The following is a 132,825-nucleotide window of genomic DNA, read 5'->3' as shown; positions in this document are numbered from 1 at the left end:
AGCAGCACTTCCCAAGCTGTGGGCCGCATCCCCCTTGGGGGTCGTAGGTTTTGTTGAGGGGGGCCGTGAAATAATGAAAACAAATTTAAAATGTTTTAAGACTAAGTAGATTTTTTTTATTTTAAAAGAAACATATTTAACTTTTATTATTTCTTTTTTGTTATTTTTTATATTTTAATGGAAAAATTCACACATTGGTGTTGGTTCACAAACTTTGCTTCCTGCGTATTTCGGCGCTTAATGAATATTAGTAAATATTGCTTATTCATATGTTTCATTTCAAAGCAGTGGTTAATTGTATTTACTTCGAATGCTCTCCAGGGAAGCTCCAAATCTTCCTGTCCCTTTCATCACGCGTTCGTAATCAGGGACTGTTGATATTGACTTTATATACATATCAAAACTCGTTTTATATTATCACTGTCATCCGAGCTAGTTTTCTGTTACCAATAAAAGTTTCTCATATACTTCACACATGAAAAAAGCTTAAACAAGTTCATGTGGGGAGATAGTAACTCGCTTCCAGTGGTAAACAACACCCTCCCTTAACAGCCATTATACTGCATACTGCAGAGGCAATAAAAATAAGTACTTTTATTATGCCAGTGAATAAGGTATGAGGAGTCTGTGTAATATATTTCTCAACAAATATTTCTCAACAAATAGTGCAATTAGACAACTGGGATAAAAACACACTAATTAATGAATCACATGTCCCCTCATACAGAAACTATGCTGTATATATAGACTCAAGCAAAACCATAATGTTGCACCGGCAAACACAGTATCTAACTAAAAACTATGGTTATTAATTAGATGTGTGTGAGTTCGATTTCCCAAAGCAGCAATAAAATTTAACCGAACGTGTTAAAATTGTAAACGTGTTAAAATTCGTAAAAGTTTTAAAACTAAGTAATATATATATCTATATAATGAATGTTGTGGCAGTTTCACATATGGAATTCGGTTGAAGAGAGTTAGCATTTCAACTCAATTGTCAGCTATGCATTTATCTTTCGGTTGCGCGATCTTTTGTTAATACCGCACCAATCATATGCATGCTTTAATAACCTGCCTTTGCTGTCTGTTTCGCGTTAGGCTTAATTACCGTAAAGGGAGAAAAGTCACAAAGAGAAAAATGTTCCTGGTTCGGGGATTCCCTTATTCAGGTAATATTCACTAGTTTCATGTTACAGTCTGTGGTGTGCCAGTATCGGTAAGTGGTGATATTATTTGATCTATTCTACGTTAAAAAATTTAACCCTGAGATGGATAAGTGGCTGATAAAAAATAAAAAAAATCCCGCGAACAATCAGAAGAAGCAGAAACAGACTAAAAAAAAAAACGACAGTATTTCATATTTTCCAGAACAGCCCGCATCGTCTTCAGAACCAAATGGTAAGAGGCAAAAAATGTAATATATGCATTTGATTTTTGCAATATTCGCTGTGTGTGTTTTGTATTGAATATAAATACAATAAATATTATAATAATATATCTCTATTACGATTTTTTTTCGAGGGGGGGCCGTGAAATATTTTAATTTTTCAAAGGGGACCCTGACATCCAGAAGTTTGGGAAGCACTGTGATAGAGTAAAACGTAACAAGGTTGCTAGGAACGTTCCGGTAATAAATCTGGCAACCCTGCTGAAAGAAGTAGTGGTAGGTAGTCTTGCATGGTCTGCCACTTAAGTAATTTGAGTTGCTGGTGTATAATTCATTTCCAGTAATTGTTAGTTCCTGTTAATTATTACTGCTTAATTACCGCTCTATATAATTGTGCTCTTTTTTAATTTGTAAACCCTTTTACAATGGCAGATAGCATTAATAAAAAACTAAAATGATCACAGAAAGGAATTGGAAGAAATTTCCAAGATGCCTGGACTGAACAATATGGTGTTATTGATAGAGGCAATAATAAAGTTCTCTGTAAATTGTATGGTGAGCTATCTGTGAGTAGAACTTGGAATGTAAGAAGACATTTTGAAACTAAGACTTTAAAGAAAACCAAAGAATACATATCGCAACATCTAAAACTGGCAGAATCACAATCAGGGACTTTAATTAAATTTGTTTCAGGACCTTCAAATTTAGTAGCCGCGAGTTACAGTATTTCACATACTATTGTTGAACATGGGAAACCACTTAGTTACGGTGATTATATTAAAGAAGCTTTCGTAAAGTGGGCACCATTTTTATTTGAGGACTTTCATAATAAGGAAGCTATTGTAAAGCGAATGAAAGAGTTACCATTAAGTAGGAATACTATTAAAGAGTTATATCAAAGAATGCTAGTATAGAAAATCAAATACAAGACTTGAACTCATGCATTTCTTTTTCCATTTGTGTCGACGAAACTACAGATATTACGTCATCAGCTCGATTGGCTATTATTGCAAGGTATGTTCACGGTGATTCTATGCACGAGGAATTGATAAAGTTAGAAAATTTACCTCAAAACACGACAGGAAAAGATATATGCGACTGTGTTGTTAAAGTGTTCCGTGAGAAACAGATAGATTTATCGAAAATATTTTCGATTACAACTGATGTCGTGCCTAATATGGTTGGCCGTAATGTCGGTTTTATCAAAGAATTTACAGAATATGTTGGTCATCTCCCCCCCCCCCCCTGGTTTGTTTCAATTGTATTATGCATCAGGAGACTCTGTGTGCGAAATCAGGCTTGAAGGATTTGGATGATGTGATGAGAATTGTGACAAGGTAACTAATTTTATTGCTGCCAGGGCTTTAAACAAACGAGAATTTAATTCCCTTTTAAGCGAATTTGAATCAGTGTACAATGGTCTGTTAATGTACAATAATATTCGATGCTTGGTCATGAGTCGTGGCCAAGTACTTGAATGGTTTGTTGAATGTTTAAATGAAATGAAATTATATTTAAATACGAAGGGCATGGAGCACGAATTTTCAGTTGAATGATTCTGCTTGGCTCAGTAAGCTGATGTTTTTCACTGCACCTGAATCAACTGAATATACAATTGCAAGGTTTCGGAAAATCTGTCGATGTTATGTTTGGCACGATCCAGAGCGTTGAGAATAAACTCAAAATATTTGAACGTGATTTAGAAAGTAACAATTTTAAGTATTTCCCAAGAGTGGAAAAATTTTTTAAACGAAACCAGCCACAAAAATTGTGGAACAACATATCGACCAATCTATCGAAGTTCTAAAGTCAGTAACTGAGCAGTTTTCTTCTAGATTTGAGCAATTTCAAATGTTGGAACAAACAATCCAATTCATAAAGTATCTTGATGAAACAGAATTCATGGATCTTAAATTATATGGCTTTGAATGGTTGGATTTAAAAGATCTAGAAATGCAACTAGCCGACTTCCAGTGTAATCCTTTCTAGAAAAGAAAATTTATTGCTTTTAGAAATGAATTAGAAGAACTTGAGCGGGAATGTCTGCATGTTACCGCATGTAAAATTTAAGACTGTAAAATTCTAAGCGTGTGGAATAGCCTTCCCGAAAACTTTCATGCTCTTAAAATCTTTGCTAAAGCTCTTCTAACAATTTTCTCTTCTACGTACGCTTGTGAAACTCTGTTTTCTTCCTTAAATAATATCAAATCGAAAGGGAGAAATAGATTGAGCAATGATTTGAACGCTGCCCGTGTAGCATTAAAATGTACACACTATAGCCCTTCTATAAAGCAACTTTCTACTAGTACTCAGCAACAGAAAAGTCATTCAATGTAATGTAAGTTTGTAATTTCACTTTATTAAATGAATTGTATAATATGAATTCATAGATTTTATATCAATGTCCTATTAAATAAATAGCCTAATATGATATGTATAAGTCACCATCTATGATTATGTAGTTAAATTTATAATGCAAGTGGCACATCAACAACGTCAATATTTAAAAACAAAAAGATGTTTGACACACCTGGTTAAAAGGTTCGCCATCACTGACCTAGAAGATGAAATCTTATCTCAAATTACCCAAAACCTACAACTTGGTACAGATATGTAGATGACATCTTTATCATTTGGAATCATGCGAAAAAAGAACTAATGGATTATCTCAACCAAATCAATAGTTTCCACCATACCATCAAATTCACATTAGAAATTGAAAAAGATGAAAAACTTCCATACCTAGAACATCCTAATAAAGAAACAAACCAATAACAGTATCAACCTGTGTATAGAAAATGTACGAATACTGGACGTTACCTCCATTTCAACTCATCACATCATATATCCCAGAAACTTAGCATCATCCATATGCTTAAGAAAAGAGCTATACAGTATACCACAAACCAAGATGACTTACAAGAAGAATTAACTACAATGTCCAGATAGCTATCCTTAAATGGTTACCCAAAAAGACTCTGCAACAAGATTCTCTTTTCGGATATACCACAAAGACAACGTGATGACATCCAATACATCAGTACTATAACTATTCCATTTGTCAGCACCATTTCCAAAAAATTGGCTATCCTTCCTAAACCACACAATATTAGAGTAGCATTCAAGCCAGTCAGTACATTCGGAAATTTTTAAGATCACCGGAAGACCCTCATCCATTCTACAAGTTCTCTGGAGTATATAATACACCTTGCTCCTGTGGAGTTAGTTACGTTGGTCAGACCTCTAAAAGCTTCGAAACGAGAGGAGCACATAGACTATGTCAGAAACAACAGACAAGTTTGTCTCCACCAACCATCTTATTGAGTGGGATAAGAGTCATATGTCCTATACAGAAGAGAACTACCATTCCAGAACCTTCAAGGAGACTGCTGTGGTCACCCGTTCAACAGGAAACCTAAATGAGAATCAAGGTCTAATCCTACCGGAAATTTGGAAAACTTTAATTAGATCACTAAACATCAAAGAAATGAGCTTTCACGCCAATTATATTATGTCTCGTAACAAATAAATCATGTTCCCGAGACACGTGCATTGTCTCGCACTGTACTAATTTTGTATGAATTAGAACTGTCAGTTAAAACCTAATCTGTTACCTTCATATCACTTCCCAATTGTATCCCTGAAGATGCCAATAACAAAAATCGGTGAAACGAGTAGGATAATAAATATTACCCACTTGACTAACATTCCTAAAATGTGTTATAGCTTCTTATACAAGTAGTCAAGAGAGAAAGTATCAATATTTTTTCATGTTTAATTTTTACCATAATTTTGATATTTTATCCAAACACGTATACAACTACACTTACAGTGTGTATGTATATTTAGAAAGTTGTAGCATCCCCACGATTTCAAGCCATGAGCCTCCAATGAATGTGACTCTACTGAAGTTAATCTACGGTCTCTGAAGAGATCTAATTAATTATATAAATGGCGAACGTGCAGAATCCTCCGAGAATGAGATTTTACTAAGGCAGATAATAACAATTCAATGGATTGCAGCTGATTATTAGGAAAAATTAAGGGGAGTTTTAAGATGGAAGTTACAAAATTGATAAATCGTTGGAACATAAGTTGAGACATATTTGACAAAGGATTTCCTACGATCTCACTTGCATCAGTCCTATAAAGTCCAGTACTTGTAATAGAGAAAGTAGGTTGACTGAGTCTGGCTAATGCAGCGTGGGAGCAAGAATGCATCGCCAGAGGGCGTGGTGATAAATGACTACAGAGAAATATACTAAGCATGGTGTGAGGATACATCGGATTTCTTGTGACCATTCCTTCAACTTAATGTTTGGATGCATCAAGAGATTATTTATTTTCACAGACTACAATTTTTCATAGCTGAATGTTGTTAGTTCAATTGTAATTATTTTTATATTCCTACGTCATAATAAACATAAATTGCTCTTTTGGACAAACAGTAGTCATCGAAGGTCACAAAAGTTCATTTATCAGACAATGCAAGTGAATTAATTACTTGCGAGCCATGAATTTCGAGGCTGATTCGAAGGATACTTGGTGCCTACAATGCAACAGTCAGACGAATGGTAGCGCCCTTTGGTGAGAAAGACAGGTAGGGGAGTTATCCAGCCTCGCAAAAAATGAAAAATCACTAGGAGAAGATAACTTGAAATCAGAATGATATAAATATGCAGGAATAAGATTTAGAAAGAGACTTTATTCTTTTAAAATAATGTTTATTTAACAGGATACCCACCAAAAAGATCGAAAAAGAACAATGGTATTTTCTTATTTAAAAATGTCAGAAGAAGACCAAGATGTAGATGAATTGATGGGGGCAGACGTAATAAATTCTGTGCTTAAACTTAACCTGGTACAAAAGCAGACTTAAAAGTTCATAATACGTTAGCTATAAAACACTACTACATGAAAGTGGAATTTGGAAAATAAAAGGTTAATAGCAGTGAAATTTATGAGGAAAAAAAATAGCAAAATATGTCCGGTTTGATCATAAATGAATGAATAAATAATGAAAGCATTAAACCAGAACTAGGAATAGGAAAAATAAAGAAATACGAACATTTGGGATGGACGATGTTAAAAGAATGTAAAACAGAAAGATTTCCTAAACAAATACTTCGATACAAAGCACCAGAAGAAAAGAAGATCATTGGAAAGGCCTAAATCCTCCAGGCAGAGGAAGAAGAAGAAGACGGATGGAGGCAATTGTTTCACTTCGCAAAAGAGACAAATCAGCCAGAGAACACACACCTATTTTGACGTATATATTAAGTTCGCATATTAATATATTCAATTCAATAACAGGTACACACTGAGGTTCAAATTCGGATAATTTTTGTAATTATTTCTATTGCATCATATTTTCCCGAAAAAGATAATTCAGAGTTACAATAGAAATTGCTCATGCGCACAACATCTTTTAATTCACTGAATGCTTCTAGCAATCTTTTGCTTTATATATATATATATATTGACGGATTGAGAAGGGGGGGGGGTTAGCACATCCAGAGAATATAAGACCGATGGGTTGTACAAATAGAAAGAAAGCTGGAGAAAAGGAATTTATATATTTCGTGGATACAAAATCGAGAATAGATATGTACGCAGATAAAATATGGCTGACTGATGACGTCACGTATCCTCTTTTTTTTTTTTTTTTTTTTTTTTTTTTTTTTTTTTTAACACTCATTTTTGTCTCCCATTGACACTTTAACCAAAAATCGTGGAACAGAAGCGGGGGATAGTCTGGAAGGGAGTTTAAAAGAGAACGCATGGTCGTTATTCTCACTACAAGTCTGAATGCGTTGCTCTCTCTCTCTCTCTCTCTCTTTCGGTTCCCTACTTCAAGTGTCTTTCGAAGACTCCACGAGGCCCTTTCAATGCGGGGAGCACGTGCTTATACGTTTTGTTCGTTGTCAAGGTAACGGGATGAAGAGGTTCGGTTGAAGAGAATGAGGAAGTTGGGCTTCTGTCGCTCACCCCTATGTGTGTGTGTGTGTGTGTGTGTGTGTGTGTGTGTGTGTGTGTGTGCCGAGGAAGCATTCTAATTAAAAGGTTCCATATTTAAACTGATCAGGAGAGGAGAATAACAAAGCCTGACATTCCACACAAAAATAGAGACTCGCATCGGGCTTGGGAACCACACGCGCCAGGTATTTAATTAATCGTACGCACTCTCAAAGTTCTTTTGCGCACTGAATGAATGGTGGACAAATAAAACCGCATAATGTCGAACGACCTCCCACGTCTCCCCCTTCACTCCGTCGTCTACGGTTTTCTGTTTAGGTGTACGACACGAAATCCTGGCATGGGCGTTATTATTGGCGACGTCTTTTGAAGCTGTTTTGTTAATCGGTATTGTGAAAGCGATGATCAACTTCCTTCTCCGAGCACTATGGGTGTTTGTCACAAACTTTCTCCCAGCACTTCTTGTAGTCAATAAAGAAGTTTTTACTTTCTCTACAAGTCTTTTCAAAAGAAAACTTGTGGAAAACAGAAGCTTTGCACACTCAAACAGTTCCGTCCAAAGATTTATTGAACTTCATCGATTTATTGAGCGAACTCGCCTCTGTAGCAAAACAATACGCAGCAAAAACGGAGTTAGAATTAATAGGAAACAACTGCAGATGCGACGAATGCAAACGTGGAACGAAAACATATGAACATTGATAAGAATAGAGATGGCGTGTAATGACGTCATCGTACCTTTTATTGCAAATGCTATTTATCACATCTACCTGTAAACAATGAATCACCATTTCTTGTTATTTCATCTATGCTTTTTTATTTATTTACACATATAAAGTTGGAATTGAGATTTGAAGATTTATTGCATGATTACAATTATTACCGGGATGGCTTATTTCAAGAGCATTGATATAAGCCAGTCGCATTGATATTGATGCGAACGTACGAACCAATGCATTCGTAATGATGATGATGGTGCAGAGTTCTGCATGTTATCGAATGATTCTACCATTTAAGCTTTCAAGATGTTCATAAAACATAGATGAAGAATCAGTGGAAATGACTATAAGTAAGGTGGTTTCTCGTTGCCCTCCTTGCTGTGTGTTCACGGGATCGGTTTGCCTGCTTGCGGGATGAAAACCCCCAGATAGACTGGTGGAAAAAACCCTGCTGTCCCCGCCCAAGACCGGCTAACTTGGCTATGGCTGAGGAAGATCCTTGAGCTCCTCGCGTCGTCGAAGGGAATCGAACTTGGGACACTCCTTCTCCAGGCATATGGTTGCGAAGCGCAAAGCCACCAAACTAACTGCGTGGACATTCTTGACTTATGAGAATCAAATTAAAAATCTCAGAAAAGTAAATGAATATGGATCGGAAATTCAGTAAATGACCATGAGATCCCTCCAGTGGAATTTATATATCCCAGCCAAATGCAACAGGCTTGAATTCCGAAACAACCTCTTATATATATATATATATTTTTTTTTTTTTTTAATTTTTCATAATCTTATATACGAGTATATATATACCGAAATTTTTGCACGTAAAATCTTGTCAAAGCCGTAGACTGGAAACATTTTTTTAAATTTTTTTTATTGTTACCACTTATTAATAAATTGAGTTCCTGGTCGTTTCAAATAAACAATACAGGTAAAAACTTTCTACATCTGTCTCTCATCCTGAGATTTTCATTTAATAAGGTCAAAGCACCTTGTGGCAACTTGTTTAGGTAAAACTTATAAGCTCTGCATTACTTCAACCTTGGTTTTTTTTTTTTTTTTTTTTTGGTCTGACTCCCACTGACGAGACCTCAATAAAGGTCGAAACCTGTCTGGGTAGTGGCCCTTGCCTTTAATGCATAGCATCGTACATCTCCGCAAGGGGATGCTTTGCATTAGGAGAAAATACTAAGTGATCGGAGCTTACTCCATCTTTACCACGAGTTACCTCAGATTTGAACTACGTGCTATATATATATATATATATATATATATATATATATATATATATATATATTGTTTATTTGAAACGACCAGGAACTAAATTTATTAATAAGTGGTAACAATAAAAAAAAAAAAAGAATGTTTCCAGTCTACGGCTTTGACAAGATTTTACGTGCAAAAATTTCGGTTTGCATGGAATATTTCTTTTCGCGATGAGTGTCGCCCAGCGGGTTAACATTGCGTGGCATAAACCACCGCTGTCAAGACGTCTCCAGTCGAATTATGGAAGCACTAGTAACAGTGATGCGTGCAAGTTCGTACACCCTCTGCAGGTTCTTTAGCGATTATTGTGGACCCACTCTTATATCACGTAGTAGAGGGATGCAGTGGGTCGCGAGGAATTGTACTATCGGAAGTGGCTCACGTGGAAAATTGAGCCCGGATGTGACACTGTGGGGTGGTGGGAAACGGCTCGATTTTTCCGCATCTCTATAGCAGTGCTTCGTGACTGTCAACATTTACTGACACACAATTCCAGAGTCTCTTCAGACTTCTTCCAACTTTTCTTGGGTTCCTCTTCAAGAGGTCTTCGTTAGCTTTTCCATCCAACTTCTTGTCTTCGCTCCAATACACATCATCTCTAATGACAACATCAGCATACATCACGAAGAAAATATACATTCCCTCCTCCCAACCACCCCCCCTCTATTGTCCGTACCTTCGTTTTTGTAATTTCGGGAGAATTGTGACGTTTAGACAAACGTAAAAAAAAAAAAAAAAAAAAAAAGTTTCCGGACATTTAAATATTTGAATAGCAAAACACGATTGCACAAGTTGTATCTGGTTATTTCCTATACAGCCATTGATATATATATTAATATTTAGATCTGGTTAGTATTTATTTATCAGTTGATATAATTCAAATATCAACGATCGAAGAAAAATGCATAAGTTCTTTCTCTTCTGTGCACATTTCTACGTGATTTTTAACTTGTTAACTTCAGACCAATCGCCTGCAATTCTTTACTAGCTAGAATAAATATTTACTTTTGGTACTGATGGCCCTTTTTAATCCACGCTATTTTCGTATTCATAAATCTAATAATTGTACGCCAATAGAAGATAATATTAAATAAAATTTAGTATTTTATCCGTATTAAGATAATTTTAAATTATTTTCATTTTAAAAGTATTTAAATTCGCGTATTCAATTTAAATTATGAAATTATTATTATTATTTTAACTTACAGACTAAAAGAAAACATATTTGGTTCCTTTCATACGGGTCTTAAACACAATCGCGTGCACAAGACTGTTGAAGCAAATGTTGCTGATAGATATGCATGTCGGTTAGGAAACTTGATTCACAAAGTGAAATGAATGTCTGAATATTTTAAAAAATTTAAAATTTCCATTATTATTGAGACGCTGAAGGATTAAAGTGACAACTTTCTCAATTTGGAATTAATTATTTCCAAGTATTGATTTGTTATATTTTTAATTAAGTATATATTTTGCTGGCATCACGATTTTTCAGTAATTTAAAGTATCAGATACTGATAATTTCGTTTAGTTTATTTATTTACATTGATTTAATTCAGCTTATTTTAGTTACACAGTTATGTGTTCGTTGTATAAGTGAATATAATAAAGTCGAAGAATCCCTTTGGGTTGGAGAGACCCGGGTTCGATTCCCGTCTCCGACGCAAAGAGCCTTTATCCGGTCTTATTGACTAAAGGTGAGTTAACTGATAGAGGGTTTTTTCTCTCGGAAACTCCGGTTGTTCATCTTTCGAAAAAAAGAAAAAAGCGAACTGGTAAGCACACACATCTACAAACATAGAACGCTTATGGTGGGGGATGATGGCAACTTGCACTGCTCCCGGCTAGGAAGTAGCAACTTCCGATCAATACCCTAATCTCGGATCCAAATGCCACTACTGGTACTCTGGTTAATCTCATATGCTAACAACATTTCATAATTTTTAAAACTACTTAGATCATCTCCCCGCTCCCCAACAGACATACAAAAACAATAAAAACATTCTGGATTTTATGGAAACTGAAAAGAACAGACATCTCTTGATACCGATCTTGTGTTTCTGAATCCAGCTGTTTGTAACCCCCCCCCCCCTTCGAGCTCTTTGCATTAAGAGAGAAAAATGTTTGCACTCCACTTTATATTTCAGTATAGTAACAGTTTGAGACGAACATCCTAAAGGTGTAAGTGAATTTTTATATACCAATAGTCCAGAAAATCTAGATCTGGCCATTCACGTCCATATCTTCGATATCAACCATCTTAAAACTTTTTTTTTTTTTTTTCGAGGAGAGGGGGGGGGAACCTTGGGGGATGTTCATTTTGAACAATATTGGTTTGTTGTTTGCCATTAGTAGAATCATAATTTTTGTACTTTGATTCCGGTCTTCGTTTAATGAAACATCGTTTCACAAAAAGCGAATCTTAGTAGAAAGTCTTTAAATTTGATTCGATTTCATCTGTTACAGCGTTAATTAACCTCATCCCCTTTTCGTTTCTATGAGTTATTTTACTTTGATTACTTAAAATTTCGAATGATCGTTTTTTTCTCTAGCTCTAATACACTTTTGATGCATGTGCATGTTACACGTATTTATCTCTAGCTTAGTATGAATAAAAACCAATAAAACTACTAGGGATACTTAAAGATCGATTGAGGATCATCTACCAAATTTACTTCATGGTTTATGGAGCATATGTAATAATAATAATAATAATAATAATAAACGCAATTTTGTTAAAATCATAGTAAGCAAAATCAGAAATATTTCAGACTTGGGTTCGAATTTCACCAGAGAACACAAGGAACAGTGGCGCACTCGGGATTTAATCTTGGGGGGAGGGGCGGTTCAGCTTTTTGCTCAATTTTTAGAGCATTACTGATGTAGATATATGAAGAATATAAGGAAAGAATAAAAGGGATTTGAGAATACACAGTACGCATCGCTCTACAGTGATCGCCAATACATGATACCCGTGATCTCCTTTGGCACGACTGGGGCAAACGAAGTAGTGCTCGGTCCTCCCAAGCACTAATAAATAAAAAAAATGAATTTTAATTAGAAAAAGATTTTTGGAAAATTTTTCTAGTGTTTTTTCCTCTTTTTTTGGGGGGGGAGGAGGAGAAGGGGCCCTTATCCCCCCTCTCCCTGGTGCGCCACTGACAAGGAATCTTTATAAAGCGTTTCATCTGAAGGTGAATCGGTATTGTATGGAGGTAAAGGAGTATTTCTTTTCCTAAATGGATTTTTTTTTCTATAAATAGACAGACGAACCGGAGAACACACTCGATTTATCCGATAGGATGCACTCTCTTCATATCAGTTGTTTCGAAATGATTCTAAGCAGCATACTGACACGGAGGTGGACGGAAAAAATGTAACACCCTTATGGAAATCTAAAATATCAATATAAAAACAACGACTAAAGATGACACTAAGCAAGGTGTAATAATGAGGAAGTATCTATATGTCTGACAGAAGTAAAACTTATTATCAATCAAACACTCTTAGAGAGGTTCTTAAGTGTTGGTACTTCTTTACCACATTCACCGATTTCAGTTTTAAAGAGAAGCATGCACATTGTGTGTACTTTGTTAGTTCTAGCACGTGCAACGCATTTTGATGAAGTGGCAGCTGGTCGTTGGCTAATTTGCAGTGAAAAATGATCACTTGGAATAGCAAGCTAAACATCGTTGCCTTGTAGGGACCAATAGCAGAAGAGACTCAAGGATAAAGGTGGGTTGCAAGAAGGCCGCCTGGATGATAAGGATGAGGCTTCATTGTCTACTCATTCTCGTGTCAATAGCACAAGTGTACAAGATCGTGTAGGCTCTTTCCTCCCTTCGCAATTTCCCCCTCATCTTTACGAAGGGGGCCTATTTAAGAAATTGGTCGCGTTTTTTTTTTTTTTTTTTCTCTCTCTTTGCAAACAAACGCTCTTTACCCAATTGTTTGGGTAAGGCTTTTCTTGGGATGTCGACCTCGATGTTGACTGGATCAAATCCAACAATCACTGTGTGGTCAAAGTACCGACATTGTATACCATGTGGGGAATAAATAAAAGGGAAAATCTTGCATATTTTAAAAACTAGGGCTTCTATGTTAAGATGGAACCGGTTGCTGTAGTACTGTCATCAACTGTTGTTGTTATAGGTGTGGATGGGGAAGAAAATAGACTCACCCCCCCCCCTCACCTTCAATGCTGTGTGTAGGCTGGGTGGTCTCCTTTCGGCTGTCACCTCCTGAAGCAGACAGACATGTGTACACAGTGGCGGGACATGCCATTTGTAAGTGAAGTGCCCAGAGGGCGCTACTAGCAACTGCATTTATTAGGTAGTTGACAGTGGCAGGTAATACCTCGCATTGCCAATTCATGTGTGTTCCTCCTTCACATTTAAGATATCTGCAATGTGTTTAGACGACGGGGGGATAGTTAAGGAGCCATCAGCTCATGCTTTGAACTACACTACGCAGTTTATAAACCTTGTACTTGTGTACCTCCCACAGTACCACCTGTTAGAGGAGGAAGTTTTGCTCTGTTATTCACATAAAGCACCGAACAGGGTCTCTCATATGTTAGCGCCATTGCCTGACCTATCTAGTTAAAATGAAGTTGAACTGTTAATACTGAAATTGGAACAATTTAAGAGTTTTAATTCTCAATTTAGATGATCCTAAAGCCAGTATTGCAATTAAATTTCCCATAATCCTTTGTTGCATGCTTATGTTCCTACCCATATTTAACCTAGAAATGATAATCAGAAGTTATATATTTCTGGAAAAATTTCCATGTTACTCCTCTAAATTTATATTAATTTTTATGACTATTTTGCCTATTTTTCTTTAGGAGTATCCATTTTTATGATGACATTGGCTTAATTTTGGGAATAATTTTGGACATACCTTTGTAGGATGTTCTTGGTCTTCCTTTGGAACTGATCGTATGTATAATGATATGTAAGACTTTATTATTTTCAGCTGAGCATTTATATATATATATATATATATATATATATATTACACATCCAAGTGGTTCAATGACTATTTGATGGCGTATTTACATTTAATAGTATTTTAATTACTAAGATAATAAGTCGAAAGGCCCCCTTTCTATTAGTATTTTAATTAGCTTTTTATGCAAAAGATGGCGCCACAATATTGATTGAATTTATGGAATATGAATTAATAATTGTCAGTTACCTTGAAAAAAGACTGAAACAGATTTATATCATCCTAATTTAGATTTTAACTTCCATAAAATAGACAAAAGTGGTTTTTCATTTGAGTTATCGAAGTAATCAGTTAGGAATATCGTCTGCACGATTAAGGCGTGATTTGGATAGCTGTGATCTGTCTTTTTTTGGGGGGGGGGGATCGTATCAATAAGACAATCACACGTACGTATAGGCAATGTTTTGGTGCATAATCTGTATGTACGTATAGTACACATGTAATAAAACATTGCATTAGGCACAAAACCCTCAGTAACCTGAAACTGTATTACTCTGGTGACGTCACTAACTGGTGACGTTAAGATAGATGTCATCTGATTCCATGAAATCTACAATAACTGAAATATGTAAGAAACATAAATTGCGCAGACGAGAACGAAATATGCGATAGTCGCCATTTTGTCAACAGCCTGTTTATTTTATTTGTTTGTTTGTTTTCTTAGAGATGTAATGCCGTATTAGTATTTGTGTCTTAGTGAACGCTGAAGAGCTAGTGTTTACTTTAAAAAATAATAAAATAAAACTTTTTATTTTGATTACGTAATGTGACATGGAAAGAGTAGCAATCATAAAACTACGTAAGTGGGTAAAATGTGACATCTTTTATGAATGACCTCTTACAGCAGTAAATAAATAATAATAAATAAATAATAATTATTTATTAATCATTATTTATTTATTATTTTGATATTATTATTATTATTATTATTTGGAGAGCAAAGCTCAGCACCATGAAAATAGAAATAGTTTGCATGAACGCGATAGAATATTTTTGAACTTACTGAGGAACAAAAACGAATTGAAGACAAGAGATGGCGCTAGCAGCAGCTAACTCTATGGTTACTTAATAGTCATAGTTACTTATAGTCATTAAGAGATTCTATGAATAGTTCGGAGAACTTAATAGCAAAATCAACCAACATTTCATTTAGTGTCCCTAAAACATAATTATTTTGATTCTGTTTATAAAAAATATCATGTAGATTCAAAATCTTTAGATATTTATTATGAGAATCAGTTGAGAAAGGGGATGAATAAAATATTCAGAATATGCAACGATCTAGCACTATCACTATCTCAAAATTGAATTCACGTTTAAATGAAACTGACAAGCGAGAGATGGCGCTAGCATCAGTCCACATAATTTAAAAAAATTATTGCAATAATTTAGTTTGTTCAGTGCATTGTAATACTTCTTAGAATGTCAAAAATCATAGCCCTGAAGAATTTTAAATTTGTTTCTGAATTGTTAAATAAACTTAAAACTCCCGTAACCTACCAATTCCTTTGCAGTCAATCTGATCACGTATGACTTAATTCGATCAATGCTCACAAGATGGCGACACAATATGAGTTCAAACTAATACATTCATTATTAATCGTGATCATCATTAATAACGAAAAATACTACTAAAGTAAAGGATAACTAAGTTCTTCTATTTAAGAATTTACTTCTCAATATAAATTTTGAAAATAAAATTTGAATTTTAAGAAAAAAAAACATTTCAGTCAAACTCTCCAGTTGAACGAGTTACCAAGCTATTGAACAATAGCTGTTTTTTAATGTAACAGTATTAATATAATAATAATAACATTATTATTATTATTATTATCATTATTAATATTAGGTGTGTTCAGTACGTTTAAAATTTTATACTAAAATTCTCAAATGCTATTTTAGAATTAGAATCACTACAAGTGTTATATAACTATTTATTATATTTATATTTCAATGTCTAATTTATTTATCTTGACCGTTGTAGTTTAAGGGTTTTATTTTTAATTTTAATCGTTTTCCTTTTTTGTGTGCAGAAATAGCACCTTATTTCATTTGAATGGAAAATATCGTCAGGAAGAGCGCTAACGATTCTTATTAATCTCAAAAGATGGCGCTATACAGTAATATTTCTTATTGTTATCTCCAAACGTTTCTATTAGAAGAGAAAAAATAGTGCAGCTCGGGTTTTCAGGTCAATGATAAACTTTTCGCTAAAACTAACCATTCAGTGAGTGTACAATTAATTAATATAAGCTAGGCCTCATTATTTAAAAACCCCTGTTAATCAAAGCATCTAGTTCTGTTCGGATAATATTCATTTCATTAGTTAGTTTACAGAAAATAAATATAATGCAATTAAATATAATGATAATGAAAATTAATCCGATGGAAGATGGCAAATGCTGTTTCAGACCGAATTTTACACCATTGACAAGTGAATATAGGGAGGTTATTATCCCCCTTTATAAGGCTATGATTAGGGCACATGTTGACTACTGTGAACAGATTTGGTCACCTGCATTTCTTTGGGATCGGGAGGTTGTGGAGAGGATTCAGACACAAGTAACTAAGATGGAGACAGGTCTTTGGAATGTTCCCTATGAGGATAGATTGAAGGTGTTTGGCTTGCACAGTTTAGCTGACAGGTGGAGGAGAAAGGATATGATAAAAACTTATACGTTACCAAAGGGAATCTATAAGATTGATACACAAAAAATTTTCCATACATGGGAAGTAGGGAGAAAACAAATGGTTGCCCTTGGGTTGTAGTTGTAAAGTTCTAGTTAGTAAGGACTAGGTTCTTTACTTGGACAGTGGCAAGTGGAATTGATTGCTAGGATGGTGGTGACCAACAGCGAATAGATTTATGGAGATCTATGATAGGTATTGTGTTAATGGATAGAGTAGGATTCCTGCGAGGAGTCTTTCGACTCCATGGAATATCCGTATAATTAAAAATTTGACAATGATAAGGTTTATTATCATTGTCAAATGTACAAAATGCAGAGTACTTAATTCTTTATAAATATAAGTATACATTTTTTACAACTCATTAAATATTTATCCACCGTATTTACGTATGGGTTGGAACGAATGTGCATACAATTCACTGTATAATGCAGTAATACAACATACAGTTCACTACATAATAATAATAATAATAATAATAATAATAATAATAATAATAATAAGCTATAGTCGGCATGAAACTCTCTGATTCCAATCTTTGAGTTTCTTATTCGGTTTTAAAACTATGTGGGATCTAATATCCCCTTAATTTTAGTAATGTTTTCATTGCCGAAATGAAGCTTATTAGCTCTTTATACTTAAGTAACTTAATGGTTGCACCTACTTGGAAAACTCGTTCGCAGAGTATATAAGTTCTTTTCGCTATCCACTTCGGTATTAGGTCTAGCGATTGGGTCTAGCTACTCACTGATGAATTCCAGTTCCAGTTTGTTCCAGTATGAGTTCCAGTTTGTGAGGAGTGTCCGATCCAACGAATCTAGAAGAAAGCTGCATGTTCCAGTCCTGCTGCCAGAAACTTCCAGCCTTGGTGAGGAACTTTTTTAGTTATTTTTCCTCTCTTTTTGCCTTGTGCCTGCTTGTAGTCTTCTGCCTCTATGTAGTGTAGCAGGATATTTCTGCAAACGGGGAACGCTTGGCCCTGGTTTAAAGGTCTATCCATTTTTCCGGGACTTAATTCATAGTGAGATATTTTTCTCTCTTCCAAATGACTTCATTCCTGCCGCGAGTGAAGACCCTCGGTATAGAGGCAGGCGTCAACATACCGAAGAGGACTTTAGCGAGAGCTCTCGCCGACATAGTAGGGGCACAAAAGATATTTGGTTTTACCCCTTATGGAGCAGGTAGATACCAGGTAGTTGTGAAAGATATAGAAACCAGGATAAGTTAATGGCAGGTGTAGAATGTGAAGGGATTTTCCCTTCACATTCTACACCTGCCATTAACTTTCTATCTATCCCTTCGTAGTAGGAAGTCTACTGAAGACACTACGAATAGAAGGGTTCCCTGTAGAATATCTCGAGGAAGGGAGTGAGATAATCAAAAAGGTTTTCTCAAAATGGGGAGACGTACGGGACGTCAAAATCACCAACGATGCCGACTACCCCGACTGGAAGACTGGCGAGGTGACCTTCCTTATGGAGATGAAGGCTGAGGTCATCAACTTTGTATTTCTAGGCTCTGCCAGGGTAGTAGTCAACTACCCTGGTGTAAGAAAGCAATGTTTTCGGTGCGGATCACTCGAACATCTAGGTGCAGACTGCCCGAAGAACAAATGCAGGAACTGCATGGCGGCAGGACATGCCCTAGGTCAGTGTGAGGCACCTTGCTTGAAATGTGGAAATACAACCCACAAGGTAGACGTTTGTCCCAACAGGACACAAGCAGAACGAATAGGAGGTGCTATATCGCCAACCCCAGCAGCCACTCCAGTAAATAAACCTGAACCCGAAAAAAAGGACGACATTCTAATTATAGGCAAAACAGCAGAGGAGCCTAAAACAACGGAGCCGGAAGACTTTCCAGTCATTCAACCCTCAGCTATCGTGACAGTAACAACAGGAAATCAAGCCGCCACCACGAAAAACTCAGAATAGAAAATAAAGAAAAAAAAGAAACGTAACGCAAGGAAAACTCGCATCGAGACGGAAGAGACCACAGAAGTAGAAGAAATGGAAGCCAGCAACAACACAGAAAAAAGACCAATCAGCCCTGAAGAAGGAGAAACGAAGAGAACAAAACCAGATAATACATGCCCAGAAGAAGTATCTGACTCTGAGGAAGAGGAAGAAAGGGAGATCAGAATAGAAAATCAAGAAGAGACTGAAAAATCAAGAAAAGGCAATATTACCTCAGCCGAGGAATCGGAGGAAGAATCTATCCCCGCCGTGGACGCCCAAAGGGTTCTATGCGTTTAATCCCAGAAGACTCTGAGGTAATCCTCCAAAGGGCAATAGACAAAATAGGAGCACCTATACTCCTCCTCACAGGTCCTGAGACCATAAGCTTAGAATGGGGAGACCTCTATATAGAAAGATTAAGTGAACTAAACCCAGCACAGCTAAAAGGAATCCCTGAATTAAACGAAGAAACGGAAATGAGTCTGTATAAAGCTCTTCACCAAATAATAAATGGCCGGGAAAAAACAGTAGCTTCTCAAATCTTACAGAAAAATACAACAAAAAAAGAGTTAAGGGCAAACTAAAAACTTGTCCTCCTTTCAGGACCAACTAAATACTTAATTCTGTTGTACAACTTATTGGTTTCTCTAGCTCACTAAGGAGGGGGTAGACCTGAGAACCCGGGCTGCGAAGGCTTACGTCGAGGCGGTGCAGCTCCTTGTGGGCTGCATCACTCGGGCCGGGTTCTTCCCCCAACTCTCGGTTCTCTGGTTGAAAAAGTCCACCTCAATACGGATCCCGCTATCGCAGTTTTTTTTTTCTTTTTTTTTCTTTTTCAGTTGTAAGGCATAGTTTAAGAATAATCTAAGTTCCAAATTTTAACAAACGTTTTTCATTTTTTTAGGGGTTACGAGAGAACGTCTCCAGACACCTGGATTAATGTAACCTAAAGTTATCTTTTTCGTATAAAGTGAAGTATAAATTTTAAGTTTTTTTTTTTTAGAACAGGGGTAAGGAGATTATGTTTTACAGACCTTTTAGCCACAACCTCTGGGTTACACAGCTAAACAGGTTGACTGAGGCCTCTTTTTACCTCCTACTATCCTACTCTACCTTTCTTTAACCTCCCCTATTACTACCTGCTGACCCTCAGCAATCTTTATACTCCAAAGGCCGATGATGAAAGACATGAACTCCCATTCTTACTCACTGATGAAGCCTCAAAAAAGGCTGAAACCGGTGGGGGCTATTATGAGTTCGCTCCCTTAGGGTTTTTGCCTTAAGGGAGCAATTTGAGTCTCCGGGAAAGTGTTCTCCGGCACGGCCCGCTGAGGGGCTTTGTCGGTGAATGATTTTCTTCGGAATTTGAGCGGTTCTCCTCGGTGGTGGCGTGTGGGTGGAAGGCCATCACTGTGTGGAGCCCACGCTGAGATGGACGGTCTTTCGCCCACGATTGAGTGGCCTAGGGATCGTCCGAATTTTTAGAGACGGCTTTACTTACTCATAAGGCTGAAAACGGTCTGGGTAGTGATCTCCCTCCATAATGTAATAACAGCATACATTTCCTAGGAAATGTGTTTTTACATTATGGAAAATACCTAAGAATAGCGATCTGAACTTTACACACCTTTGCAACGAGTTGCCCGAGATTGCACTACGTACTAGGATCACTTGCATTCACTTGCATTGGCTAACGCTAGTGTCGCTGATACTTTATAGTTTACTATATTCGGCAAGAAACTCTCTGATTCCAATCTTTGAGTTTCTTATTTGGTTTTAAAACTATGTGGGATCTAATATCCCCTTAATTTTAGTAATAATAATAATTTATATAAATATACATTGTTTTGCATTTTGTCATTTGTATTTATATTTGAATTTTTAAAATATTTTATGTAATTAGTAAAGATTTTTGACAACATATTATTTATTAATAATGATATCAACAATAATTCCATATCAATATCAGAGTTTGTTAGTATACAGCGTATCTCTACATACATACTATTAAAACATTTTTGTGACCTTTTTTATCACAACAAAAATTCAGTATACAAACTACTGAGTACATTCGTTTTTCATAAACTTGTTTGTTTGTTCGGGTAGCGTCTATATGTATATGCATTTTCCCCTCTGGTTACGTGTGGATTTTAAACACACTACTCGATTCACCATTTTATCCGTGCCATTTTAAAATATTCATGTTCTTATAACTGCTCATAGATGGCGCCACAATATAGTAATAACGGGCGTTCTGTTTCAGCAATAGTACAATAAATGAGAATGAAGGACGTAATTTTATTGTAAAATTAAGAGGATTTGTTCCTATATGGGCTGTCGGAAAACAGTTACTACTAGAAGAGATAAAGAATTATTAAAATAAACTTTATAAAAGAGAAAAATATAAATAAATAGCAATATTAATCTTTAGTCTTGGGTATGTGAATTTAAAGGAATATCTTTACTATTCATTTAAACAGTCATTAGAAAACATATTCCTATACAAAAATGGCGGTTTTATCAAATTACTAATTTAGCTTTGCATTCTTTACTAATATATTCTCGAAGAATGATACATCATAAATACTTTATATACTATTAAGGAGACAAGCACAATTAATTCTCAAACATAGAGGTAGATGGCGCCATGAATCATACATAGGTTTCATTTATCTTAGTTGACAAACTTTAGTTAGTTATTCACACGTGACGTCATTTTGTTTTCCAAAATGGGGGATATAATAATCCTACAAATATTCCCCGCAGACCACTATTTAAAAATAATGGTACATTTCTTAACATGATTTTTGAGTTATATTCCAATAATATTATAAACGAAAAATTATATTTTATGAAATAATTTCGATAAAAAGTTATGTATAAAGGCACCCAGATGTTCCATGACAGAAGTGAAGCATGGCTAATCTCAATATTTATTTTCAATTAGAAACACAATAAAACCCAGTAAGTACGTCTGGAGCGCTCGAGAATAACTTAATTGAAAAGGATGTCATTTACTGCAGTAATTTAAATGAGTCATCATTATACAAGATGTTTAATTAACTGAAGATTATATTTTAATTAGGGCTTGAAATGGCTAAAATGATTGGCATAATTAAAAGGTCCACATTAGAAAAACGGTCGACATGGAACTTAATTAATAATTTTATTTACACAACACCAAGTCATCACTTTTGGATTCGTGTATGATGAACAAAGTATCTACTAATAACAGAGCTGGCGTGAACAAGGAACAGACAAAGGGGCTCACTTTAACTCGCAAAAGAACTGAATTCGTCATCAGTAGAAACAATGTTCACAAAAATAGGAGCCGCAAACTATTTTTCTTCATTTAATATGGATAAAATATATAGTTTTTTAATCATATTTTACCGTTTATAAAGACCCAAAAAGAAGGCTTGTGTAGCCTTATGGAGACGGATCTTTTGCATCCATAGTGCTAGGCCACCCAATGAAAGACCGTTCAAAGTTCGATTCTAATCACCGACTAGTGGAACTTTTTCTGTCTTTCTTCGTTCGATTCCCGAGTTAGTCGATCTTGAACACGGGCAAGTATAGTTTTTCTCCTGGAAACGTGGGATCAGCAACCCCAAACTCAAGAAAATGGACTGTAAAACTCGCATTATTTCAGACAATGAGATAGAGTGTTGGAGTTAGAGGCTACGAGATGGCTGTAGTTGTCTTCCATACTCTCCTCCCTGGATTTCAATTAAAATCACTTATACTCTTAGGGCAGGTATCTGGGATTGGCTAAGGATGGAGTTGGCTTCTCCCACTTTCCAAAAGTTAGAGCTAAATGGCCTCGCCTATTGAAATGGTGATTTTATTTCCCTGTGAGAAATAAAAGGAGTTTGCCTATTTATTTATTAAAAAAAGTGAACGATTGTTGGCAATGAGAAATTCTCGCGTGACATCACGGATACTATACTTGATATGTTCGTACATCAGTTGTTATTGAGAAAATTCGGTAGAAACAACTAACTGACCCTATGAGGCCAGTATATTACGTCTGTTAATATGTGCATGTATATTATGTCATGTAATTTTCTGGTGTGCTTTGTCTGTTTTTCAGATGTAAAGAATGTTTTAGAGATAAAATAATTTCTGATTGGTTAACAGGCTTTCAGCTAAAATCTTTGATGAAGGAAGTTTGCGCCCTAGAGAAGATTCAAACCCAAGTCTTTCCAGTCCAAAGAGACGAATTGAGATACGTCTAGTGTATATAAACAACTACATCAAATTGTTGTCAGTGGAAGGCTTGACGTCAATGAAATGGTGCCGAACTTTTTCCCTCCTTTAGCAGGTTAATGGGAATATGTGTGTGCATTCGTCACATGTAAAATTAATGCAACTACAACTAAACATGAAATTCCCAAAAATAATAAGTAAAAAATTGAATTTATGAATGGTACATTCTTAACCTTGTTTAATTCCTACCCACCTCATAAAAAGGTAAGTCGAAGGAAGTGAATGTCTTGGTTGGTACCAATGATTTGAGAGGCAAGAATATTCTACGAAGGAGGATGTAAAGGAATTGTTATAAGAGGCAAAACTGAAGAGCAAGAAGGTGAAGATTGTAAGTCCACTACCACGCTATTATAGAAGCGAACTGAGGCGGAGGGCTTTGATAGCCAATGAATCTAAACGTAGATTGTGCAAAAGAAGTGATGTAGAATTTGTGGATCTGTGGTTTTTGTTTGACAGAAAGAAGGATTTGTACAATGCGGATGAACTACATCTGAATGGTTTTGGTGTTAGGTTTTGATGGAGAGTCTTGTTCACAGGGCATGCTGAACTGCAAATTCAGCGAAACTTAAGCAATTAGGGTGGACGCAAGTGAGTCTGTGTGAAGGCAACCATGAAACAAGTGAGAAATTTGATCTATCAAGCAAAAACACTCAATAGGGTAGTCAATTCAGAAAGTAAAGATGACTGAGGGACTAAAGGGATGCGCAGTTTCTATATACTAATGCCAGAAGTATCAAGAACAAGAGGGAAGATGTTTTTGGCATTGGTTAGTGCAACCTCGTCAAACGCTACAGGCATTAGTGAGACTGGGCTAACAGCAGATGATGTAGTAGTTAAAATGATTGAATGTGAAGGGTTTAGTATTTTCAGGGAAGATAGGATGGGGGGAGGAGTACTGCTGATGATAGCAGCCAAAAAGAATGGGAGATAGGCGGGAGGGTGGCTGTTCGTTTGAAGCAATCTGGTGTGAGATTAAGACTAGTAAGACAAAATATACAGTTGGTTGTTGCTATAGGCCAGGGAGTTCAACAGATGATCTGGAAGACATGCATCGCCAAATTAGTACGATGAGTACAGGTCGAGTGATTATTATGGGCGACTTCAACTATGGAAATACAGACAGGAAGGAAGAAAAAGCACATGGCAGAAAGGAAATAGAATTAATACTCCTGCTGAGAGATAATTACTTAAGGCAGCATGTAATGGAGAGGACTAGAGGGGGGGGAGGTATTGCACCTGGTCATAGGATCAGAAGTGCTATCCATAACTAAGATGACCACATTGTCTCCAGTTAGTGAAAGTGACCATGTGGTCTTGACTTGAGAGATTGTAAAACATGAGGGATATTCTAACAAGATGGGATATTTGTGGAACTGCAAGGCAGGTGATTATGACATACTTAGGAAGAAGCTTAAATCTGTACCATGGCATAAAACACTGCTGGGTAAGGATGTTAGTAGTGCATGGGATATAGTTAAGGGTCATCTAGAGGAATCAGTGTTAAATTGCTTACCTACTGTAAGACAGTTAATCAGATAGGAGTTAGATGGATGAGTAATATCATTAAGCATGAGCTGCAGAAGAAAATGCTGAGCAGGCCAAAGGAAATCCCAAAGAATTCTTTCGTTATGTTGCGAGTAAGAGGGGAAAATGACTGGAAGATTAACCTTAATGAGTGATGATGGTCACGAAAAGACAGAAGCGGATAAAATAGTTGAGTTACTGAGTGACCAATGTGCAAGCATATATCTTCCTAGTTGAGGGTTTGACTGCTTTAACCTAAGTTGTCACATAGGTTAAAGCAGTAACCTATGTGAGAGACACTAAGGTGGAAACAGAGGCGGATGAAATGGAAGTTCTTAGGATATTGCAGAATCTCAGTGTAAATACAGCCGTGGAATTAAATGGGATATCAGCTAGGGTTTTGCGAGAATGTGCAAGGGAACTGGCAATGCCTTTGACTAGGCTCTTTAATTTAAGTCTCAGCTGTTGCAGAGTTCCAAGGGAGTGGAAAGAGGACAAAATAATTCCCTTGCATTAGGGAGGTTCTAAGACTGAAGTAGTAAATTATAGGCTAATCAGTATCTCAGGTATGGTGGTAAAAGTACTAGAAAGATTGGTAAAAAAAGAATTGAAGAATGAGTAGATAAAAATATGATACTATATGAGGGTCAGCATGGCTTTGTGAATGGTCGGTCATGCCTTAGTAATTTATTAACTTTTTTATAATAGAGTAACAGGTGAGTTGGATAAAGGAAATGGCTACACGATGATTTTGCACAGGCATTTGACAGAATACCACATGGAACAATGTTACGCAAATTAGAACAAATGGGGATGGATATGACACTGGTTAAGTGGATAAGAAGGTGACAGCTGGACAGATATCAAAAAGTGGTATGTGGAGGGGCAGAATCGAGGGAAAAACAGGTGACTAGTGGTGTGCCACAAGAATCAGTGCTGGAACCATCGCTGTTTAATTTGTACATAAATGATATAGGAAATGACATGACTTGAAAGGAAATATTCAGTTGTTTGCTGATGGTGCAAAATTAGGTAGAGTAATAGTTAATCAAGGAATGTGGAGAGCTTGCAAGACGATTTAAATAGGCTGTCAGTATGGACAAAAGATAATGTGTATCAGTTTAATGTGGAGAAGTGTAAAATTATACACTTTGGGATAAATAGATTACAACCCGTTTATCACATTGATGCTACTCTACTCCAGGAAATAGGTGAATCTAGAGATTTGAGGATGGTTGTAGACAGAGAATTAAAGTGTAGAGGACATATTGCTAAGGTAGCTCATAAGATTATTTGGCTATTGAAGAACACATTAACAAGTAGAGATAAGGAAGTTGTTATTCCTCTTTATAACGTCTTGATATGTCCACATCTGGATTACTGTGCTCAAGTCTGGTCCCCTGGGTTTCTTGGGGATGGGAAAACGGTGGAGAGACGGGTGACCAAGATGATGAGTGGCCTGTGGCATGTTCCCTATGAGGATAGATTGCAGGTGTGTGGATTGCAGAAGTTGGTTGAGAGGAGGAAAAGAGGGGATATGATAGAAACATTTAAGTTGCTTAAAGGATTTTATAAGATAGATGCAGGGGAAGTATTTCAGCAATGGCTGGAGGGACCAGCACAAGGGGTCATCCCTGGACATTGAATAAAGGTGTGGTTAGTAGAGGGTGTGAGGACTAGATTTTTTGCTTGGATCGTGGTGAATGAGTGGAATGGGTTGCCAGAGTCAGTTGTGAGTGCTTTTTCTGTTAATGGGTTCAGGGAGAGGTACGATAGATTAGGTCTCCGTGATGAGTCTTCGGGCTCCATGGAGGTGCCGGTACAATAATAATAATTCCAGATTTCTCTCCTCCTTCACGAGCAAAACGTATGCTTCCAAAATCTGCTAACACTTTGAAGTTTTTAAAGAATATCTTCGTAATTTTCCAAAACTATTCTGCCGAAGAAAATAATTTGTTTCATGATAATTATTTTATCTGCTTCTGAATTTGTTAAATACAGTGAAATAACAATAACAAAAGATTTTCTTAAATATTAAACAGTTGCTTATTTAATAAGTAATTTAGCTTAAATCTTTAAGGCTCAAGGTAAAAAAAAAACTATTATTGATACTAAACATAAATTCAGTTTTTCAATCCAAAACATTAACATCATAAAACATCAACATGAGATGAGTTCTTAAGTTCTTAAAAGAACTGGGCGATGGACTGAGTCCTTGACTCTTTATCCCGTCATCTGAATGAAGTAAATCTGCGTGGATGGAGTGTTATTGGGCTAAAAAGCTCTAGTCATGGCTGGGTAACGGCAATAGCCCAGCCTCAGTTAAAACTTCATTGGCTACAGCATTGCCATTTGTTACCCTGGAAGTCCTAAAAAGGACTTTTGGCCCCAACATGAGATGACATCCTCCCCTTAATTATATCAACAATAACTATCTTAATAAATAAAAGGTGTTTATCTAAAAACTCATTAAATATTTAATTTTTTTATAGAAAAATTAATATTCTGAAAAATATTTATTTATATATATGTTTATTTTCTATTCTATATGTAATATATAATTTTTTTCTATTTTAATTTGTTTCATCTGAAACAAATATGCGTTCTGAGATTATTACTTTTGTTATTTTATTTTGTCATGTCACAGATTATTTATAATGTCTACTTGCGTATTAATTTTCGGTTTACCAGAGCTACTTTTTCATAGCATCTAACCTTTTCCGGATTGCTTTTCTGAAGAATAAGAAAAAAAGTAACTAAACCATAGGTTATTTATTCATTATTATTATGTTCTTGCACAATCGACCATGGCGCCCTCTTAATCAGGTAAGATCTACGTTTATCTTTTCCCTTTCAACGAGTTGCTTGTGTGCAAGTACGCTTGGGCACAGTGGTTACAGTTTTCCCTCTAATAAATCTACCGTAGTGAAATAGACAACTGCACTTTCTGCGGAATGACACAGGAAGATGGTACAGCGCGTGGCAATACCAGAACAACTCAACGACTGTATGTTCTCTTTTTGCTACAATAATCCCATTTACTCCCTTTTTTGTGGCGAAATCGAATCAAATCGGGAGGAAACTTTGAGAAATTGATATGCTGATGCTGAAGTAGAGCATGCATGATACAGAACTCCCAAGGACTACACAGGCACGCACGCATTCCAGAAATGGCAAAAGTAATATAGCAAAGTGTCGAAGACCAACCCTTCAACTAGCACTCACGCCTCGTGCCATAACCGTCAGTCATGTGGATGTATGGAGTGTCACGCATGAGCAGCAAATGCATCCATTATATGTATAAAAAGGTACAAGAATTAACCAGCTGGTTACCCACGATGGGCAGAGTTTTCGCTAATGGTTTCTTTAGAACTGTTTATTATTAGGAAGAACACTATTAGTGTTGTGATGCATTTTTATTTTTAACAAAATATATTAATTAAATTATTTTTAAACATTTTATAAATATCTAATGAGAAAATGTCTGTAACACCATATTTAATATTTCATTACAAAACTACACTCTTGATAATAGTGGCATACTGTCCATGTCGATTGTAAGTGAGAGCGATCTTTGGAAGGTAATGGATGGCAATGCTGTAGCCATTGAAGTTCTAACTGAGGCTCGGCTATTGCTGTTACCCTCCTGCCATGATCAGAGCTTTAATAGCTCAATAACACCCTATCCCTACGCTGTTCTCTACAGATAACGGGGAAGAGGAAAAGCATTCTTGCTTCGCCCCTTTAAGCCAGTCCTTATAAGGATAAGGACTGTCCATGTCGGATAAAAGAAATTTATTCAGAATTTTTTCAATCGTCAACAGTATTTTATTCGTTATGATTCTACTGGGATTCGTATCTGTAATGGAAATCTTGAGATAGTAATACAAATAACAAACACAGGTTAACAAGTATGAAAAAAATGCCGAAAAGAATAAATTTATGGGGTGGGGGAAGGTTGCAGTATTATTGATTATTTGATTTCAATTTATATCAACATTTACAAATGTTGGCTGTACTAGAACATTCAAATCATAAGGCATATCATCTATACATCGGTCAGATAAGTGAATAGTGATTAAATTTTCATGAAAACTATTTTTAGTTTTACAAAATTTATTAATTAAATTATCTTTTCTTCATTTTATAGTAATTAAATTATCTTTTCTTTATTTTATAAGTATTTAATGAGAAAGGACCTCTGACACCATATTTATTATTTGATCACAAAATTATATTTTTAAAGAATATGCAAGTTGGGTGAACCTCTAACACATTGGAGGTAAAATTGTTCTTCATAAATAGTTCTTCATGTGGGGCGAGGGGAGACATCAAAATCTTTGAGGCGGGGCATGACCTGATCCAAAAATTGTTGGGAAATACTGAATTGTAAGGCAAGTTTGTGGGATGCCCATTGCATTCCATTCTATCACACGGAAAAGATGTTTTCTTTATATATATATATATAAACGACAGAAGTTGCCTTCACTCCATAAACAAAGAGTTCGACTACATTGAGATAATCAAAACCACCCACGCCCATTGAAGCAGCGAGGAATTCAAGACCGGATTGTAGCATTAGTTATGCGGAACAAACGGATCTCGCTGGGAAAATTTCATGGATAAACTTGAAGATATATAGAAAGAGAGAGCGAGAAAGCATAAATCACGTTTAGCCTTGCACGCAATGAGGGAGGAACTTGACGAGCTATGGCAACAAATCAAGTTGCCTTACATCTCAGACACTGACATAAAATTGCATCATGACCTCTCATATAGAAACCTGGCCATTCTAGCGTAGTATAAATATGTCTGTAGCATCGTATTGCGCAAACCACAGTGTTAAATTTTCAGCCAGACGATAAGGTAACGATATCACGGAGATGGAAAAGATCACGATCGTTGCATGCTTTGGCACGGTGTGTTGCAAATTCACCCCTCAGGGTAGCTGAGGTGTACATAGGATGACACCCAAACCATCTACTTTCGATGACTGATGCTGACTAATCTACAGGTGATGTAGACACAGTTGACTTTGGAACAAAACTTGGGAGGGGGATTGCAGGAGTGATATCCTGGGTCATCAGCTACTTCTCGCAAATGTGCAGAATTCTGGAGCCAAAGTCCCACAAGGTCATCGTCGACAACACGCCATCTAGATTCTGAAGGAGTGAAAACTGACATGCCGGTCCAAAGAGTCGCTGGACAGGCATGCCAGTTTCTACTGGACTATGCAGATAGACGGTTATTTCTATGTACGGACAGCATGAGGCGATGGCCCCCACCATCTCGTGCACAGTTTCAACTGTTTAGGCCTGCGGATACATAATGATGGTCAGGTTATTTTTCTGGTCTGAATTAGGATCCTTTTTGTGTTTCCCGTGTGACCCATCAACAGCTCACAGTAGATCAAGTGCATTCTGCCATGTTGCATCTATTCCTAGAGGGCGCTGGAGTGAGTCTGAGGTCGATGGATAATTCGCCATGTTGGTTTGACGAACATATGGATGACATCACCCATTCTTGAATGGCCGGCGAATTAATCGAATTTCACTCAGATCAAACAAGAACGGGATGTTGTGGAGCATGAACTACAACTCTCTTCCAAATGGTACAATCTTATGTCATTGTGTAACAACCGCACCAGAAAGGTCACAGAAGCCAATGATCGTAATAGGAAAAGCAGTGGAATAACTCTGGAATTTCCCAGTTGGATTAATACAAAAACCAATTATTGTTCTTATAACAAAATCCGTTTGTAAAAAACTATGTCTTTTGAATAATGAAATTGCTTTTTTGTATGCGACATTCTTTGAGGTCTTTTTGTTGTTGATCTAATCCTGAAAAAGCAGGTAGCAGAACCTAAAAAACTAATCTCATTTAACAAACATGCATACTTTATGTGAACAGACCGAGTGCACTTGAGATACGGATTTCTATGTCTTTAGTGAAATATGTGCACACGTTTAGTAATTGCAAAATTTTATTTAAAATAATTCATTTTATATAACAAAGCACATACTAGATTTAAAACGAATCTGTATGTAATTTGCTGTCGGTGACGTTTATTTGACGTCATCTTTAAGTAGAATGCGGGAAATAAATGAAGTGCGCCATCATAACCGTCTATGGAGTTTTGCTATGAAAATTTAATCACATAAGGCAATGGTGTATGGAAAAATATGTATTTCTAATTCACCCAGGATAGTTTAAACGTTTAGAAACATACTGAAGCATTTATATTGTACTTAAAAAGAATATATACTTAGACAGAAAAAGGTTATTTCGTTTACGCATTAATGCAAAACTCCCTCATTGGGGTACTGTGCAAGTCAGCGTGGCCTAATTAGGTTAAATATAAGACGATTGTGAATCTTCCTTTGCATGTTTCAGTCTTAATAATAATAATAATAACTTTTTAATGTTGATGATCTGGATGCTGGGTCTCGAGATATAGCATGTCAGCGTGCATCCTCGAAGTTTGTGTTAAGCTTATCCGATGAAGACGTTGGTTTATTCTTCAGTGAATCTATTGGACTACTTCTGATACGCATAGAACTAGAAACCTGAGCTAGTACACTGCGTTTTATTAGGTCTATAGGGTGTGCATTCCTTGAGTTGAATGTCCTTAAGATTCTCTTTAGAGCACTGCAGTTTGAAAGATTACTGTTTTCAAGTTGTCTTTCTAACACATCTGAAACGTAGAATCCCCAAGTGGCTTTCTTATAGTGGTTGTTATATTGATATTCTGAAGTCATTATGCAATATATGTTTCTTGGATATTGTGTAGTAAGTATGAAAGTAATGTTTTAGCATGATTGCGCAGTGGTAAAAACGTCTGATCCTTATTATTTAATGTTCTGAAATCGCATTGCGGATAAAGCTTGTGTCGTCTCTTTCCTTCCAAGGAGACAGTGCAAGCATGATAGAATGAACTATTATTCTATCGTTTTATACTGCAGTGATACTGATTTATTAGTTTATAATCTGTAGACAACGTGAATGTTATTATAACGTATCTTAGTATCATTTCCTAACATTTTGTATATTAGTGCTTTTATGTATGTGGTAGATAAGTCTTTGTCTATATTACTCGCCTTCAACTCCCCGATGTTTGTTTTGTAGTTCTTTGTATGTTCCTAATCCAGTTCATATCCACATCTATGTAAATTAATTCCAATGTATCTGTTGTGTGCTAGTAACAATAAGGATGTGTACCTTTTGTTGTGTGGACAGAAGATGTCGGATTGTTACGTATTCGGTGTGGATTTCTCAGTATCGTGACCTTCTGTCTCGTCGGAAGGTGGAGGAGATTCATGTTAAGCTGGTTATTGACCATATTAATATCGCACTGCATGTTTGCTTGGGGCAATGTTGGCGTTGTTTATGACACCTTGGTTGAATCATGAATCGTGGCTGTATTGGAAGATCTTTCCTCTTGGAAGGCAGCTGCTGGTTACTATCATGCAAACAGATTCTAAAGAAGGAGAGAGAGAGAGAGAGAGGAGACTGAGTTATTTAATTGAACTTGAAAAGATCTGCAATGAATTGAGCTGAAGTACTTTGTTCTTAATGATCGTTCTCTATTCCAGCACGTGCTGTTTTCTGACATAAGTTATGCATGAGTCTTTTTTTGGACTCAGTGTCCATGGCATAATTAATTTATTGCCATGAAAGTCAGATATTTGTGTTCCCAAGTACCTAGAGTGTTGCAGAAGATACAACGAGCCTTTTCTTGTAGGAGATATCTCACTGAAAGAAGATGAGTGGTGTGTGTGTGTGTGTGTGTGTGTGTGTGTGTGTGTGTGTGTGTGTGTGTGTGTGTGTGTGTGTGTGTGTGTGTGTGTGTGTGTGTGTGTGTGTGTGTGTGTGTGTGTGTGTGTGTGTGTGTGTGTGTGTGTGTGTGTGTGTGTGTGTGTGTGTGTGTGTGTGTGTGTGTGTGTGTGTGTGTGTGGTATGCATAAAGATGTGCATTGCAAAAGGTGAACTTAGATATGTAAGGACGTGGGAAGAAAAAATATACCATCTTTTCTACATGTTAAGAAGTAGTAGACGGGCTTCTTCAGATGACCAAGTTGAAAATTCGATTTTGTTTGGGGGATGAGGATGTAAAGTGCAAACAGTAACTAGTAGTTACGGTTTACAATTATTGATGTTACTTTTTGTTTTAGGAGTTTTTATCGGTAGGCTTCTGAAGGTTTCTTTACTTTAGGTTCTGGAATAAAGACCATAAGAGATCTTATGTGGTTCTTATTCCCGTTGAGCTCCAGGTAGAGAAAAAAGTGTTGACGATGGGACTGTCCATGTTTCTGTTTGAAAATAGAGGCTCTGGAAGGAACAGCTGAGTATGATGATCTAGTCAGCATGTGGTGAGGTCCTCTACTTTTCCACAGTTGCGGAGCATGTCGGGAGAGTGTTCAGCAGGTTACGATGAAGGTCTAATCGTAGGGCAATGTTTTGAGACGACAGATGATCTAAAACGGTGTGTGGTTTTATTTTCATGGAGACTGACCTCTCTCTCTCTCTCTCTTTCTCTCTATTAGCTGCTTGCAGAGTGCTGAGAAGGCGAATGATTGTTTCGTTCCAGAGGAAACACGTGATTGCCTTTTAGATATGATGGAAGAAGTCTCCTGAGAGGGGGTGAAAGTAGTACTTTGAAGGTGCGCAAGAGCACATTAGAAGCCACTTAGTTGGCTATTGATGTTCTTCTCCTAAGGGGATGAATGATTCGTATGTTGTTCCATTTGCGCAGCGCCTGTTTGAAGAGGTTGTGCAATTGTGTCCAGTTCAGGGTATTACACATCTTGCAGGAGAGTGTTGTTGAAAATCCAATAGAAGATGGTTTGGAGGAGAGAGAGAGAGAAAGTCCTAAGATTACCGGTAACTGTTCAATGCAGATTAATCAGATACGAGTGGTCTGTGTTTTTTTTCTGTAATTTATAAATCACGACTGCATGATTTAGAATGTGCACACCTATTCCCATGTGTATTACGCTTCCTTGTAGAGTTTCTTGTATGGATGTATCAAAGACTTCAGACAGCTCAGTCAAGCCAACCCCATGACAATTTTGTTTCCGTCTGTGGAGGCGTTGCTTTCCATCTCACCTTCTCGGTAGCTCAGTCGGTGGTATTGATAATACTCTTCAGTTGACAAAGACCGAGGTTCGAATTCCGTTTAAGATGTAAGGAACCATCATAAAGAACCTTTTCAGATGAAGGTGAGTTATTCACTTTTATTCCCATGTAGAAGGGTTTTCCCTCCAAGGATACAGGTAAATCGGCCATAAGACGTACGAAATTTCCAGACATAAAACCCTGGGTTCATAACCTTAGCTGTCTCAGTAGCAATTTTAAATAAACATAACCCTTCTCAGCATACTTGGTTCAATAGCTTTTCACTGTCAAGCAACTTTGCTTCATAGAAACCTAATCAATACTGTGATATGGCAGTTAATCCTATTTACATAGCATGCTCTGTCTTGTCAGCTACATTTATTTTTCGGGCCGGTTTGCCTGTTTTACGAGATGAAAATCTACTTTCCAGAAGGGGCCGCTCCATTTTTGCATGCACCCGGTTAACTCACCTTCAGGTGAAACGTCCACTTTACGGTTTTGACTTGATTTCGGTTTAATCAGGTTTATAGTTAAGTTTTTATTTCCTTATTTATATGTGGGTGTAATTATTGGGATCTTTAGTACATCAGGAATATCTCTAATTTCACAGATTTTATTTATTAATTTTAGTACGAATCGGTCCTGACTAATAAATAGAATTTAATAACTTTGGGATTGATGCCATCGATACGAAGATCTTTCTATGGGTTAGCTTAATGAACTTCAGAAAACAGATCCTCTTGTGTTAGGAACGACAAAGTCCAGTTTGTTCATGTCACACATTATCAACAGTCCGATATTTTTCTGTAGCTCTAAGATGGAGTCCAAATATAGTGGTTAAAACCATTTACGCTGTTGTAAAGATTTGGCTTCATTCGTAAAGTTGTGTTTTATACATTCAAAGGCTACTCTCCAGCTTCTCGTTAATCAGATTCCAAGTGGCTTTTGTTTTACATAATTTTTGGTGCAGTAAGTTTATTTACGTAGTAGTTTCTTTCTGAATTTTCAAGGTGTTGTGTTGTAAGGCGTTTCCCTGTCCTTTTGTAAGTACTATTAAAGCTATATTTACACACATATACGAAGAGCGGATCTTCTTACGAAAATTAAAAACAAACAAATAAATTTGTTTTCTATTCCACATCAGAGAACGAAAAGGTTCCCCCTGGTGACTGCAAATCAAATTATTTAGAGTGCAAAAGTCAAATACCAACATCTGAAACTGTAATGGTGGAATCAAGTAGTAATTCCGAGCCTAGAAAATCAACTTTTTTTTTTTATTTCTTACATTCACTTGCTTTTTTTTATTACATTCAAACACTGCATTTTTTGCAAGGAGTGGTTGAGATTCTTGTGTGTTTTGTGTATCAAACTTTGGAGCGTAATCTAAATTCCTAAGATTTTTTTTTCTTAGCATTAATGCGCTAACGGAACAAAGGAAAAAAAAAAGATGGAAAGAAGATCTGGTGGGTCCTAGTGAGCGAGGCCAAATTAAATGAGCAGAGCTACTTGGATAATACTTCTCTTATTGCAGTCATGAGGTCTACTCGAGGGAAAACTCCGTATCAGTCGCCGGTTCCCGTTACTGATAGGCTTAGCACAGATCATTAGAGAGAGAGAGAGAGAGAGAGAGAGTATTTGTGACTTGGATCTACAAAGACGGCTGAAGGAATAATGCAATTAGACATAGGAGTTGCAGAACAGGAAGCAGATATTCCATTACTTCAATCCTCTCAATTCCCAGCTTTATTTTCCTGCAACATCTCGAAATACAGCAAAAGAATAGATAGAACGACAACCTTCCCTACTTACAATGAAAACTTAATTTTTATCAACCGACATAGCACGCACGCACACACTGAATGGGAACGAAGATGAACGAATTTTCTTTACACACACAGCCCATTTCCCCATTAAACATATTCTCCAACAAATTCTGTCTTTCTGTATATCAATAATCGATTGTTCTTTTAACGAGAACATTTTATTTAGAAAATGCAATCTTAAGCCTCGTACAGATTAGGCTTAGCTAGCTACGTCGATGTCAACAACTGATGAGAGGTGGTCGGGTTTTATTTTCATTAGTGTCAGTGCTTTGCACATATGGCTCGCCGTGGAAGAACTGACGGAACTTGTTTTCTTTTTTTCTTTTTTTTTTGGTGCTAAATCCGCACTTATCCTCTCACATTTGACAGAATGTACTTACGGTGAACCACAACGCTGTACCGAGAAAACACTTAATTCAGGCGCCACCTAATATTTCCGTGAATTGGCTAGCGGTAATGTCTAAACAGTACAATAACAATGTAATAATCTACAAAGAATAGAATGCAAATTCTATTCTCGGAATTGCACGATAATAACAAGTAATATTTATTTATTTATTCACTTATTTGTCGTCTGTATAAAAGAACTTTAATTTTCCTATTTGCGTGCTTTTCGAAATATTCAAGAATCCGCACGCAAATTGGAAATGTATCTGATTGTTGGCAAATGTTGATGTACTGGAAAAAAAAACTCGCTTGATTATCAATACGCTAAAAAGCCAATTGATACAATCTTTCACGCATGCGTCAATGAATTAACTTTCCAACATTTTCTCGCAGTTGTTATTGTTGTACTAGAAAATTGTTTGTTAAATAATTATTAAAAACAAACAACATAATGTAGAAAATTCTTATACATGTATATATATATATATATATATATATATCTATGGCAACACTAAATATTTTTGCCGACCTGGTTGGCCGCTCTCCAACCAAACGGCTGCGGGTTCGAATCCCCGCCGTGGGCATGGATGTTGGTGATTGAATGGTGAAGACGGAGTTGTAGAACAGGTGCCCTCTCAGGATGAGTCCTTGGACTCCCTGGAGGTGTCTAATAATAATAATATTTTGTGAAAGACAGCAGGAAGTTCAAAAAATGGAATTTACTAAATTAATTCAAATCTTTTTTTATAATTTTTTAATTAATATTAAATTATCTAAATGATTTACCTTTAAATATTTGATTTAAATAGAAAATCTTTTCAGTTCAGAATGATTTATAATAGCACCTAAGAAAAAAATTAGAATAATCTTCAATAAAAGTCTAAAAAATAATTCGGTTGTGTCAGATAAATACACTGTAGGAGAAAATAACATGTTATCCTTATCTGATCCTGTTTTCTGTTAAGCTTGAAGGTTTACAATTGAATTGAATGTTATTTCTAATGAAAAAAAGAAGTACTTCATCATAATTTCTGTAGAATGATGTCACCGTAGCGTTGATTCACGTGATGTGTTTTTAGTATACTGTATTCATTTCATGATTAAATAATGGTAGCGAAATTAGTAACAGTTGTGTTAAGTAATATCCTTAAAATAATATACAGTTATTTATTATTACTTAAGTCCCAATAATTATAACAATTGGAAATAATTTAATTATTAAAATGATATATTCTATTTTATATTAGGAAAGACATGATTGTATTATTCAGCGAAATTCACTTCTCCTCTCTCTCTCTCTCTCTCGCCGGTTCTATTTTGATTCTAGCTATCTAATTTTGCTGATGAAGAACAATATGCAAATTAGGAATGAATCTACATCCAACAAAGTCGATTAAATAAATAAAAAAAAACAAGCTTACAAACTCGACGAACTATAACAAGCTCTTTCGCAGCAAGCTTATGCAAACGTTCTGTACTAAGGATACGAACCCGAAACATGAGTTAGAAGCATGACTAAACGGCATCGAACCCCACACAACACACAGGCTCATCCTAATAGGAGATATTAACATAAATACTCTTGACCCCGCTTCTTCAACCACTAACACATATCTTGATATACTAAGTCAGTACAACATAAACCCTACCATTAACTCCCCAACAAGAGAAGAAATACTCAATAACTCACTAACACAATCATGCATTGATCATATCAACATACGGACTCCCATCCATACATATACATCATCAGTAATTAAAGTAACAATTGCCAATCACTACTTTGTCTCAACTTCGTTTTATTACGTTTCCTACCCCCCCCCCTGCCACCACCACAAACCTCGATCATACTAAAGAGCATTGTCGATAACCAAGTGAAAAATACAGACTGGAATTCCTTACTTAAAATAAACGATCCTGTAACATTATACGAGAATTTTCAACTAAAGTTCACAGAAATATACAAAAAAGCAACAAAACCTACACAAACGAGGCGACAAACAGACAACAATCCATGGATAAATCACGACATACTAAACAGTATTACTGTAAAAGAAAATCTATGGGAAAAAACTTAAAAAGTCACCCAGTAACACACAGTATACAAAAACACAAGAAATAAACTAACAACAAAAATTCGTAGGGCAAAAAGACGATACTACTTCCAAAAATTCATGAAATACAACGATAACATGAAGCAAACACGGGCTACACTCAACAAATTAGTAACTCAAAAAAAGAAAACTTCAGCACAAGATTTTATTGCAAAAAGCTTCGGTCAGGACACAAACCAAGAGGAATTAGCAGACTCATTCAACCATGCTTTCACAAACAACATCACACAACTCAAAAAAAGACAAACTACCAACGATCAACAAAAAACTACCGACACAAAGTCAACTACAAACGATGTATTTTCCACCCGTAACAAAACAGGAACTGAAAGAAGCAATCCTACAACTAAAACCAAAGACCACTCCAGGAATAGACAAAATAAGACTCACAGACCTTATAACACACTTTAAACAAATAAATCCAATACTTTTGAAATTCGTGAACATAATATTCGACACAGGCATCATCCCACAACAACTAAAAACTGCAGTAATTATGCCAATATACAAACACGGTAAAAGAAAAGATACTCAGAACTACAGACCAATAGCTACACTACCAGTCATCTCAAAAATTCTAGAAAAAATAACACACACACTAGACTACAGAACTATTTACTGAATTACAACATCATCTCACAAATTCAATACGGCTTTCAGAAAACAAAAAGCACCATCACTTTATTAGAAGACAAAACTCTCGATAAAAACACGTACGCCATCCTTATACTGCTTGATTTAACCAAAGCATTTGATACACTTGAACATGACATACTACTCACCAAACTATACTCAATAGGTATGAGGAACGCTGCGTTGCTGTTTCAGGAACTACCTCTCAAACAGAACACAAGTAACAGAAATAGGTACATGTCACAGCCGGGGTATACAAATAAAACACGCAGCAAAACTCTTCTAAGTAAAAGACATTATTCCACCCAACATAAAAACACTCCTATATCACGGTATCTGCGAATCCCTACTCAGATACGATATAACAGTCTATGCAAACACATCAAACAGCCACCTAACAAAATTAGAAACATTACTCAGAAAAATTGTGTCAACAGTGATCTGGACACCTTACACGCAACAACCAATATCCGACCAGCACATGGTGGTACACAGAATCCTGAGCATTAAAAACCTGAAACAAGGAATCACTTCAACATCACCTATCGAAACAACAGAGACACATATCGTATAACACGACCTAGAACAACTTTCTACATCCCTGCACCCTTCAACAACTCATACGGTTCTTCTGTGAGATCACATCCGATACCCACGCAACTCAACAGCCTACCAAGAAAGTTAAAACACGTAGATAGATAACTACAGAACATTAAAACACGAACTCTGGAAAATATACCAACAAAGTTAAGAAACCATTCACACTAATATACACATCACAAATCACCAGCATCCAATGCGTATATCTCCCATGCATAACAGTAACAACAACATAAATAGTGAAGGCTAAATCCCACTCCCTTCATAAAAGCTAATCCACGCTTCGAAGTGGGTGGGATTAACTCGCCTCGCTCATCTACACGTAATCCTTATAATCAAAGAATGCAGATTATGTAACAAAACAGTCAGTTATGTATATAACAATAAAGAAGATACTGAAGATACTGATTATTATGTGATAAAATCATTAATATAATATTACTATGTAACATGAAAAAATAATGTAATAAATTATTCTTATTATTGAAATATTATGTAAATAATTAATTACATTGTATGTTTGTGAGAATTGGAAAATATAATATTTTAATTGGACATGTGTAAATACTGTTGTATAATCACACTTTCTCAAACTTTGAAGGGAAAAAAAGTAAACTACATGTAATATTATATAATTGTGTAACCCTGAACAATATAATTGTAAATTATTACTGTGATTGTTATTTTAAAAGATAGCAAAAAAACTATGTTATCATCATTATTATTATTGAAATTTCATTATATGCAGCACTTAGTGCTGAACCTTGTAAAATAATATATTGAATGTTACTCAAGATGATCATTGTATATATGTAAATATTTGAGAGATCAATAAAAAAATTATTATTATTTAAAGAGATATAACAGGAATTGAAAGCAACTGCACACCGTTCATGATTTCGAAACAAACAAGTACAGTACGATATGGGCAATTTCGAATTGATGCCAAGGCAACTGAGGTTATCGGGCGATTTGTCAGTCTTCAGAGAATTCATCTCAGGTGATTTTTTCAGACATCTATTGCTGGACTGTTCGTCCGACTGCGCGCTACGGAAACAACGCAAGTGCAGCTCTCCTGAAAACCCAAATACACGAACTTAACGAGTGATTACGAAGAAATATTCACTCATCCGAATAATATTTCTGCGCTGCAATGTCCTCCCTGATCCAAACCTCGTTTCAGCGCAAACTCTGATATTCCCTCACTCCTCATCGCACCTTTCATAAGGCCAAGTTATCGACATCGCAGTACGAAGGCATCCCTCGAGTCTTCCTTTCATTCTTTCAGAGAGATTCCGGTTACAAACTTGCGTCCTAGAACGCAATAACAGAAGGGTCATCTATCACCCACGTTCCGGAGAGGACCACACTTTTCAGTTTTGGAACGAGGCGGAGTTGCCACGGAGAATAGCGGGAAAGGAGCGCGTTCTCCACCCATTCAGAGAAGTGACCTGCACCAGACCTAATGGACATTTCTAGGACATCCTCGGGATCACGTGAGATGGAAATGCCAATCACACACACACACACACACACACGCGCGCATCCTCGGGATCTTCACATTTCCTCTCAAGAAAATTGCAGTCCAATATCTTCGTAACAAGCCCTACCTTTTTATCGCTTCATGGAATGTACCTTATTGCTTATTTTATCGCCTAACATAATCGCAAAGTTTTGTTTTATTTGTTGTTTTCGTCATATAAACTTCGTTTAATGGCAAAACGTAAATGAACGATTTTATACCTAACTAGGAAAAAAATCCAATAATCCTCTTTATGGATCCCATTGATGGGAAAGACCGTAATGATTGCAAAGTTTTAAATAAAATGTCTTTAATTGTATAAATATGACAATAAAATAAATTACTTATATACAAAATTGAATTATTAGATATATGAAGAGCCAAAGGCTTCAATTGAATTAGTTTATAATAACTAGAATGCACACAATAATTTTCATAAAAATGTATCAAAAAAAGTCTTTGAATTTAATTCAATGGTTTCTCATGGCCATTAAGCCTAAAAATAATTTCTTGTCAGGTACTCAGTTCCAAATTTTTATTTTTATATTCAAATCTAAAATATTTTTTCGTGTTATAAAATTTTATCCGCTCTTTTAAAAGTGACTTATGCGTTCAAATAGCAAATCCTGTGGTAGTAAATTCAGAAAGGCGATTGATTTCCACTCAAGCGTTACCAATAAGCTTGAAACAAATATTATATGTGTTATATTTAAGATTACAGTCTCTCGTTGATGCCTTATAATCTCATTAGTCACAAAAATAAGTATTTAATGTTTAGTTAAAATGTACATAAATTTACACAATCTTTATTTAGGTAAATTTTAATTTTTGTTAGATATTACAATCAATATTTATACACCTTTTCTAAAATTAAAACATTTGAAAATAAGAAATCAAATGATTGTATTTCTAATATGAATTGGTTAGTCTTTTAGCCTTTTTATTTTGAGGTCTTTTCAGTACAATTCCAATTCATCATACAATACAATATCACAATATAATGAATTGGTTAGTCTTTTAGCATTTTTATATTTTTAGTCTTTTAGTCACTGTTAGTCTTTTTCAGTACAATTCCAATTCATCATACAATGCAATATCACAATACGTAAATTTGCGATTTAAGAAATAATTGCTTTCTACAAAAGATCATTGATATAGTTCGCCCACCGATTTGAAGTCCCTCGACACTTCTGCGCATGTCAGAAAAAGGAGAATTCATTCCGATAATAGGGTAATCAGTCTGTCTTCTGGGATGTAATAATAAACAAACTGAGTTTGTTTATCATTACAGGTCGGAAAATTTAGCTTTTCTTTTACGAACATTGCTGTTTTTAAGGTGTAACTATTCTGCTTGTATAACAGTTGGAAAAATGTACGTAGAGTGTTAATACGTGCAAATACTGCGTTCTACATAAAACAATGTCATTTCGCTCCATGATAAGTTTCCTTTTATTCTGGGACTTTTTAAAACAAAATCCGATTTCATGAAGTATTTTCCTTAAAGTTTCTCTTTTCCAAGGAAAATTAATTTTTTCTTTAAGCACAGGAATCAATTTCGGAACAGTTGGCACTCTTTTCTCGACTACGTAAAATTCGTGAATAGTTCTTAATTTGTATGATCATTCAAAATCATTCAAAGCTACGGTTTCGATGGTTTTCTTTCTCTGGCGCTTTTTTTTTTTAGGAGATTTAAATTTTGGCTTAACTTCACCTTTTGATTACCTACGAATTCTTTTAACAGTCGCCCCCGATACGTCCGCACTTGCACGTTTTATGACTTGAGAAAGGGGAACAAGAAGACGGCCTTCTGACAATTCTTTTTCGCAGAATGTCAGCACATTATTCAATATTCTTTTGCAAGAGCTACTGAAACGTGTAACAATAGAACTTGTGGACTGTACTGGATCCATCATACAAATTAATAATAAAAAAATAATGCAAAAAGAGAACAACAAAAATCAAGCTAGTACTAGTACAGCGACAGACAAGAAAGCACGTGATTTCGCATGTTGGCGACCAATTCGTACACCCTTCATTTCTTTCTCCCCCTTCAGCATGAATCGACTATTCTTGGCACCAAGCCAAGAAGGGATCTAGAAATGGTGGGCGAACTATATTAGACGAAACTAAATTCGACGACATATATCAAGAATTTATCAGATTAGGGAAAGTACTTAATAACAATTGGCCAGGTAGAATAACACTCTATGAGACATTTCCCTCCACAATCGACACAGAAGACAATCTGGAAGACCGAAACCACGAGAACAGAAAAATACTAAACAACAGACAATAAGGCTCAGACCACTTACGAAACCCTGAGGATGCGGCAAAATTCCAAACTAATGCCCACCCTATACCGGATACAGTTGACACACAGGAGGAATTCCAAACAAACAAAAGGGGAAAATCTCTTTTACCAGAGATGCATCCAAACTAGTGGAAATGGAGACTGACAATGATATGGATTCGAAAGAAAGAATAACCTCAGTCATCCTAAGAGCTAAAAATCACTAGATTTTGACTTCAATCAGAACATTAGAGATCACATTTACGAAAGCCACCAACACAGAAGAAGGAATTCGCGTCCGATCAAAAAAACCTCCACCGATTACAGGCATCTAGCCAAATTTCTTGATAACAGCAACCTACCCTACCACACATTCGCACTCAACAGCGGGTAGAGGGGCAACCGAAACAATATCAACAGAAGAAGTCATATCAGACCTCCAAAACAAAGGATTCAGACCAGTCAAGGTCAGCCGCATGCACAAACTAACAAAACACCATAACCCTTAATTCTGGTGGAAATCAGCAAAGACCAGAAATCCATCTACGATCTCTAAGCTATCTGCGATTTAGTCATAAAGATTGAATCACTGAAACATAAATCAACAACGGCGCAAGTCATCGCTGCCAAAAGTTTGGCCACGCACAACTGTTGCAAAGCAGATTACCGATGCGTTAAATGCGGTAGCAAACATGCATCGACTGAATGCTAAAAACCACGCACACAACCAGTAATGTGACAAACTGCGGAGTTCACAACCCTCAAACTACAGGGGCAGTACAGCATTTCCACGGAACCAAAAAGACTTAACTCCAGATCGGTAAACCTTCACGTGAACATAGAACCACCATACAAGCCACGACCTCCACAACAAGCAGAAAATCTTACAGAGGCAGCTACGCCAAAACCCCCAACTACGATCGACCTACCCCAAAAATTCCAGTAAACCCGACTTGTCAAATTTGACAAGATGCATAGGAAAAATTCTATCAGAACCAACCCCACACAAGAAGCCAAGGACATCATCCTTAGGCATACTCAGTTTTTATTCTCAGCAATCCTCAATGGATAAACACAATAGGAAACCCACCTCACTACATGTCAGCTGGAAAGCGAATGGACTGAAAAACAAGATCCTAAAACTACAGGAATTCGTAGCAGAGACCATGCTGATATTATCCTCATCAGCGAAACACACCTATGTCCAAGCGACAAACCAAAAATCAATAATTATATCACCTACCGCACGGAGATCCTACGCAAGAGGAGGTGGCACCGCCATCTTCATCAAAAGAGGAAAAGAAGAATAAAACATAATGAAGTTATCAAGTCCCCAAACCGAACACATTAAAGCAACTGGAATCGAAGTCCACATGGAAAACAGAAATAATCTCAAGATATTTGCGGCCCCCCCCAATAAAAAAAAAACTCTTAGAATCAGACCTGGAAGAACTACTGAACGCATGTACAGCAGTGATCTTAGCCGAAGATCTTAATGCGAAACACCCAACTTGGAACAGTAGAAATGCAAACAGCAACGGCAGAACACTCAACTCATATGCTACTACAAGAAAGATGACAGTAATAGGACCCACAGAGCCCACATTCTACGGAGCCAAGCTTAAACTTCAAGATGCACATCGATAGTGTCTCTACTAGAGCTAACCAGACCATAGCCCACTCCTGAACAGGAACAGTCTCCTAAACATAAACAACAAAATTCTCCTCTACAAATCAGTGATAACGCCTCACCAGCCTGGGGACACACGACTAAAAGAAACATCCAAAGACTACAAACGATCCAGAACAAATGGCTAAGAATGGCGCTAAATGCTCCTTAGTTCATCAGAAATCTTCCGTTACACCGAGAAGCTAACCTGCCAAATATCAAGACCTACATGAGCGGTATTGCAGAGAAATTCTTCACAATCACGGATAATCAATCACCCAAATAAGCTAATACTACAAATCCTCCGATCGCTTGAAACATAGAAGACCGAAAGTCTTCAACACAAGACGCTCACAAAGTAAAGCACCCACACTAAAACCCCCACCCACAAACAAGAACTCAGATAAAGGGATAAGGAGTCAAGGACTCAGTCTATTACTCAAAGAAGTTAGCAGTTGACACATATTTAAGGGTTGACTGGTCAGCAGTTGGTCGTTCTTTGATGTTGTTGGGATGGCTGGGAAACTTGAGAAGAAGACAGAAGAGACTTGTGTAATATTACAAAGAATAGAATTCCCTGAAACTCATTTTTCCAAATATCACACTGCACATTGGTATTCATCGTCAAATACGGTATAACGGGGAAAATCTAACAAAATTAAGCCTAATTTTTTATTATTTATTATTAATAATATTATTTATAATAAAAAATTATATTATTTATAAAATCACAGAAAAGTAAATATCTGATTTAAACTAGTAATTTTCGTCAAGGACTTACAGGTTGTTTATAAATCGTCTGCTAACTGTTTCGCATTGTTAAATAACTATCTGCAATTGTTTCACATTGTTTAAAATTCGTCTGCCGTTTCTACCTATTAATTATTCGACTGAAAGATTTTTCGAATTTTAATTGTTAATTTCCTTCACTAGTGCTTCGGTATTGAACCCATCCGTCTTACTTTTGGTTGAATAACGGCGAACGCAGTTCAATATCCAACCGCTGCATATGCCAAAAGGCTGCAAAAGTGTCGACTATTCTTTTTTCTTTCTTTCTTTCTTTTTGGCGTAGCATTCAAGTCATTTGTATCTGATAGCCGAATATGAAACTGGAATTTATGCTTCAGATCTTACTCGCTTTGCATGTCATTAATAAAATGAGTCGAATAAAGCGAGCTGTTGTTCGTGTTGGTTTTTCCATCGCATGTGATAAATCACACTGGAAACCTCGGCTGGTGAATGAGAAACTTTCCGCATGGCTCTTTCGTTCTTTCCCCGTTTCTCTAATCACCAGCCTTCGGAGACAGGAATTTTATGCCCCGCTGGACAAAAAGTGTGTATATTCAGAGAGAGAGAGAGAGAGAGAGAGAGAAGAGAGAAATGCGCTTTATCCTTAGATTTTTATGGTTTGCCATTACTGTAAATAATGTAAGAAAATCCAAACGAAATTTGGTTCTAAATTTGTGTATAAGGGGGGGGGGGAGAATGCGCTCTTTCTGCTTGGTTAAATGGAATTTTACTGTTATTTTATTGAACGTACGGAATCAGCAAGTAACGCGCGTCTGAACGCCCCCCCCCCCACGTACCCACAGTCGATCACAGAATTATTAATGGCGCTTTAACCGTTTAGATTGAGTAGGTAATAGTTACCAGGCGATCGATTCTCTTGCTCTCTTAGTATCGGGGAGGTTTTGATGTCTTTAAGGATTCTCGTCTTCATCTCGCTCCTCATAAGGGATCCGAGCCAAAAGGTCATGGAGTCAACGTGACTGATGCGTTTTGTGGCAACTAGAGAATAAATGGTGCAAATCTGCTCAAAAGAATTTCAGATATTTCCAAGGAAAGAAGGTTTAATCTTTAATTCGTTCCTTTGAATAGTTAATGGATTTGTTAAAAAATAAATTAGTTAATTTCTCTGAGTGCAAATGCATTTAGGATTCAGCCGTATTGAAATTTGTATCACCAATTAAAATAAACTTATGAGATTGCTAATTTGCTTCTGGAAAAAAGGAAACTTACGCCATGTTAGATTTAGGATGGTGTCTAGGCAACTTAGGCAAAGCAGTCTTGCATTGTTTATCGGAAAGATAGCGGTTTCTTCACTTTCGAAATACGGAAGTCACCAGTGGGCTTTGCCACCATCTCCTTTCAGTGCATGTTTGCGGCCTAATAGACAAAGGGCAATATTCTTAAACTTACATACGATGTGCGCGCGCGCGTGTGTGTGTGTTCTATGGCTAAACTAGTTTTGCTGAGCTGTGAGATCCCTTACTGCGTAAATGGATGAAACAAAAACAGTTTCCCAAGTTGATGACCAGAATTGAACCTCTTTCTTGTGTAAACCTAGCGCCATATATCAAGACGCTATATGCAGGCACCATTGTTTATTTCATGTATTTTATATTTATTTTATGAAAAAAAAAAGAACTAAAAGGAAAAAATAAGCCATTATTCAAACAGATATTGACTTTGGTATTATTACGTCAAAGATGGTTGATAGTCTTTGCTGCAAGCATTGTTGGAAATCATGCGGAGTTCGATTTCTTGGTCAAGAAGTGCACCTTCTATTATAAGGACATCAAGGGACACCTTGTACCCATAGGTGTCGTAAGAGAGAAAGAAGGAAACTTATATATATATCTTAAGTAGATTTTCGTTTACTGGTTAAGATACGTTTTGTCGTTATACATAAATGAAAACTTCGAGATCAAAAAATAAAAAGGATTCTTTGAACAAAACTAAACATTAAATTTCCTTTTATGATAAAATAGCTTCGTGTGTTTGATTGCCTGATTAAATGTGACATAACACATCCTGTTTCCATGCTAGCAATAAAGTCTAGTTATTGTGTGACACAGGAGAGCAGTCATTATATGCTTCGTAGTCAAGAACGAAATAGGCGAGGCGTTCCTAGCTCAGTATATTGTATTGAATTCTGTGTTATACTTTTTCTATTTCTTTCTCGAAAGCCATTTAAGAGCCGGCCAAATATGAGATTTATGAATGCCCCACTTGTCAATACTTTTTCCTCGGTGTTCGGAAAACGCTTATCGCGAAGGTCAAGTACCGTAAAATTTCATTTATATTTATGAGTTCTCAAATTCAGATGACGCGAAAAAAAGCGACGAAACACAAGGACAGTTTTCGAGTGCATGCAATATGCTGAAGCAGCACACAAAATATATTTCGACACCGTAAAGAATTGAAAGTAATTTCGTGTCCTTTTTTTATGGGCGATGGTTACGTCACAAGTGACGTCACGCAACCATGACATCCTTGTTATACGTTCACAATTTTAGTTTCGAATTTTGTAAAGATACCCAGAAAAGTTTTTTTTTTTTTTTTTTGGTCATTCTTTGCTTACATAAACTTTCTAGGTGATCTAACGGGAATCGAACCCTTCACCTTTTCAAGAATAAATATGTTTCTAATCTGCGAGTGGATTAGAAACATATTTCTAGTTCAGATAGGAGAAAAGGCGGGTTTAAGCGACATGTCGAGAGAAGATAATTAAGGAAGCTGCTCACTTGTGAAACGAACATGCACCAAGCGATGAGACGATTAAGTTGGTAATCCACTTACATCGTTTGATGTAACAATAACAGGCAAATGAGCACTTTTATCCTGATGTAATAAGACTGTATCTTTGTTCAATACGGGGATTAAAACAGATCTTCTTTTCGGTGCTGAAAACAAATCGCAGAATTGGGAAATAAATGATTAAATACGGAAAATGAAATACGTTAGGGATAACAATGGAGTTATTGTGTCACACAGATGCTCACATTAATGAAGATTTAAATTTAAATGAAAAAAGAAAGAAAGTGAAAAACATAAGGACAGCGCTGCAGTCTACATAGAAAAATAAGTAAAATGTTTTATATTATTAACGTATTATTTCAGTCTAAATAAACGATTTCGATACTGCCTTCTGAACTAATGCAACTGTGTTAACGACACCTAGTGGAGAATAGCTGAACTAAAATCTGCTATGTCATTAAATATTAAGTTTTTCCATTATCTTTTATACACGATGAAAGGAAATGTAACAACTGTATTAGTTTCGGATCAAACGATTGAAACCGATCTGTCAACCTTTATTGTTAATTAAATTGTTACTGGATGCAAGATTGGAGTTTTTATTGCTTATCGCTGGAAGCGAACTTATTTTCCTGTCTAGGATGGCAGCATCGTGACGCACGCACACGTTGAGTTCCCAACACGTGATCTTCGACTGTCGGAAATGTCGGCCTGGGTCAGTAGGTGAGTAACGACATGGTTTCGGGATGTAGCGTGAGGGTTCCCGCAGGTCAAAAAGAAAAACGTGCGCCCGTTTCCTTTTTCACAAAACAGCTGTCCGTAGCGGCTTTGAACGGAAGGGCGAATTCTCCCCCCCCCCCATTGGGAGTAACTCGGAGCGCTAGGTGTCGGAAGACACGGATGAGAAGGGTGGGACGTTACTATGAAAAGCAAACGCATTCTCGGACCACCTTTATGGGGTCACCGCACTGCGAGTTCACTGTCAAGGATCAAGAAGCTAAAGGGGTGGGGGTGTGGGGGATTCGAAAACCGAATTTAGTGTCTTCTGGAAAGGAGTCATCCTCGTCAGGAGGATTTGAACGGATGCTACGGGAAGTTACGCAATGAAAATGAAAATAACCGGATGTCTCTCTCATTTCAGGCGTGTTTTGCTCGCAATTTGTTGGTGGGTCGTGTTTATATAAGAAATGTTCGGCAGTTGAACCAACGGAGATCAAAGTCAGCTGGAAACACCGAAAAGAAAGGCTCCGTTCCTTACTCTGCCAGACACCGTAATTCCTAAGAGGTAAGTGGGCCTCCTCGTGTATTTGATTCCTTACTGCTAAGCTTTTAAGATCCGTTGCTGGAGACTTTACGGTGCCTTCAGAAGTATCGATTTTATGTAAAATCAAATAAATAAATAAGGAATACAAAATGATATGATTAGATTTTATTAATTTATTTATTTAATATGTATATTACTTTTTAATATATGAAAAATCTTATCATACTAGACATATATCTTAATATGATCGTCTGGATGTAGAATAAATATTGAAACCATTTAAAGATAAAATGCAGGTCCTCCAGAACGAATCTTTTTTTTTTTTTCCCCGATCCTTTACGGTGTGCGTAATATTTAGGCTTGTTTACAATAATATGAAGCGGCCAATGCTTTATAATAATCCTTGAATTATTTAAATATAAACTTTAAAATTCTCAAAGTGGATTGTTTCTCCTTAAACGAAAAGGAGCCTGTATTGATGATTTGCTACGAACTACACATACCGGATGCTAAATTAGAAACATTTATTTAATACCATACTGGACCTCCTTTAGCCCTAATTACAGCGCATGTGCGGTTTGGCATAGATTCCATAAGGTGTTGGATAGTTGCATCTACGCCTACAACATACCAGGCGTTCACCAGACATTCAGTCCTTTGTTCCCGGATCTGTTTTCCTAACATGTTCCATGCATTCTTCAATAGGGTTCAGATCCAGGCTTTGCAGGGAAGATGGTGAAAGTCGCTGTCATGCGCACTGAACCGCTGTTGAACAATTCTTGCGCGACAGACAGTATCGTCCATGAAACAACCATCACCTGCTGGATAAAAATGCAACATTGCAGGATGGACTTGATCGGCAACAATGTTGAGATATCCTTCGGGGGTCGTTCCATACCAACAAAACACGCCTCCATCATGCCACCACCACCACCACCTGCAGAACCTTGAGTCGTGTTTACAAGGCAAGCTGGGCTCATTGCTTCATGAGGCTGCGTCGGTTCAGAACAAAGTGTACAGCGACTCGTCGGACCACGTGACTTTTATCCCAGTCCTCCAGTGTCCTGTCACGGTGTTCCTGACACCATTGTAGACAAACTTTCTGGCACCGACCACCAACACCGTCCTCTTTAATTCCTTGCGCATAGTTCGGTGAGATATGGATCGAGAACAGCCTTCATTAAGAGCTTCGCTCAATTGCTGCACTGCTAGGACCAGAATTACACTCTATAAAAAAGCAATGCGGGTTATTTTTTCACTGATTAAACACCCGGGACATCTCACGTATTGAGAAACCAGCCAGCTCAGCTGTTTTAAAAAATGTGGCTCCAGAAAGACGGGCATCCACAACAAGTCCTTCATCGAACTGCGAAAGATCCTTTGTTTTTCCCATTGTAATCAAGATTATTGACGATTACTGATCAGCAGCATTCTTAAATAGTTGCCTAGAACACTTGGTTACTCACGTGACCAAGTATTTTGCTGCACATCATACGCTGCGTAAGTGACCGTTTATGTATATTTGGATAAAGATTTTTAATTCAGTACCCAGTGTGTGTGTGTGTGTGTGTGTGTGTGTGTGTGTGTGTGTGTGACAACAATTAATCGAATGCGAATTAGGAATTAAATGCTCTTCGAATTTCATCGATTGTTATCTAATGAGAAAAATATGCAACGCTCTATTTTTTTTTTTTTTTTTTTTTGAATAATATAAACTTTTTTTCTCCCCCAGATTTTAAGCCTATTTATCTCACCGAAACGAGCAAATGATGCAACTCCTTTTGCTATCTGTTTGCTTCTTATGTATTGAAGATGTTTGGGGTCATGCTCGACTATTGGAGCCACCATCGAGGTCCAGTATGTGGAGATTTGGGTACCCTACCAAACGAAACTACAACGACAATGGAGTATACTGTGGAGGAATCACGGTAAGTATGTCACCGATTTCTCAAGCGCATGCGTTGTATACCATTGACTCTTCGAATGCTACTTCAACCGAATTACTTTTTTATGCGGTAGCATGTCCAACAATTTGAGCACGTCCTAAACAGTTGCTGCATAACAATGCGTCTCTGTGTTACTATGGTAACGAGGATGAAATGAAAGCGCTGGATCGTCCGATATTTGACTGACACAGCTTTTCTTATTTTTAACAGGTTCAGTGGCAAAGGAACGCAGGCAAGTGCGGAGTGTGTGGAGATCCTTGGCACATGCCTGCTCCTCGCGAGCACGAAGCCGGAGGTGTGTACGGAAGGGGGATAATCGTAAGGAACTACACGCCAGGGCAGGTGAGTTCAGGCAGTTTATTTTCCCAGAATTCATTTCCTTGAAAGAGCGCGGTTCAACTTATCAAAGTGAGTTCCTTGTAGTGATGAAATTCCTTCGCTATGCGCGTGCTAGAGGCGCGCGGGGAGGGGGGGGGGAGTGATGTTTCTGTAGTCCCGCCAAACGCGCCTGCTTTGGTAAACATCAGGCGGGAGTCCCATTATACAGCTTGGAGATTTGACGGACACGTAACAGATCGTGATCACGTAGTGTTAGTGTAAGACGGGGATGGGGAAAACTTACCGCAAGGCACGTCACGTGACTAAAATATGCTCGCGCACACGTAATATGTATTAAAAAGGTTTATATTAGATCGTGAACAACATTCAACTATTGGAGAATTTTAACGCATTTTCAGAAACGGAAGTGACGTCATTAACGAGTTAAAGGAAGTCTCATCATTGCACCATCTGTACGATTGAGGGAATACACACAAAAAAAGCTATTTTTATTAAACTTATTTCACTTTTTCCAGTCTTTAAATTCTGAAACTGGAAGAGTATATCCAAGAATATCCTTATAATAAACGGAGGGATATTCCGCACAATTCCCATGGGGAGGAGAGTTCGACTTCGGTTGATAAAGTTTGTGAATAAACTTTGTAATCAAAACTCTTTGTGTACATTATAACCCTAAATAAAGGGATTAAAAAGGACTCCGAGTTTTCTATTACTCGTGTAGCACTTTATATTAATGTTATGTTAATCCTTTTCCTCCTGAATAGGGAGAGAGCGGGGGGGGGGGCGTCTCTTATTGTCTGAGTTCACCTTCTCCCTCTTCTTGTTCTTTCCACTGCTGCTTTAAATTTCTGTCTGATTTCGTTTTTCTTTTGTTGTCTTATCCGTTAGTTCCTTGGTCTTTCCTGCACTCTTTTTTTATTCCTCCGAAGAATCCATAATGCAAGAGATTGGCATCGATGCTCCTTTCACATGTCCGCCCCATTTCGTTTGTTATTCGCTGTAATACGGTCGTTTTTACAGTGAAATCTCTTCGTCTTGTTTCACTTCTTTTAAATGCTTTGAACAAAAATAGTATTTTTTTTGTTTTGTTTTCTCTTTTTTCTTTATCTATTGTCCAGATTACTCCCAAAATATCACGTGATTAGTATGGTTTAGCACGTTTTTTTTTTACTTACTCCCTAAAATATCATGTGATTAGTATGGTTTAATTTAATTAATTAATTATTTTATTTTATTTACTTTATTTTATTTTTTTTTTGTGCGCGTGTGTATATCGTTGCAAGGCGACTTGACGTTATATCCTATGACATTAGTTTTTATTTATATCCGCTATCAGGTCTATTTTTTTTTTTTTTTATAATCTCATTAGACCTTTAGCCCAAGTTCTGTTTATCTAGTTCTCCGATAGTTCGTTTTTGTCTCCATATCTTAATTATATCTCAGGTTAGTCAATCTTTATTTAATATAACTCAAGGTCTTTTCTAATCCACAAACATTTACTTGTACTGTATCGTGCTAAACTTCTGTAAAATGTCTTGTTACAGATCATCACGGCTATCGTTGATGTCACTGCTAACCACGGAGGCCATTTTGAGTTCAACATCTGCCCAAGTAGCAATCCTGAGAAAGAAGTCACTCAAGAGTGTTTGGATGCAAACCCTTTACACGTAGCAGACAAGGGAGATACTAGATTTTACCTTACTGATGCAATGTCTAGGAAAGTGTCAGTGAAACTCCAGCTACCCACAGGAATCCAGTGTAACCATTGCGTCCTCCAATGGACATACACTGCAGGTAAAAGCTAACTTTATTCAGAGAGTACGTTCGTATATCGTACTTCTGTAATTATAGCAAGTACATTTCACTCTTCATTTTTCTTTCAGGCAATAACTGGGGAAGATGTGAAGATGGTAAAAGTCGAGTAGGTTGTGGTCCTCAAGAAACTTTTCGCAACTGTGCCGACATATCCATCGGAAATGCCAACAGTACGACTCCAACACCCGCCTCTAGATCCACACCTCAACCCTTCCATCCACACGATAATGATGCCGATTCCTCTCCGAGATTACGTTGTGTAGCTGCCGATAGGTGGCGCTGGGTGAAGCACATGGATGAGTGGTGCAGCAATCAGTGCAATCGAAGAAACTGTCCTCGTTCTAAATGTCGATGTTACTGAATTTTTGCTGAGAAACTAAACTATTAATAATAGTTGTAAAATGGTTAATAAACAATTCCCAGACTGTCACAGATAGTAATTACTACGTGCATTTCTAGAACGTAACATTAATTAAATAAAGGTGTGTACAGGATACATTTGATGGGTAGTGTGCCTGACATGCAGCACGATCGAGTATCCTTTAATTATTGGAGTAATTGAATCCAATTTGTAATGTCGGTACAATTAACTTCTCGAGTATATCATCATTATACAGCAGACTAGCATAGTTGTCTGTATCTAACCTCATTTTGCATCTGAAATTCATGGAAATCCTTGGCTACAGAAGAACCAAATTAAATTCTCTAACAATGGACACGGAGTCACATGAACTGTAGTCATGGCGACAATGGATATGGGAGTACGTTAAATTGTGGCCACAACAATAGATGCGAAGATATTCGAATTATAACAATACAGTCCTTGAAAATTATTCATTTTCATCTGAATTACGTGCTACGCTACCATTTCTATAGAATATAATTAAGGATGGTAGTAATTTAGATTTCTTAGTCGACAAATGTATGAAGAAGAAAGAAGATGTGATGATTATAGTAAAGAGCATATTTTAGGTCCACTGACGTTTGAGAAGCAGCTAAATTAATTTCTCATGGACTAAGAGAGGAAAAACCAAATAATGTACGATTTATTCTCATTGTTTTAATTATGCTGTTGAATACAATGACACGAAAATTAATGCAAAGATTGGAACAGCCAGAATTAATTTAAATAAAGAATTCTACTGTTCATCATTGTGTATTCTATCTAGTAAGGTCGCATTCCAACTTTGTGTACGTATTTATGGACCGTGCGATTTATTTTGAAAAATGTTTTGGTTTATTTACATATGTAAACATTAATTCACGGATTCTTTTACGATTCAAAAAGTAAATAAGAATGTAACACGGTGTCTCAACTGAAGCGGAAAAATTCTTTTAGAATATTATTTGAACCAGAATAATTAAAATAGTCTCGACATTTGCATTTCCATTCTTCATTGTTGATATATTAATTTTTATTTATTTATTTATTTTTATTTATTTATTTTTTTTTTTACTAAAATGATCGGTGCTGTTACAAAAATAAATAAAACGAAAAATAAAAATAAATAAATAGAACCCTCAGCCTACTGGTCGCCTGGATTGCAGACTGAGGGTTCGGATCGCTCTGCATCCAAGATGCTTGCGAGTGTCTTGAGTTGACAAGAGATTGTCGTCCTGTGTGAGAGACCATTCACCATCCTGATTATTGGAGGCTTGAAGTGGCTTAAAAAAAGTTGAAAAACAAGAGTAAAGACCAAACATGGAATCATAGATCTACCACTTTTTTTAAAAAAAAAACATTCATACAACATTCATTGTTAGAATAACACTGCACGTTGTGCATGAAGATTAGCACGAGTCTATTGTTAGGTTCTTCGTGTCACAAATTTCTTTGTTACTTCTGTATCTCTATTCTTTCCTATTGCATTTCCAGTTCACCAACGAATGATTTAATATATTGCTGCAATAGTTTATTACGTTTTGGAGCAGTAACGAAATATGGGGATTTTAATAGCATCTATTTCATTTGAATATGTTCGGGATTTTTGTGCTTAACGTCTCGAAGGACATAACTTAATATATTCGTTCTCATTTATCTTCTGCAAATATGCTCTGGTCTGATTTTTTTTTCTTCCCATTTTTGTTGAGATTTAATATAATAAATACCTTGGAACGTAAAGTGGAATAAGATTTTTCATAAAAATGAAGAAGAAACACAATTTTTCGTTTATCCTTTGGCTGTTTCTTTGGCAAACTTTTTTTTTTCTCTCAGTTAAAAAAAAATGATTTAAACAGTACCACAAATTCAAATAACAAAGTATGTAAAGATAAATATATTTACTTGAAATATGAGGTTGGTGATAAAGCTACCGTGCAGAACATTACTACTGAGATTTTGTAGTTTAAGATGTGATTAATTCTCTCGGCAATCGATGTCGAGATTGGATTGTAAGCATATTTTTAAGGACGCAGTTAATTTCGCTCGGCTCTTTGTTAGATAGAATCTTTTTGGACATCAACGTCACCTGTCGTCACTCTTTGTAGTATTAAATGCAGATCATTTCGGTGCTATCTTTATTTAGCATGTTACTGTTCGACAACATCGCCGCCTGTTGGCACTTTAAGGAATATAAACTCATTTAATTTATCAAACTTTTATGCTGATTTTGGAGATCAGGAACAACGAACAAAGTTAATTTAACCAGATTTTGTTCTCTATATTAATACTGAAAATCAGCGCCACCTATCGGCACTCCTTGGAACAAAGTTAATTTAACCAGATTTTTGTTCGCTATATTGATACTGTACACCAGCGCCACCTATCAGCACTATTTGGAACAACGAACAAAATTAATTTAGCCAGTTTTTGTTCGCTATATTAATACTGCACATCAGCGCCACCTGTCGGCGCGCATTGGAATTTCAGAATGTTGAACACCTCCAACCAGTCGCATTTCAGATAACTATTCTATATTTAAAATACAATAAATTCATGGAAAGGAAAGAAAAAAAATATTTTTTTAAAATATTTCTAATAGAACAGAGTTTAGAAATAAAGTAATGAAATACTGTAAGATTCGTCAACATGAAAAATAAGTAAAACAAGTCAAATAATTTTATCAGAGCTTCTGTTCGCCTTAAAGTAACAACAATACACTGCTTGAGTAATCGGCTCTAATTTCGGACGATTTATGTGCGGGCAATTGCATACGACTTCCTCTTTGGTTGTTCTACACCAATAACTACACACATAAGACGCGATGACTAAGGAACCACAAAGATGCCACATTACATACAAAACGCGTGATGGGAGAACTTGGCTCGCGCCAACAATAAATTAAGCGTTGTGAAGACAAGATGGCCTACAGTATCGCTTATCTCTGGCATTAGATAAAGACAGGAGAATGCGAACCGGTGCAGTTTTATGGTCGGTGGCAACACAATATTTCATTCTCTTTCGTTGAAATTTAACACCGGGTTGTGACATTTACAACTCAGTCTAGGCGTGCTGCGACGTGTTTGATTTCTAGCTGCGAGGGTGTCTGTTGGTCTCTTAATGCGATACGTTGTGCTAAATATTCATTCCAGAAACTTCGCTGATCTTTGGTTGTAAAGTTATTTGACGCTTCATCGTAAAAGGAACCGGATCGATACTCCATTATATGATGAGAGGTTTTGTCTCTAGTCGAGAGATTGTTGATGCTTTGTATCTTAGATACGTATGTAGGCTGCTCCTGTTACTATTACTGTCTTTACCACTTTCCTTTTGGTATTATTAATGAAAGTTTCGATGGCTTTTCATGCTTTTTTTTTTTTTTTTTGGAAAGGCAGTTTATTAAACACATACCCCGTTTATTTGTTTTCCTAGTCCCATAACAAAGAAAAAATCGTACTTTCAAAAAAAAAAAAAAAAAAAAAAAAAAATATATATATATATATATATATATATATATTTAAAAACGCTCTGACATTCATGATATGGATGCTAAAATAAAAAAATAAAAAAACCCAATGCGTTTGCTGGTCCACACATGTGATATGTCAATATGCGAATTGCATCTCACAACATTCACCAGACTACCCGTTGTCATGGCAACAGCGGTTTTGTAACTTTGACATAAAGATACCGTTACTCTTAATATGAAGGAAACTCACTCTAGTCGAACAAAGGGGTTTAAATCTTTTGGTTTTGTAAATGCAAAAAAAAAAAAAAAAAAAGGAGTCAGACAGAGAGAGACACAAAGAATGATGGAATGTAAAAGTCGGCAACTTTCAAGAGAATATATATTGCCTCATATCGGATGGGTTTGGCATCCAAATGCTTATTACATACCTCCATCAAACATATATGTTAATAAGGTTTTTTTTTATGACAACCCCCACCTACGATAGGTTGTAAATCTACACAACATTAAACACGGGAGATGCAATAACTTGATAACCATGTTTTAGAGAACCAACACAGAATGTTTTTGTCAACCATTCTGTCGTTCAACAATCAGCGTGGTGGGCTCACACCGAATGATTAAAATCATTCGGTGTGAGCCCACTTGGTTAACCAGTTCAACATAAATGATTGCAATGTTTCGCCCAACAGAGCTCATCAGGATCGATGCTCTTATATATTTTATGTCCAAAATATTTTTGCCGATCCTATCAATAATCATAGATGTTAAATCAAGTTTGGATGATAAGGGTGATGTCTGTTTTTCATTTTCAGTCATCTAAGGGATCAAAGTAATCGAAATATAAAAACGAAAACCCTGTATCTATATCTGACCAAGGAATTGTTGATTATTCTGTATATACACGAAGTGATTCACAAAGGAAGGGGTGTGGGCCGTTATCTATTGTTTGAATAGGTGATAACAACAAAGAGTTGTCACATATATCACCTCATAGTCAATATATCATCTTCTTTACCTTCGCGTAATACAAAAGTCACTCTTCAACGTCAAGACACGCGCTTCTGATCAATTACTGTGTTGCGTGACTACAGTTGCCTTTTCTGGGAATTATCTTCATAGCCCAGGTGAGTATTTTGATACGCAAACTTCATATTGAACCACACACGCCATATTAACTAAGATATAGTTACATTTTTTAAAAATATTTTATTAAATAAATTTTAATTTTATTTTCTTTATTTTAGAAACAGTTGTGTATGAAATGACTCATTTAAGTCTCTCAATACCAAACACACAGAACTTAATGGGATTTTCTAATTCGATGTTATAAATGAGTATTCCCACATCCGCTCAGAGCATTAACTTCCTTCAACGTGTTTATTATAGGAACAGGCGCGTGGCTTCCTCTTCTGGTATGAGTAAAATTTGGTTTTGAAAAGTTCGACCACACCAGTTCATTTCCTCAGATGCGAGAGACACAAGTTTTGTCACTCTTGCATATTTCAATTACGTTTTTTTTTTATTGCATGTCATAATTGATCACTTTTATTGTTGTAATGATCTCCTGGATTTATAGCTAAGATTTATTTATTGGTCTTATGAGCAAGAGAAACTACAAAACACACGTAAGTGTTATGTTTTACAATCTTTTTTTTTTTCCCTTATTTTTATTTAAAAAAATTAAGTCTGATAATTTTATATTATTATATTTTCTTCTCTCTTCTTTCTCTTTCAATAAAATCATCGGTTTTCAAACATAGGATTCTTAACTAATTAAATTAGGTGGCCTTCATCTTATAATTTCGATGTTTATCTTAGAGCGGTTTGTCCATCAATTGCAAAACGTCTTTCGGTAGTAAAAAAAAATATTTATTAAAAAAAAAAAAAGAAATGGAAACATCTGAAAACTCACAAAATAGTACTAGGAAATTGAAGTATGACCGCAATGCCTCAAGACATTATCCGGAGTATTTATAAAATGCAAATAATTGGACTTTCAATAGGAGAGTAGCTACAAGGACAACGTATCTGACTTGACTATTTATTCTCAGCCAAAAACTCTTTTTTTTTTTTTAAATTGTATTGTGATAATTTTTGTCTAATTCCAGGCCTGTTAACCCTCGTCATTCCAATGCTAACAACTTTATTACAAATAATGGTAAGAAACCAATCAGCATCTGGGTTTCTACAATCAACCCTTAAGCAATTGGTTTGCTAATGATTTTAATATACGATGTATTTATCCATATTTACGTGTTGTGAAGCACTAATACAGTCAGTAAAAAATTAAGTGGATTTAGAGGTGGGGGGGGGGGGAGAAGGAGTTTGGAATAAACAGTCTCATTCTATCTTTAAGAACCAAGCAAATGTATATCTAAAGACTTTCGTCGTATAACGATACAGCATTGTAAGGAGCGACTGATACCTTCCTAACTCCCCCTCCCCCCTACTCTTCCTATTTGTATTTTTCTAGATTTTATGGGCGTCCAGGATACGAAGACTGCAAATGTGTAATTTTGTCCGGTTACTCTTTCCATGTGCCAGTTAAATTTTGGTTTAAACGGACACATAATTCAATGGTCGATTGTACATACGTTGGTGTTAGCATTCCCTGCAGCTACTTGCGTGGGGGTTACAAGGGCGTTGATCAAGATGCACACGAGGAGGGTAGCACGGAAGTCAAATGGAGTGTCCTGGAAACTTGACTGTGTGTGTGCTCATTAATGAAATGTTTTGCTCATCGAGTTCTATTGCTTCAGTATTCTGAGGGAAGTGTGCTGGGTTAACGGAAGAGATGAACTATTCCCAATCTAGTACCGCATCGTTACGAAGTTGGCCCTGTGTATATTCCGATTTTAGATGAAAAACGCCTATTCTTAGAAATTCACGTCTGTAAAGACACTCCAGACTAGGAGAAAAAGTAATGAACATTTATCACGGTGTGATGCGAGGTGTCGTTAGTCGTCCCGTGTAAATTCAATAAGTATGTGTCAATGGCAGAATACGAATTATATAAGTATGATCATATTAATTTAATCGGATCTGGTTTTCGATTAATATCGAAGAGATTAGACTATGAAGCTAATTTTTATTAGGTAAGTGGTGTGTAGAATAGTTACGGCAATAAGAAATGAGATCATTCTTAATCGAGTACTCATCATGACATTTGGATCATTGCATGACGTAATCCAGTTCAAAAGTCCAGAGCGTAATCCTGACGCTCCCAATTCAGTTCAAATCCGATCAAGGTCGAATCTCTGTATTTCTCACTGTCGATCCAGCACTGAATGAATCCACATAAATTCACGATTTAAATTTTCCAAAATGTCGGATTTAAAAAAAAAAAAAATGTGATCATCCCTTATTACAGAACGTCCTGTTGGTCTTTATGCTAATATTTGTTGTTTGTTACCTTCTTTAAAACAAAGCCCATAAAATTAGCGGACGTTGCCTTTCTTGCTTGCCGATTGCATTCGGAGAACAGCGACGTCAGAGGAAATAGCGGTGTAGTTTATTGATGAGTAGGAGGGCGTACGCAAGTGGAATTGGTACTCGTGCTTTTCACAAGATAGGAAGGTATTAAATATCTTTTTTTTTTTTAAAGCTATGCTGAATAATATTTCAGTTCATGATACTTTTAATTTATACATTAGCCTTTTTAGTACAATATAGCGTGCTTCTTTGGCTTTTTTTAACGTTTTAAATAATATTCGAAGTACGTCAAATTGGAAAGAGAATGTAATGTGATCACATTCTACTACTACGCTAAGCCTATTGCCAATGAACATACACTGACAACTTTGCCATGGCAACCGAAACTGTCATTTCTGATGAAACGCTGTATTATTACGTCACACCTGATTTAGTCATCGAAACAAACTGTGATATGTATTAGCTGTTTAAGTTCTTTTCCGGTTATGGAAATTCTAACTAAAATTGTTTTCCGGCCAATTTTAAAGGTTTCGTTCTCTTCATGGCGAGAAAAAAATTCTCTAAAATTAAAAAAAAAAAAATGCATAAAAATTATATATCCAAGGTTAACCTTAGTGGCAATGCCCTTGCTTGGCGGTGAAAACGGAAATGATGCCTCTACCATACTGATGGGATTTCGTTGGTATGTAGTGCTGTAGTTCATTTCACGCTCTCCAGGTGGTCCACGTGATTAGCTAGCATGGATTTCGTAGTTAAATTGTGACCAGTGTGAAAGCTATTCTGTAACACTCTATAAAGTTTCTATAACATTATCTATAACGAACACTGTATATAATGAACTCATGTTTTCTTATCTCCTTAGTACGGTGTCACGTGAGTGATGACGTAACTTCGTTGGAGTCAGTCATGTGATTTTGCTGATTTTTCTATTCTATTATCGGAAAGCATTAGTAGTTGTGGAACGGTATATTATTGTCTATAGTACAAAAGCCAAAATGGCACCATGTTTTATTGTTCTTGAACACTGCATTGAATCAGACTATAACTGCTTCATTTTTAAGGTATTAGGGTTTGAGAGTAATCAAACCGTGACATTTCTTGAAATAAATTTCACTGCATTTACCTTTCCGAAACTGTAGAATAGGCAGTACGTTCTCTGATGCAATTGCTTTTCTCTCATTATCATGTTTTTTCTAATTTTTTTTTTTTTTTTTTAAGGTGAATCTGTGAAGTTTAAAAGTCAATTTACTCTGCGCATTTTTAAGAGCCTTAAATTCACCATGCCAACGCCATTTATTTATAAAAAGCATCAGACACCGTCATAATTTTACGTTCTGGAATAAATGTACATAACTTGGATTCATTGAGTTAACTTAAGGGTGTCAGAAAAAAAAATAAACATCGTAATATGTAAATACTTAACTTCATGATTTTTTATTTTTAGCGTGCTTTAAATATTCTGTCATTATTAATTCTATATATCTTCTCTGTTTTTTTTTTATTCTGCAGGCATATTTTATCTTCTCTTGACACTTTATTAAATTGGAAAAACCGAATACAAATTTTGAAATATTGCGAACATCAAAGACAAACTTCGTCTGCTAAATATCTACTTACTTGTAAAACGTAATGCAAATAGAATAACAACTAATCAATTATGTACGCACGTCTACAACATTATAGATTTTTATTTGAAAATATAAAACACATCACATCAAAGAGAATAAATCTAATTATATGGAACTATATTATTAATGACTTTTGCATATCAAGGCGCGTTACGTGTATTTTTAAAATGAAAAGCTAAATGCAAATACATGTACTGTAATAACACAGCGGCAGACGAGCGCTTACACACGTGACTTGCTACACTATGTCTGTCACGCGCATTTCTACTCGCGCACCAGAGTAAAAGCAGCAAATGATTTTGTATTTTATTTCGACATTAAAATTCGCAGACTCCAAAGCTTTTAAGAATCCCTTGGCTCATTAGGCATATGCATATATAAAAATAAAAAATAAAAACACAAACTGCCATACACGCATTAGTTAAGTAATACCACTAGCGACATGCACTCTATTTATGTTAACGAAAATGGTTCTGCAACAGAAAAAAAAAAAAGTAATTCTTTTCCACACTCCATGCTAGTTCTAATGCAGTTATTTTAATGAATCCATAGCACAAGGTTTACTTGCAGTTATTTAGAAACGTTAATAGTGCATATAATTACGAAATATTATTCTTTAATCTGATTGTATTAATTTGTTATATTTTTGCAATATTAACGTAGCAATTACCGAAATGGATTTTCTTCCGTAAAAGCCCAAATGATAAATTTAATCTTGTTAATGTATGCAATTACTTACTTAAAAAATGAAAAATATTATCAAGTAAGCAACATTAAGTAGAAATGATGCTGTCCAGAGTTTTATTTTTCTTAAGACGACAAAAAAAAAAAAAAAAAGATTTGCTTTCTAGTATGCAAACTTACAACATTAACCACTAAGGAGAATTCATAATTTTTAAATATATTTTATTTATCTCTAACAAATTAATTTTATGGTGTCCTTATCTTAACATTAGCTAGTTAGGTTTAATTTCAGAAATTCAAAAAATAACTTGATGAAACTTTTAGAAATTTTTAATTCATCGTTTTTTTATTTATAAAAATTAAATTTAAAGAAATTAAAGACAATATCTACGTTTTCTCCGATTTCCATGAACTGACTCATTTTAATTTAAAATGGTATGATACTGTTTCCTTTGGAATCATTTATTTCTAATGAAAAACTGATCAGAGTACAAGTAAATGTCATGATTCACATGACCTTTACTTTATCTTTTCTTTAAAGGAAAAGATAACAACGACATCAACAATTTCTTGAAATTCGCGAAGGTCGTGGAGCTTGGATATAAAACTTGACACCAAACCTCGGTGGTTAATTAGCGTCGTTCGCCAGGATTAAATGTCCGTTAGTCCATAACCCCGAGTAGGCCTTGGGTGACTCGATTTTCTTAGAATTTTCTTTCCAGTGACATGAAACAGAGCATTTCCTTTCAGTAGTCTCAACGTGAGCGTTAATATTGTGTTTATTTTCAGGATAATTCGGTTGTCAGTAAGTCCAGCAGCAGCATTTCAATGATTACAGAGGACTGCTTGAAACTTCTGGTTTTATTTGTGAAATGTGCTCTTGTCGTGTCTCATGGGCGTCTGATCGAACCTCCGTCGAGATCCAGTATGTGGAGGTTTGGGTTTCCCACCACGCCAAATTATAATGACCACGAATTATTTTGTGGAGGATATCAGGTAAAAAATTAACAATATTTAGATAAGATTATGGCAATATATATATAAATTAGAACTTCTGTTTTTTTTAATGTTTATTTTATTATTATTTTTTGTATAGTAAATGATTATTTTATATTATGTCGTTGAGTGATTATTAATACTATTTTAATTGCAATCCTTTGCGAAATCAAAACTACTATTTTGATGGTTCAATACTATTCAAGAATACTCGAGAAAAAATCTCGAGTATTCTTGAGTTTTTTAATCTGCTTTTTTTACATAAATTTTTATTTGTTTTGAACATAAATGTTGAATTTATCCCAAAACGCATTTTTCTAGGTACAATGGCAAAGAAATGGTGGGAAATGTGGAGTTTGTGGCGACCCTTGGCACATGCCTTCCCCTAGAGATAATGAGGCGGGTGGTAAATATGGAAGAGGAATCATTGTCCGAAGGTATCGCTCAGGGCAGGTAAGTGCGAAGAGCATATATATTAATGCTGATATAAAATGGAATGAATCTTTCATTGAAAGTCATTTAATATTGTTCAAAATACTTTTAAAAAAATTAACGAACTATTAAGGCCATGTTCCATCATGTCACAATAGCATCTACAGTATAACATGGTGCACTGTCTGAGTTTATACAAGAAGGGAAAACAGCACCATTCAATTACATTACGACCACCAAACTTCACAAAATGCCATTGATGTCGAGCTAGTATTCAGCAACCCTTCTATAGAAACAGAGGGTGCAGCGCTCACCACCTGATTGATAGTTTCCACATTGGATTATCGAAGTATCATCCAAACAAGAAATGACATCTTTTTGGTGGCATATTTCAAGGTCATCCTGTCATTTCTTGTTTCAGGGGGCACCCTCCGTTTTCTGTTTGCTAAAAATGTAGCCTGAGTTTGATATATATTGAGTGGAATAGTTCGTTAGCAATATAGCGAACAAATAGGAATATAATGTGGTATCCTATGATAAGACAACTTTCGAAGTCCGTCCCACAGATCTATAATCGAATAGAGGAGGTCTGTTTTGCTTTATAGCAATATAAGCTATGTGTGAGGAAGGATATATCTGCATGTATATTCGAATATAAAAAAAGAAGGTAGTTCAGCAGCGTGTATATCGGTATTATTATGTCGGTAGTGTATTATGCTTATTGTTTGAACATTATACTCTGATATACATTTCAAACCAGAATCAAAACTGGATATTTTAATCTACTTATTAGATCGTATTAGGATGTTTTTTTTTTTTTTTTTTTTTTTTTGTTAAAATAACAACCTGATCCATCAGTAAAAAAATTGACATTCATGAAAAACAAACCATCAGAAGAAGAGCCGATGCGGTTAACAGAAACAATACATTGGCAGCATAGACTTAGTTACTTTGGCGACAATTTCAAGCGATCACATCCAGAAGAAAAATGGCTAAAAATTCCTTGGTACATTAGTATTTTGGTGTCAAGGATTATAACAGTCGAGAACCCTGCTTTGTAAACTGAACATGGTTTTACTGCCGACTTCACTTGTCCAGTAAGTTAGTGGCGAAATGTTACATCGGGTGATGAACAGAATCCAACCTAAATACAGCATTTTGTTTCACTTTTAAAAACGTTTTACTTTTAAAAAAATAGGTATTTTAATTCGTTATTGTACATTGGAACAAGCTAGTATGTGATTTTTGACTAGAAATGCAAGTTTTTTTATTATTTTTATTTTTTTATTATTTTTATTTTTTTTTTATTTCGAAGAAGGCTTCACTTTTTCTTTTTTTTTTTTTTTTGCTTGGCTAGTTATATTTGCATTTACTGATTTTCTAGTAAATAAAAAAAAAACACATTATGCACATCCTTAAAATAGAAAATAAAAATGCCATATTTGGAGGTTAGATTTAAATGATACTTGGAACAATTAATTCAAATGACTCATTGAGATTATAAACTAATAACCTTCATTCCTTTTTTTTTTTTTGTCAACAGATCATAAATGTAACAGTTGAGATCACGGCGAATCATTTGGGACACTTCGAATTCAAAATATGTCCGAGCGATGCTAATAAAGATCCTAGTCAGGAATGTTTAGATCGACACCAGCTCCCTCTAGCGTACAAATCCGACAACATTTACCGAGTATCATCTGCACGGAATGGACATTTTACAGCAATTTTACAACTCCCGGATCACTTACAGTGCGAAAGGTGTATGTTGCAGTGGACTTATGTGGCAGGTGAGTAAAATCGAAATACGAAACGACGCCGGCGAATGAATAACATACTTTTGAAACTTCCTGTGATTTCTGTGTCATATTCTCCTATTACAAACAGACTTCTTGAAAAGTGTTTGATGTAGTATTAAAGCGAAGACGTTCATTTAAAAATACGTCAGTTAAACATAAGACTTGCTATGTAATTAATAGTACCTCTAGGTGGTAAAGTAACATTTGAAACATTAAATCGATGGCAAGTGCAAATCCCCAGCGTTCATCATCTACATCCGGACTTCATTGTGCTCCGCGTAATCTTCGTTGGCCTTAATAGATGGACCTTTTTGCAATTCTGGCAACTATTCAAACTCCCTTTCTTCTCCTTGGAGATTTTCATCAAAATCCCTTAATGATAATGACTCTACTTTATTATCCGATTTGATATTCACAGCAGGAGGCCATCATATTTTGTAGAGTGCAAGATAGAACACTTTTCTTTATTACTTTTCCACTCTTTCTATCATTTCAACGCACAATGTTGTCCATTTTAATCATGCCACACGGTATTTCTTCTTTCCTTCTCTCTCTCTCTCTGAGGGAAAGTCGACTTATTTTCTTATTAATATTCATTTTATTTTAATAAAAACATTTACTTAAACGACTGCTTTGTTTTAGAATAGATTTAGACCCCAGAACACTTTTACAAAAAGTTTTCAATTCGCGTTATGTTTTGCTTTTTTAATAAGTTGAGTGCAATTTTGTGTCGGGATCATTTGTGAAGTTCTTTATGAGATCCAACGAGTGATGGGATTACAAAGATGGGGAAAACGAATAAATGATTTAAAATGAAGAAACGTAAGATAACGATCTTTCTTAATCTAGCCGAAAATAGAAAACTGCTTAATTTGAAAAGATGGTCAAAGTCATTACGATAGAGATGATAGAATATTTTGATTTCTGATTGTACGAAATAATTTTTACAATTCATTAAATCTGACATCACGAAATAAAATTAGCGAAAGACAATTTCTATAAATTAAAAATTAAATTTGATTGTATTCGAATTAAATTATTTAAACAATTTTGTTTTGTTGTGATTGTTTATAATCTTTTTTTTTTCTTCTGTTTTAATCTTAGGGAACAACTGGGGATATTGCAAAAACGGTGTCGGGAAACTTGGATGTGGCCCTCAGGAGACGTTTAGAAGTTGTGCCGATGTTGCTATAATAGGTGATAATTATAGCAGTGTTAATTCGTCATCCGATGGAATTGGCAAAGCTTTATGGAATGATAGGGTCAATGAAACGTCCGTTAACGAATCAGCCGAAGAAGATAATGAAACATCTAAAGAATTATTTAATAAATCATCTAAAAATACAACGGATGAAGTGTCAGTGTCAGCGGATCCTGTAACAACATCGGAGCATCGGCCAGAAGCTACGGATGAAGTGTCAGTGTCAGCGGATCCTGTAACAACATCGGAGCATCGGCCAGAAGCTACGGATGAAGTGTCAGTGTCAGCGGATCCTGTAACAACATCGGAGCATCGGCCAGAAGCTACGGATGAAGTGTCAGTGTCAGCGGATCCTGTAACAACATCGGAGCATCAGCCAGAAGCTACGGATGAAGTGTCAGTGTCAGCGGATCCTGTAACAACATCGGAGCATCAGCCAGAAGCTACAGATGAATTTTCAGTGTCATCGGAGCATCAGACAAGAGCTACAGATGAATTTTCAGTGTCAGCGGATCCTGTAACAACATCGGAGCATCAGACAGAAACTACTCAAGAAAACCGAAGCACTTTTACTACTACAACACACTCTACTGGTCTGTTATGTCGTCCAGTGGGACTCTGGAGAAGACTTCCAGGATTGGATCATTGGTGTGTACTTAACTGTCATCTTGGCTTCTGTCCTCCATCCCACTGCGATTGTTCTTAGCAAATGATTTTTTTTTTTAATTTTTAAAAAATACATTTGAAACAATATTGTTCAGTGAAAATGAAAACTTTACAAGCTACAAATATAATTCTTTGACTTAAAATACTGTCGTTGATTCTTCGTTAATGTTATGTGATACGATTTTGAACACAAAATTGTTTCTATATGCCCAAGTAGGACAGAAATCATCCCCCCCTCCTGTAGAGGGGAGGGGAAAAGCAGTGCTCCAAAATGTCGTTTTTGGAAAGAGTTGACTACGAATAAAAATGCTTTTCGTAGATTGGCTTTGTGGTACAGGTGTGTAGTTGGTGATCAAGGCTTCTCCCCATCTTCCTGCTTAAAGCTTTTAATTTAGCTCGTGTGCGGAATTTTAATGAGCAATTATCCTTGGCAGCCTTTTTTTTGGTAATTAATGTTCAATTCCTGGGGCAAACTTGGCAAGCTCGGAGTTCTCCGTTAATTATCTGAAACTCCGAATTATTTTCAACCAACTTAGGATAGCTGATGGAACCAAATCCTCCACATTTCTTTGAGATATCACAAGAGTTAATTGATATTCTTTAAATGCATGCACAGATGCTTAAATGAATTTGTCGAAAGAGGTTTTTATTGCACGATAAAGAAGAAGAAAATAAAAGAAGAAAAGAACTGGATTTGCATATTATTTTAAACAATGAATTGTTTAATTATATGAATATAAAAAATATATTTTTTTTTTTTAATTTCACGATATTGCTTTAGGTTGTATGTAATCAGAAATAAAAGAATTAAATGAATAAAGACAGAGAGAGAGAGTCAAAAAAATATTTCAAGTTCTTTTCGTAGATATGAAACTTACTGAAAAATCTTTTATAAAAATTCTTCGGCCATGTTTATATGTATTTTTCTTTTCTTTCTTTTTTTATTTTTTTAACTCAGTTGCCTTCAGCAGAATACTGCACATCTTTGAAAAACTCGTTCACCAGCTTTCATTGTGTTCAATAAGCACTCTTGCTTCTTGGTTGTCATAGTAATAGCCACCATCTGCCACTGAATTACAACGATGCACGGGGCAATGCCATACAAGCATGGATTAGGTTGGCCTGGTCGCAACGTGAAACGACACTTCTTTGCTGTGGAAATAGCCTCCTCTACGATAGCTTGTTGCCTACCTGAAGCAGAGACTAGCTCGTAAAAACAACCAAGCGAAAGGTGACCGTAAACCTAAAATTCTCTGATACTTTGTGTTAGTTTTATGCTTTTAGAGGAAGCTAGCGGTCATATGAAAGCAATACGGTATAGGGTATCCTCTGTAATTGGTCCGTGTTAGCCACTTTTATTTATAACAAAAGAAACATGGAGTACCCGAAAATAATTCTGTCGAACCACTCCATAATGTCAAGTTGAAATCTTGTTTGTTTAGAGTTGTACTGTTAAGCGATTCGGGTTTAGTTTTAACTAATCAGGATTGTTGCTTAGCATTCCTGATTAGCTAAAGTTAGAATCTTCATTTAGAATTCTGAAATCAATGCGAGCTTTACTTCAGCTAACCATGAATGTTAAGTGAGCTTTATATCACATGAATGCGATGAGGGAGTTCGCCGAAGTGTCTGTTGTATACCCAATCGAATTAGCAATCACACTTCGCTCCCCTTATATCCCCCCACCCCATCAACACGACGAATGAGGAGGGAGATAATTATAGAGACAGAGACATCGGGACGCTGATATGAAGCATACATGATTTTTATCGCGAGATCTCACGAGAAATACACTGCTCACACCGACATCTGTTTGATAATAATTACAGTAATCTAGTTGAGTGGATTCTGGATTTCTATTCTCAATCGCAGTGGACAGATTTGTGACGCAACTAGTAATTTGGATCTTGATTATGGGAAACACCGAAAACTGATATTTAGGGGATAATTTCCTTACATTTCTACCTAAAGCTCAAGATGCTCGAGCACAGGTAATGATTAAGACGCTTGTCTTAAAAAAAAGTGGATGGTTTATGATGCATCAACTGGATTGTAATTCATTTTATTCATTCACTTCCTGAGCTCTATTTCCTCCGAGAGCGCAAGGAATTTCTAATCAATCACTCTCTCTGACAACTTATCGCATTCATTCCTTCTCCACGCTGACTAAGAAAAATAGCTTGTTATAATCCTTTAGTTGCAAATAGACGATCTAGAAAAGCCACTTTTAATATTTATTGTACGAACCGAATTTTCATCCTTTTTAACGTACTTCTGTCGTGTTAACTCGACCTTCTTACATTTGTGATATTTTCTACACAATTTTAAAATATGCCATTTTAGCATTTAATAAATTTATTCACTGATAGCAAATATAGCCTAGATGTTTGTGAAAACACAAGAAATATTTTCAATATTTCAATAATAAACACCATTAATAAAATGTTTATATACTTTCAAAATTATTAAATTAAAATGGTGTTTTAATATTTAAAGTTTTTATTTCATTTATTCATTTAAAATTAAAATAATTTCCAATTTTTAATTAGATTTTAATATTTTCATTAAAATTATTAAACAAATTTTATAAATTCCTGAATTTTAACCCATCCTTTATTATTCAATATTCAAAATGATTTCAATTAATGGGACCATGACGGTAGTTTGTCCCACACTAATTGACATGTGACAAATCACTGAATTGAGTTTCCAGAGGTTTTCTTTTTTTTTTATTAGAAATAAACAGTAAATGTGAGATAGTTCGCTGTTGACTCATAGACGGCGCTAAGCAGTTTATGAGGAATACAGTTCTTTGTTACGTCATAGAATAAATTTAACAAAACTTAGTTGCATGTTAACTTACTGCGTGACTCATAGGTGTCGCTTCGTCAAAAACACCGCTTTTTATATTTGACAATTATTTGCAATGACTGAACATAATTTTCTTGCATTTTCTTACTGCCATTCAACATGGCCGATGAAAACTTGATGACGTCATGTTAGTTGCTACTCATTTAATAATTTTTAAAGACAAATAGACAGAAAGAAAGATTTTATACGTCTATTTGATTATAGAATCCTCTTAATTTTTTTAAACCGAATATGTTTTTACAAATAAAAGTTTTAAATGTAGGACAATTTAAACTGTGTTTATTGTGGATAATAAAGAAATAGATTTTCAAATACGGACTTATTTTTTTTGTCTAGTGAAGAAGAAAGAACGTTGTAAGAAAGTTAGAAAAACGTTTTAAGTTGTTGTATTTTTTTCTGTCTAAAGAATTGTTTGGAGTTGGCTGTCTTCGCTAATGAAGCAGGAGTTATCGGCCGATACCCTGTCATTATTTACTTAGCGGCCTGCACATGCGATAAAGAGAAATCTCATACGGGTATAGTGATAAAGACGAAAAACAACAGAGAAGGCATTTATCAGGAAAACGGGGGTTCTACGGAAGGGGAATTGTTAATTAGTAACTCAATTTTTACGGCTTTTGTCTTCTCCTCTGGTTAACAGCGTCTGGGCAAAGTTTGCCTTATCTGCATCCACTGCAAATAGTTGAATCTCTAAATAGAATTATTGCGTTGGGGAAGGGGGGGGGATAGTTTTGAATTTCAACCAAGAACGGTTTTAACTTCCGCGTGTGCTTAAGTATGCGTTTCATTGTTAACTGATAACGTTCATACGGTATCCTAGCAACGCATCAAAGATCCGTATTCATTGTAGGTCAGGATGCGGACAAGAGCATTGATGACACGATGAGCTGCAACTGGGGTGTGTTTGTTAGGAAATTGAAGTCCGTAATAAGCAGACCATTGAGAGGTAACAATCGGTTGCTATGGCAGGTATTCAGATAGAAGCAACGGTGCTCTGTGTAGTGATGCTACTGCCGGTTATAAACATCCCTTCTGAAGAGTTAATAGATGATTTCGGGAGGATTTCAAAGACACAAACCCTGCATGTAAAATGGTTTTGTTATTTGGGACTGGACACCACCTTAAAGAAAATAAAACGAAACAACATAATATTAAATGTAATAAGTCTAATAAAATAAGCTATAAACTAAATATCAGTACATTATTCGATAAACCATATAAATCTAAATAAGTTTTAATAAGAAAATACAGTAATTTAAAAACGAATTCAAACCTTGGAGAACCTTCGTAGGTCAGTCGGTATAGACGAAACCCTTTGGTCGGAAAGACCTGGATTCAATTCTCGTCAGTGATGTGAGGAACCTTCATCTGGTCTCTTTCGATGAAAGGTGAGTTAGCCGGTCTCATACGTGGGTGATTTTTTTCACCCGGAAACTCTGGTTTTTCGTCCTCAAGAACAGGCAAACCGGCCCATGAACATACATGGATTACAATCATGAATACGTCTCAGCCATATATCGGTTCCGATCCCAGATAAAATTGGGGGCTTGGGGAAAGCAATGGTGAACTACCCTGTAAAATCTCACCAGGAATACTTTGTGGGCAAAGTCTACAAAGTCACCTACGGTCGGAAACGACTGAAAGGGAAAATCAGTCAATTCAAACTTTGGAATTGAAATGGAACATAAATGTTTTACTCATATAATTAAATGAATTATATATTTTAAGCGTAGTAGTAAACACATACAGCTTTATAAATAGTTATATGATTATTTATTTTTTAGTTACTAAATAATTATAATCAGAAAAAAATAAAATTAGGATTGGAAATACCAAGAAGTGTTTCATACATCCATGGAATTCGCAGGGGAATATACGAAGGAGATCAACGTTAAACAGAATATGAGAAGTCGATTTTTTTTTTTGAACTGTTACATGACTTTTTTTTTTTTTAATCTAGGAAGAATTTATCCAAGCTAAGAACTAAGACGAATAAAGAAGGAACCGATTGACAAATTTAAAATGATTGCTTTGCTAATGTTTTCCAAGATGCTGTTCATTTGCTTTCCACTATAATGTTTACCAAGGAGTGAAAGAGCGTCATCAAATCTCTCTCTCTCTCTCTCTCTCTCTGTGTGCCTGGAGTTTATCATTATCTGAAGTTATCTCTCGTATCGTAATTATGCGATCAGATTTTCGATGCTTTTTCTTAGTCCATTCCATTGGGTTTCAGACGCATTTCTTTTTAAATGAATAGGATTTTGGCAGGGTTACTATCCTATAAATCTCCAGGGGTAGGCAATAAAAAGCACTTAACAAGCTAAATATTGGCACGAAGCGTTGTCTTCACCGAGATGCAACGAATGAGAAGATCATTTTCCAATAGCTGGAAATTTTTATTTTATTTTGGATTGAGAGATGTTGGACTGCAAGTCGGATAATAACAGTACGAAAGGAGTAAATAGAATTCTGAAATTTTAGCTTTATTCTTTCGTGTGTGTATGCATTGTCTTAGAAGATGAGATTCTTACAGATTTATAAACCTTGTGAAATATAAAGCAAAGGAACCTTCGTAGTGCTGAGCTTCCAATAACGTCTATCGTAGAAAGATATTTCCCGTTGGTTTCTTTATCTTATTTGGAACTTGATACGAAATTTGTCACTGCTTGATTTCCAGCTGTTTCCGTAGTTTGCTAAATAGATTTTCAAATGACGAAATCTTTTTTAAAAAATGAGGTTAACGTGAATGTCTGCAGTAGTTGCATTACTTTTGTTTCTAAGACTATTTTTTATGTGTCTCCAAACCAAAAAATTTAAACCATTAGTACGATGGGTATATTGAGATTTTAGTTTTATTTCTTTTTTACATAATCACGAAACCCTGCTGCCTTCTAACTCAGTCGGTATACACGAAGCTCTTGGTCGGAAAGACCTAGGTTCGATTCCTGTCAAAGACGTGAAGAGCCTTTATCTGCTCTCCTTCGACGGAAGGTGAGTTAGTCGGTCTCATACGATAGTAGAGGATTTTTTCACCGAGAAACTTGGGTTTTTCGTCCCTTAGAACAGGCAAACCGGCCAATGAACACACACACACACACACACACACACACACACACACACACACACGGATCTACAGTCATAAAATGCATACTTAAAATCCCTCATTGGAGGGCTCATCCGGTCCTAAGGGGTGGATGAGGAAATTTGGGGGGAACTCTAGACGAAAACAACAACAGGAAACCTTGCTTCAGAAATCAAACAGGTACGGTTTTTCAAGCCACTTCGGGTTTCCAACAAGCAGGGTGGTGGTATCACACCAGGAGGTGAAACTCATCTCCCGTGTAACAAGAGATCGTGTAACTAAAACGAACTAAGACAATTTTAATTCACGACGAACTTTGTCTTCCACATCCACACCAAATATTTTTTCCCTGATTTCTAGACGCGGGGGGAGGGTAGAATAGATTATGGTTAACTTATGAGACTGCTCTTCCACCATCGAGTCTGGAACCTATAGAAACCCTCGCTTCAATGGATAAATGTTCTCAAATCGTATGATCTACCACCTACTTTTTTTTTTTAATATTTGGCTGATCTCCCATGGCGTGTTGTGAGATTTAATATGAGCCGGGAAGCGTTAATATTCAGTTTGACATCGAAGTGGAAACACAGTTGGCTTCTGTCCAGTTATTCATGCAAACTATAGGATTTTATTTAAAAGTCAGAAGTTTGGGGGGAAAGACGAGAGAATTTAAAGAAGAAATAAATAAATTAAGAATGAAAAACAGTTGGAGATTTCGTTGCGAAAGATGGGGGGGGGAGAATGAAACAGAGAACTAATGAGAGATGATAGAGAGAAAGTGGACGTAATAATAAGAAGAGAAAGAAACGAAAATGTGAAACAGAATACGAGGTGAAAGAGAGAGAAATTGAATAATGAGAAAGAAAACGTGAAGAGAAAATAGATAGAAACAGAAGGATAAGAAAAAAAATGAATAGAATGCAGTGAATGAAAAAGAGAAAGATGAAACGAGAGAGAGAGAGAGAGAATTTTATTATGGACATCAGAGGTGAATTTCCAGCTTATAATACAGTTCTAGCAATTCTCCTTCTGGAATTTTCCAGTGCAAAGCGGTGCTCGCAATGGAACGATTAGTTCAAGAAGCATTTGTTTTGGCGTCGCTAATTCGAATAGATTAGCATTTTTAATGGAATGATGACTAAACAGAAAGAAACCTTTCTTGTGTTCATTAGTGCTTATTCGCGACTCGACGGATTTATTCACAGCCCAGAACTCCGTCAATGTGAAGCTCCATCGAACAAGAAATCGCAAGACATCTTTAATAGCATTAAAAGAAACGGCTTTTAACATGCTACACTGAAGAGACGCATGCAAAACATTACTTTCAGTAAGAGCTTCACCGATGCGTACAAAAGTTTGATAAAAATGCACGTCTAAGGAGTTTTGATCACATTAAATTGAATGAAATTCATATTTAGTACGATGGTAGCGCCACTATCGCATCGAACGCCAATTCTTATTCAATTTCATTTTCATTGTTACAACACTACAATTTCTGATTTATAGAAGGCACCACTAACTACAATTTTGAGCGAAATTTATATTCAGTACGACTGTAGCGCCACCATCGGATTAAACGTCAACTTTGATTCGATGTCGTTTTCATTGTTACAACACCACAATTTCTGAATTATAGAGGGCACCACTAACTATAATTACGATTTCTGAATAAAATCATTTGGAAGCTATTCTAACTATCGATATATGACCGAGAAAGGGCAAGAGTGGTAAGTACTTTCCAAAATTTCTAAAACTACTCTGCGGGAAAAGAAATACCTCCCCCCCCCAACACATACACACAAAAAAAAAAGTGTCCATATCCATAATTACATATTCGATTTTCAATAGCAATTTAAAATTCTGCTGGTAACGTAATGAGATAATTATAGATTTTACAACGACGTTTAAGCCTCATTTCTCGAAAGATTTTTTTTTTCTTTTTTTTTCTACGAACTGGTTATCTGAAACGAAGCAGATTTTCTGTCATTCGCTAAAACACGAGCTTAATGGACCCGGCTTAGAGAAGTTTGTTAGTAGTTTGACATGAATAGCGAGTTACATTAAAAACGAGTTGTCTGTGATGAGATTAATCAGAAAAGAGGGGGCTCAATGACATCTTTTGTTCTACTCGAGAGAGATTGACGTAGATTGATCACGTGGATTATGAGAAAAGAAAGAAGTCAACAATATGAGATTTTAATAACAATGAATGGATGATGGAACAAAACAAAACTGGCTTTTGGGTTTAGGTAATAAGCCGAGTTTAAGATTTGACCACAAAATAAAAGAAGAAAAGACGCATTCTTCCCTTAACATGTGAATGTTATATTCATGACGCTTAAAAAGTAATCCTCAACTGTTGAAAACAATTATTGTAGCACTAAAAATCATGTAAATGATAACGAAATGTATCTTTCATTTTTGATAATCAAAAATCCACACTTAAAATTCTATAATCTAATTTAAATAATGACTATTACATTACATTAGCCAGGCATTATCAGCCCGGGGGGACAAGCACCTCATGTCGCCACTGGGCATGGTCCTCTGCGACTGTCCGCCACATTCTGGTCTCCAGCCCGACAGCCTGCAGGTCTTCCTTCTCCTGATCCACCCATCTCTTTCTCGGTCTCCCTAGTGGCCTCCCTGATCGGGGTGGGGCCTCCCATGCTTCTCTCAAAGTCCTTTCGGGGTCCATACGGTACAGGTGCCCCAGCTACTGAAGACGCCGTGCTCGCAGCTCCATCAAGACGTCTGCCGAGTTGTATAAAGCGTATATGGCAGCATTGGACCGCCTCCTCCAGACTCCGTCTGCCATGACCCCTCCATAGATACGTCGTAGCATCTTGTTTTCGACTACTCTCAGGTGATCGGCTTGTCTCGCCGTGAGAGTCTACGCTTCAGCACCGTAGAGGAGAACAGACTGATCAAAGTCTTGTATAGTCCCACCTTTGTAGTCCAAGACAGCAAGCGAGAAGCGAAAAGGGGACGCAGCTGATCTCCATACGCATTCGCAGCATTTACCCGACTCTGGACATCAGCCTCAACTTTGTTGTCTTCAGTCACGAAAGAACCCAAGTACCGAAATACCTTCACCCTCTCAAACTGTGCAGCTCCCTCTGGATCTTGAGAAGCATAAAAAGGTATTTTGTCTTCCCGGCATTTATTTTCAGGCCAACTTCTTCTGCAGCTTCTTCAATAGCAGTAACTAATGCCACCGCGTCGTCCCTTTGATGCGCCATAACGTTCAGGTCGTCCGCGTAGCCAAGAATCCTAACTGGCACCCCCATGTCGACTCCACCTGCCACTTGCTGTGTGTTTCTAATTACTTTTTCCAACACTAGATTGAAGAGAATCGGAGAAAGCCCATCACCCTGCTTCGCACCGGTCTGTACTTGAAACGGGTCCGAAAGGTCACTCTTGCTCTCGAACCAGCTGCGCACACCTGCGCCATTTTTCGGAGTTTTGGAGGAATTCCCAGCTCTTCTAACACCTGCCATATTTTTGGGCGTATCATTGAGTCATAGGCTTTAGAAAAGTCTATGAAAATATTATGAACTTCCCGGTTATATTCCCAGCACTTTTCAAAAACTTAGCGCAGCGTGAAGAGTTGGTCTATTGTAGAACGGTTCCTCCTGAAGCCCGTCTGGTAGTCACCAAGACACTCTTCTGCATATGGTGTGAGGCGCATTAGCATGATGTTAGACAGCACCTTGTAGCCAGTCGACAGCAGTGAGATGCCCCTGTAGTTGCCACATTGAGTCTTATCTCCTTTCTTATATACTGGGGTGATCAGCGACTCCTTCCACTCGTCCGACAGCCGTTCTTTTCACCAGATCATCAAGATGAGCCGGTGCAGCTGCTCCAGCAGGACGTCCCCACCATTCTTCAGGAGCTCCGCCGGTATGCAGTCCACTCCTGGAGCCTTATTATTTTTCAGCATGCGGATAGCGCGAGTAATCTCACTAAATGTTGGCTCTTCAATAAATGGTTCAGCAGTTTGATAAGGAGTATAATCCTCCGATATTGACGTTCCAGCATTGACATTCAGCAAGTTCGCAAAATATCTACGCCACCGAGCGAGAGCATCTTTTGAGTTTGTTAATAGATTTCCACTCTCATCTCTTATGGTTGCCGCTTTGTCTGGGCATCTCGCATGGCTTTCATCGTCCCGTACATCTCCCATTCATTATTCGTCACCCTATTTCTCTCTATACTAGCCACTCCGCTTTTCCCTGCGTAGACATGTACTCACCACTCTTCTCACCCTCACATATGCAGCTTTCTTCCTGCTATCCGCTAGGTAGTTCAATAGTGCTTCCCTTCGTTTCGTTACAACTTCTTCACGCTGTCTATTAAACCATGCTTTTCTTCTCCTCTTTCTCTTTCTCACAGTTCTCGAGGCAGCTAACGCGACCGCATTTTTGATGGTGTCCCACATCCCATCCGGATCATCCTCTTCCTCCTGTAACTCCCCAAAACGATTCTGCAACTCTAACTGGAAAGCCCGCTTTCCTTCCGCTGTTTTCAACTTGTCCAGGTCCCATGCCGATCGTATGGTAGGACACGCGGGCTTCTGAACTGCAATTCTATGCCTGAAATCGTAGGCTACCAGATAGTGGTCGCTATCTCCATCTGCTCCTCTGAAACCTCTCACATCCGAGATGGAGCTGTGGTGACGTCGATACACTAGTACATGGTCTATTTGGTTAGCTGTTCTACCGTCCGGCGATCTCCAGGTCTGTTTGTGGACGTCTTTATGCGCAAACATGGTGCTCTTTAGAAAGCATCCCGTAGCGGCGGCAAAACTCGCAAGTCGGATCCCGTTATCATTGCACTCCTCATGTAGGCTCTCACTACATACGAAAGGGCGCCACACACGCTCTCTCCCCAGGTTCGCGTTGAAATCTCCCACCACTAGCTTGACATCATAGGACGGTAGATTATTACAAGTACGCTCAAGCACTTCGTAGAAACAATCTTGAGCTTCCTCCGAACTCTCTTCCATAGGCGCAAAAACAATGACTATGTTTGTTGCAATTCTCAGAGAAAGGCTGACGTCATAACATTTGCCATTGTTAACATGTTAACAATGGCAATTGATACGATGTCAACCATGTCTACCAAGGCCATTGTTAGAATGCATGGACAAATATAAGCCCTCTCTCTCTATTCCAGATAATAATAATATATAGCGTTAGGATTAGGAACCACAAGATGGCGGCAGTTGTCTTCTGTTCTCACTTCCTTGGATGCCAATTAAAACCATCGATAGTCTCAGGCAGATATCTATAACTGGCTAAAAGGATAGAGATTTGCTTTTCTATTTTTCATAAGTTAAACGGTCTCGTCTATTTCTTTGGGAAATAAATGCTTTAGCGGGTTTATTTACTTATTGTTTTGTTTATGAATCTAACGTAGTTCAAAAGCTATAGAAAATAAATTTCCAGATGTCGTCTAAATTTATTTCGTTTTACCAACATAGTTTTTGATGCTCATGCACAGATAATTCGGGAGCTTCCTCAGTTATACCAACTGAGGACACTTCCGAATTGGTATAGACGAGCCATTCGGTTGGAAAAAACCTGGGTTTGAATTCTGTCTGTGATGAGAGGAACCTTTACCAGGTATTTTCACTCTAATGGTGAGTTATCAGCGGCACAGTTTCCGGGAGGAAGATTTTCCACTGGTTTTTCATCCCTCGAAACATGCAAACTGGTCCCGTGAACACACACACACACAGACATCGACCACCAACTGCGAGATGGAAGAGATTGGAGCCTCACCATCTTATCTTTTATTGCACATTATGGATCTCAGGTAGAGATTCATAATCATCAGTCTCCTAGATGGAGATGACACTTGACAGGGCAGGACATAACTCAGAGAGGAGTGTGCCTCTTTCTTTTATTTCTAAGGCATATTAGGTTCACTGCTGAGTGGAATTACTTTCTGTATGACATTCACACTACCCCTTTGAGGTTTTGTGTATTTTAATCCTAATAAGATATTAAACTATCTTGATCTATGCATCGCTGATTTCGTGATATTTTACGACATATTCCTAAAATTTTTGAAAGTTATGTAAATTTTTGCTACATTTTACAATTCGTATTTTACGTGTCTAGCCTGAAGTTTCTGAATCAAATTTTGTTTCAATATTTTCTTTTAGTCAGCTACTTAAGAACGCTTCTTTAGAAGATCAAGAATTCAAAACACTCCAAAAACATAGAGAGTTCAACTCTGTTTTCGATAAGTAATTTACTTTGAATTTGAAATGATAATTAGTGAAGAATACTTACCATTCAAAATTGACAAACCAGTCCCAGAGCACACATACACTTAACAGATAATGCGCTGCCTCATAGGCTTAAAGGCTTTGATCATAATTCACTTTAAACCAAAATAAAATATCTCGAACGAATTTGTTGCGAATATGGAAGTCGACAGTGTGGCCATCTGGTGGCGATTGCGTACCAGTTTTCTGTTCTGCGTGTCCACTCAATTTCAACAATCCGTGTTTTGGCCTCGTATTTGAGAGTATAATGAATGTTTTTTTAGTCGTAAATTTATCTTTAAAACGACACAAGTTTGAAGACACGATAAGTCAGTTTACAAACTTCCATTTTGTTTCAAGAAACAAAAACTCACTTCACCTGAAATAAAGAAAACTTAATTCTCCCAATTTTGTGTTTGCCTTTCGTTTTCCGAGCAGGTTATTTACTTTTCATTACAAAAATTAATAACGAGCAAAGAATAAAATCAATTGGCATTCGTTTTTTTTTTCTTTCTTTCTCTTTGCGGCCTTAAAATAACAAGAGGATTTTTTTGTGCGTGGATGAAGAGAGCCCACCGCTCCTTGTGCAAATAAAAGCCCAGAATCAACCCATCTCGCGATGAGTTAGAGCACTCTAGATGATGCGTCACAATTACTTTTGTAAACAGCGTGTCGCTAGTTTCCAGATAAGAGTGCAGTGCTTTGAAAACCCCTTCCAAGTCCCCAGCGGGTTTTTGTCTTTAAACGCTATAGAATAGAAAGAAGAACGCACGCAAGTGGTGGAATGCAAAAACAGCTTCAATTACTGTCTGCGTTTAACACTAATGTAATTATGATGAAAGAGAGAGAGAGAGAGAGAGAGAGAGAGAGAGAGAGAGAGAACATCGCTCTTCACCAAGTTACACGATCAACCATTTGCAGGGGAAAGCATTCATATATCGATCAACAGATTCATCAATTATTTTACATCTCCAGCACTATGATCTCCTATTAATAATCCCTATATGGTCTCTTTATTAATAAAATCGAATAGTTTATATAAGTGACTTCTTTGAACTGTTTGCATCTCGTTTGAAGGTTAATTTTTCTTTTCGTAACTACCACAACATTTAAAAAAAAACTGTGTTTTAAATAATGAAGTGAATACGCATGCGCAGTAAAAGCTAGGTAATTCTAAGTGTAACAATGCTCGAAACAATTTTTTTTTAAATAATGAAGATGCGAATACGCATGCGCAAAAAAAGTCAAATATTTTATTATCGTTTGGAGGAGAACCATTCGCATCTTTATTCAATGTTTATTATTATTATATGCATCAAGGAAAGTTTAGTTACGATCTTCAAAGGTCATGTTTATAACGTAGAATACTTTATAGGAACAAGAACATTGATTTATTTACACAATCATTACAGTTTTTTTATGTTACAGCTAATACTAATTTTTCCCCCATTATGAAAGTTAATTTCAATGGAAAGTTTTCCATCTATCCGGAGCGCTGGAATAGCTAGGGTTCTACTAACCGAATGTCCGCTTGGTTAGCCTAGTGGCTTTGCGCTTCGCAACCATATGACTGGGGAAGGAGTATCCCAGGTTCGATTCTTGTCGAAGACGTGAGGAATTTGAGGATCTTCCTCAGCCATAGCCAACTTAGCCGGTCTTGGGCGTGGACAGCAGGGTTTTTTCCGCCAGTTTATCTGGGGGTTTTCATATCACAAGCAGGCAAACCGGCCCCGTGAACACACACGGATTTACAGCCATAAATACTTAACACCCCCCCGTGAGGGGGCTCAACTCACCCCAATGGGGGGGAGGAAACTCCATACGAATAAATAAATAAATACCAACCGAATATGCTTTAGTAAATTGCACTAAGATTTTAAAAATACATTTTTAACTACTGTTTGTTTAATGATTAGATAATTAAATTCATTTATTCTTATGGAGTTTCCTCCCTTTTCTCCCCCGTCCCTACTGGGGTGAGTTGGAGGGGTTAAGTATTTATGACTATAGATCCGTGTGTTTACGGGCCGGTTTGCCTGTTCTTGGGGACGAACCCCCACCTCCGTATGAGACCGGCTAACTCACCTCACGTCGAAAGAGACCAGATAAAGGTTCCTCACGATCACGGACGGGAATCGAACCCAGGTCTTTCCGACCAAAGGGCTTCGTCTATACCGACTGAGCTCGACTCTCGCCGCTTCAGTTCATCGCGACGCATGACCGTGCATCGCCACCCCACTCGTGTATTATCCCTCGAATAGAAATTCATATTTGATTATCATTGCCCATGCATTTCAAACTACAGTTTGTTAAATAGCTATTTTGTTTTTCGTATTACAACTAAGAACAAACGCTTTATCCCCCCAAAAAAATGATCGATGAAAATATCGGAGTAAACGATAAAGTTAGGTGCGTCCTGGATTCATGTTCGATATTGCTCCAACATATTTCAATGCTTAAATGCGTGGTCATTGACCCCTCGCCGAAATTATTGATGAAAGGTCAGATACAGCTAATCCTGACGGAAAGGCTTGTTTGACAGGCGAAGGGATCGATTTGGAAGCACTCTACTGCTTGTTCGGCCTTTCTGCATACGAGAATAAACTTGATGTATGAATTTGTGTTCGCGCAAGCGAGAGACAGAGAGAGAGAGAGAGAGAGGAAGAGAGAGAGAGAGATGAAACGTAATGCAGTCTAAAACACACATCACTAGAAAGAAAGTCTTAGAGTTACTTATGCGAAATAATCGGCAGCGCAAGGAAGACACAGCACTTCTCCGGAAGTCCTCATGAAATTTAAAAGACGCTTCGCTGTTGTTCCCACCTTCTCGGTGTCCTCCCTTTACATCACTTCTTCTGGAGCTCTTCCCGCATCACTCATCCCCACCCGTGCTTAGTAATCACCCTCGCCCGTAGACATTCTACCCCCCCCGCCTTGAACCGTCAATTTAATCCAATCGTTTAACCGCAGAAAACGGGCTTTTGCCGACAGTATGACGGACTGTTCCGACGCCCGCTGTCATTGCCGTTACAGGAGGCCTGCCTTTCTACACGGACATCATCGCAGCGCTGTAGAGTGCGTTTCCGTGTCGGGAGTAACATATGGCGGTGTCGCTGATCTCCGAACATCAACATTACGGAGACTGGGCGATGGTCATTCGAAGGAAAAATCCACTGATGCTTCCGGAATGATGAGTTGTCATGGGGACAGGTTGTGGCGGAAGACCTTCTTCCCACCGAGTCTTAACTCGGGCTATAACTAAGAACAAAGCAGTTCGTCTTTCGGGGGTGAATGTTCCTTCAGTGTCTCACTACGTGAGACTCACCGTCTTTTATTTCTTTTTATCCCGTTTATCAGATGAATGAAGTCATAAGGAGAAGTATCCTTTACAGGGGACTGTGTGATGCAGTCGGTTCTTTATACATGAGAATTAATAAATACAATACAGACAAATATATAACTCTTTATGTTTTAAATTTTAGGCTATTGTAATGCTTATACTAACAATTTACAAACAATTGGTTTTTGGTGTAAGCGACAGATTGCGGTCTATGGGTTTATAAAAAAAGAGGGTGATATCGATTTTACAATACAAGGTTATTGAAAAACTTTTGCATCAAAGTTCTAGAGTGCATCTTGCATACACAAAGTGACTAAACAAAAAAAAAACTGTCTGCTGTGTTCGTTTTTTATGAAGGAAACAATGGAATTGCATCAGAGTGGCATCTGTTTTACTGCGTTTCTCTTTATTGTTGAAAGCTCTTGCACATTTCAGCCAGCGCGTTACTGTTGGTCACGAACACTGGCTGCTCGCGTGATGTCGATTTTAAATCACATGATTTGAATGTAGATTTCTTTCTACTATTGTTATAACTTCTGTTAGCTTCCATTTAAAAATATATAAGCACGTGATATAAACAGTGATTAATATCTCCACTCGTTCCCTATATACGAAAACATAGTCAGTCAATTAATACAATTCCTAAAGGAATACAATATTAGAACTTGTTTTTCCTTTTTGCTAACATATTTACAGAGTTCGTCTTTGGGCTGCGGTTTATTGATCAGTGGACTCAGCAAGTCTCTTCACAGTAGAGAAAACAGTTTGCGCGCAGGCTAAGAAATTGAAAAGCACAGGTTCCCGTATTGATTGACTTTATTTACTCTCATCCAAGTCAGATGGAATAAAAACGACAAAATCAAATCAAATCCAAAGTCTGTAATCGAAGAACAAATCTTTGTATTCAAAGCTCGAACTTTTCATAGGGAAATCATGAGTGAGTTTAAATGGTTCAATGAAAATGTAGTGAGGAAAGGTCTCTTTAACAAGGGAAAGATCTTTAAAATAGCCGCGACTTGTTTGCATTAATCTTTAAGATTATTAATGTGATTACTGTCTTACAATCACGCATCAAAGAAGACTGAAAATAATTTAATTTGAAAGATAGTTTCTGTATATTTGCGATAGAAAACCAAGCTTAAAATGAGTTGCCACTTCCAACAAGACTTCGATATTATCAAAGTTTTTCTTTTAATTTTCCTCAAGCGTTTTTTTTTTTTTTTTGTTCTGTTAATTCTGCATTCTCTGTGTGCAATGTTCCTGAGTGGAATGATGAAACGAACGTAGCAGGGACGCGCTACACACTTGCCTGTCTATGTGTGCGTATGAATAAAAGATGTACGCCAAGGCAAAGCTACTTGCTAATTCATGCAGCATCAAAATGGCCGAGAGGTATTCAGAAGTTATTAAATAAAAAAAATATTTTTTTTTTTTTATGTCGTCAAGAAAGCTAGCTTGCGTTCTTTCAGCCAGTCATGCGTTCTAGTGCACGTTGGCAAAAGAGAAAAGTGCGCGAACCAGATGAAAATAGAATATTTATAGCTTTCAGGTGGTCCTGGGTGATGTCTGAAAGAAGGGTGGGTTTTCGTAGAAAGAAGACGCTGCTCAAATACTTTACTGAGTGACAAAGATTTCATTTTTGTTGAAGAGCCACAAATTTAGACTCGAATTGGATTTGATATCAAACTAGTTTTTTAAAAATTTAGTACGTTTGTTCATTATCATAATGTTTGATCATTTTTTGTTTTTGCAAGACTAGTTTTAAAATACGTCAGAGTATTAAAATCACTTAGGTTTTTTGTTCTTATAAAACACATACAGAAATAATCAAAATGTATATATTCACTCCACTACGAATACTTTGGATACTGGTAGGCAACAATGAATATTCGATTGAATGTAAATTTCAGGAAGGCGCGTGCAGATGATTTTAATTCTGGTAGCCTAGACAACAACGTGTACTTTTCAGACATATTAATTGTTGCGCTCTTAATAATCGTTAATAGATCAATTAGCAGTTTAAATTAATTTTTTTGAATTCTTACTTAAATGACAGTAAGAATTCTATTTAGATTCTATATAAGAGTAAAAATGGACATATTTATCGCTCATCTTCCTACGCCAAGAACTTATCCTTTGAAGCTATATTGAGGATCCATCCATTTAAAAATGGGTTAAATCATTTTGAAAAATGGAATTTTTCAAAATGCTACTAGAAAAGTGTATTGAAAAATGATTGGGCGACACTTGACCGATTAAATCTGAAAAGGACTTTTCTGAGCCCCCGATTCACCTTCTTTTACGAAGTTATTCGTTCTCCAGATAAAGTCATCGAAGCCAAAAAAAAAAGGAGAAAATAAATACAGCTAGTTCGGAGTTGTGTTGGCGACAGCGTCGTATTTTTCTGCTCTGTTGAACCCTTTTCTGAAAGGAGAAGTGCAGGATTATCTCCTTTTAGTACGTGAAATGCAAGTAAATGGTAGTACCAGAGTTTTCCGTTGTGTGATGCTGCATCATCCATCACACTCAGTAACCGGCTTGTCGTTTAAATAAAGAATTATTTAACAGTGTGAGACAGTAATTTGATCATCGCCTGGAAGGGGAGTTTGATATGGAAAAAAAAAGTGCTACGTGATTAAAATTAATAGTAAACCCTGCTCATACCAACTGACTTCAATCATCGCTTATTGTAGTTCCCGGATGTAATCGTGATCAGGTAGATGGATGAATTTCATAACAATTCAGTAGCGTCCTCTATCGGCAAATAAAAATATGTTATTAATTGCGTACTTTGGGAATTTCCGTATTCATGAGCGCACTTCTTTTACGGCAACCTTTCCAGTATTCTACCCCTTAGCCCATTTAAGCAAGGATCTCTCTTCCCCCCCCCCACACCACCTTAAGATGATTTCTGTCTCAATAACATTTTTCACGCTTCGCTCGCCTTTCCGACTTCATCTCTTCCCCCCCCCCCCCCGGCGGTGGTTTTGCGACCAAGCCATCATCTCTCGTTAAGTACCGTCATAAAACCGCTCCTTAAATTTCTCGTGATTGAACACATTACTTTGGGCCTTGCGCGAGCTCTATAAGCGTCCGTCTTTAAGCGATCAGAAAAGCCCGCAGTCGGAGTTGAGAATTCCTGACGTGACTTCATACCGCAATAGAAATGGATTCGTCGCTTTGTGGAAATTAGAAAGTAGGCGGGGGGTAGAATTCAAGGTGAAGCGACGAATTAGCGCTCTCAAAGCAGTGATGTCATAAGTGGCGTAATTAAAAATATATGAAGATTTCTTCAACTTGGTTTCCAGCTCTTCCTTCTCTATTATTTGGCAATTTGGCCACGAGAGTAGGGAACCCGGATTATATAAAACGTAATAAAAACTTCAAGCTACGATACCAATGTATTATTGGTTCATAAATTTTCTTGGCTGCGACTTAAAAATTTGTAAAACCTGAAAATCCAAAAAACTAAATCACTTAACGCCTTTTCTTGTCATCCATATAGAAGAGCCGACGCCATTTAGCCCCAGTTGAAGACTAGTCGGTAGCTAGCCTTCATCTTTAGTCAATTGCAGAACAGTTGGCTCACGACTATCAGTGATATTAATTAGCACCTGGGGAGGAGAGTGCGACAGACAAGTGTCCCTTCTTGTGTTCCCTGACCCTAGCGCAGTCAGGGTTAGGGACCATGAAAGATTTCCTGGTGTCTTTATAAGCATTATATCAACTGCTGATATGTCTATTTCAGACTCGTTTTTTCTTGTTGTAGTTCTAATCATTCGGTAGAAAGTCTTATAAAGACATAAACACAACCTACATTTATGAAAACAAAAATAATTTTGCTGGTCTCGTGGCGGTGTAGAAAGTGGTTAATGTATTAACCCTAACCTTAATGGCGGAAGGATTAGGGTTAATATAATGTTAGTGTTAACCAGTTGATCCGTAAGTCGTTAGGGTTGGGGACCAGAAAACCGACCGTAGTGTGGGTTCTACGGCCTATTTTCTTGAGTTCACGTGATGAGAAACTCGAGTTGCATGCAGAAAAAAAACAAAAAAACAACCCTAGTTGCCCTTGCAAGAGATCGACGAGCTTAGAAACCTGTCGAAGAAGGCTTAGAAAAGTTCCTCTCGTCGATGACTAGAATCGAACTTAGAATTCCTTTCTTTGAGGGTATAACGCTATGGATGCAAACTTCATTTGCACAGGCTGCTCAGATCTTCACCTGTAAATGTATTTTTTTTAAAAAAAATTAACAAATAACCACAAAGTAAATGGGAGAATCTAATACAAATGATATAACTTAGTTATAAAAATGTTTAATAAAAAACAACTTCCAATCTGTAAAGGACTTTTCAGTTGGTCCTTTGAGAACCCACGATCTCTATAGATCATTATAATAGAACTAAAGTTATTCTGAAAGTTCTCTTCATTAACAACGTGAAAGAAAATAGAGTCGTATGAAAGGGAAATGCGACCACGTTTCTACATAGCCAGTCTTCTCAATAGATAGTGTTCTTAATTAATAAGTTAGCGTTAAATTGATTAGAGAAGGCTGATGCAAAGGAACTTGAGTGTAAAACAAGTGCCTCACGCATTCTTACAACTCATAAAGTGCAGACGAGGAATGACAGAAGAATGGTTGGGGGCTATCAGTTTAATTATCTAGGTGACTTCCCTTCTTCGAAACTTCGTTTCAATGGGAACCCACCGTGAACTAGGAAATCTTTACAAAGTGCGATAGGGCAGAAGGTATAAGAGATAACGAACTAATGAAGTACATCACACAGCAATAATCCTACTGGTCTGGCGTAGGTTACTATGGTAACTCTAGAGAATGGCGTTGTCATAGCAACTGTTTAGAAATGATATAAATCGGTGACTCGTATATGGAAAATCATCGGCAAAGACGAGTGAATTGTACTGCATATGTATTTCCGGTCACGTGTTTCATCACTTCCTGTTATTAAACAAAAGAGAAGCATTGTGGCATGCAAATAGATGAATTGGAAGAGATTTGGTTTGTCAGTAATTTATACTGCTTCAAAAGCCTTTGCCATCTTTATTTTTGTATTTATTTCGCAGGGAAGAAAGCCACCATCTTCCAATATGTGCTTCTGGTCACATTTTCCGTGGATTAGCGCTTCTCTTTACTGCCATACCTCGACGTGACAGACTTTGCACACGTCATTGGACTTAAGAACGTTAAAACACTACCCAAAGAAGTGCAAGCAGTGGAGATTCCAGAGGATTTTTGTAATCCACGCCAAAGGAGATGGCTACCATTTCACTTTTCTTTTTTTTTCTTTCGTTTTTTTTAGGATGTAAGGTGCATTTTTTTGTGACATTTTCTCGACAGAAAATGTTTCCATCATCATCGTTTTTCTTTTCCACTCGCCACAGAATGACACCTAGAGAGAGAGAGAGAGAGAGAGAGAGAAGAGAGAGAGAGAGAGAGAGAGAGAGGCGATCATTGAAGAAAAAAAAATCAATAGCCATAACACAGGGATAGATCACCAAATCTGACACCAAGATGCAGCTGATGCTACTGAAGCAAAGAAAGCCTCTATGGATTTTTCTGCCTAAAGAAAAGAGACTTTCTTGAAGATAACGGATATTTGCACAAGTTTTCTTTTGACTCCAGCCACCAAAAATGTTGCAAAAAAAAGAGTTGAAAGCAAACCAAAAGAGATTAAAAACGCCTCTATCACGAAATGGTTTCTTTTAATTAATTTCGCATGGGATTAAAGCTTGATGGGCTTAAAAAGGAAACGAAAAAGTAAAAAATTAAAAGAAGCTAATGATGAACGAAGTAATGAACAGGAAAAACAGAACGTTAAACAGGAAAAATAAAATGCAAAGATAAAAGGTGTGGACGTGTTTTTGAACTCATATCTGTGCTTCCATTGCTACACTTGTTCAGCAGGAATATAAACACACAGTTCGTTCTGAAGGAGGGTCAAAAATGTTCGCAATTTCTCGGTGCGAAATTTAGTTACACACAAGATACCTTTGAATAACCTTGAAAGTCTAATCAATCCTTCTGATTGTATTTGCAATCCTTCCATCGTTTAATGCATTGATGGTTTGTTTGGGAAGGACCCACAGCTACCGTAGCGGTCGTGTCGTATTCGGTTGTATGTATCATCCGAAAATCATTTACTGTACTTTCTTGTGTTGCAGAAATCAAGTGCGGTAGACTATTTGGGTGCTCACCTTAATTTCTTGGAATGCTTCTTGTAAGAATGCATACTTAACACGTTACAGCAAAAGATGACGCTTCGTGAACACTTTGCAATACAATGGAAAAAAACATAACCCTCATTCGAGTGGCGTATTGAAGTTGTGACTCAATTCCAACAGGTGGCGTAAGGAGATGTTGTTAAAATTGTACGTGCGTAACTACCAGATGCACCGAACTATTCTCTGAATACAGCGAATAGTTCGAATCAAGTCCATGTACCGAGTTTGAACAGCCTCGTCTGGCTAGAAATCGGAGTCTAGTTAATCCCAAAGGTGATCTATTGGGTTGAATTCGAAATCTGTGCACGTCATTCAGGTTTTAATACATAATTTTCATCAAATCATGTCGTAGTGATACGTGCAGTATTCCATCGTGCATCGATGTGTTAAAAGAGACACGAGGCACTGAAGTAAAACTGCCAGAAGGTGGAAAGCTTTCCTTATCTAGAAATGTCGTTTGGTCATTGACATTCATCTTTTCAAAGGGTACTCCAATCCAATATTTGAGTCATAGCTGGAGAAACAGTTATACACCTTACTTACTATCAAACATTGCATTTGGGATTATGCACTTGAGTAAAAGGCATTACGAAGGTATCTGCATACTCACAGTCGTCTTCTGACCAGAGAAGGGCGAAGCATAATCTCATCGGACTAAACTGAAAACCTGTAGACTGAACTGCTGATTGATCTTTTCCACACTGGACTATCCCGAATTCTACATTTCACTTTCAACATCCTTTGGTTTCCTTGACGTTATCTTTCTTGCTCTCTTTCTTTTCATTTCTTTGGATATCTTGGCTATCTTGGCATCCTTATATTTCCATCAGCTCATAATATTCCGTACGCTCGATGTTTTGCGATTCTTCTTAAGGTTCCAATTATAGACGTACACTTAATTCTACCGAGAATAGATCTCTTCTCTCTTATGTATCCGTTTCGTAGTAATATCTGCGACGAAATGGATACGCATCAGTATATTTCATTCCACGACATGGGAATGTCCAAATACGTATTTTTACACAACGCATAAATACTATCTAACGAAAGATTGCACTTTAACCCAAAACGTTTTATTTTAATCTGAAACCTGAGTAGAATTCTGGTGTTCCTTCAATGTAACAAAAACTTACAGGTTCAAATGCACTTATTGAATAGAGTAATTTTTTCTTGACCTTTTCTTCAGCTGGATCTAAGTTAGTCGGTGTTTGGAACAACTTAAAATTTCTTTTTTTTTGAAGGAAGAAAATCAATTTGTTTTTGAATTAAGGGAGTTTTTAACTCTCATAATTCAAAAACAAATCGATTGTACAACGCACGTGTTCACATTCGAATTAATGCTTACTACAATGAACACCAGTTGGCGCTGCTAACTTTCGTTACTCCCGTAATGACCTTCTCCTATCCTTACCTCGAAATATTATTATTATTATAAGGGTACCTCCATGGAATCCGAAGACATGGCGGGAGACGCAAACTATCCATACAATCTATCCTACCGCTCCTTGAACCCATTAACGGACAAGCACTCACAATTGACTCTGCCAATCCATTCCACTCATTCACAACTTTCCAAGCAAAAGATCTAGTCCTCGGACCCCTACCGACCACACCTTTATTCAACTTCCGGGGTGAACCCCTTGTTCTGGTCCCTCTAGTGAAGTGCTGAAACATTTTCCCTGCATCTATCCTATAAAATCCTTTGAGCAACTTAAATGTTTCTATCATATCTCCTCTTAACCAACTTCTGCAATCCACACACACCCTCCCTCAATCTATCCTCATAGGGAACATTCTAAAGGCCACTCATCATCTTGGTCACTCGCCTCTGAACCCTCTCCACCACTTCCTCATCCCCAAGAAACCCAGAGGACAAGACTAGACAACAGAAATCAGATTTGGCTGTATCAAGGCTTTATAAAGAGGAATAACAACTTCCTTATCTCTACTTGCGTGTTCTTCAACACCCAAGTATTGGCTACCTTAGCAATATGTCTAAACTTTAACTCTCTATCTACCACCATCTCTAAATCTTTAGTTTATCCATTTCCTGGAGTACAGTGCCATCAATGCGATACACAGCTTGTAATCTGTTGATCCAAAAATGCATCACGTTACCTTTCTCGACATTCAACTGACACCCATTATCTTTTGCCCATACTGACAGTCTATTTAAATCATCCTGCAAGCTCTCCACATCGCCTTGATTAACTATTACTCTACCTAATTTCGCATCATCAGCAAACAGCTGAACATTTCGTATATCATTGATGTACAAATTAAACAGCGATGGTCTCAGCACTGAACCTTCTGGCACACCTGTTTTCGCCTTGATTCTTCTTCTCCGTATTCCATTTTTTTATATCTGTCCAGCAGCATCCTCTTATCCACTTAACTAGTGTAATGTCCATCCCCATTTATTCTAATTTGCATAACAGATTTCCATGTGATATTTTGTCAAATGCCTTTGAAAAATCCAGCAAAATCATCACGTAGCCATTTCCTTCATCCAACTCAGCGGTTACTCTATTATAAAAAAGTTAAATTACTAAAGCATTACCGACTTTTCACAAAGCCATGCTGACTCTCATAGAGTATCATATTTTTATTTACCCATTCTTCAATTCTCTTTTTAACGAATTTTTCCACTACTTTCCAAGCCTCAGATACTGATCGCTCTATAATTAGCTAGTGCACTCTCAGAAAGACAAAACAACTTTTACCCATATTCCGTAGATAAGAAAATGTTCTCAATATTTTATTTATTAATTTTTTTCATTTTATTTTGCCGATTCAAAATAAAGTTCTTTTGTCGCTCGAACTTTCCACGTGTCTCTTCAACCGAAACATCTCAGGCGAAAGGAAGATGCTTTTTTGTAGTCTAATTTTCCTCTCACAAATATGCAAATGAGTCACGTGAACACACACATAAAGGCAATGATGTTTTAATGCATTATTTTTCCGTTTTAATCTTAAAAAAACCCAACTGGTATCCTTTCTATTCTTTATTGAGTTATTTATTTCCATTAGTTACTATTTCTTTTTTTTTTATTTCTCTCCGCCCCCCCCTCTAGATTTGTATGCGTAGATATTTCTTTTTCCGTTTCGGCGTACTTACATGTACGAAAGCACGGCCTCGCTTTGTGTGTTTTGTAATGAAGAGATCATTCTTGTTGGATGTTAGGATTTCGGATCTACCATATTGAAATTTTTGAAGTAGAAGACTTTGTCTGAAAAAAAAAAAAATTAAAAGAAAAAAAAAAAGAAATTGTGCTGAAGGCAGAATCATGTCCGATTAAAGAGACATCTCTGTTTGAAGCTCAAATAGAACAAGATCTAAATAAAAACAGCCTTTCAACTATTTTTTGTCAGCTGCTAGTCGAAGTAAAAAAATAGTAAAAAGAACGAATGTGTAGTCGCATTCCGAAAACGAAAAAATCTTTTTTTTTTTTCCCCCACTGCACTCTTTAAGAGAGACGCAAAAAATCGCGGCGTTTCATCTGGTTTTTAATTAAAGATACTTTTTTATTTATTTTTTTTTTTAAATGGAAGTGGATGACAAGCAACCGCTTTTCGGGGTCGAGTGAAAACAATTAAATATTTGACACGAGAGGGCGTTTTTTTGTTGTTTGTTCTTGGGTGTCCGTGTTTCACAGTACAATGGACATACACAGTGAAGTATAAATTCAATTAACATTGAGAGAAATCGCTTCTTCATAACTCTAAGAGAGATTCGTTTTCATTTTTTTTTAAAAAAACCCTCCAAACTTTTTCCAAATCCTCATTTGCACGGAAGACGTAACCTACAAAAAGCAGAGCTTCCCATAAAGAGGATTAATTGAACTTCCTCTGCCCAAAAACTCGGTTTAATCAATTCTTTAAATTCCTTCAAAGTTCAGAGTAATTTATTATAAAGAGTATTGTCTTAAAACCGAACGGGGCAAGTTTTAATAATCTTCCCGTGTAAGAGAATATCGATCATTGGTTTGCCATTTGCCATTCGTTCTCACTTTTATTCAATTATGAAGTTGGGATGTTGGTAACAACAGTTTCATTTAGATCGACCTTTTCCTTTTAATAGCGTATCGATTTCTAAGGTGGGTCAACAGAAAGAACGAAGACAGAGAGAGAGAGAGAGAGAGAGAGAGAGAGAGAGAAAGAGAGATGTGTTCAGAGAAGAGAACAAAAGACGAGATGGGAAAAATAAAAATGGAGAAAGATGGAAACAAGACACAGAAACAGAAATAGGAATAATAAGATAAACAGATCGCCAAAAAGTGAATAAAGTGTGTAGAAAAATGAAAAATAGACCGAAAAAGTGAGAAATAAATAAAGAAAATAACAATGAACACTGTAGATAGAAGTATAAATTCAATTAACATTGAGAGAAATCTTCTTCTTAACTCTAAGAGAGAGTCATTTTAATTGTTTATATATAAGAAGAGAATTACAAGAGGAGATAAGTACAAGAAAAAAATAAGAGAATTAGAAGAGGAGAGAAGTACAAGAAGAGAATTACAAAAAAAAGAAAGATAAAGATAAAGAATAATAAAAAAGAGAAAGATATAGGAAAAAAAGAAGAAAATACAGAGAGAAAGAGGAGAGAGAGAGAGAAACATATTGAGAAAGAAGGAATAAATAATATACGAGAAGATGAGATGAAAAATAATATAAAAAAAGATAAATAAACCGATAAATACGGTAGGTGGTCAGATATTTCGAATGAATCAATATTGTTTTAAAATCTAACGATACTAATAGAGGTGAATGCAATAAAAGATTCCTTATGTGTTACGTGTGCATAACGCTTTGCGTCCCCTCCTCCCTCTTTCCAATAGCCGCAGCATCCCTTGCGAGAAGCAGGCGAATGTTTCAAGTAGACGCGTGAGGTGCTGAAAAGATATCCGCCAACCCCAGCTGACACCTTTTATCAGCATTAGCGACACAACCGGGTGTACAAGTGTTCCGCCGAGGGTTATTGTAATATCCCAGTCTTTGATAGTTAGCCCGGCTTGTCTTTGACAGCGCGTAAAAGTCACGCACGGAGAACATCTCGAGCTCTATAGAATTCGGTGGGAGGCACATTCTATGAACGACACCGTTCGCTCAGATAAGAACGGAGAAACCTTTTAGAACGGCCTGTTTCTATTCATAGACAAACGTGGTGGCATCTCTTGTTAGGATGAAAGAAAGCCTGTTTTTGTTTGCCCGGTAATAAAAATCTACCTGCAAGGCAAGACGTAGACACCTTTCTTGACAAGTGACAAGAGTCGAGGAAAAGAACGATCGACCAAGTAATGATGTTTTCATCCCCAGAGAAACGGGGAAGAATGAAGTTTCTTCCGACCACAAACACTGCTAAAGTGTTTATTCAAAGAGCGTATCACAGGAGAAGAAGGAAAAATATATAAAAGAAGGGGAGAAAGAGATTGAGCAAAAAAACAAGAGAGATGAGAATAGAGCGAAGATAAAAGAAAGAAAATAGAAAAAAGAAAAATGCGACAGCATATAAGTATGGAATGGATCTGAACGACATTCATAAAAAGGTATGTTAACCCTTTTCTACATTAGTATTCTTACAACGGGGGATAAGGATTGGATAATTCTGAAATACTTCTCTAGAGAAGAAACCGGAACTTTTTCAAACCACTTCAGCCCTCCAATAAGCACCGTAGCTTCACATGAAATTTATCTACTACCAGAAAACATTCACGTATGCACATAAATGAGCGACATTGATCCCAGCAGCGCTTCTTTTTCTATTAGCAGTCTGTCGTCTTCTCCCATCCCTCGAGAACTCTCTAAATCCATCTCAGAAATCTCAAGGATCCGTTAGTTCACAAACTGAAAAACCACTGATCTATGAAATATACGTCCTACGCCTTCAAGTCGTTTTTCTTTTCTATCCCTACAATCTTCACCTCACTTTTTCAATTAAAATTTCATCTGATTACTTTTCTGCATATGAATCCGTCTTCACAGCATTCAAGCGAGATTCGAATCCGCAGTCTCTTGACTGGAGAGCAAAGACGTTCTCCAGGCTTGAAAATTAAGCCAGTATCCATTTATACCATAATATACTATGTCTTAAAATTATAATAAATGCATTAAAATAAATAATAAATATTTATTATTTATTTTACTTTTATGAATTTTATTTATTATACAGTTTATTTATTCAATGTACTATAAGTTGATTATCACTTGTAGCATTAGAATTCCGTATCGACTTCCTGTTAAAATGGTCTGATTATGTCCAATATGTTTTAACAATCCCACATCTTCTCAAATATCAGACGACCTCTATTTAGAGAAAGTGGAATAATTATATTAATTCGAACAGATGAAGAACAGACACTAAACTAATATTTGCTTATGTATTTGCTAAATACAGCTAAAAGGAAAAACGAGAAAAAGACGGAAGAAATAAATAAAAAAGAGGAATGAAAGTAACTATGAATTGAGAGTAAGACGGATATTCAATCGAAGGTGAGTTAGCCGATCTCATACGGAGGTAGTAGGGTTTTTTTCCTGGAAACTCTGGTTTTTCATCCCGCATACAGACAAATCGGTCCTTCAGAACACACACAATTTACAGACAAAAAATGCTAGTTGTGGTGGTGGGCGGCAGATGGCGTTGATAGAGATGATTAGTAATAGAGGTTCGGTGTAGTGGTTGAGACAGTTGTATAGTGGATGTCCTCCCGCGATGAGTCTTCGGACTCCTTGGAGGCGTCACGAATAATAATAATAATATTCAATCTAAAAATATAACACATTATACGAACCGACCATCAGAGGGCGCTGATTTATTTTGCAATGCTTTGATGGCTCTAAAAGCGCTTCTGTTTCTTATAGAGTTCATATTTCCCCTGAAGAATCCCCAATTTCTTCTGAGGAGTCCTAGGCATCTGCAGCTCCCAAATTGAAAAACCGCTGATCTGAACAGTCTACTTCTCCAAGTCGTCTTTCTTTTATTCTTTCTCCTCTCCTTCTTTTAATTACACTCTTCTCTGATTACTGTTCTCCATGCTTATGCGCATCTTCGCAGTGTTTCAATTTTCTTGAAGAGGAACCCGCTGATGACACGCAGGAAACAAGTGGTTCCTATTTCTTAAAGCATGACTTGCATCTTTCCTTTGGTTACCTCTGGAGCATCTTTTCACTCGTTAATTACAGAGAAACGGATTCAAATCCAGTGAGAAAGGCATCTTAATTGGAATCATCCGAGCCACTCTCTCTCTCTCAGTAGGAGAACAAAGGCTACTTAATTATCAGGTGCCGCACGCCTTTAGCTGCATTTCACAGGGAGCTGGCAACGCGACAAACACTTCCGCTGAATTCTAAATTCCTCCTTTCATTAAAACAAATGTCACCTTTTAATTAGATTAATTGATTATAACTTAAATACGTTGGACTGTAAAATTACCCAAATGAGAACATTTTTATGATCTTATTAGAATTCCGAGAGTGGGATGGAGATAATCTTCTAAACTTAGTCTGTGCAAACGTGTGTTCTTTTAGTTGGAATTGAACCATTAATTTTTTTTTTCAGCTTGAAGAAATTTTTTTAATTTAAGTTAAAAACTTTCAATTGCATTTTTGCACAACTGGTACTGCAGGAAAGCGACTTCTACAGGGGGTAACGTGGTTAGCATCGAATTCATCTCAGTCATTCTCTAATTCCATGTTTTATTAGGATTAAAAAAGAGCTACGTTCATACCAATAATAAATCATCCTGCGTTCTCATTCATCTCTTTATCCAATATATCCAATATGTTTTCAATTTAATTTCATGTTACGCATATACAGAACCCGAAAACAAATGATGTAGACATCACAGTAACGTCTATTTGAAAATTCCCATAAGGAAACAAATACCCGCGGAGGTATCCGATATATCTAAAGTAAGTTAGTTTCGTCACATCTGGCAAGTGTTCAGTTTTTTTTCTGATACTGTAGCAAACCACGAGATAGACGAATGAGCATCAATATTTCGTATTTTTCACAAAAAAAAATATCCAGTGAAGATGAAAAGTTCATGTAACCTACGAAAACACCTAAACAATGTTTTAAAAAAACTGGAGAGCCATAAGAACGCTTTTTATTTTCATTTCTAGCTTTTAAATTGGAGAATAGGAGGCTTAGGTCAAGCGTAAAATGCTTTATAGATTTCAGATACATAGTCAGAACGCAGACCACTAGAAACAAATGGGAAAACCCAGATGTTTGGCTGATCAATTGAAAGAAAACTGTGATATTGTGTTTCCTTAGAAACCGTACGTGCATAAAACCGTTATCGTAAAGAAAATCTTTAGAGAGAATCATCTATTTTACTTTAAAGTTCTCTACTCGAGAAACTAGAAATCACTGCCTTTCACAGCTTATTTTAATGATTAAGGCAGAAGAAAGAAAAGAGATAAGATGGTGTTGGAGAATAACTGGAAAACTCTCCTGTTCATAGAAAGAGGGATGGTGTGTTTCGGATTGTTTGGACGAAGCATTAAACACAATAGCGATCGACATTGGTGAGAAGAAGGAGACGCGGATGAAACTGAGATTTGTTACTAAAAATAGCGATGTGATTGAATAAGAGATATTAAAAACTTCATTAAATGTAGTAGATTGAAATAAAATAAATATTTTGTTTTTACGTGCATAACAACATTATCGTAAAGAAGATCTTTAGATAGAATCACCTATTTTCCTTTAAAGTTCTCTATTAGCGAAACTAGAAATCACTGCCTTTCACAGCCTATTTTAATTATTAAGGCAGAAGAAAGAAAAGAGATATACGAAGAAAAGAGATATATTGAACATTAAGATATTACAACAGGCCTACGTATTCAAACAAAAGAAACCAATGTAAACCAAACTAAACATAATTATGCACTCTTTACATTTTTCATAATAGGTTTATTAAAATTTCGACACGTTGAGCATGTAGCTATTCTTGATGCAAATTATATTTGTTTTACGACTTCTATGAAGATGCGCCTACAGAAGATATTAGCGTTACTTAGCACCGACCTCCTGAAATCTGCGCAGTGCATGTTGTAGCGGTGACTGTGGTGATTAAGATATGCTTGTCAACAAGGGAGCAGTTTGTGAGGCAGTGAACGGGAGAACAGAGATTGGGATGTTATTTTCTCTCTCTCAGTGCGAAGCCTGGAAAGTAAACAGTGCAACTGGCTGCACGATTTAACAAACATGTTACATTTGCTGCTCCAGGAGTTTGCTCTCGCAGGTATAATTTTACACGAAACTGACAAGAGTGACAAAGCGAATACTCACTTCCGTTGTCTCCGGAGAATTGGGTTCAACTGGTATGGAATAGAAGAGGCGTTTCTTTATGGAGTCCAACCGGTAGAATTCAATTGTGTCTCGACTTAATGTAACATGAGAATCATGTGCGTTTGGCATATCTGGAGATCTTGTTAGTGGATTATAGATGGAAATATTTATCCCTGATTTAATTTAGTCATAATATTTCGTATTTGGTAGCTTAGCGTTCTAGTTGTCTGTTTTCAAATAACGTTATCAAATAATATAATAAATAAAAAAGTTTAGGAAATCGGTAAGCAGTCGGTGTCGAACGTTTATCATCATCGTCGAAGTTGAGTGCATTCCTGCGGTGTGCTTAACAAGAGACAATGATGTTCTCTGTTTTAAACGGTATTTATATTTATAAACGTGTTGTTGACTGTCAATTTCGCAGAATTGACAGAATTCCTTTTTTCTGCATGGAAAAAATATAATTTGTGCAAGCAGACGAAGTTATCAGTGTCTACGTAAACATTCCTTATATTTCATCTTTTTTTTTCTTTTTTCTTCATCTTTTTTCTCCTTGAAAAACAGATGAAGTAATAATGCAGACAGAGACAACAGATGATGTATACTGACTCTCCTCTCTTCTTCTGTAATAAGCAAATAAAAAAATTAAAAAAATGCTGATTTTTAATTTCATCTCCTTATTTTTTTTTATTTGCGCACGTATTGTATTTAATTGCACATAATTTTCTCTATTTCGATATATGGTTTCTTCTTTTTTTTCCCATTAAATTTGGCTGTTTTATCTTCACTCCAAATATTAGCCATCCAAACTTACAAATAATGAAATGCACTTTAAGATCAAGCAATATCCGAACGTTTTACAAATATCTTAATTTATTTTTCATTAGACATCCATCAAAAGAATGTAAATAGCTCTTAAAATTGTGTGCTGCTCTAATGGTTTTTTTTTTTTTTGGATTTCATTTGTTTAATGAATCGAAGGCCTCGTGCATTTCTTTCATTTATCTTTTACCACAATCGAACATTCATTTCCTAATAAAATTGTTATTCATTTCCACATTAACATTAGAAATCCAAGTACTTTTATATTATCATCATTTAAAAAACATTCTCAAAAAAAAATAATTTAATTGTGCACAAACACATTACTACATATTTCATCCTTTACTCGCATAATCTCATTGCATCGACATGTTATTGTTACCATGACAACAAAATTGGTGAAAAAAAATAAAAGAAGCAAACATTTGTGAACACAGGAAGGACATAGTAATGCATTATAAAAGGTAAGTGAATTAGCTGTTTTAAAATAGCATCCCCAGATCATATAAGCTGCTTACGATTATCGAAAAGAAAGTATGTAGAGAGAAAGAATAATGGGAGCCTAAATTTGATTTGTGAAATGCAATCAGATTTATAAAAATAATTTAATTTAGTTCATAACTGTAAGAACCATAATGGAGTTTGTATAACGTGTGGGAGCCCTCAAAGTGCATTAGTACTAAGTTGACTTTCTCTTTAGATTAAGGCGAGGTTCTGCTAGTTAATATATTATTCAAAAGTAGGAAACAAGACACGAGAATTTATCTGGTTAATTTAATATTCGATCCACGTTGTAATTCATAACAGATGCAAATAAATTATGTTTACGATATCTTATAAGGTACATCATATCTTGAAATCCTTAGGGACACTAAAATATTCTTTCAAAAATAAACCAAGACACTGAAACATCATAAGAACCAGTGATAGAGGAAGTTATTCACAGCCTCTTAGAACTGTACGTGCCCAAGTTTGCATACACTGAAGGCATGAATAGTTTGAAACAATCCCCTGCTTGATCGCTACCTGATGATCTGCGACAATGAAAAAATACTTACCTTTACGATGACGAAATTAATAGAAGTCTGATCTCTTCGTGGGAGTCCAATGAAAGACTTTTTTCAATGGTATCGGTGCTGAATAGCAAGAGAATCATACGAACTTTGCATATCTGGAGGTCTTGTTGGTGGGTTATCTTGAACATGATAACGAGCATCCGGGTGTTTTTACCAGATGTGTTGGAGGTTTACAGCACTTCCAGAATATCATCTGTGTTTTTCCAGATAATGTTCTGGAAATCTCGAGTGACGTAAGCGGCTGGTAGACTTCGTCAACAATGTGTTGAAGGGTTCGACGTACGCTATATTCTTAACAATAATTGGGCGTCACAATTGTTAATTAAATTTCACAATACTCTTGTTGAAGGATCTGTCAATCAGACCACAAGTGGGGTGGCCATTCCTCTGGTTGACATTAATGGTTCGTTGCAGTTTAGTACTACTGTATTTCACCTTAACATAAATCAGGTAATAGAGGGACGTATAGTTCCAGTTCAGTCTAGCATTATCTTATCCCACATATGCGCTGTCCAATACAGATAAAACTAAGCCGATTCTGAAACTTAATTTTCCCCAAATGCTTATAATCCTAGCTTGTGGGAGAAGGATTGTTGGACTGAACATAAAGGATTCGATTCCATAAAATTATCGGAATGTAGATACGAGAGAATTGTTTACAATGTTGTATGGCTTTTTGACAGATACCACTCTATATGTAGTTGCAGTCATCAAACCATTGCTCAGTCATTCAGACCTGTTGGAGTCACTCAGTCGATTAGAGTGAATGTTAATGTATAATTCAAAATTTGTTTGACAACCATTAGTATTTTCGTTAATGTTAATGTATTATTAAAACTTTGTTTGACAGCCTTTCGAGCTACCTTTGCCATACACTAGTTTTTCAGGTCCACACTTTACAATATCTTGTCCACTCGATTGATCTTTAACTGTTGTCTCATTCTGTGTCCTCGGTATTCTTAACATCTGCTAAATGCTGACTTCGAAGAATAAAGTATTTTTCAAGGTCTAAAAGATGTCCGAGCACCACCTATGAACTAATACAACTATTTACTTATCTACAATGTAACGAATGATTCCCGGCACTCATCCAATATCTATGATCTTACTAAAAATCCTCCTAAAATATGCTCCAAGATTTTCTTTACAGCATTTAACAATATAAGCACAAGAAGTGCGCTTGTTCAGTTGAATCTATCGAGATGGATCCACCTCGATCCAAAACAGAAAAAAACAGACTACTTTTTCAACTCAAAACCCAAATTCAAGAAACTTTCAAAGATTTTCATGATCTATATCCCAATGAGAATAATCAGCATAGATGACACTCACTTCATCAGCTACATCTCGGTTACCAAGCCCTCATCTCGCGATTGCTAGAACAAGTCGACAGTTTACGATATATAACGGAATATTTAGTGATAACAACTCGACAAGACGTTGTTGAATCCATCTAAATTGGATATAACGGCATGGTGGAATGTGAGATGTAAAATTCGGCTCGAATAATTCTCAGATTTATAAAAGCCCGAATTATCCGTTCTCACTTCAATCAAACTGACATCGAACTCCTCTAAATATTAACCAAAATCTGCTATTTGAATACATCAAACGCAAATCCATCAACACTACACTAAAAATCCTCTGTTTAGAAACACAACGCATGCGGACCACTAGCGAGCATAGTGGCCCCCAAATTAGGCCATCTTACTAAAATATGGTAGTTCGTACTCTGAAGCCTTCACAGTTGGCCGTTGCCATGACGACGTTCCTTTAGTTGGTCGTTGCACACAAGAAAAGGGGAGTGCACACGATAAAGAGTCTCTGTGGGTAACGCAGCTGTAGCCATCAATATCAAGCCAGTCAGGATAGGTGGCAGCTACAGCGAGTACTGTAAACAGTAATTTACGGTGTCAGTGATGAATAACTCTTTGAGGGCTATTAAAGGGCTTCCAACTGTGCAAAGAGCGCTGGAACGTGTCACGAGTCCGACCACTTAATGGTAAATGTTCATTTTTCACGGCACATTTCTGAAAGTGAAGAAACGCACTATTAAGGCGATGGTGGTCACACCTTAAATGGACCACAATAGTAACTCCATTAGTCACGTGGATTTCGGGGATTTCCTTTTGTGGGCGCTTAATTAGCTGAAATTCCGTTTCGTAGGAGGGTATTGATCGCTGCTGTAATGAGAACGGAGATTCTCATCGTTCTGCGTCCGTCACGGAGATCAATAGACGCTGTTATTAATTAATTCGGAATCACGAAAAATCCCCAACTCCGTTTTCATGGCTAAATGTTTACGTGACTATAAACGGTTGCGATTCAACACCGGCATATAACAGAGATAAATCAATCCTGAAGAATATATTTCTCAAAAATCCCAATTTGTTGTTATTATTATTATTATTATTATTATTATTATTATTATTATTATTATTATTATTATTATTATTATTATTATTATTATTATTATTATATTATTATTATTATTATTTGTGTTGTAAGGAATCGCCTTACAACACAAATTAGAAATGCAAAAAGAAGCTACTACAGAGACAAAATAACCTCTTCACAAAACAACATGAAACAAACCTGTCATCTGATCAATGAGATGCAAGATTGTGTTCCCAACACCACCGCCTCCGAAACCATAAAACACAGCCTTCATGAAAGACGCAAAACCTATCGAACAACTAGCAAATGACTTTAACCAATACTTTGCAGACTCCATCCAAGAACTGCACAGAAATATTCCCCCAATCACAAAACGAGACCCTCCACTTGGACCACAATCAAAACAGACGTTATGGTAACCAACCATAAAAGAAGCAGAACTTCTCTCTGCAATACATCAAATCAAACCAAACAAAGGCCCAGGAATTGATGGTATCAGACCTAAAGATATAAAGCAACATGCAACTAGTTTAAGTCCTATCCTACTAAAATTAATAAATAAAACATTTAAAATAGGACAGATACCAAGTATGCTAAAGACCGCCATAATCACACCCATATACAAACATGGAAAAAGAAATTTAATCAGCAATTACAGAGCCATAGCAACATTACCAATTATCAATCAAATTATGGAGCGGATCATACTGAAGAAATTCACAGCATACACTGAGACCTTTCATATTATCCCCTAAACACAATATGGTTTTCAGAAAAATAAGGGAACAACATCTCTCTTGGAAGACTTTACAGACGTAATTAATACCGCCTTAGACAAAAACAAAATTGCCATGATAGTCTTTATTGATCTAACTAAAGCATTCGATACACTCACACATCAAACCTTGTTAGAAAAGCTGAGGCATGTTGGAATAGACGGGCCTCTTCACAGGTGGTTTACAAACTACCTTCAAAATAGAAAGCAGAGAGCTACCAGTAACCTGTGGAGTACCACAGGGAGCTGTACTCTCCCCAACTCTATTTAACATTTACACACACAATATTAATCAGCTACCTCTGAAAGGTAATATCCTTCAATACGCAGACGATACAGCAATAATATCCATCCACAATAACGCAAGCATAGCCCAAACAAATATGCCACATGACATAAATCTGATCATAGACTGTCTCACGAAAAACTTCATACACCTAAACTCAGAAAAGACAAAATTAATGATATTCAGAAATTTACTGACTCGACCAGTTGATAACAAATATATAACCATCCAACATCCACTTTCCAACACAAAAAACACACAGAACAGCAAAACCACTACAATCACTCAGGTTGAAACAATACGATACCTTGGAATTTACTTCGATGCAGATATGAACTGGAATAGCCACATAAACCATCTACACAACAAACTCCGAACAATAAGTGGCAAACTCTACAGGTTAAAAGACATAGTTCCCATACGCCTAAAAACACTAATATACAAAGCACTATGCCAAAATATACTAAGATACGCTATAACAACGTATGCTTTCTGTGCGCCCTACAAATTAAATAGATTAATGTCGCCAGATAAAGATTCCATCCGTCAGGAAGGATGGAATCTTTATCTGGTCTATTTCAACGGAAGGTAAGTTAGTCGGTCTCATACGGAGATAGAGGGTTTTTTCACCCGGAAACTAGGGTTTTTTCCCCCCAGAACAAGCAAACCAGTCCATGAACACACTCGGATCTACAGTCATAAAAGTCATACTTAATTCCTCATTAGGAGGGCTCAACCTGTCCCAAGGGACGGTGGAGAAACGAGGGGAACCCCATATTTAGAGAGGGAAAGTTCACTGTTAGCGATTGGAGGGAGGTGCTGCTTTACGCAATTTATACACGACTCCTATTTTTATGTGAATCAAACTCTCAACTCTTACACTTATGATACATTTGGTATTGTGGGTGAGCTAAGGATTATAAAACATAGTTCCCTTCTCTTGGAGATTAACAGAGGGACCTTTTTTTTTCAAGCTCCTTCAGATCAGAAATAAGAAAGTGGCAGTCTCACACCGGGCGATGAAAATCATCGAGCACCATTATTATCTTGTATTATATTGGTGCATAAATGTCGAATAATAAATGCAAGTTCGCTATAATTAATTCAATAATTATTTGTTTTATAAAATAAATAAAATAAATCCGCCAATGACTTTTATTCTGCAAAGGGGGGGGATAAACGTCATTAGCGGGATGATACTGCCTCGCCTACCCACCAAAGGGATAGTCCTAGTTTAGCCCTAATTAATTTTGAAGACTGACAGACAGCCAGTCTTCGCCCTTGTCCATTAACATTAATGGCTCTAAACTACCAATGGTTTTGAAAAAAAACAAACAAGTACCGCCATTTTGTGTTCCCGAAAACAATGTTATTGTTTGAAAATAATGTGAATTTTACAGCAGGTTGGATTGGTATTAAAAGCCTTACTTTTACTGATTGATCAACTAACTCGAGAACCGATGGTAAAAAAATGCTAAGAAAAAGTTCCTCTCGTCGACAATTAGAATCGAACTTAGAACGGTCTTTCTTACGGCAGCCTAGCACTACGGATGCAAACTTCATTTCAGCAGAGTTATACAATTCGAATTCGATCAAGCCTTTAAATCTGATGACAGATAAATTTCTTATAATTATTGATGTAGTAAATAAGATTCATATCGCATCGTCGTCGAACTTATCTCGATAAAATCCTTTTATGGATGACGAAGAAAAAAATTGTGCCTAACAGATGAGTGAAATGGACTTCAGGAATGTGAAATGCAAATAAACCCTGATTAATTTTGAACGATTTTTTTTCACAACGCGTCAAACTGAGCAAGCCTTTAACAACCGACCCTCCCATTCGCTGCTACTTGAAGCCACAGCAATAAGACCAGCGCTGATGTTCCTGTATGAATACTCGTGAAGACATTATCAGGCACTACTCCTGGGAGACAGAACATTATAAAAGGTCAATCTCTCTCTCTCTCTCTCTCTCTCTCTCTCTGTAGCCTATCTCCTTGGCCTATACGACATCGTGCTTGCATCATTGATCGCCGTAATGATAGATGATTAGAGGACGCTCTCATGATTTCGTAGGGCACAGATGGGTCGCCCGACGATCATTGGAGGTTGTTTACGTATCGAGGACACATTAGAATATCCTGTTGGCAAAGCGTCGTTCCATAGCGGACACACCGTCCGAACGTCAAGGGAACGGGAAGACGCAGTTACGGGAATAGCTGTCAAAGCCAACCGGAAGTTTAGATCAGAGTATTCCTTGGAGACAAGAAGGGAAGTCGCTGCTGCCAACATCCCTGCGTTCGCCTGTCCAAGTGGCCCATTTCACATTCAAGGGAGGACTCGCCAGCGAGATTCGTATTATGGTCTCTCGTAGCGGAGTAATCAAGTGCTATCGTCAGCACGTAATGAGATTACTCCGGTTGCAATCTGTTCCTCTTCCTCGGACCCTCATTAAACATATCAGCTACTCGTTAAACAGGAGCGAAAGAAGGAAAAACTTTTTTGTAGAAACAATTGTTCGTTTTTAGTAATTACAAGTTTTTTTATATCTAAAAACGAAGTGCTTTCTCAGCACCTCATTCTGTGCCCTTTTCTTGTCGCACAAATCAAACTCACTTCCATTTGTAGCGAACATAAGAAAAGAAAGAAAATGTAATTTTACATCCTGCATTAGTAGTTGTTCTTCATCGTCTCATTCCACATTTCCACTGTTCTTTACAACTGTATGGATTTATTTTGAATTCTTGGTTTGTTCTTATTAGATTCTGTTTTCGTTTCAATGGCTTTTATTGTTGCGTCAAGAGTTGATTGTTACATTTCGATATTGCGTTACATTGTTACATTTCGTTATTGCAACTAACTTTTATTTCATTTCGATACAACTATACAAAATAATCGTATACATTTTATGCAATTTTATACAATTTATACTATTTTATAAAATTTTATATTTCATCAATCCCTCCTGTTAGTAACAACTCTTCAAGTAATGATTAGTCATTAAACATTTTTTCATAAACAACCGAAGAATGTAAAAAGTAACATTTCCTGTTACTTGAGATGCAACAAACAGATTTTTAAAAATTGCATCTTGAAGTCAATTATTAGCGTGATTGCACTTTGAGAAGGACAAGTGCAATAGAAAGGAAACATGGAAAATAAAAATTGACATGCTGGAGTGATGTTCAGGATGTAATTAAAAATAAAAAAAGACTGTTTTTATGAGAGACTTATCTACATCAACCATGGATGACAACCTTAATAAGGCCCGCGCATCTTTTCTTTACAACAAACTAACTGTGGATAAATGCTCACCATAGCCAGAAGAATGATCCTCGACAGACTGTTCTAACTTGTGGCAGGATGAGTCACTTAGGACGCAGAGACAAATCCCTTGGATCTCTGTAACCGCTTTTGAATGGATATCACGTGGTCGGGCATTATTTAGTAAGGAATTTCACTGATAACAAATCCTAAATCGTAAATTATGTGGCAAATCAGTTTTCATAATTTCATGATTTGAATGCGAAAAGTGATTCTCCTTCATCTTTGGGATTCACGAGGATCATTTCGTACTTCTGACAACAGAAGATGTTGCACCCTTAGTCAAAGCCAATGATTCGGAGGCAACACCAAGAACCATCGTTACAAGATGTGTCATCGCATGACAACTCCCATACTGCTGTCGAAACTAAAACAATTCACGTTAGAACCCGACAGTTTCTTTCCACTGCTTGCTCCGTCGGACTGTCTTCATCACTCTGAACCACTCGAAAGGTCACCATTTTGTCATCTCGGAGTACACATACTTTCAGGGAAAAAAACCTACTTGACGTTAAGCAGTCGCATTGCTTTCAGTCGTGCATAGCTCGATCAACTGCTTTCCCAAGGCATACTAGATAAGAAGTAATAAGAAGTAATGCTTCTAACCCTATTTATAATCACTATAGATTTTGTTGAGTTACGAAACAAAAACTGGACTCTGAAGGAAAACTTGCTTTAAATATTGACTAGCTCTTGAATCTGCTCAAAACAAGAATCGTACAAGAATGTTTTTCTAGTCGGTGACGAAAATCTTGCCTTTGACAGCCTTTTTTCAAAAGACTTAGTCATGGATGTGGCTTCGCTGCCTTTTGTCTTACATTAGCGATCTCGTTCACGTTTTTCATTCTTTCATTTTTATAATGGAAATACCATTGAAATGAACGAATTACCAGGGGAACCCTAATCTTTTGATGATACAATCTTCAAAGGTTGTTTGTTCTGCTGGTGACTCGCCATCTAATAATAATTCTCTGGAAGGTTTCCGAGCCACATAGCAATAAACTCGTTGGGTAATACCTCCAAGAGAGAGAGAGAGAGAGAGAGAGAGAGAGCTCCGAAGAATCTCTGGTACCGACACGTGTGCTCAGGGAAGTGAATACGATAGAAAAACGAACGCCGTCAAGCCACACGACGCTCCATCAAATTTTCTCCATTTGTATCGCATATCAAAAAATCCATCTGCTCGTGTCAGTGCCCCTCCCAATTTCAGATTCATCAGAAACAATCATAAGTCAAAGAGAAACGGATCTTATTCGTAGCTTTTTTTTTAAAAGTCTTAAACAGAGATCTATTTCACAAATACACTGAGTGACCAATTTATTAAGTATATCTCATTATCCACTCCTGGAAGGATCTTTGTAACTTCTTTCTTCTTCTTCTTCTTCTTTGTCCTTCTATTATTTCTTTCCTTATATGCTGATGTTATACAGTCCGGCTTCGACGTATTTGGCCTCCAGCGGTGTATTGCGACATTATCTAAACATTCAGAACCACCTTCCTTTTTATTTTTCACTCATCTGACGATTTACATAAATATTCCAAACAGAAGGTGTTTGTGTCTTTTCTTGTCTAAAGTAGATGGAGATCAGAAGAATTATATCCAAGAAGTCTTGGTCTCCTGTTTTTTTTTTACTGCATTTCCTTTTTTTTTAAACTTTCCGTTCCATAGTCGACTTCATTCTTCTTTCTTTTTTTGACTTTTTTTGCTTTGGTGTTTGATGGAACAGAAGAGTAAAATCATTCAATATGCTGTCTACTCCTAACAAGGACGACAATTTTTTATTCTCAGATTATCATCCTCTTGCTATCACCTCGTTCTGAATTGATGAGAACTCCATTAACAGCCAACTACAGCGCTACAAACTCTCAACTAAGAACTATCTACAGTGTGGATTCCACCAGAGTCACTGTTGAGAATCGCTGAGACCATTTCGTTCAATTTGGATAAGAAAAACTAAAGTAGTTGATCTTGAGATGCATAAGAAATTTGATAGGGTTTAGAACAAAGGCCTATTAAGTAGTTTCCATCTTAAGCTCTATCTTCTCTCTTTTGCAATTGAGCATTCAGTTTTCTTTCTGGTAGCCCATTCTCCTGCGTAGCGCACGGCGATGTTCGTTTTGGTTAAGAAACTGAGGTTTAGAGTCTGTCTAGGGAGAAAGGATCGTTAGAATGCTTCTGAAATGGAGATGAATTCTTCAGACGCGTACAGATGGCGTAATTTTCCTTCACAATACATTAACCGAAGAACACACACATCGATGTACTTTCGTAATGGGTTTTAGAGGATTCCATTGATTCCATCCCATCAAACATTGGTCTCTAGTTGCACAATGGGCAATCGAGCCTGCGTAGGAGGACGATACCAAAGGGTATCGTCCGTATCGTCCGTATGACCTGATAACCTAATGGTATTAATTAATTCGAAATAAAAACGTGTATTTTCTTACTGATTTGTATTCTCAAACCTTGCAACTATCTATCTACAACTAACAACATTCTCCACTTGACAGAAATCCAATTTTGACATTTGGTGATCGCGTTACATTGCAATTCTACAAATACAGGTCACTGAATCAGAAGCCTTCATGCAGATGTAAGTAAACGTCACCTACGCAGCGTATATATAAAATGCTTGCGTGCGTCACCACGTGTTCTAAGCAACTATTCAAGAATGTTGCTGGTCAGTAATCGTCAATACTTGTTTATTAAATTTATTGCTTATTTTATGTTTATTGTATTAAAGAAACATTGGAGATGAGATTAGAATCATTAAACGTAGAGATATCTTCATCACAGTTACACCTCTTAGACAAGCAATGTGGGTTATTTTTCCACTGATTAAACATAGGAATATCTTTTTGATAAAAGGATTATTGCTGGAGCCATGATTTTAAAAACAGCAGAGCTGACTGGTTTCTAAAAAAGGTGAATATTCCGAGTGTTTAATCAGTAGAAAAATAACCCACATGCTTGCCTAAGAGGTGTAAGTATGGTGAAGATATCTCTACATTTTATGATTCGAATCTCCAATATTGATTGCCATAAACGTATAACGAGTATCCCATAATCACCACAAAAAAAAATTCGCTTTTTTCCTACTAGAGAAGTGTTACATTATCTCTGAGCAACTGGAAATTATTCTCAATTTCATTAACTCTCTGGTATTTATTAACTTCACCCCTCCCCCCTCGTAATATCTTTGGGTGGATGCTGAAATAAAGCAGTCAGGATGACCAGTTTCCCCTTCCAACTATTCATTCCACACTCTTTTCATGCTCATTCCTTGCTAATAACTTTCTAGAAGCATTTCCATGGTAACTGATTCTTACTCCATCACCATTCGCTAACACTTCCAACTAGGAATTTACATCAAATTTCTTTTGTCTTTGTATGCATCTTCTAATGCATCTCTTTGTTTAATCTCTTCTTATCTACATCATCATGTACCATTATTCGAACAACCTCTGGTATTTAAGATGGCCATAAAAACGATGATAAACAGAGCGTTGCTGATTCTGATGAAAGAATACCAGGATTGTTCTTCTTTCTGTCACTTTTCCTTTACAAATACTTTCGCATGAAGCGATCATTAAGAAATCGCGTGTGAAAATTAATTCTGAGAGTAACAAACGTCGACTAATTACAACAGGAATAAAGGTATTGTCGAAAAGCTTAGTAAGGAGCTCGGATTACAACGAAAAAAGTACGATTAGCGAGACATACGACACTAAGTATACAAAAGGACCCTAATGACTTAGAAAATAGTTTAAAAATTGCTTCTTGTTAAGACAGAGATTGAAAACAAAAGAATAGATATTTTAAAACTCTAATCAGAGACAGAAACGAATAGGATAAAAATGGATGAGAGCAAAAGGAGAAGATGCTAAAAGATAAAGAAGATGATACCAAAAGATAGTGAGAAAAATAGTGAGAAGTACTAAAAGCAAAGGAGAAAAGGTTGAGATTTGTAAACAGAAGGGAAAAAGCAGGATAAAAAATTCTTGGAATAAACGACAGATAAGGATAGAAAGAGAAAATGTCCATTATTCCTATTTATAGGCAACCGATTGAAGCGACCTCTTTCAAGTCCATCACTTCCCATTTCAAACATCTCAATCTTTATCTTCCTATGTGCAGTCTCATCCGGGTCCTGAACTTCTCTTTTTTCCCTCCTGACTAACCGTTACACGCCCACAGAGGGCGTTCATATCAGGCAGCATCCTGACACAACATTTATCACCATTTCTCGAGATGACAGCTCAGCGCCCATCGAAGTGACACGCACTAATCGCCGTCGATTTTTGCAGAGCATTTCTGTCAACAGTAAGTGTCTATTAGCGCGTGATGTTCCCCCTTTTTCTCCGTAAGCTGCTAACGAACCTCGAAATCCAACACTGATCCAAAGAAAACAAAACAATAACAAACAAACAAAAAAAAAAACGTGTCTAAAATCTGAACGCAACTAGATCTGTTCAACGTACTGACAATTTTAAAGGCTCGTTTGTTGCGTGTACGCATCAATGGTACCCTCTGTTGGTAATAAATGAGAGTGTCTCTATATAACCGATCGTTAGACTAACTATAATCCACCAACAATGACCTTTTCAGTTCACTAAGTTAATACCAGCACTTACGCATGCGCACTTCTTCTTTTCCTGATAATTGTCTCTTCGCTTCTAGACTCAGTAAAAGTTTAATAGCTTTCCAATTTCTTTGGAGACTTTTTTTTCTCCCGGGCCATCAGAGAGTGGAGAAAGAGAACATTTGGAGAGATCAGCAACATTGGCCAGTCTATTATGGAAGGTGTATGCGCGTCAAGACACTCATTTTCTTCTGGCAAATGGCTCATTCCCGAACGAGAGGTCCATTTACGGAACCAAATTGGTAATGAAAGGACGAGATGGCTTCTAATAGAGAGCAGAAAGGTCTATGCTTTGCTGAGAATCTCATTCACTCTATCGGAAAGACTTCTTCGTGCTACAAGCAATGGGACCTTCGCACAAAGACAGTACTTCACCAAGACGTACTGTGTAGTGACGAGATGGTGGCTGCCGAAATTTGTTCAAGCGATTGTGGACGTGATGCGTTTATGAAAGAGCCCATTAAGCAAATGCAGCAGAGAATCGCGCGAATAGGAGCCGACATACAACGCTTTTGGTATCTCGATATTTTATCTCTTGGACGGAAATACTTAGGATCACGTGACATTAATGACGTTACAATTTAGTTGAATATTATCATTTCCGGATTTTGTTGATTGGAAAACACGTCCACTTTATGATGTTAAACGAGATGACGTCATCGTTTTTCCCGAAGTTTTTGTCAAAAATTACTTTAAAAAAAATGTCGTGGTTTTTTTTCACAAATATTTTGCTTATAATTTATAGAAAAATTAATTTCTGTTTTTAAAAAATGTCAAATAGGGAAGGAAACGATGTCACTTATTTGAAAATTTAAGAGACTTTGGAAATCTTTTTTTTTTTTATAAGTTGGCAAAAGACAATACCGAAATGTATGTGCATATTATGACATAAACATCTTTACTTTTACGTTTGTTTCGACCTTTGTTATAGCCAAGATTACTACGATCTTTAACGAACGTAGGTAGGAGAATCATTCAAACAACTGCTCAAATATATTTTTTGCTAACTCTAACCAGTATGCTATATTGTGTATCAATACTATGTGGTCGATTGCCAATTTTTTCTAAGTTGGAGGATTAAAAAGCCAGCTTAAATGGGAGTAAATGATCCACCTCTCTGCATCAAAGACTACGACGAGCTCAGAATCCGATGAAAAAAATACCGAAATAAAGTTTCTCAAGTTAGTTCTATTTTTTTTTTTTCAAACGTTGCTTAGTTCCTTTTAAAGGACAACCTCAGTCTTGAAACGTTCTGGACTACATCTAATTTATCATAATAATATTTCGATAATTTTTCTGAGTTTTTTTCCTCAAAAGAAAGCAGGCAGAACTCTTTCGCCCGTGACTAACCTTCGGAAATTGGTAGGTAGCTGAACTCATAGCTACCAGTGATTTTGAAGATATTTGAGGAAAGCACACGGCAGAGACATCTGTCGCCATTTCTTCATCCTAAACCTTAACTATGCTGGTTATAGTATATATTGCTGTGCGAATTGTATGAGTTCTATAATAGATTTTACTGCATTCTAAAGTTGCAAACAAAAATAGGGAGAAAAACCCTATTTTTGTTTTCTAAGAATTCTCTCTTTTTTTCTTTTTCTTCTTCTTTTTAATTTCTTTGTGAGGCAACACCATTTTAGTCATTACAACTCTTTTCTGTATGAAAAAGGGTCATATGTTTCTAGACGTCCACCTTTCATAAAGAGGTAACATTATGTTAGGATAACTTTTTTAAAACTCAAACGTGATATTATTGCATTCTCAAATGAACGAATTTTAATACAATTATTAACAAACAGTTATTAACCTCTGTGGGTTCTGGAGAGTAATTCCTTTTTGCTAGAAAGGCAATGAATTCGCCGGTTCGGCAGAGTGTAAAATAACCAATTCTTTTACCTCATTTAGAAAACAGTTGTACAGGGAAGTTATTATTTCTTTAACGTATTTATGACCTCATATTCCGTACACATGTGCCCTTTATGGCGAAATAGGTTTTATATTCGCTTGATAGAAACGTGGAAGATGCACATAATCCCGTAGAAAATGCCATCGCACAGCGATGAGCTTCAACACTGTACTTACTCGATAGCAATATGCTATTTAGATGCGGGGCACGCTCAGGGCTTTGAAGTAACTTGGAAGATTCGATAGAGGAAAGTGAAAGTGGAGCATAAGTGAATAACGTCACCATCAGAATATCCTGTGAGTGTGTGCGTGAGTGTGTGTGTGTGTGCACGTTGCACAAAATGAACATTTGCGATGGACGAACGAACGGTTTTTTTTTTATCTGCTCCACAACAGCCTTTTGGTATTTGGATGCCATTAGAACAGTCTTTATGGATTCTACATTCTTGATAACGGAAATGACTTGACTTCCCAGAGAGAGAAAGAAAGAAAGAAAGAAAGAGAGAGAACTTTTCTTGATAGCAAAATTACAAATTTCATTTCAGAACATCTCTTTATAGATGAGAGAACACAAAGTCATAAAGTGAAAAAAAATTCTGACGTACTTTTTTTTGTGCGCCATCTTTCGAAAGTTTTCTGAATAAAAACCAGAAATAGAGTTGGGAAAATTTCCTGTCGATTTCGAAAAGATTCCATAATAAAGACGTAGACAATTCTAGAATCTTTTTATGGCTTGCCGATAGATTGACACAGAGTAGATAGTCAAGTATATTGTTTGCTTATCTCGTAGAGAGAGAGAACAGATATAGAATAATAAAGCAGATAGATCATAAAGAGATGCATCTGATCTTCACGAAATCATTTATCACCACACACAGTGAATTTTGACTTTTTTTTTATCAAACCTGTTTTTGTTCTCATAACTAAATTTGTAACCCTACGAACATTTCAAAGGTCAGATTAATGCTCCCAAATTCATAGCATTTTGTATTTAAATCTATCATCACTAAAATGAACTTCATTACGTGAAATCGGTAATCTTCGAAAGCAATCATAATCTGTTGAGTAAATTTTCTATAATGGAAACAAAAATGTTCCACAAGGACTATAACTTAATATAATTCATTTATTCAATTAATATAATTAAGGCAATTGAAGCATTTACCTAATGTTAAACTGAGCTAATGGATATTCGTTTTACACAGTTAGATGCTTTTCTAATGACGCATCTGATTGTCTAAAGGGTGAATAATTATTTTCTACATTTTGCTCGAAATTACTGTCACACTCTGGATAATGCTGCAAGATTTTGGTGCAAGATTACTTAGTTTCTCTTAGACTTTAGGACTAGTTGTACAGAATATAATTAAATTCCAGCTGCAGGTGGAAATTAACTCCAAAATTATCTTTCGTTGTGACAAATGAGTTGACGAACAAACTACTACGATTATATTATAATAATAATAAATATTCATTTATGGCTAAAGTGTCTGAACTGAAGTCGAAAGAATAGCTTCTTATAAATTAGATCACGTGATCTAAGGAAAAACCAAGCAGGATTCCTAAAGAGCAGAAGCACATTAGAACACATTCACTGTGTAAGAAGATTATTGGAAGGTTCCAAAGACAAGAGTATTCCTCAATTTCATAGACTTCACAAAGGCATTTGATTCCATTAGTAGAATTAACATGTTGAGCATTCTTTATCATTTTGATATTCCCAACAAAATCATTGAAGCAATTGCAGCATCTTTTTCAAGATCATATTCGTCATTCCACTATTTTAGAAGAGGCAAACCAAAAACCTTGATTGAAACCCAACGCAGACGTTAACTTGATTGGTTTGGACATCAACTGAGACATCCTCCTTTTCCGTATAAACAAAGATTTGACATCTTAGTTTTATATGCTCCCCTCAAATGAAGAAAGACGGAGAGGGGGGGGGCAACAATTCAGGCAGTATATTAACCACCTTATCAGCACAGATTCTCTCTCTCTTTCTGTCTCTCCACAAGAAATAACTCAACTGACTCAAAACAGAAATGCCTCAAAAGCTACATATAATAACATTTTAATAACTTTTTTATTCCTGTTTATTTAGTTCGTTTTTCTATTTACAAATTGTAAATAAAGCACGATGATCACGTTTTCTCCATTATCTAAATTTTTTCTTTTAGCTCTTATTCCTTCATTTTTTATTTTATCTCTGAGTCTTATGTTTAGCAGACATCTTTCCATTCTTCTTTCTGTTTTTTGCATTTTATCTATTATTTTGGCGAGGTTTCGTCATAACAGACAATGCGCATTGGTTGAACAGTCTTGCTCTGTTCTCGGGTTTTATTTTGCTGTTTAAAAATCTCCTCAATTTCCTAAATCTACCCATCCCATTCCTATTCTTCTTTTCACTTCTTCCACGACTCCTTGTTTCTTCGTTGTTAACAATTTTCCTAAGTACTCATCTACTATTTCAATTTCTTTATTGTTTACCTTAATAATGTTGTATCTTTCATCATATCCTTTTCGTTTGTTATGTGGTTTTCTCAGAATTCATATCTATCCAATTTCTAGTGATTTAGATCTTTCATTTCTTTTAAATCTTTCAGACTGTTTGCAATAATAAGAATATCATCGGCAAATCTTAGCTTGTTTAATTTTATTACATTAATACTGACTACTTTATTGGATCATTCTAAATTGCGCATCATATGTTCCACTGTTAATGCGAAGAATTGGGGAGAAATGGGGGTCTCCTTGCCTTATTCCTTGATTTATGTGAAATTTTTCGCTTATTTCATTAAGAATAATATTTGATGTATCATTTCCATAAATATATTTTATGATAATAAATTGTTTTTCAATGCCATAATCTGTAAGAACTAATTATTATTATTATTATTATTATTATCATCATCATTATCATTATCATATTTTATTGCTAATAATTAATTAATATTAATTAGTATTAATTAATTAATAATATACTACATATTGATATTTAATTTTACTATTAATTTTATTGATTTTTCTATTTTATTATTTGAACTGGTAAAAAGAATAAACTTCGAAAGAATATTTATGACTGAAGATTAAAGAGAGGAGAGCCAACGAATGGGATAAAATGTGGATGAAGGATTGTTAGCATCAGTGAGTTAAAAACATGAGATTTTAAGTTGAAAACTCCCTGGCATGATATATCAGGTCTAACATACGAGTGTACACTAATACCACCTTTGAGATGGAAAGAGTCAGAGAATGCTCGTTAAGAAAACTGAAGTGAAAAATGAAGAATTTTGTTTTCTTTCACATGAAGAATGTGAAAACTGAGTTTCTGTTAGCGGAAAAAACTGTGTGGTTTTGTAGAGTGAACATTAAGAATGTTCACTTTGTCTATTTAAAACTCTTATAGCCTTTAGCTAAATTATTTCTCACGGGATATTCATCGTATACTAACCGGTTTCATTTTGAAGGATTTAATATCCCATTTGGCATTTATTTAAAATGGCGGAGTTGGTCGATTGTTGTAAGTAGCTTAACTCGAAAATTAACCAAGTCAAAAAAAAGGTATTTGTACAATTCCTGGTCATAATAAAGAAGAAAAATGCATTCTTCTTACCTCCAAAAATGTAAATATAATTTATAAACCCGTTTGAAGAGAATGTGTTCTTATCAACTCAAAAATGTTAAATCGATATTTCTATTTGAGCGACACAAGACTTTTTATCGATGATTCTTGAGAGTTTCCACAGTTCAGTCGGTTTCAACGATGTTCATTAATTTGGAAGACTTTGATTCGACTCCCGTAGGATGCGAAGAAAAAAACTTTACCGGGGATTTTCATAATAAAATAGAGTAAGCGTCTAAAATAGGGAACAAATCATAATAAAATAGAATAAGCAGGTCTCTTACGAAGATGGTTTTTTCCCGTTTCGGAAACTCGGACTGTTCGTCCCGCAAACAGGAAAACTGACCAGAAGAACACACGCAATATACGGACATAGGCGACTGCAGGAATAAGGATTAACCACTCTATTCCGTCGGACCTGGTTTCAAGCTCGCAAAGTATAGTATGGATCTACACCTACGAGTAAACATAAAACAAGAAGGAAAGATAGTTTTAGTCAATAAATATGATCTTCAATTTTCGATTTTATAGGACTTAAAATTTCCATAGTTCTTCTGTGGAATTTTGTAAGACACAAATCACCATATTTAAATAATCGCTGACAACAACCCTTATATAGTAGTTGAAATACTCTCTGCGTAATCAACTTCACTATGTGGAAGTGAAACAATTGGTTACTGGAGCATAAACAGAAATCACCAGTTCTGTACTCAGATGTTTTGGTACAGCGACATCTATAAAAAGAAAAGAAAATATTTTTTCTATAAATTTTGCAAATTAGTAAACTCCATTCTGAGAATTACTTTCAGATGCCTAGGAAGGGTCATTATCATTAACTTAATTTCTTCAAAACACACACACACACACACACACACACACACACACACACACACACACACACACACACACACACACACACACACACACACACACACACACACACACACACACAGCAGTGTTAGCGTATCAATAACTTCTCTAAGCAGCATCGTTTTAAGAATTCTGAAACCCTTGACGAAGTTCAACATTAGCTTGCACACTTTCCTTTTGAGAATCGTAAAAGTTTTCTTAGCGTTTTAAGATCCTTAAAAACGGTCGTCAGTTTTCAACCACATTTGTAATCAAAAAGAAGGATCGTCTTACAGAAGCCAATTAGTTTACAGAAGCAATTGTCCGATCAATGCTAACTTAGAACGTATCGAATTCTGAATTTACCGGAAATGAAGTCTCATGGACGAAATGAAAGAAAGGTCATTGCACGATACGTGACGAATTGTTGGTAAACCAAAACAACTAAACACGCTCCAAGAATTACCGAGCATAAAAGACTGTTCTTGGGAAGTTTTACTAATCCAAACGCACGCAGTTTGTATTTTATTTGAGTATTGGCGATCTGCCCATTTGTCTCGACGATGTTATAAAGAGATCACTTAATTCCCTTCAATCTAAGTAAATGTTTCTTATAAAAAAAACATATACGCTTGCTTATGTAGTTTTTTTTTATCTGTGTTTTTTAAGTTTTTTAAGTAAACGAAGGTTTATTATGCAAGTATTTTAAGTACACCTTTTTGAAACTTAATGGAGAATGCATCCTTCACTTGGACAGCCGATAATTATAAAGATTTATTAAGTTAATGGCTTAAATGATAGATTACCGTCTCTGCGTCACTGAACACCTGCAAATCCGTATGTCTGTCTGTGTGTGTATCAACCGAAAGATTTTAATTAGAATTTATAATTAATTTTATTTGTTAGCCATCATTCACGATTTGCGCCTTCAAGATAACCAACTGAAAACATTAACTTCAATAGGAAAGTGGCGTCACAATTGAAATTATGACGTCATATTCGGCCGATGAAACTAATTAAGTGTTGAGTGGTTTTAATATGAAAAGCTGAATTCTCTTTTCTTTTCATTGGCAGCTTTTTTTTTTTTTTTTTTTGTTAAACCACACTTGCCAATAAAGGGTGATCAGAGACCCCAAGTGGTAGATTCCTGTTATAAAATGGAATTCGTGTGTGTTTTATAACGTGTTATCGATCTAGTTTTGTTTGATAGACGGGTCTGGCGATCGTGCTGGCAGTGTGCCAGGTGTGGGATTTTGCGTTGAGTGCTGATGTCATCAATCAAGTCAAGGTCATTGGAAATCTCGCTAACATTAAGTGTCAGAGATCCACCATGAATCAATAACATCGAATGAAGTTTATGATTTCGGCAGAAAATTTGTCTTCCCCGTGGTTCGTTCAGCCACGAATTGGGGAAAGTTACTGCACTAGAGATAAAGAAGAGAGAAAAGTATCTCCGATGGACATTTCACATTACTTCAATGCTAAAGCTGAGAGCAGATGAGAGTAAATCTTAGAGGATCGTTGTAATCTTCGGAGCATGCTGTACGGTGAACACTTCTATTTCTACAGGAATATTTTCAAATGGTTTAATCGGTCTATTACTTATTTGTTTCATGATCACAAGTATATTCTATCTTGATCATGCTACAAGATCGAAAACGCTAAACATGCTTTTATTATCTTCATCATCAGAAATGTGTTTTTGTCATCACGAAAAAACATTTTATGTTTTATCGTCATCATCATCATGTCATTATCAGAAAAGTTCATCACTGTCATTAGAAACGTTTTTATCTTCATCATCAGAACATGTTTTATCATCTTATCATCAGAAAAGTGTTTATATCATTATCAGAACGTTTAATCGTCATCAGAAAATGCTTCATCATCATCATCAGATGTTTTTAGTATCATAAAGTATCATAATCAGTGACAATGTTCATCATCTTGTCATCAGAAAAACGTTTACATCATCATCAGAACAAGTTTTTTTTTATCGTCATCATCTGAAACATGTTTTATCTTCATTATCAGAAAGAGGTTTTATCATCATCATAACATGTTTTAATTACATCATCATTACCGTTTTTTTATCCTTCTCCTCCTCATCATCATAACATCTTTCATCATCATCAACATCATCATAACATGTTTTTATCGTCATCAGTAACACGTTCATCATCTCATCATCAGAAACATATTATCACGAGATAATAAATTTCCCGAACGTGTTCATCTCCGTCACAACGTGTTTTTATAGCCATCGAAATTTGTTTTTATCTTAATATCAACACATTCTCATCACCAACATATTTTATAACTAGAAACGCATTTTGATTATTATTTTATATATTTCAAGATAAAATAATATGTTTTGATCATGAAATATAATACAAATGCCTAGCGAAACAAAAATCAGATGTTTTTATTCAGATTCTATCTAATGTTTAGGGATATATGCTGATCATTTTAATCCAATGCTATCCAAACGAGACTCAATTGATAAGGTGGAAATTTTTGAAGTTTGTCGTATTCGAAAAATCTACTTGATCTAATTTTTTTTTCGTATATTTCATTAGTGTCTCTACTCTACGAAATATAAATGAAAAGGAAGCATTTAAAGCCCAATTTTAATTTATATTTCGAGCATCCGAAGTAAGATATTCAGAAAATTTTGAAACGAGTTCCATTGCTAAAATATTTTTCAGAAATTTTCTTTAACGCTTTAAATTATTCAAAATAAACTCAATAATAATCTCAAATATGCATTCTTTTAGTGTGTGTGTCTTTCTTTATGGATAAAGAAGTTATTCCTGAAATAACTGACATAAAATTGCAGCCCACCTTTGAAGAGTTACTTGTTGAAAATGGTTCTCCTGCAGGAGCACACACACACACACAAACTGCTGGCATGAAGAATGGGCATATTTATGGAAGTACGATGTTATCCACTGACTCGAGAGATATTTGTTTACAAATCACTTCCACAGTCCTTGTAATGGCTAGAAAGATGCATTTTTATATGAAAAATGGCTACATTTCCCCCCCTTTGGTTTGTAGACGTCATCTAAAACGACCCTTTGCTTTGGAAGGAAACGAGTTAGGCTTAAGTGGCACTTACGTATAAGGAAACACGATCATCTCCACAATATGTCTCCGGTTTTAGGCAAGTTTTTGCGCCAACAGGAGGGAAAAAACACCAAGAATTTGAATCGCTAGGAAATGCGATATTTCACTCAGAATCGTAGCCATGGCTGCGTCTCTATTTCTATTGTTTGCGTACAAAACAAAATGGGATTGTTTCAACTTCGACATCTACTTCTGCGACGTTTATGTTTCAAGATTATTTTTGTTACGGTCACGAAAGAAATCCAACATCTGAAAGATTTGCTGTGCTTGATAGCCTACTTTAAACGCATATCTACGCAAATATCACATCAAAGGAATTTTTTACTTGTTCTGAATACAGGAAACGTTTTAAATTTTAATGATAACTGAAATTAGAATTGAAAAACGTATATTTCATTTTAAAATGCTTGGGTAATTTCAAATCCAATAAGATCTAATGTCATAAAAATATACACTGAAATATATACTCTTGAAGGACTTATATCTGATAATTATTTATGATTAACGTGTCGATTGACAAAATTTTAAGATATTTGCAGAAATGGGCCCTTAGGAGTGAGTTTATATTGAAAGTGAACCATAGCGCGAAATGTCATTCATTACCTTTGTTACTCAATCAGTTCGAGGCTATTCTGTAATCCACTGTGCTTCATCTACTGTGAGTGAGATGACGCTGTTGTCTGCTTTTGATTGCACTCTCTGATGGTTCGCGACTGTTAACATGTTAATTATTAGAAAATAAGATTTGTTCCGAGTCAAACCAGCATAATTCTGTTGCCCTAATTTTTTTCTAAACTTTATTTTTTTTTCTAAAAGTTATTTTTCTAAAATTTAGAGTATCAGGTGATACTTTAAATTTTAGAAAAATAAACAAGACTGTGAATCTATCAGCCAGTTATTCATTTCAAATTTTAAACTAATCTCCTTATAGGAAGTTCCTTAAAGATCGTAAAGAATGAAGAAAAATGAAGATGAAGACAGCCATAATAAAAAAAGAGAAAAAGCAGAAAGGGATCAACGTCTTCTGGTTACAAAATAAAACGGTTGGGATATAGGCAAAGAGAAATCAAAAAGCTCCACTTTGTCTCCATTCCACAAGATCCTTCGTGACATTTACTAAGAGCGATACAAGTCCGAGATGGAATTTAAAGAAAACAGCTCCATACGGGGGTAAACATTCCGTAGTTTTAAAGTCTCGGCAAAAAGAAATCCATAAATATGTTAATCCAAAGAGGATCGTTTTGCTGACGGGTAGTCTCTCTGCGTGGGATTTGCATTTTAATAACTTCAGATGAAGATATACTTATATGCCTAAGGGGAAAGAGTGGCGTATCCGAATAAAGGTAGTCTGGAGAAATTTAAATATTATTTATCCGCGCGTGCATTTAATTTTTCAGCTGTGCATCGTAACATGAATAAGCGACATCCCTGAACGAGACGAAGCACTCCATTACTTGGTGATCACATGAATAATCAATCTGGTGTAAGTCCATACACAGCGGATGTGAGTGTCTACTATGCTTTTCCAGAAGAAGCTGAACGTACTTCTAAAAAGAAAATGCAAATGATTAGTGGATGCAGCTGCGGAATCTTTACGTATGGAACTTGGTATGGGAATCATCTGCAAGGATTTATTAACCTTCGAACAAATATTTGGTAATTCTATGACTCAGGCATATTTCGTTCGTTTGTTTAACTAACAATCGGTCCGTGTTTAAAGTCTGCAATCATCGCCTAAATATTCTTCGTGTACGTTGCCAATTTATAGGGATATCTATCAACGGCCAGTCACTCGAAACTCTTAGGAGAGTTCTGTTGCTTGGTTTTACCGAAAACGAGCCGCTCTTGCAAGAAAGAAAAGAAAAAGTAGCAATAGGAAAGCAATTGAATTTTTGTCGATAGCGAGAGGGAAGAATGTTCGATGTGGGTCCCCGAGGCTTCGGCGTTATCATATAAAAGTGAAATTTGACCTTCCTTCGGGGAGTACTCATTTTTTCGTAAACACTCCCGAGGACTACGAGATTCCAAAACGCACTTCGGAGCTCAATCTCGATTGTCCACGTGGACGTCATACACAAGACTTGGCCGTCTTACGACACCAGAAGAAGGCGTTTCTTGGGATTTCTGTAGAAAATGGGGTGTCGTGAAATATTCTTGACAAAAATCCATTCGTGTGTTGTGTTTGAGAAAGAGCCTTGCAGCTCTAGAGGGAATGTCGGCCGTGTTTATCTTCCGAAATACTATCGCACTGACGAAGCCTCGCCCCTGTTATATCGCGCTGGCGTCGTTCGTTTGTTCTAAGAACAAAACTTTTCGCACGGAAAACTTCGTAAGGCATACACACACACGAAGGAGATGAATAATACTTTGAACCAGTAATTGGTCTGAAGACAGAGAGAAAGAGGGGGGGGGGGGGGAAGGGGGATGGAGAAAGGAATGGCTGCAGTGAAAATCACACAAGGACAGAGAAAGGAAGGAAAAAGGAACGAAATAATGGATAGATGATGCGAGAGAGCGGAATAAAAGAAAGAGAGAGAAACTGATATATGAATAGACGAAGGTATGAGGAAAAAGACTAGAGCTAGGCAGAAAGCGACAAACTAAAAGAGAGAGAGAGAGAGAAGGAAAGAGATGAGTACTATTTGGTCGACGGATCTTCACTTTACAATCTGCAGACTGTGGGTCCGAGTTCTAATGTGATATTTGCATTTGTCAAAGTCTTTCAGTGGTAGATGATTGCATGGTGAGATACCACCATCATACTTTATGAAGCTGTATCAGAATTGGTTTGTAAAACAAGGTTCCCGGACTAACTAACCTTTAGTCCGCGTGCGAGCTAAAGTGCTATCCCTCCTTTTGTGGATGAGAATGTCATTAAAAAAAAAAAAGGTCATTAGCACATCTATTTCTTTTTAATCCGTATTGTCTGCCGAGAAACTCAAGTAATAAGTTAAATATACACGGAATATACTAGAAGAAAAGACGTCAACCTGTTCGATGCAGTGCATTTCCTGTGCACGTGCTAGAAGTAAACCTCACGTTCGCTCTTCCCATATTTATGGAGGAGTCGTGATTTGTAGCAAAGGATGAGGAATGCTGAATCCTGGGTAATGTGTTTCTAATGACTATGTGCTACGACAGAAGTGCTATTTTCTCCTTAACATCGCGATCAGACTGTTCCCCCCCCCCCCCCGCTGCACTTCAGTGTTAATAGCGGGGAAATGGTTCAGGTACGTGAAGACATCAGCCATTCAAAAGAGCTCAACAAAACGGAGATATAAAAACTCGAAAAGTAATGCTGTATAATACAAAGTTTCACGACAAAAATAATGCGAAGTCTGCCACCCCTCTTAACCGAAACTGCGCAGGGGAACCCCCCCCCCTTCCCCCCCTTCTCAACACCCGTCTCATTTCTTTGTCCGCTCATCGGACAGTCAGTCAATCCTCCATCGAATTGCAAAACGCCCCTCCCACCAAGTCTATCGAGACAGTAATTTCTCCCCCCACCCCCTTTGGCCAGCAGAAGCATTTCAACAGCCCCTCAAAGACCGGAAGGCTCTTTCTTAATGCACTTCATTAAAGGAAAGAGACGCGATATTATCACACATGAACGTTGTCACATCACCCGTTTGTGGATAAAAACTCTACGGCTGCAACCTCAATCCATCATCCGCTGACAGCAGAAAGACTTTGCAAAGATTAGAACGAATATTGAGAAGTTTTTTTTATTGAAGAACGTAAAGCCAGAGACCGAGTTATTTCGCAGATATTCGGAGTAAGGTTAACATTAGCTACATTGGCAAGGAAAGATTGATGAGGGTTGAAATCTATTCTTTTTTGCCTATTAATACCCCTTTTTTTTTAACACCGGGCCTTAAAAGCGCATAACCATGAAAAAAAAAGTGACAAAAAAAAGGTAAAAAACCTCGTAAATACCTCGTAAATATGGGTTCCATAATTGTCCCCTTTGCCCTTAAACTGCTAATGTATTAAGAAGATACGACATTAAACTTCATTTCGAAGTCAAAGCCCGTAAATGTAATCATCTCGCCAGTAAGAATCAACACAACCCTCTGTGCATTTAAAAGATAGATTTTGTCACTTGCCGACTAATATTTGCTGTTCTATTGCGCGAAAATGTGGACAAATCAACAGTGCCTATAATTACAATACATCTAAAATATTGTAACTCATTATATGTTCAAAATTAAAAGGGTTTTTCTCTTTCTTCGAATAGAGACCTATGCGCGTAGAGTGAAATAGCGAATTTTGATGTAAGTTGGATTCGTACCTACAACTGGAAGTAGTTTACCATTGAGCTATCGACCATCAGGATGCTTAGCTTCTCCGTTCTTGGCAACGTATGCCAATTGTTGCCATGGAAACATGACAGCATATCCTTAGCTTGAAATAAACAAATCAGTTTTATATACCTTTTGCATTTATTTTAATTTATTTTTACATAATCCGATAACCTACTTTAGAGAACAAACATGGAGATGGCAATTGATTTATTACGATCGAGGCAATTGAGGTGTCAATAAGAAATGTGTTCTTAGGTAGTCAAATTTTCGACCAGAATTTTTAGATGGGGAAAAAAAGCTCATCCAAGACTTATCTTGGATGTAGTTTAAAAAATAATAAAAAAAGCTTCCTAGAATACATAAGTTTGAATCCAAGTTTCTTCCAATCAAACAGAAAGAAAAATCGTAATAGGCTTTCGAACGGTGCAGGTATCACCAAGGCTTTCATTACTTAAAACGGTTTTAAGTAATGTGGACACGCCGTTAGATTAGCAACATTAATTAGAGTATTTAGCCAGGGAGAAGCAAAAAGAATTTCTTTAATCAAGGCACCAAGCGAACGTTACTTTCTTCGCGGAATTAAAAAAAAAAAAAAAGGCGGCCGTCAAAATGAACTCCGGCAAGCACATGTTAGAGATGTAATTAAGGAGTTATATATCACGTCAAGACATCTAGCGTCCGTGCGGTCAAGGGGAAACTAATGATCCTATTTTTTGCTCTTCCGATATCGATTGCTAAAATCTTCATTTATCCATTCAAGTTACCCATCTGAGATTTCTTACAAAGAAGACCCGCATTGCATGGCGTGGTGGATTTTAGATAATGTCGAGTATTTTCTGCAAGTTCAACAGGCTTCGGTTTCATATGATAAGAGTATTTATGCACGTTATTGCAGTCAAAATTGAAATCTGATAGAACGCTTAACAACATCGCAGTATCTCTTTACAATCCTGCAGATTTCTCTCCACAATTTATTTATTTATTTTTTTTTAAATCTACATTTTTACAGCCTTGTTGGTTCTCTTTGCTCTCATAGAGTTTCTCTTGACACTTCGTTGTTCATTTGATTATATTCCAACGGTTCACTGATATTTGCTCAATAAAAAGATAACACGATGAATTAAAGGGAACACTAATATGGCGCTGTATTATATTATCTTATGAATGTATATAGCAATCGTAAAAATTTTATAATTATGTCTTTTTACATAAGGATATAAATGTTTAAAAAATTCTACGTATTAGAATAAAACGTTTAAAAATATCGAACTAATGATCTTTCATTAAATTTAATGACAGAAGTTTAGAAAAACGATTTTTAATGTTATATAAGTGGTTACCTGTTTATTATTATTATTAAGCTAATGAACAAATAAATATAAAGTGAACGTTCGAATGCGCTTGTTTCGTACTTGTTGGAGTGTACACGCAATGACCATTATGACTTGAACAACCTCGTTAAGGAGAGCCCACGAAGGTTGTCACAAGAAGACTTGTCAGAAGTCAAAGTTTAAAGACTGATATGAATCTCGGACGGGCGTAACATTCATATCTGCTGATATACATGTGTAAAGAGTCATGCGATGGTAGAGGGGATGGACCATTCCTATTATTGAGTGCAGGGGTGAGCGCACTTGTGGATGCGCAATTAATTCTTGAAGCCAATGTCTATATTAAGAGCGAATTTTTCATTTCATTTGTATCACTAACTGAGGGACTCCCCCCCTTGATAATTTCCCCCTCTAATCCCACGTAAAAATAATTAAATAAACGTATTTAAACACAATCAATTCCACTACTCGTTTAGAAAATTGTTTATTTTAGAAAAAGAATTTTTTTTTTATTCTTTCTCGCAGAATGGAGGGAGAGAATGAACCACAGTACACTGACAGAAACGGATTTTCTAAAAGCGTCACGGAATCCTACGAGAAAGTGTGTTTTTGTTCCTATAATGACCGTATCTTCGGCAAACTCCGATAACAGGGTTGTTTAAACGCTAAGACTTAACGGTTTCGTTTGGAAAATCCAAGAAGACATTTTGACGATAATGCAGCGGACGCTTTCACCTCACTACCTCCCCTATCCCACCCTGGTCCTCCGCTCCGCACGATCCATAACTCGATCATTGTGCTGGATGGACGATCCGATAAAAAAATAAATAAATAAAAAAAACGCCGTAAGAAGAATTTAACCAGGAGACATTAAACGCGATTGCGGTGCCGTACATAATCGCTCTTACATTCGGGTTGGCTTTTAAAAGAGTCGAGTGATAGTCGGCGAACAGTTGTAACCGTTCCATCCCCTCCCCCCCACTTCAATAGGCAGGAACCACCATTGCTTTATTAAGCATAATGACTGACAGCAAATCTGCTTGGCTTGTGCAGTCAATGCAAAAACGAAGCATTAACGGACAGTAAGAGGAAAGAAAAAGCACTTAAAAATAATCCTACAAATGCCATTTTTGCTTCATCTTTCACTTTCCGAACAACGCTAATGTAACTTAACAATTGGTTTCCATGACAACCGAAGCAATCATACTTGGAGTTATTAGAAAAGCAAACTGCTTCAACCGAATGATATTCGCTCGATTGTAAACACCATTTAGGAACGTCAGACATGTAAATTTCGAAAGATTTAGCGGAAATAATTACAGCAAGAACAGGATTGACATGGTTACTAACAAAGAACAAGAAGCTTTTCTTTGAAATGTATTAGTGTTCTTCGGTAACGAATGTTCTCCCAAATGGATAGAAAAAAAGAAGTGAATAGTGTAAGAGAAATGATGAAATCACTTTCTTTTGGTAATATTTTTTTATTCTGTCTCTCCATCTTTCGCTCATTGTCTGGCTTCCTGTGTTTATTTAATCATGTTTCGTTTTTCGGGTTCCAAATGGAAAGTGCTTCAATTAAAGAAGAATAATTTGCGATTTAAAAAAAAATTATATGAAAATGATTCAAAATTAATCTTTCCTTAGCATTTTCAATTTCTTATGTTTGGAGTTATATTTCAGTGGTTTTTTCCCGTCTGAGTAATTTGTTGATTACAAAGAAAAGGGAAATCTCTTCATCAGAAATGTACTAATTCGTGAAGATTTTTTCTTGAAAGAGCGACATCTAGTGTCAACTTAAAATTAATTTGCTAGATTGACTTTTGTATTTCCATATCTGATCCTTATACAATTTTTTTTACCAAATTAAGATCAACTAACAGTGAAGACTGTTAGTTGATCTTAATTTCATAGTTACTGTTGTAACTATGAAACTACTGCTTAGGAAAAGAAATTAATAACAAAAGAGTATAATAGTTACATTAGAAACTAGAACTAGAAAAATCTGGCTCATTAGAACATGATGTTAACAATGATTTTTTTTCGTAGACTGAAAATCCTCTGTAAAATTTAAATCAAAGCTCTTCTTAAAACATTGTCAACACTTCAAAACAAAATTTAAAAGTATGTTAATTACAATTTTAAGATCTAGTACTGAATCCTAAAAACAGATAGTCAAAAAAAGTCCAAATAGGCTAACCTACAAAGTCTATTATTATGACATTCGCCATGTATCGTTGCCAGTGACTTTGATTTGTTGTTTGTTATTAGTGCCTTGAGAATGCTATTAGTAATCTGGTGAAACGTTGTTATAATGTCACTGTTATTTCCGGATAATCCTATATGGATTGAACGTTGTTTCTCAGTTTTACCAATGGGATTGGGGATTCATTCTAAAAGTATTTCTCTCTTCAAGACGTTATATTTTACTAAATCACTTCTGTATTTCCAAATATTGTTTTCATATATAGTGGACGCATCGCCTTTGTAATCTTTCCTAAGTCAGTCCTTTACTTAATGCAATTTGGGTATTTTAAGATCTTCTTTCTCAGTAATACTCCTTTCGCTTGTTCTATTTAAAATAAGCATTCCAAGACGGATGTCATCACAGATTTAAGAATATTCTGCACATTATACAGAAGACAGCTTTCTCCTAAGATTTTAAAAATCTTGCTTTTATATATTCGGCAAGACTTAGCAAGAATATCCCATAGAATATCGAGAAGATACTCGAAAAGAAGATTTCACACACGCACAAAAAAAATTTTCACTTCTGTTTTCCACTACTACAAATTCACATACACCGTACAAATAATACAAGCCACAGTATAGCACGCCATCTAGCGAATAAAATATAAATTCAGATTTTTTAAACATTTACATGTACCTAAGGAAAAGAAGAACGTAGTCGTGTTTGTTTGGCAAATAAATCTTTCCTTATGACATCCCAGGGAGTTTTTGGGAAGAAAACATTTCAGTTAGACGAATACAACAAGATTTATGAACATCCAGGTTTATAGAATCGCTGAAAATCTCTTTGTGATGTTTCATGTTCAGTCCAACATGTCGAACAATTACCTATGGGGTCCTTCCCCCCTCCCTCTCGGTACAACTAACGGTCTTTCTTTGAAGTTACATTTTTGTTTCTACGGTTACCATTCTTGTTGCAGAGCAAATTTTCTCACGCTTCCACCATCCCAACAAACTAATAAAAGAACTTATAGAAGAGCACGACCGAAATCAATAAATCTGTTTTCTGGGTCTCTCGATGCACGCTAACCATTCATGTCTTATTGATTACTTTTACCAAGGGATGGGGGAATTTTTGCTAGTTTTGTACTTATTGGGAAGTCACGTGGAAGAAATGAATGCAAGTTTTCTTCAGTAATGTAAGCGAATTGAAGAAGAGAAGCAAACAGAGAATATAAATTATTTCAAAAATGTTCTAATTGCTTCAAATTCCGTTCTTGATTTCCTAGTGGTGTTTAGAAATTACTGCATTTTAGCTTTAGAGCTATCTACCAGAATACTTTATTTAAAAAAAATAGGAGGAGACTTACCCCCCTCTTCAGTGATGGCTGATAGCCCCTGTTTTTGAAATATTATTTTTGTCATTTAAGTAGAAAAATGTACAATAGTTTGCAGTTTAATCAGCAGATGGCGCTGGGGCTTTCCCTGCACGAATTTCGTATGCATTACAAGAAATAGTACACTTCTCACTAAATTATTATATACAGGGTGTTCGGGATAAATTTGATATATTTATAATTATATTTTTCCGTAAGTTACATGTATTAACACACACTTCTCTTCATTTAAAAGCTTGGACCCTTCTTCATTCATATACAAGATGTCAGAAAGGATGGATAGCTGGAACCCACCTGAATCATGGAAGAGAATAACTTGTATCATGATGATTCGTGCCCGCCATCAAAATAAGGATATTACGACTGCTGCCCAATGCTCCCTGAATACAGTAAAAACAATCAGGCATGAACTAGAGACTTGCAATGGTGACTACGAGGATGTAGCAAGAAGAAAGATCCCTAGCAGACGATCTGATTGCGTTCGTACAGCAGAATTCCTCGCAAATCTGCAGGAACAGGTGTTGAAGAACCCTGGCATTGGAATTCGGGCTTTGTTCGTGGAGTTGCTAACTGTAGTCAAGCCCTGGATAACAAGGGTAGCCAATGGTAGGCCGTATGTATGGCAGCAGGATTCGGCCCCTTGCCACACCTCTGGGAAAAGTCAAAAATGGTTGTCTGAAAATTTCTACGACTTCACCAGTCCAAATGTTTGGCCTCCAAACTCCCCAGACCTTAACCCCATGGATTATTTTGTATGGGGCGCAGTTGAAAAAGACACCAATCGCACTTCCAGTAATACAAAAGCCCAGTTAATGGATAAAATTAAAACAGTTTTTGCGGCCCTTCCCAGGGAGACTGTAGCATCAGCTTGTTCGAGGTTCCGAAGCAGAATTGAAGCTGTGATCGATGCTAATGGTGGTTATTTTGAGTAAATCTTGTTGATAGTATTGTAATTAACTCTGCCTGTAATGTTTTTTTGTCAATTCATTAAATTTAATAGATACAAAGAAGATTTTCTTTTTCCTTACGAAACTGTCAAATTTATCCCGAACACCCTGTATGTAACAGAATAATATTATTCGACTTATTATAATTTCAGTTAATATTTTATTTTCTCAGGATTTATT

The 132,825-nt window shown here is 36.4% G+C and overlaps 2 protein-coding genes across 2 annotated transcripts; both read left to right on the top strand.

The window, feature by feature from the left end:
* The first annotated feature begins 51,519 nt into the window (after window positions 1–51,519).
* LOC150102468 (uncharacterized) lies at window positions 51,520–54,214 on the top strand. The gene is made up of 4 exons (XM_090399596.1): window positions 51,520–51,681; window positions 51,910–52,041; window positions 53,583–53,832; window positions 53,922–54,214. The coding sequence occupies exons 1-4, from the start codon at window positions 51,520–51,522 to the stop codon at window positions 54,212–54,214; spliced, it is 837 nt and encodes a 278-aa protein (XP_090255722.1).
* Window positions 54,215–58,725: 4,511 nt separating this feature from the next.
* Window positions 58,726–69,347, top strand: LOC150102467 (uncharacterized). The gene is made up of 5 exons (XM_090399324.1): window positions 58,726–58,828; window positions 64,238–64,444; window positions 64,766–64,897; window positions 66,420–66,666; window positions 67,780–69,347. Exons 2-5 carry the CDS (start codon window positions 64,277–64,279, stop codon window positions 68,580–68,582), a joined length of 1,350 nt encoding a protein of 449 aa, XP_090255450.1. The 5' UTR covers window positions 58,726–58,828; window positions 64,238–64,276; the 3' UTR covers window positions 68,583–69,347.
* Window positions 69,348–132,825: the final 63,478 nt, after the last annotated feature.

This window comes from Typopeltis vanoorti, chromosome 10 (assembly GCF_054136105.1).
Source record: "Typopeltis vanoorti isolate ZY-2024b chromosome 10, IOZ_Tvanoo_1.0, whole genome shotgun sequence".
NCBI lineage: Eukaryota > Metazoa > Arthropoda > Arachnida > Uropygi > Thelyphonidae > Typopeltis > Typopeltis vanoorti.
The sequence above is the reverse complement of the archived record's forward strand: the minus strand, read 5'-3'. Positions and strand labels throughout refer to the sequence as shown.

Bases quoted from the DNA above. Each gene is read 5' to 3' on its own strand.
- LOC150102468 (XM_090399596.1), top strand. From the start codon at position 51,520: ATGATGCAACTCCTTTTGCTATCTGTTTGCTTCTTATGTATTGAAGAT. The intron at 52,042-53,582 runs GTGAGTTCAGGC...GTCTTGTTACAG, and splicing joins GGAACTACACGCCAGGGCAG to ATCATCACGGCTATCGTTGA. The intron at 53,833-53,921 runs GTAAAAGCTAAC...TTTTTCTTTCAG, and splicing joins CCAATGGACATACACTGCAG to GCAATAACTGGGGAAGATGT.
- LOC150102467 (XM_090399324.1), top strand. From the start codon at position 64,277: ATGATTACAGAGGACTGCTTGAAACTTCTGGTTTTATTTGTGAAATGT. The intron at 64,445-64,765 runs GTAAAAAATTAA...GCATTTTTCTAG, and splicing joins TATTTTGTGGAGGATATCAG to GTACAATGGCAAAGAAATGG. The intron at 64,898-66,419 runs GTAAGTGCGAAG...TTTTGTCAACAG, and splicing joins GAAGGTATCGCTCAGGGCAG to ATCATAAATGTAACAGTTGA.